This window comes from Sarcophilus harrisii, chromosome 1 (genome assembly GCF_902635505.1).
Source record: "Sarcophilus harrisii chromosome 1, mSarHar1.11, whole genome shotgun sequence".
In the NCBI taxonomy this organism is placed as follows: Eukaryota; Metazoa; Chordata; class Mammalia; order Dasyuromorphia; family Dasyuridae; genus Sarcophilus; species Sarcophilus harrisii.
The window spans coordinates 198,971,903-199,116,081 of record NC_045426.1 but is presented as its reverse complement, the minus strand read 5'-3'; the positions used below and the strand labels follow the sequence as shown (position 1 = coordinate 199,116,081).

Sequence of the window (144,179 nt, the reverse complement as noted above, 5' to 3'; positions counted from 1 at the left end):
TCAGTAATAGCAGAGACTACACTTAAGATTTCATTGTCATTTGGAATTTCCAGATAAGGAAACTCTTTTTTTTTTAATCAACAGAAGTCGGCTCCTTCTGTGCAATATATATAATTTTAATAAGCTGTCAAAAGCACTGAGATGTTATATTACTTGATTAGGGTCACATAGCCAGTATATGTTTGAAGTAGTATTTGAACTTCTTCTATCTGGCTGGCTTTGTATCCATTACACCATCCTGCCATGCTGTCATATAAAGAAAAAATAAAAATTCATGATATCAAGAGGCCCAAACAGAAAATCTATATAATGATAGCATAGCATCTAAATTCGTAGAGAAAAAGTTATTTGGATTTTAAAAACACAAAGAACAGTAGCAAAACAATCATAGAAAACTTTATTGTTCCTCCCTCAGAATTGCACAAAGATTTTAAGAAAGCTGAACAGAAAAAAACACATAGAATTTAACAAACCAGTAGAGAATTTAGAGATGAAGGACTTACAGCATCTTCCATATGGGAACATTAAAGAATATACATGTTTCTCAGCACTACATGGTTTTCAAATCCAGGGAATTTCTTAACATTATCTTCCCATAAGTTCACTACAAGGTGGTCACATAATGTGCCAGACACCTTGCTTTCTTTCTTAGGATATTGTTAAGGGTACTGGGAAATATGCTGGCTGGCTGTCATCCATTTTGCCTCAGACTAGCCCATCTTTTCTTCCTGCTGTGTTTTTCTTAATAATAATTTTTATTCCTGTTCAAAATTTCTCACTGTTTATGTCATAGCCTATTCACCCTTACTATATAGCTTTTTGGTTGCCTTCTATGTGAGATTTCATTTTTAATTTTTTTATAGACTATTTTATATACCAAGTATTGCTACAATGCCAATAAAATGTTAGTGGGAAAATATGGGCTTGTGCTTTATGGAAAACTTGTGATTATTAAAAGGGGCTTTACAATTCCCTAAAGGAATCCAGCATATTCTATTCTTCTTTTTAACTATGTCTCTAACTAGCACAAGCAATGTTGTCTTTGGCAGCTTTAACTCTCCATTTGGATAGTTAGTCAAATGTCTGCTGACTGAAGTGCTTTTGGAGCTTGTCTGTTTTCCTTGTTGTAGCACTTAATTTACATTGGTTAAGCTTCTGCACAAAATTATTATAATCCATGTTATTTTATTTGTAATTAATTTGCTTAGTTCAGGATAGAGTTGTTTTAGATTTTTTATTGTTATTCTTTCTTTTTGTTGTTTACTAATTTTGATCTTAGCATTGACAGATTGACTTGTGCAGGGGATAACTCACATCAGTGACAATTCCACAGTATCCCTGTGCCTTTCTATTATGAGCACTTTTTTAGGAAAAGAATTGGTGGATGCCGAATATGTTAAGTACCAAATAACATTGCAAAAAGTGAAAGAGATTTTACTTTAACCATCAGGAAAAGACTTGTCATAAACCCTTTTTCATACCTTCTTTCTTGTCAATTTCAAATTGACTTGTACAAAACTAACTCACATCAATGTTTTTTCCTGATGGTTCAGTGTAACATGTATATAATCTTTTTATTTTATTTACACAAAAGAAATGCCAACATTGACAAGATATACATGCTTAAGCAATTTTTAGACCCTCCGGGAAGTTTAAGGTTAAAACATAAAATATGGTGCAATTTGAATGATTATTTAATTGGCATTTCATTTCTGGCTTGGTTCTGTACTATTTACATCATAGTTTATATTTTCTGGCAGTCTAGATCAGGGAATTGGGTTCATTATCCAATTAGTGGTCATCCTCTGTGTTGAAGAAAATTCTTGATGTCAGTCAGCTCTAACTTTTTACTAAGGGATTCAGGTGCTCTCAATTTCTCAAACTCAAGAGGATACATCTATCTTGAGATTGCAGTTTGGTTTCCTATAATCAGTGGAGCACAAAGCCAAAAAGGTAGATAGGGATCAAAGCTAAGACTTATTTGATCAAGTCAAGTCTCTGGTCTAGTTGCTATGTATAAACAATTCATCATTTTTGCTGAAGTTGAAGGAAAAATGCCAGTCTTCCACTTCTCCAGTAAAAATTTGCAAGAGTTCTGCCATGCTTAGCAAGTTGCAGTTACTTCCTATGAAGTAAAGGGAATGGGCCATCCTTGCTGGTTTAGTGGCCAATCCTTTTTGATTCAGTTTTGAAACAATCTCCCCCCAACCTCATCCCCTTCAGTCATTAGAGGAATGGGCTACCAAGTGACCACTACCTAGTGTTTGCCGTTTTTCCAAAAAGATAAGCCCTTCAGTGTTTTAACTACATGTTTCTGTAAAAGTATCTTAATACTTCATGGACTAAGCTCTAACCAGTGATTCAGGTTACTGGTTTGTATACAAGAATTGCTAGACTGATGTTGGACACATCTCATCTTTAAAGAACCAATAATCAAATGGAAACTTATAGATGGTCTGAAAACTGTTGGGATTTTTAATCATCCTCTGCCTTCTTTCTATGTACTCTGTCCTTATCCCTGAAGAAGAAAAATAAGGCTTTGTACAATTGAGGGCTTATTTTGCATTTTTATTTGATTCATATGTTATCATTGCTAAAAAAAAAAAAAAATTCTTGAAGTGGCCAACCTATTGGCAATGTGCCTTTCTGTACTTAATCTATATTGGTCCTTAGAAAAACAGACCCAGTCCATTGATGATATTATATTTAAATTCTTTCCAGCAAGATAGAAACTGCTAGAGGGTATGTTCTGCTTATTTATCATCTTTAAGAAAGCAAGGAAATCTTTATATTATGATGGAACCACAGAGCAAAACTTCATACTTTATAGAGAGAGACTATGTGAAAGAATGTTGTTCAATCATTTTTCAATCATGTCTGAATCTATGCAAACACATTTGGGGTTTTCTTGGCAAAGATATTGAAATGGTTTGCCATTTCTTTTTCTAGATCATTTTACAGATGAAGAAATTGATGCAAAAAGGGTTAAATGACTTGCTCAGGGTAAATGTCCAAATCATTTTTATATTGCAGTAACAAAACCAAGAGAACATATGTGAAAAGAAAGTCCCATTCAAAATAACCACAAAATAAATAAAATTCTGGGAGTTAGCCTGCCAAGTTGCAGTGAAGACATGCAGTGATTCAAAGTATTTCTCAAACGCATAAAATATGACAAATATTTGGAGGGATAGTCAATGCTTATTTTGGGGTCCTGAGTTTATAACAAAAATTTCAATATCCTCTAACTTAATTCACAAATTTAGTAACATACCAATAAATTGCCAAGGAGATAGTTTATATCCAGAGAAAATAATAATTCATTAGGAGGAATCAAAGGTCCAACTTCTCAGTCAACAAATATTTATTATAACTTTATTCTATTCAAACCACTTTGTTAAGCTCAGGGCATCAAAAGAAAAGCAAAGTACTAATCCTCAAGGAACTCACATTGTAATAGCAAATATGTGAGGGAAAGGTAAGAAATGAACAATTTGCATTTTCAATATTTGATAATGAGCATTATTATCTTTCTCTTGTTATTTGATAATTATTGAATTAGGCCTAGTGTTTTTCTTCTTTTCTAGTTCCTTATTCAGAAATCAGCTCCTGCAGGTTATTTAGTCAGGCTTTGAAATGCAGAGTTGATCCTGAGAGGAAAAAAAATCAGTTCTGTTCTAAAGTTGGATGAATTGATGGATTGCTAGTCCATTATATTTTACTTAGACAGGTTTAGGAAAATGTGGTTTCTCCCTTTTGTCAGATGGGTGATATGGATACATTTAATTTTCTTTTATCAAAACTGAGTGATCAAAGTCACATATCCTAGACCCTTATTAGAATAGGTCCATCTCTATAATACTCATTCTCTTATTAATTATTAACCAATCAGAACTGATTTCCATCCTCAGAACTACCAACCCTTCTAGGGGCTATAAGCATTGAGTGGGATCCATGAGGAGTCTTTAGTCTGAGAGATGAATAAATGACTATCCTTTTATTAATAACATGCTAGAAATATTAATAAAATGATTAATTACTCAGAAATCATGTCTCTTGAACTTTTTATATATTACAATACACTCAAGAATATAAATTACTTGGAGAACCCTCTAATTTGACAAGAACTAGAAAGCAATATGGCTTAGATTTGAACCAACCTTTTATATAATTTATAAAATCTAGAGGCAATTTGAATATTAAAGGTCATACTTTTATAAAGGGAGAATTCTTAACCAAAGAATGGAATCAGTTGCCTGGACAAAATAGCTAATTTTGATTACATAAAATAGAAAAAAATATCAATGTGTTAGGGTTCCAAAGAGAGCTTGAGATTCCAGGTGTCATGAAGCATCTCAAAAGAATTTGCAGACTCGGACCCATCTCCAAGTCAAGGGGCAAAGTTTATTGTAATTGTTTACAATTAGCCAATTGAAGAAGGCTAAGTTGCAAAAGAATTTAACAAAGAACCAGAAATAAGAAGATAAATTTATAGGAAAAATATAGAAAGACCAGTGCTTCAAGTCACTGATATGCTAATTTTATGGCTTAGAGGTAGAATTGAGGAGTGGTCTTAGAGGTGGAGTTGAGGAGTATTGAATTCTAGGGCTTAAAGATGGAGTGCATCCCATTATTGAATTCTATGGCTTAGATTGTCTCAGAAACTTTGTTATTAATGACCAACAGATTGTTATCTGATATCCAGCATTGTTTGTGGAACTATAGTATTCCCTAGGCCAGGTAGCTTTAGGGTTAAGGCCAGGTAGCTTTGGGGTTATTGCTACATAATCCCTAGGGAGCTACATCATTTCCTCCTCAAGCAATTGGGACCCGAATTCATTTGGGGAAAAGGGAGGAAGGTCTCATCTTCTGGAGCTGCTTCAGGCTGACTGTGAACATGGCCACAGCCGTTGTATCCATGATGGACAGCTAGATAGTGGCTTTGAGCTTCCTCAGTTATTGCTACGTTCTCCCCATGAGCTACACTACATCAAATGCATTTTTGGATTAAAAAAAAATCTTTTGATTGAGCACAGATAGAGAGTGGAGGGAAATAACTTTGCATCAAATATTTTTAGTAAGGGTTTCATCCAAGATTTATAGGGGATTAATACCAATATATAAAATCAAGGACCATTCCCCAACAGATAAATTGTTAAAGCATAAGAAAAAAAATTCCCCAAAGAAGAATTATAAACTATTAACAATTTTTTGGAATATTTTTCCAAATCACTACTGGAGAAATGCTCATCCAAAGAATCCTGAGGTACTACCTCACATCCAGTAAATTGACTAAGATGACAAATGTAAACACTGTTAGTGGAAGTAATGAGGTCGAGGTAATAGTATCTTGTTTGAAATAAACATTTGACAAATTCACCATGGCCATTCTCTTTATTGAAAGGAAGATTTATTCAGGAGAGGAGTTTATAGACAAAAATTAGAAATAAAATAGACATCCCAGGAGTAGCAAATATGAAATAGAGTTGGAAGAGCATATAGTTAGAAAGGAAAAAGACAAGTTCCTCTTGGGAACCTGAGACTTGGTTTGCCAGGTGCAGACCATCCTGTTCTCTGACCCTACAGTTAGAGCTCCTGTTGTAACTAAGAAACCCCTAAGGCTACATTTCCCCTATAAAAGATCTGCTTCTGATGAAGATCTTGGCTAAGTTCTCTTCAGGACTAAGCCCACTATACAGTATTCTTTCTCCCTCATAATGCCTTCCCTTTAATAACACCTTTCTCCTTACTCTAGCTAACTCTAGTCAATCTAACCAGGTAGTCATTGACTTCCTCCCACTTCATGGAGTACTTTCTTTCTCCTCATTTGCTATGAGAGATGACTCAGGGAGTAGGGAAGTGACTACTTATGAAAATAATGATAATGTAAAAATAAAAGATCAATATCTTTTTTTAAAAAAGGTGAAAAGGCTTACAATTAGACTCTGTTTTAAGAATATGCTGAATAATTTTCTGCTATAATGAGTGAAATGGGAAGCTGAGGACTTCTCAAAATAATAACTGAGTAATTCAAGACTCAGCACCAAGGATCTGTTAATCATTAAGGCTCTTGCTCTTCCAGCAGAAAACATATAAGAGATAACCCCTTGACTTTTACTTAACTGCTTAGAGAAGAACCTGACTAATAATTTAATGACTTGGAGATATTTGAGAAGCCTCCAAATTAGCTGTCTCTATTTGTTGATTGAGAAAGCCTCAGGTAAACCAAGTTTCCTTAATTATTTTAGAAACCTTTAACCCCTCTGGCATAATTGATTACTTACCTCTAAGTAAATTTCCTTATTGTGAGGGATTATGTGGTTTTTCATTAAATCATTAACTAAAGTAGATTGAACCTATAACCTAAATTTTAGTCTGATGGGAAAAATGAAATTCTTGTACAAATGTTAAAATAGAATGCTCATATCAGTTCAAGCAAGCATTTACAAACATTGTAACAAGCTGACTACAGTAAATTTAGGCTAACAGCTTGCAATAGATCAACTAAATCGGCTTCACTAGAATTTAGCAAACCTTTGCTTCTTCTACCTGAAGTAAGCAGTGAAAATTAACTGGATAAGGGGAGGGGGGTGGGTCATGGGTTCCTATGACTATTTAATCGCTTCTTACTCTGTAATCAGCAGCTTTCTCTCTCTCAAAATCCAGTAGGCTGACTGTCTGCTTCTCACAAGATTCTAATAAAACTTCTGATCTTCACCTTGAAAAATCTCTGAATAATCGTTTTGAGTAAGGAATTGCATTGCTGTTCCACACAATAATTCCCAGACCTTTTTAAAAAAATGTTAAGTCTTTTATCTTCTTACCTCATCAGAGCTATATCTATTATTGCATGACTGACTGATGTAAATTTCTCCCCCTCTGCTATCCTAAATCTCCTCTTTGGAGATGGTACAAGGATTTAGAAATGGAACGAATCATGGACAAAAATGAAGACTTCTAGGGCCAAAAAAAGTCTAGGTATTTTATTTAATAGTGTTAGCCTCTGAACTATCATTAAGCTCTTCACTGTAAGTAATTGTAAGGTCCAGCCAGAGGTTGGAGGTGTTCTGTTGCGGGAGAAAATACAGAAGAACTATCCTAAGACCACAGAAATTCAAAATATCAGCCCTAGTGATAGCTCCTGAGTAGAAGAAACCCTCATTTTAGAAGGGGTATCATTGTGACAGAGCCCAGCTAAAAGATTTAGGTAAACAAAAGCTTCCCCAGTGTGCAGCTGAACCAGATAGAATGTGGAATACAGGCTGAGGCAAAGGCTTTTTCCTTCTCCATTTATCAAAAACAGCTTTTGATGTGGAGCCCTACCCGCATGTCAAGGGGAAAAAAAGGCTTTGGCCTTCTTTTGCAAGCAATATGTAAATGATGCCCTAGGGCTTTTTATATGCTACTATGGAGGAATGCTCAGTGGGGCTCTCAGCTCAATTATCACTGCAGGGGATTTTAATTAACCATCACCATTTTATAGGCTTAAACTTCAGAGGTTCACTATTTATGACTCTCAAACGCCATCACCCCTGATCAAAGATACCATACTTAATTTATTATTTTCATGTATTACAAAATCCTAAGGATTTCTGAAAGGGACAGTTCTTTTTGATAATTTAGTTTTAAATCTGTCAACCTTTTATATTTGACCTGGAATGCTTTTGTAAGAGCTTTGCATGTTCCTTATCCTAGTAATACTGTTTATAAGGGTTATAAAATCTTACCTTCTAGGAGCTTTGCAGATTTACATTTCTGCTGCTTTCTAATACTGAGTGTATGCTTCCAGGCAATGTGGGGATTAGAAAGGTGAAGGATTGGTGAGCTGGAAAACTTGGCACCGCTTAGCTGACACTAACAATGATACTGACCCATTGGTCATAACTCTTATTAGTCAGTTGCCCTCAGCAACATCCTAAAGGGAAAGGAGTTTCCTAAAGCAATCCATCTCTGAAGAGATGACTCCTCCCTTTCTCCCACAGGAATGGTTTTAGGCTAAGTTGTGGCTTTCAAGGCTTCTTTTTGTCTGTTTTCACTTGTTCTTTTTCTGCCCTTGGAAATGTATAAAATATGGATCTAAAAAAATCTTACATCTCCTGCTCCATGACATTTAGAATGTTACAGTAGTTCTGAAACACACTCTCTCTGTCTCTCTCTGTCTCTGTCTCTCTGTCTCTCTCTCTCTCTCTCTCTCTCTCTCTCTTTCTTTGTGTGTGTGTGTGTGTGTGTGTCTCCCTCTCTCTCTCTGTCTCTTTCTCTCTGTCTCTCTGTCTGTGTCTCGGTTTCTCTCTCTCTGTCTCTCTCTCTCTCTCTTTCTGTCTCTGTCACTGTCTCTTTCTGTCTCTATGTCTCTCTGTCTCTGTCTCTCTCTCTCTCTGTCTCTCTATGTGTGTGTCTCTCTCTCCCTCTCTGTCTCTCTCTCTCTCTGTCTCTCTCTCTCTCTCTCTCTCTCTCTCTCTCTCTCTCTCTCTCTCTACCTCTATGTCTCTCATTACATATAGATAGATGTTCAATATTTATAAAAAGTTCAGGATGAAAATAATTAATTTTATGCACCACTTTTGGTGCAACTACCTCAAAAAAACCTAACTCTCATCTGCTTGTGAGTCACCTATAGAGTTGTATTTCCATATAGGGACAAAGATGTAAAGAAAGGTCATATCAGCTGATAAAGTTAGTTGTGAAAAACAAGATATTGAGCTGCTGAACTGATAAAAAATCATCCCAAAACAAAAAGTGGGTGGAAGGTAACTGCAAACATTGAATTTGTGTGCTTATGAGTTAATTAATATTAATTCTTTCTCCCCAAAGGATTTTTCTATCATTTTTGAACATAGATTGTATAATGAAGGAGGGTTAACATGTCAAGGAGAAACATGCAATAGGAGGACCAAGAATTCTGTTTGCTTTGTCATCTCCAGCCAGTTGGGATGATGAGGGAGGGACCCTGTGGTTAAGGATAGGAAATTAAAGGATCATTTCCACCTCTATAAAGATAGATCTAGAACTTTCCCTGAATGGATCTCTTTTTTTTTTTTTTTTTTTTTTGCAAAAATTGTAAATAAACCAGCTTACTTCATACACTCTTGAGTCCTTTTTATCTTTGCAGCATATTTCTAACATGCTTACTGCCCTTCCTTCTACCAGTATGACCAAAGGGTCTAAGTACTATTCCTGATTCATTTGTTCTCTCTGCTTTCAGAAAGCTATAAAAATATAAAATATTTTCAGTCTAGTTCTGTCCATCCATGTTATGAACATTCCCAATAATTTGAAAATTCTGTTCTGTTTGACTTTGTCTCTTTTTCCATCCTCTCTTCATGGACATTTTATCACCCATTTGTCAGTCCCCCTCCTTTACCCCACCTCATCCTGGCAGATTTTGCCTCAAGAACTGTAGTTCTGTAATGAGTAATCACATGGTCAGAGAAACTTTTTTGTTTTAGAACAAATGGAGAGACAGAAAAACAAACTTTCAAAGAGAAACTAATTGATAAAGCAGTTTTATCTCTACATAAAGTAGGAGAACAGAATTGGTAGAGCATGGAAAGGTAGAATTCACTGAGCTCTGTCTCTGAAGCCAGAGTCTCAATATCAAATTCGGTATCATTCTTTTCTTTGCTCCCTTTAACACTATGGCTGAAGTTGTTTGGGTGACTACCTCAGACTTTACTAGATCTTCTCTGCTTTGTCATTTTCCTGTGCTAAAGCTCTTTGTCTTGAGACTGCTGGAGTTCCTGAATCCTCTTCTGTGTTCTTGTTTCCTTCTTCTGTTTTATTTTCAGTTTTTTAATTTTCTTTTAGAATGAGGAAGAGAATAACTATTTGTAAAGGAGATTTTTTTCCCCCTACATATAGGCATCTATCTCCAGTATCTATTCCAACGCGGCAAAGGACTGAGACACATTCATTTATACTGAAGGCTAGAGTATCTTGGTGAAATAAGCTGATGATAAACTTTATTCTGGGGTTAAATGATTTGCCCTGAGTCTCATAGGTAGCAAATATCAAGTGTCTGAAGTTGGATTTGAACTCAGATCCTCCTGTCTCCAGGGCTAATACACTATCTACTATGCCACCTAGTTGCTCCTCTGTCCATTTCCCTCTACAATAAATATAAACTGAACTCCATCATTACTGAGAGAGTAGCATTAAAAAACTGAAATGGCAGATTCACAAAATCTGTATTAGCTTACCAGTAAAGTGTTATTTGGAACAAGAGAGACTTTTAAGTTCAAAAATCTGCTTTTTAAAATGAAGACAGAATTCCATTTCTTTTTAGGGTCTAGATCTTTAAGCAGGTAAAAATCCAGAAAAGGCAAGAAATTACTATTGCAAATTCAGAGCTGCATGAAAAGCAAAAGTCTGTGATATAGAGAAACTATTAATTTATGTTAATTTGGTGCACTAATCATCTATGGTTGGACCATGTATTCTATTTAAGCCTTAATTTGTAGCAGGGATCCTAGGGTGAATGGTCTCCTCATCAGCACTGGAGGACTAAGAGAGAAAGACTTGCCCTCAAGCCTAATTCTGGACTTAAGAGTAAGGAAGACCTTGATTTAAATCCCACCTCAGACACTGGTGTCATCCTAGATGTCACTTGATTCTTAGTATCAGTTTTCTTGTCTTAAATAAAAAGGTTGGACTTCATGATCTATAAAATCCTCTCAATTATTAGATCTATGATAAGTAAGGAGGAGCTTATTTCTAGAAATCTATCATTGATCCTTCCTCAGATCTATTTAAGGATACTGGCCAACTCACCTAACTTTGAATTTCCATCTGCTTTGACATTATAATTGAACTTAAGTTTTTATTTATTTATAGTTATATGTTCTTAAGTTTTTATTTATAGTCATTATATGTTCTAGATAGACATGAATAGATTCATAGCATGATGCCGATATTATCTTATTTGATCTTCACAACAACCCTGTGTGATATTATTATTGTTATTATTATTCCCATTTTATTGAAGAAACTGAGGTTAGGAAGGATTAAGTGATTTACTCAGTCTTACAAAGCTAGTATCCATCTGAGACAAGATTTGTATTTAGGTCTTGCTGATTCAAAAATATCTAGTATGCCATATTATTGATAACATTATTTTCGTCTTGTGGAAAGGTTTTTTTTTTTTCCTTCACCTAAATCAATGTTTACAGTGACCATAAAGCAGATAAAACGAAACCCTAAAAGGCAGCTGGAACTAAGATGAATTGCCATTTTGATTGCCATTAGCAGTCTTGGTCCCAGAGAACAGATGCTTACTCATATTACTCTCCTTTCAACAGAGGGGGTGAAAATTGTTGCATATGCTGCCAGTTGAGGTCCTTTAGTAATTTTTGCTTAATTGTTTATCTTTATTATGAGAGAAGATTTAACGCATTCAGAGTATACAGAGAAATGACTGTAGTGTAAGAAACAAAATGAATTAATAAAACTTTACAAAATGAAAATAAAAATTGTTGAAATGTATTATTGTCTTTCTTATAGTATAATATAAACTGAGTTTCCTCAAAGCTTGTTTTTTGGGTTCTCCAAATTTTAATGTTTATACTACAAGATTTACTAAATCTGTTTACATTTTTCAGGACACCATATCTGCTTCTAACCAGCATGAAGATTTTGCAAAATAGTGTTATGTGATGCATTGTGACAGTGGCTAAGACTTTGGTGTATAAACTAGTAATTTACCTCTAGTGTATAATGGACCTTTAGTACTTCTTTAATCCTCACCACATGTGAATGACTTGAGCAAACCCTGAAGAAAGACAGAAGCTTTGTTGTATTCAGAGGGAACAGTTGCTAAAACTCAGATTTACAGCTGTGGCCTGGCTTGTTGGGAAGTACCCAGCAACTTGATCTTTTAATCTTCTCCCTCCCCCCATCTCTCCCCAGACATTATAAAATAACAACTGGTTACTAGAAGTACCTGCCAGACAGAATTGAAAACTGTATACTATAATATGAAAGTCTAATTTTAAGTAAATTTTTACTTGTTCTATTTTTAAATAGCAATTAAGAATAATAATAAAAAATTGGGAAATAAAGCTATTTAATAATGACCCTATGATTTAAAATTCTGAATAATTTAAGAGCTATTATCAAGGAAATAAAATTCTGTTGAACACTGAATCCCTCAGAATTTCTCAGAGAAAATAAGAAGTATAGATATAATATTAAAATACATAGCACTTTAATATAGCCCTTTAAAGTTTGCTGTTTTGTTTTTTGCTTTGCATGTTTTTTGATCCTTTGGGAATCAGGTGCTTTTATTTATTTGTTTGTTGTTTGTTTATTTATTTATTTTTGCTGAACCAGTTGGGGTTAAGTGACTTGCCCAAGATCACACAGCTAGGAAGTGTTAAGTGGCTGAGGCAACATTTGAACTCAGATCCTCCTGACTTCAGGGCTGGTGTTCTATTCACTGCACCACCTAGCTGCCCCTGCAGATGCTATTATTATCCTAATTTTATAGAAAAGGAAAATGAGACTGAGAAACATTAAAGGACTTTTCCAAGTCACAGTAATAGCAATTGTCTGAGGCAGGATTTACACCCAAGTATTCCTCAATCTGGGTGCAACACTGTACTGCACCATCTAACTGTTAATTAGCAATGAAAAGATATCTCACAAAATAGAAAAGAAAGCAAAAGTAAAACAATTAAAACAAAACTTGAATTCAGTCAATTATTGATGGAAAATGAGGCCTTTTGTAAGAATGAAAAAGAGAGGATGAATCTAAATATTTGACAAGTACTTCTAAAATTGTTCTCTCCTGGGTTTTCTCATGTGAAACAGTAAAGGAAAAGTATATGTTCTTATTTTGGTGTCCAATGCCTATGATTTTTTGGAGACAAATACCAGAGCCTAGATAAATTACACCCATCATTCAGAAGTGATTGTTAAATCATTTAGTCAGTTAGGAACAGGACTATACTACTACTGTCTTTTTTTTTTATCTTTCCATCTCTTTCTCTTGACAAATAAAAAAAAAATTATCTGCTGAAAGGAAATATTTTTTCTAGGGAAATAGTGATCCAGAAATATAAATTTAGACTGCTAATATGTTTATGTCAAGCACTATGAAAATGGATAGCCCAACTTAAGCTATACAGCTTAATTATGACAAGTTTGGAGTGCTTAACAGATACCCAAGTCTCCAGGAAGTAGAATATAGGGATTTCCAGCCAGAGAAGGCAATTTGTCTTAACTGATTATGGATTCATGTATAAGTTTTTTTGTTTTGTGTTTTCTTTCAAGTAAATTAAACCTATATTTGCTATATTGTAAAAAAAAAAAAAAAAAGCTATACAGCTTAACATTTTCTACATGAACTCACCTATAGCTTCCCACCTTTATAAAGGAGGGAAGGTATCTTAAAATCTTGATTCACAACTTTGTGATATAATAGTTTGAAGGTATGATTCTAAATTGAACTTAGTATGATACCTAATTTTAATAACTATCATCTTGAAAAAGATAACTTATAGCGATATATAGAGTCAAATGTCTTGGCTAAGTTACACTATTCATTTTTAAATCCCATCTACCAATTATAAAAAGTTTTTGTTAAAATTTGTGCGGCAAATTTCCATTTTTCCTTAAGTACGGGTGCCTTTTCCCTTTCCCTTGCTCAGGCATGTGAAATATATTTTGTTATTTATTAATATTGTTTGAACCTAGCTTTATGTGGCTAAAAAATTGTCTAACCTCAAACTCAAAGTAAATAAAGGTCAGACTGATATCAGAGATCCTCTGGGGAAGCCAAATGGCTTTGGGAAATTCTTAGATCCCACCTCGGTCTTTATTTGGCTTCTCTCAAAGCTTATGTTATGGGTTTCCCAAATTTTAATATTTATACTTATCTGTCTATATTGTTTTCTTGGTTCTGTTTACTACTTCATCTAGATGTTTCAAGTTTTTCTGTATTCATCACATTCATCATGTACCCTATCATTCCCTAATCTATGGGCATCTATTTTGTTTCCAATTTTTTCTTACTATCACAAATTATTGATGGAAAATTAGGCCTTTATAGGAATGAAAAAGAGAGTATGAATCTAAACATTTCATGGGTGCTTCCAAAATTGTTCTTTCCTGGTTTTCCTCATGTAAAAAAAATAAAGGAACAGTATTTATTCCTATTTTGGTATCCAGTGTCTATGAATTTCTTGGAGACCAATATTGGGACTCATAAATATTTTGATGCATATGGAGATTTTCTTATCAATAGCTTCCTTGAGGAATAAGTTCAGTTATGGAATCTTTGGACATTTTAGTTACATTATTAGCATAATTATAAATTGCTTTCCAAAATCATTGTATCAATTCACAACTCTACCACAACTCCTCCAACACTGTCAATTCATATAATTTGTTATCTTTGACAATTTACTGAATTGAGGTAAAATCTCTGATTTGTTTTGATTTGCATTTTTCTAATTTTTAGTAATTTAGAGTATTCTTTCATGTGGTTAATTGTTTGCAAATCTTATTTAAGATCTTTTTATTCATATCCTTTGACCACTTATATACTGGGTAAAGACTTTTGGTCATATATGAATATACACATACACATATATGCACATATACACATTTACATATACATATATCTCTGTGTGCATCAATTATTTCTTTATGTTGGATACCAAACCTTACCAGAAAAATTTTTTTCCTATTGACCACTTTCCTCTTGTCCATTAATTTTATCTGTGCAGAAACTTTTCAGTTTTATGTAATCAAAGTTAACTATTTTATCTTTTATATGTCTTCTGTTCACTATTGAGTAAAAACTCTGCCTTCTATCCATATATATAAGAGGTATATATGTTGTTTCTTTTCTGTCTTTTTAATAGTATGATCTTTAATGTGAAGGTTATATGTCCATTTAGAGTTACTGTGGAGTATTGTATATCTTATTAATCTAAGCTTAATTTCTGCCAGATAACTTTGCAATTTTCCTAACAGTTTTTATCAAATAAAAATAAAAGATTTTTAAAAAGTTCTTTCCCAAGTAATTTATGTTTTCTGTTTCATCAAACACTGGGTTATTGAGTTTTACTCTTTCTGATTCTTTCTTGTCTTGTCTGTTCCATTAATCTACTTCTCTATTTTTTAATCAATATACGATTGGCTGATGGTTACTGCTTTATAATATACTTTAATGTCTGAAAGTATTATTCCTCTTTCATCCCTATTGCTTTTTATCTTTTCCATTAGCATTCTAGATTTCTTGTTTTTTTCCAAATGAATTTTATCAAGTTTTTATTCTTTTGATAATCTTGTTGGTGTAGCATTAGTAGTATAAGTTAATCTTGGCAGTAATATAATTTTTATTATATTGTCATGGTTCAAATGATAGCACTCAATATTCCTTCAGCTATTTGAATTGTGTCTTGTAGCTCAATTAATTTATTTCTTAAGGCAATTAAAGCATTTAAGTTTAATGTTGATATTGATTTATTGTCTATGATTCTTTTCAGCATAATGTAGCTTACTTGTTAATTCCCTGTTTTATTTTGAATGTTTTTCTTTGTCTAATAGCACGATTGCAATTTTTGCTCTTTTTTTGATTCACTTGTATAGTAATTCATATAGTAATTTTTTTCTAGTCTCTCATGTTTATTCCTTATATAGTTATTTTTAATGTGTTTTTTATAAGCAACAGATTGTAGGGTTTTGTTTTCTTATCTAATCTTTCAATCTTTTTCTTTTTATAGGATTATTTAATCCATTTACATTTAAAATTTCATGTAGATTTATATTTTCCTGCATTTATTTCTAATATCCCCCCTTAAATTAGGATGTTTCTTTATGTTATATAAACATAGTACCATGTCTTTTTTGAAATTTAAACTTGATACAATTTAAGGCAGTTCTTTTTTTTTTTTTTTTAACCAATGGCTCTTTTCTTCATCCATTTGTAACCTCTTTCCCTAGTTTTTGAGTATTAAATTCCTTTTTCTTTCTTGCTTTTATTTAGTTAGTTAATCATTTCCTACTTGTCTTTCACAGCTAGTCAAATAGAATCCCCTTTCTTTTCATCCCTTGCAATTTGCTTTGTTACTTTAAAAAATTTTTTTGTATGCCTTTTTCTAGAAAATTTTTATTTCCCTCATTCTCTTCATTACTTATTTTCTTCTTTTCTTTCTAGACCTTTAATCTTTGATTCATAGTCCTTATACATATTTAGTTTTTCTTTATTATTATATTCAAATTAATTTTTGAGACATCTATTTTAGGTTCTCCTTCAAATCAGTTTCTGTTATTGTCATAAAGATATTTTCCCTTGTCCCCCTCTTTTTTCTGTTGTATCTTATGATTAAGACAATCAGTTCCTGCAGGTGTTGGGAGGATACTGACCCACAATAGGAATCTTTCCATACCCCGATTGTGCAATTAATTATTGATTTTTGTCTTACCCTTGCTCATTTTTTCCCTTGAAATATTTGTATCAAAATTTGAAACGCTGCCAAAACTGTGCATACTTTTTGATCCAATGTCTCTGCTCTGCATCTCAAAGAAATCATAAAAGGAGTAAAAGGACCACATGTGCAAAAATGTTTATAGCAGTCCTTTATGTAGTGGCAAGTGGAAATTGAGTGGATACTTATTAGTTGGAGAATGGCTGAATAAGTTATGGTATATGAATGTAATGTAATGTTATTGTTCTATAAGAAATGGTGAGCAGGCTGATTACAGAAAAGCCTGGAAAGACTTACATGAACTTATGCTAAATGAAGTGAGTAGAACCAAGAGAACATTGAACACAGCAACAACAAGGTTATGTGATGATAAACTGTGATGAACTTAACTCTTCTCAATAACAAAGTGATGGCAATTCCAATAGACTTGGGAAAGAAGATGCCAATCACATCCAGAGAGATCCTTTCCTTTGCCTCCTCATTTTTTTCTCCTATGAGCTTTCCTTTATTAGTGATTGCAGGAGTTATTCCCCTTTATTGTTAACTTTAAACTAGATTTGAGTATGTTACCTATTACTCCTTATAGTTTTCTCTTCTTTCCTTTTATATGGTTTCCCATTCTGATATTTAGTACCACACACAAAAAAATGATACTGTTTCTGGAGTATTATAAGTTTTAGAACCATGATGTTTCAGGCCTGTTTCTCCAGCATCATTTGCATTTTACTCCTGCTTTCACTCCTGTATCTTTAAGTACATGTAGATAGAAATCTCTTGATGGTCTCTCTTTTGTAATTTTGTTACTGTCCATATTTGTTACATTTATTTAATCTTATTTTTCTGCTGTCTGGGGGTATTTGAAAAGCAAATAATTTCTTCAGATTTTAAATTTTTTTCTAAAAATATTTTAATGCCCCTCTTTTCTTCTTCTATTTATTATTAGACTCAGATTTGCAAGTTAGGTTGCCTCCTTCTGCAATTTGAACTCCTTAGCTCTTGAGAATGCATTATTTCATTTCCTGTTATATTTTCTGGGTACAGAAGAATCTTCAATTGTTAGAATTTCTTTTTCTTTGTAGTTAAAGACCTTTTTCTTAAGTTGCTTGCAAAATTGTTTATCTTTGGAATTGTTAAATTTAATCACCATATGGCTTATATTTTTCAGCCTAAGGTTTTTTCTTGAGCTGATTGATAGATTCTTTCAACAGACACTTTGTTGTTTTGTCCTCAGAACTTCTGGACAGTTTTCTTGTATGATTTCTCGTAATATGGCATTCAGGCTTTTTGACTTGTCATCTTCTTGGGAGACCTATAATCCTTTAGTTGTTACATATCATGTCTCTAAGATCAGTATGTTTTGCTTATATGTACATCATATTTTTTTAAAAAAAAATGTAATTACTACTCTGAGTTATCACTACATGCCTCTCAGATTGGCTAAGATGACAGGAAAAGCGGGCATGTGGGAAAACTGGGACACTAATACGTTGTTGATGGAATTGAGAACTGATCCAGCTATTCTGGCAAGCAATTTGGAACTGTGCTCAAAGGGTTATCAAACTGTGCATACCCTTTGATCCAGCAGTGTCTCTACTGAGTTTATATCCCAAAGAGATCTTAAAGAAGGGAATGAGACTTGTATGTGCAGAAATGTTTGTGGAAGCCCTCTTTGTAGTGGCTAGAAAACTGGAAGCTGAGTGGATGCCCATCAATTGGAGAATGGCTGAATAAGTTATTGTATATGTTATGGCATATTATTGTTCTATAAGACACAATCAGCAGGATGATTTCAGAGAGGCCTGGAGAGACTTATATGAATTGATGCTAAGTTAAATGAGCAGACAGGAGATCGTTGTACACAGTAACAGCAAGATTATACCATGATCAATTCTGGTGGATGTAGCTCTTCTCAACAATGAGATGATTCAGAACAAGTTCCAATGATCTTGTGATGATGAGAGCTATCTACACCCAGAAAGAGGACTGTGGGAACTAAGTGTGGATCCCACATAGCATTTTTTACTTCTTTTGTTGTTTGCTTGAATTTTATTTTCTTTCTCATTTTTTCCCATTTTGATATGATTTTTCTTGTGCAGCAATATAATTACATAAATATGTATGCCTGTATTGGATTTAGATCTATTTTTACCACGTTTAACAAAAAAAGATGTTTAAAAAAGTGTGATTACTTTTCATTTCTCTTCTTCCAGATTGTCCTTTTCCATGTGTTTGCATTCCCAATTAGTTATCCTTTCTTCTATTTCTTTGGTGAAACTTGCCACTACAAACTCAAGTTTTTCTAATGTGCCAATTATTTTTACTGTGCATAACATTAATTCTGCTGTTACAATTATTATTTCTCTTTTAAACCATTCATGAATAGCATGCTGTAGTTCCATGCTTTCTTGGAAATACACAGAAGCATGTGACTTATGAAATGTTGATTCACTTCTTTTTGTTGCAATTTTTATTCATGGATGTCTGAACTCCTTTTCCTGGCTATTTTCCCTTCTTTTGTTAATTTCTTGGTTTATTTGATCCCTATTTCTCATCTGACTGTATCATTTATGGATCCTTCTGATACTATGTCCCAGAAAGTTCTTTATTAGGATGACCTCATTAATTCTGTAAAATCTTATCTGGTTGCTACTCTACCTTCTGTCTCTCTGATCAGAGAGATGAGTCATGAATTTCAAACCTCTTTTTAAGGAGAGAGCTCAACACAGACAACTAGCCACTTATTTTTCAAATGACTGCACTATTTTTGGGACTTTTCTGACTGATTTCTCTACAGTGCCCCTGTGTTCGGCTTCCTTTTGTGTTTTATATTCTATTAAGTTTTAAGTTCTTTTCTTTAAAAAATTTTATTTTTATTTCTACTTACCACACTGTCTGGAACATAAAAGGTGTTTAATAGATGTTTTTTGACTGACTGCATAGCCTGTTCTTTAACTGAGGTTTTATTTTTCCTGAGAAGATTTTTTTGTAATTTCAGTCTTTTTCTTTATTTCCTCCTATTACTCACTTTCTAACTTCTCTTTGATAACAGTTTCCCTGGGGTTTGGAGGTCAAAGCTGTCTCAACCTCCTCCCCTACTGAGCAATTCAAGGTACGGTAGCCTAGATTTCTGCCCTAATTGACTTCTGTGGGGACAGTACTGGCCTCAATTGGATGTTGGGCTCATACTTGTCTTGATAGAGAATCATATAGCTCTCCACACATATAGTCTGCCTCATTTGCCCTCTCTACCCCAGTTTTATGACCAACCTCATTTAAAACACATAGAAAGAGTATCTTCTTGACACTATTGTATTCCTTGCTGCTGGTGTAGCCTGAGCAAATTTCTGCCATTTGGATTTCCTGAGGATCTCTCCTCCTTGTGCAGGAGGGATAAGGGGAATTGAGGTGTAGACTTAAGTTCAGTTGCAACCATGTGGATTAGCTTGTGTGGTTCTATTACTTGGAGGCTGGTAGAGAGGTGAGATGTCAGTGAGTATATGAGAAGCTGTAAATTCATTTATTCTATACTGTTATTTCATCAAGTTTTTACCTTGTTTCTATTCTTGATTTTCTGGACTAGGGAAACAACTTGGCTTGTCATAGATTCCTAATAAATGCTTTTTTCTCCCTCCCTCCTTCCCTTCCCTTCCTTCCTTCCTTTCTTCCTTCTTTCTTTTTTCCCCCTTTCTTTTTCCCTCCTTTCCTAGCCCTTTCCTTCCACTCTAAATCTATGATCCTGTGAGTGGGCAATTATAAATACAGAGTCCTTTGTCTTCCATATTGTCTGACTTTCACTGTCATTATAAACCTCAAAGCTAGAAAATGTTTTTAATTCAGTGTCATTTGCAAGGAGCATTATTTCTAAATGATCACAAGTCCCACAATTCTGTATTTTACTTGGCCTGAAGTCCAAATTTTCATCAAATCAGATATGATATTTCCTTTTGTTAGATATCCTTCCTCTCCTTTACCTTTATCTTTCCCCATGATTGAATATGCCTGAAATGGACACAATGGAAAGTGATATGAAGTTCTAATGGGAGAAGTTCATCTCTGAGGAACTGGAAGGAACAAGCAGACAGTCCAGGCTTGTTTTGTAGTCATCATTAGGGAAATATACTCTCATTTGGAATTAGGAACAGTGGGACAGACTTGTCTTTTTTTCCTGACATGTCACCCACTGTGTGTGTGTGTGTGTGTGTGTGTGTGTGTGTGTGTGTTTTGCCATGATTGTAGCAGAGAAACCATTAAGGTCAATCTAGCTATATTGGTAAGGCAGTTTTTCCTAAGTCCTTTTTTTGGCACTATTTGAAACACACACACTGTAGTCAATCATGGTGAAAAAAAAAAGTTCCCACTAACAGATGTGACAATTAAGCTGAAGAATTCTGTCTCTATCTTTTAATTTTATTATACAGGATAAAGTAGCATATTAAATCATACCAATTTCTGAATTTGACATACAAATGTATATTAACTTACATATCTGGAAGGGTTTTTTAAAATCCATTTCAGTTAAATCCTCACTGACACAAGATAAACAAAGATTTATCAGTTTGGTCTTTCACCATGTACTTTTACCAGGCACTACAAGTATTTGCCATTTCAGTTTGCTAGGGTTCCATTTCTCTGTGGTAAATAGTATTCTCAGTAAGGGAATTAGGCTTCTTGCTGGTTCATTTCATGGCCACCTTGGATTCCTTAGGAATAGATTCACTTTTGGTTCTAGTACAGGATGATCTCCCTTCTTTCCACCAGAGGAAGAAGTATAGTAAGTATTTGACAGGGGCAGCTAGATGGCACTGGGGATAGAGCATTGGCTCTGAAATTAGGAAGACCTAAGTTCAAATTCAACTTTAGATACTTGATACTAGCTGTGAAACTCAGGGTAAGTCACTTGATCCCCACTACAACTTGCCCAAAAAGTAAATATTTAACATATTATAAATCATATACAAAATTGGTAATTTTATTTTCACACAGAAGAAATAATGCTGGTAATAAAGAACCAAAATTAGACCAGAATAAATTGATTTATGATAAGATCATATACTTAAGAGAGTTGGCAGGGCTTTTGGAAGTGATTGAGTACATTTCCTTCATTTTTTAGGAAACTGAAGCTAAGAGGAATCTTATAAAACTTGTCCAGAGTCACAAATCTAATACTATACCAATATGCCCCCCCCCCCCCAGTTTCACTACTAGTAGAATCCATTGCCTCAGACCTTCATTGGGATATTTGTAAATAATTTCTTTGCAAGGATTGCCAATTAACTGTTTTGCATTTTACCTCGACTAAGCATAGTCTTATAAAAGGCAAGTTTTTTTTTTTCCAAGAGTCTCTCTGTGAGACACTTTCCCTTTTCATCTTGTTTTCTTTTGCTACTATGACCATTGCAACTGTTACAGTAGCATATATAACCAGCTGCTAAGGTGTCTGGGGAGAAGACAACAGCTGCCTTTGCATGAGGCCCTTTACCAAAGGAAAGAGCCCAGAAACAGCAGGTGATCTCTTCTCAGGAGTCAATGGGTTCATATCTTACAGTTTGATAAGGTGACGGCACCCCCCAGATAACCCAGTCATTTTTGCTTTGAAGCTATCAGGACAAGGAAACCTACAAGATGGTGATCTCCTGTTTGGTATATCCACAGTTCTATTTCAGAGTGAATTAAAATACCTTTTTGTCACTACACAGTAGTTATCATGGCTCACAGAAAGTAATCACAAGATATCTGCATATTCAGGGCAGGGTAAGCCCTTCTATCACACATGCTTGGAAGCAACTGGAAGCAAGTCTATCTCAATCATTTATGTTGTTGACTGGAAAGATTGGGGGACAGAGGGATGTTTCCATGAAGCTCCACAATCGTATTATGGTTTTTTAAGGCTGTCCTTTGCTTTCTAATATCAAAGGTTAAAGTAAATTTCTGGTATCTAGGTATCATAAGTATCAGACAGATAAATAAGTAATTTAAAGTTTTTAAATTTTTATATTCATGTAGATAAAATATATTCTCTAGATTTTCTTAGGTTTAAATATACTATTTCTGCAGAAAAAATAACTTCAGTGTTTCAAATAACCTGAAGCCTTAGCAAATTACCTATGATACATTAATTAGGAGAGTTAAAGTTTTGTACAATCTTCTGTCTTGGGGCAATAGGACTGGCTTTGACTCCCAAGAAGTAAAACCCTATTTGAGAGCCAGTCAAGCCAGAACAAGGAACTTAGAGCTATGAGAAGCTTTGTCAGTAGACTTTGTGCTATGATATAGTGACGGAAGGAGCAACAGTGTTGGGTTTTTTTTTTTTACTTCATGAATTTATTTATTATTTTAATAGCATTTTATTTTTACAATTACATGTAAAAATAGTTCTCAGCATTCATTTTTATAAGATTTTAAGTTTGAAAATTTTTCTCTCTCTTTCTCTTACCTCCCTCTCCCTAAGACAGCAGGCAATATGATATAGATTATACAAGTACAATCATTTTAAACATATTTCCATATCATCCATATAAGATATGGATATATCTTATAATAAAATAAGATATAAGAACAAAGGAAGAAAACCATGAGAAAGAAAAAACCAAAAAAAGGTGAAAATAATATGCTTCAATGCATTTTCAGTTTCCATAGTTCTCTCTGGATGTGGAAGGAATTTTCTGTCTCAAGTCTATTGCAATTGTTTTCGATCACTGTATTGCTAAGAAGAGCTAAGTCTGTCATAATTGATCATTGCACAGTCTTGTTGCACGGTGGTTTTGCTCCCTCCTGGTTTTTGCTCCTGGTTGCTCACTTCACTCATCAGTGTAAATCTTTCTGGGTTTTTCTGAAATGAGCCTGCTTATCATTTCTTATAAAACAATAATACTCCATTACACTCATAAACCCTAACTTATTCAGCCATTCCAAATTCTTGAGCATCCAATTAAGGGCAACCCAATCACTCAGATTCAACATATCTAATTCATTTCTGACTCAACTCATTCTCTCCTTTCAAATCTCAGTAACTCATAGATCTTAAAATCTCAAGTTGGAGACCTTTCAAATACAATCAGTCACAACCCATCCTTAAATAAGGATCTTTTCTACAATATACTCAGCAAATAGTTATCCATACATTGCCTGAAGACTTTTAGAGACGAAAAACCTATTAATCCTGAGGCCATTTATTTTGTTCTGGACTCTAACAATTTTAATGTTAAGAAGTTTTTGATGATGTCAAGCCTCAATTTGTCTCTTTTCCCAGTTCTACCCACAGGGACTAACTGGAATAAATCCAATTAGTCTTCTACAAACAGCTCTTTCAGTTCTTGAACATAATTCATCTCTTCTCCTGAGTCATCTTTAGGCTATATATTCCCAATTCTTTCAATTTGTATATATGACATTGACAGTTTTCATCATCAACAACACTCCCTCTCTATGTTCCCTAGCTCTTCAATGTTCTGCCTAAAATGTAAAAGCACTGAAAACGGTGATCCAGGAATTTTGCCAATCATTCTGCCTGTCTTTCTCTAGTTATCTTTTCTTTAAGACCTAGTTCTAGATGTGTGTTCATCATGAAGTCATCCTAGACTACTTCCATGCACAGCAATCTTTCATACCTCAAAGCTTCTAGAATACTTATTGTCAGTATTGTTCATCTAGCAATCAGTCTTATAATACTGTCTTGTGTGTCTATTTTTTTTTCAAATTTATGGGTTTCCACAGAAATAATAAGATCCTAGAAAGCAGGAATTGTATATCTTTCATCATATTCCTCATAATGTCTAGTACAGTGTATAAAGTAGATAATCAATTTTTATGGATTAATTTAGATAAGTTAATGAATGAGAAACTAGGAATATTTGGAGTATCGCCTTAAAAGTTCAAAGTTATCTTAGTAACCATTATTTCCTACAAACATCTCTTTGTGCCATTTCAAAAGAATTTTGGAGCATCATGAAACATTGGCTTGGGTATCATAGTACCACTAAGGTAACAATGTTATATCAATTAAGTAAGAATTTCTTTTGATCCCAATTCATATATTTAACATTTTTTCAATCTATTGTTTACATTTTTTAAATGTCCATTTTATATTTATTAAATTAGATTTATCTGTTTAAAAAAATCTAGATTAAGTAAACGAGGTTACTTGAAGATGATGTATTCAACAAATAAGAGCATGTAAAGAAAAAAATAACATATTTTGTTATAAATCTGTTAACAACAAAATTGTATGTGGCCCAGCTCACATAATTACTTATATTTGCAATTGAAAAGGAATAATAATGTGACTGCAAAATACAATACTTAATTAGAAGAAATAGACTTGAACTATCAATGTTTAAAAAGACTCAATCAATGAACAAGCATTTATTAGGCACCTACATATAAGCCAGGTAGCCTCTTAGGTTTTGGGAATAGAAATACAAAATCAAAATAATCCTTATCATAAAAAGCTTGAATTCTGCTGAGGAGAGGGAATTCTTGATTAATCAAGAAAGATTTATTAAATATTTACAATGTGGCAGACACTATGCAAAGTACTGGGGATTCAAAGAAAAAAATAAAAGCAATCCCTCCTCAAGGATTTTTTTCTAAATTTGTACCAACAAAATACATACAAAGTAGATAGAAGATAACCTTGTAAGTAAAGTCTCTAATTGCTGAGTGGATCTAGAATAGGGGTTCTGCAGATGGTGTTTTATATGAATATTTAATGAAGACACAAATTCTTAGAGGCAGAAATGAGGAAAAAGAGCATCCTAGGCATGGGGGAAAGGGAGTACCAAAGTATAGAGACAATAAATATAGCATATTGCTCTGGACTGGGCTAGAGATTCCATATAGGGAAATAACTATAAAAAGATTGAGAGGGAAAGGAAATGTCCTCATTGGGAAGTTAAATTAAAAACAAATTAGTTTAATTTCAGAGGCAACAGGGAGCCACTAGTGTTTTTTTGAGTAGAGGTAGTGGATGTGATCAAAACTTCATTTTAGGAAAAGCATTTTAGCAGTTATGTAGAATATAGGCTGAAATGAAATGAAACTTGAAGCAGAGAAACCAATGAGGAAACTATTGCAATAAATGAGTCAAGAGATGATAAGGGTCTAAACTAGGGAAGTGGCTGTGTGAATGGAAAGATAAAAGCATCAATATATAGCTATTGATTGAATTTGTGGTGCATGAAACTGAGGAATCAAAGGTAATACCTATGAATATAGGTGGTTAGAAAGATGGTAATACTCTTAATATTAATAGAAAAGTTTGGAAGAGGGATGAATTTCAAAGGAAATGAAGAAGTAATTTTCATATAAAAGAGTGTTTTAAAAGGGAATGTTTACAAAGAAATAAAGTACATTTCTAGAAGTTGCCTTGTATTTGATAGGAGTGGTTTCATCTAGCACATAAAAATGAATAGTTCTAGTTTTTTCATAGTGTCCAGACAACCTTGAGGTAAATACCACTCCTCCCTCCCCCAACTACAAAGAAGACATTGTTCTCACTGTCAGTGTTTGTCTACATCTGAGAAGCTGATGCCCATTGAAAGTACCCCAGATGCCTCTGTATTTAGCAGCATGAAAGGAGACCATATGAGTCTGTAAAGCACAGCATGTCAGACAGGGTGCAATGGTGCATACTGGCTTTCATAATTAAAATAGGACTTGTAGAAATGGTATTATAGTGAATACTTTTCTTGGAAGGAAATATTTTGATCATCTGTGTGGCATAGTTTGAAAGGGAGCGATTTAATTTGATTATTTGTAGTGCTTTTAAGGCTAACTTCTCTTTCTTCTGTATAGATTTTGAATGTACTAATTTTTGTACGTGTTGTCTTTCCAATTAGAATGTAAGCAACTTGAGAACAGAAATTTTATGATTTGTTTTTCCTTTATATCCACAGTGTTTAATATAGTATTTAATAATTTAGTTTGATAAATTATTGATGGATTGATGATTGTTTTGGAAATATTGAGTTTGAGATTCTAACAGAACATCCAACTCAAACTGTTGGTATTTGACAATACTGAAGTTAGGAAAACCTGAGTTCAAATTAAGCCTCAGTTACTTACTAGTTACGTGACCCTGGACAAGTCATCTAATTGCTGTTTGTCCTAATCCACTGGAGAAGGAAATGGCAAACTACTTCAGTATCTTTGCCAAGAAAACCTCATATGGGGTTGTGAAGAGTTCTATATAACTGAACAATTTAAACAATAAATGCTGGATTGGAGCTCAAGAGAGAAAGCAAAACTGAATATACAAATCTGGGAATTATCTGAAAAGAGAGGTTTCTTGAAGATGATGCATTCAACAAGTAAGAGCAGGTAAAAAAAAAGAGAAGATGACTCAGGATTGAACTTCAAGATCCACTAATAGTTAGTGAGCATGACAGGGATGGTCACAGATAGGTAAACACAGCATATATATAAAACAAATGCAGAAATATTGGGGAAGGATACTAATAACTAGGGGAATAAAAAAAGCCTTGAGCTGAGCTTTGAAGAGAAATAAGTAGAGATGAAGAAGAATATTTGTATATCTAACTTAAAATAATGCAAAACTGCAGAAATTTCTTAAGCAAAGGAGTGATATCAAACTTGTGCTTTATAAATCTCTACTTGAAAATGAATGTGGAGGATAAATTGAAGAGAATGATGGATACAAGGAAAATGATTCCAAGACGTTAGCAGTATTCTATGAAAGAGGCTATGGACTAGTTGTAGAGATGTTTGTGGGGCTAAGGGAATAGATGCTAGGAATGTTGGAGAGCTGGAATGAATAAGACTTGACCACTGATTGACTGTGTGGGGTGGGACAGAGTAAAGAAATGACGCCAAGATGTTCAACCCAAGAGACAATCAAAATGTGGGTACTCTCAACAGAAATGGAGAAATTAGGATACAGAGTGGTGTAAAAGGAAAAATAATAAGTTCTACTTCAAAAATGTTGAATATGAGTTGTCGGCCAAGTCTGTTTCAGGTTTGGGATTAGAAGGAAATAAATAGACCATTAGACAAGATGGTAACAAAAGAAGAATTACCAGATAGTATTGAATTAGGTAAATGCAGTCCCCCTCATCTCCATTCTAGAGATAAATCTTGTCAGAAGGGTATATTGATTACATGACAATGACTTCTTATTGGTTGGCTTCTTTTTATTCCCTAAGTGAACAGAAAGCCTTTTCAGTGACTAAAGTTTTAGCCTCCTAGACCAATCAAATTTTAGAAACACCTTTCTTGCCTTTTAGAGGAAAATGAACCTACACTAAATGGGAGAACCTGAGTACTATTTGTTCTTATCATATGTACATAGGAGACATGAAGACAAGAATGTATGTTCGGTAGAAGCTAAGAGGCTGGAACTCTGGAATTCCTTTTCCCATGGAAGGAATAAAATAATTTCTAAGTTTCTTCCCAGAGAATTCAGCAAGACTTTCCACATTAACAATATCTAAGTGTTTTCATTACAATTTTTCATGTTACCAATGACAACTGCCTTGTGGAGAAAATGCAAATATATCTGAATTTTTGAGAATTTCAAGGTTTGTTAGAATTAATTAATAAAAAATAGAGGACATGAAGTCATACTAAGTAAAGTTTAAAAAGTAGCTCTTTGTAATCTATCTTTTAAAAAACACAACTAGAATGGGAAGTTTATAAGAGTTTTTATCAAAGAAAGATTTTTTAAAAATTATTGCTATTCAGTAATATTTCATTTGCAATTATAGAGTGAAAGGGAAACCTTCCCCTGCCTCCAACAACTAGGATCTATATTTGAGATCTATACTGAGATCTATGTTTTTGTTTTCAAGAAAGTAAATAATAGTAGAGGGGAAAAAAAGAAATTTTAACAGGAAAAAGAGACTCAGGAATAAAAATGGAAAGGAAGAAGACCAAAAAGTCATTTTTGGTGGTATTGGCACCATAAATAATCTGAATTCAGTCATCATTCATTTGTAGAGGAATTAAATAAATAACTCAAATATCTGTTTGCTAAGTAGTTGCTGCTTAGACCCTTCTAAAGCAATGCATTTATCAAAACACAAAATAATTATTAAAATTATTTGCGTGTCTGTGTTCCCATTAACATGGGTACTTCCTACATGTCTTCTCATCCTTCACAATCCATGGCAACACTATATGATGGTTCCATCCACTGGATGAATAAGTCTTCCTCTTATTTTTCAAATACTAAACAGATCTTAACAAAGTCTTCTGGCTGTGCATCTACTGAGTTTCCTGCTTGCTTCATAATCAGTCAACTTTCTTTCCAGGTCATACAGATTATAAATACTCCTGTTAATTGACTCATTATTAAGATTTTTGTGGTGAATTTTAAAAAGCATAGTTTCATAGTAAAGCTGTACAATTAGGTAGACAACAAGAGTAAAATGCTCCAGCTGCATTTCCTATTGCACATATAAACACTTTAGCAATGCTAATCACTTCTACTGATTTTCTGTCTTAATTTTCCATAATAATTAAGTGAATGATCTGGAATGTAATCAAGTTTTGCAGTAGGAGGCTCATGCAAATGCTTTTTTTCCACAAACATTTAAAATTTTAACAAGTAGATCCCAAAAGAAAATGATTGAAGCTGGAGGAGGGAGAATCCTAATACACTGTGTGCAGTTATATACATAACAAAACTATCTTTTTTCCTTATACATTGAGGTCCAAGACATATGTGTGATCCATAAAGTTTGGACTTGGAATATTTATTGAATTTTCTTCTTCTTTTCACTGACAAGAAAGCGATGGCATATTTCTAGAATGTATCTACCCCCATAAAAAATAAACAATAAAGCAAAAAAAAATTGATCTCATTTTTCACAGATTGAGAAGTAACTTTCTGAATAATTGAAAAAAGTTTTATCATGTCATCCTTTCTCCAGACTTGTCAAGTCCACATTTATGCCTGGAAAAAGCTCACCACATTAAATATGTTTATTTATACATTCTCAGAGGATATCCAATTTACACTTGAACAAAAATCCCCTTCATAATAGACCAACAAATGGTTCTTCATTCTTCATTTGAAAACCTCCAGTGAAGAGAAAAACACTATTTCTCAATGTCATCTATTCAATTTTTGGACATCTCTAATTATTAGGAAAATTTTCATTATATCAAGTGTAAAATCTGGTCCTTTGGAGCTTTCATTCTGGTTATTCTTTCTAGGCTGAGCTAAACAAATCTAAATTCCTTCTCCCTTCTCTCTTACCTTGTTGTTTTTTCAGAATTTTATTTATAATTTTTGTTATTCTGAAGTTGATGAACATCAACATAAATACGCCTATATAAAAAGAAGAGTGGGAAAAAGATATATGGATTGTTCATCTTTATCATGTACAACTTATTTTTAAAGAAACAATAATAAATTCGATGCCTTCATTCTAAAATTGACTTGATTGTTTGAATCCCTTTGAATTTCCATCTATTCTATATTTTTCTGTACATTTGAACAAATATTTCATTCATACTTTCCTTCTTTTTTGGCATCACAGATCTTATCTCTTTCTTATCCTCCAAATCTCTTTTTCTTTCCCCAAAAGCCCTCTCGTAACAAATAAGATATATCTACACATTTAAACATGTATGCCTTAACAAATATGGAAATATGTTTAGAAGGATTGTACATCTTTAATATTTATCAGATTACTAACTTTTTTGAGGGGGGAAGAGATAAAGAAAGGGAAAAAATTTGGAAGGTTTTGTAAAAGTAAATGTTGAAAACCATCTTTATATGTATTTGGAAAAATAAAATACTATTTAAAATTTTTTTTAAATAAAAAAAATCTTGAGATGGTTAAAAAAAGGTTTCTTTTTGAAGCATGAATCTTCATTTTACACTGTTTGCTTTTTTTTAAGCATATAATAAATTCTTCATGTCACTTTCAAAACTTAAAAAAAAGTATGCATTTTTTGTACTTCTAGTCTGCCACAGTTCTCTCAAAAGATGGGAAACATGTTGAAACATGAATAATATATTTCTAATTATTTAGTTCTATTTCTGTAAAGAGAGTTTTTTATTAATATTTATATAATTCCTTATGTGTATCTTGAGAGGTGAACTCTAAATGAATTCATATGTTATATACTTATTTTCAATGGACTTTCTTTTTCTAGCCCTTCCTGTTGTGTTGGCTTTGAAATATTCGTATGGGCTAATGATATGGAGAGGAAAATTATTTATATTCTACTTTGCTCAATTTAATAATAGTTTTAATGAGTTTAGTTGAATCTCTAAGGTTCTCTAAATAGGTGATTATGTCATTTACAAAATGTGATCATTTTGTTCAACTTTGCTTATGTTTATTCCTGCAATTTCTTTTTCTTGTTTTATAGTTAAAATAAATAACTACTTATAGCTAGTATTATAATCTTATAATAAAATAATGAATTGTATTGGGTAGCTAAGTGGTGCAGTAGATAGCATGCTCAGCCTTGAGTCAGAAAGACCTCTCTTTCTGAGTACCAATCCAGTCCCAGACACTTACTAGTTGTATGACCCTGAGCAAGTCCCTCAATCCTGTTTACCTCAGTTCTTCTTCTATAAAATGAACTGGAAAAGATAATAGCAAATCATTCTAATATCTTTGCCAAGAAAAGCCCAAATCATGTCATGAAGAGTTGGATGTGACTGAAAAACTACTAAGCAACAATGGGCATCCTTCCTTTGCTCTTTATCTTATTGGAGAGGGTAGAAGGTTAATTAGATTAGGAATTACAGATTTATTTTTATGTATACTGAACTTTAGCATTAGATAGATAGTATTTAACCACATTAATAAAAGAACCATTTACTTTTTTTCTGTATTTTTAACAGAAATGTATGTTGTATTCTGTCAAAAGCTTTTTCTGCATCTATTAATATAATATTGTGATTGTAGTTTTTATTGTCACTGTGGTGTGCTGTGTTTGCTGTTTTCTAGCTATTGAACCAAACTTGTATTCCTGGTGTGATTATCTAATCTTTTTATTATGTTGCCATAGCCATTTTACTAATATATTATTCAAATTAGTATCGATTTTCACTAGAAAAATTAGTCTTTAGCTTTTTTTCCTTTGTTTTTCCCTGATTTGGGTATCAAGATTATATTTGCTTTATATAATAATGATAATTGTGTAGAATAATAATACTTTGTTTTATACATGCTTTTCCAAATTTTTCATGTAGTTTGGATTATCTAATTAGTTATACTTTGAATGTTTTACATAATTCACTTATAAATCCATCTGGTCTTATTTGTGTGTTTTGAAATTAATTACTTTTTCTAAGGTAAAGCTTTTTAAGCTCTCTATGTCTTATTCTGTTAAGCTGGGTATTATGTATTTTTATGTGTTCATCTATTTTAATAGGTTATTAATTTGTTATGCAGTTATGTAAAATTTCTAATATTCCCTCAACATTTCCTCTTCAATTTCTATAACTTTTCTTTTTTAACATTTAGTCTTGAATACTTTTTCCCCTCTTTTTAAATCAAATTCAAATCCCTCCTGCACAATTATGTTGTGGTTTTTGTCTTGGTTGCAATTTTTTAGTGCCCATTCTTAGATGCTTGAGAGTAACAAAGTTGAGGCTAAGTTGTAGTTTTTATTTCACACATCCTCATGGAGGAACCAGGAGTTTCAAAGGGAGATTTACAACCTATGGCAGAAACTGGTTGATAGATGTTAATAACTTTTTAATAAAAAAAGGGAAATAGCATTTGCTTGTCAGATTTATTGGGTGTCCTAAACAATTTCTGAGATTGAAGACTAAATAGTTCTAATTGGTAAATGGAATGCTTGGTTTGAATTGGTGACTTGGCAGATAAACTTTCTAATTTGGGATCATTGTGAGTGGATAGTAAATTAATGCTTACCAGATTTCTGTTTTTTGATTGGTGGGAAGAATAATCATAGCCTGTATCTTTAAAAATTTGTCAATATGTATTTTCCAGCATAGTAATCCACATTCTCTCCTGCTCTATATAGCTTAGTCAGACAAAAAAGTAGTCATTTTGTCACCCATATTTTTGGTGAGTTTCAGAGGTTTTCTTTCTTTTCTTTTTATGTAAAGAGTAAAAAAACTCAGAAGCTGTAAGTAGCTTATTATTTCTTTGGTCACATAAGAATAAATTTTCATGTTTACTGCTTTATATATGGCTAAACAAAAATGTTAAAAGTTGAAGTAATTTAGAAAAAAATCTGTGAATTACAATTTAATACCTCTTTTGATTGCTATGAAAATCATTGGGATAATGTCTGTAAATGATTTTGTAGTCCTAAAAGCAATTAATATATATAATATATAATAATGATTATTTTAAAAATCAAGCATACTAATGTGTACATAGGAGATAATCATCAAGTGCTTCATAAATTGACCCGTTTTAATAAAAATCCTATTTACAAATATGTCTAGGCAGGCTGATGCCACAATACCCTTTAGTATTTTTTATCAACAGACTATCATAGCATCATAGAGTTTGAGCTAAAATGGATTTTATAGGTCTTCTAATGCCAGCTTCTTAAACTGGTTTGTGATTCCATATGGAACCTACTAACTAAATATGGGGATCATGAAATCATGATTTGTTATTAGTAATATTTGCTTTATGTGCCTATTTTATCTATCTTTATACCAGGGGTCATGTAAAAATTTCTCAGATGAAAAGCAGGTGTGAGTGAAAAAAGTAGAGCTCGGGGTTTCAATCCAAGTTTCTTTAGTTTTTCCCCTTTTAATCTTTTTCTCTAGTGATCAAACACATGATTAAATTACTCCTTTGATTTGACTTTGTAGAAAATACAATCTTTTAGACAATGGAACCCTAATTCAATGAAATATTCTCAGCACATGCTATAAAATAATCCCGTTGTTTGATCAGCTTTTCAAAATTCCATCCTCATACTTAGGGAATATATAACACCTCTTTCCACTCAAATTAGGCAGTTTCCTTGAGGGACAGCCCTGCTATGCTATCCACTGAATTTATATGTAGAAAATGCTACCAATAATTGATGGAGAAACTTATGAGCTTCTGCCCTATGTAAAAGGCAAACATTTTGGCTTCCAGAAAGATAGTCTATGGTTGCAAGGCATAAACTTTTGTGTAGTTATTAAAACTCTCAGAGCCATAAAAATGTAGGGGAAGTCAGCTCGACAATATATCTTTTGACTTCTAGGGATAGGAATCTGTATAATTCCTCCAATTCCTGCCTGTTCTTTGATAAAAAGGTTTACTATTTTGATGGTCTTTTGTGTAACCAGCATTTGCTGGGAGGAAGGTAAACTGTCAAAGTAAGGTAAATCTTATCCTTCTCTTAAGAGGAACCAAGGAAGTGGCTTTGATTCTGAACTTCTCTATTGTAATCCTACACTGTAGCTATTTGATGTGTGGTAAATAGATGCAATTCTACTCTGATAGAAAGGATGTGCTGATAAAGGTTTAACAACTGTTTTTCTGGGGGGAAATGTATTCACAATATACTTTTAAGTGTGATCGACATTATTAACTTTTCTCCATCACTTTCTGAAGTCTAATCAATCAACAAAACAATAAATTCAGCCTTGATTTGTCTCACACTTGCCAGTTGCTAAGGTATAAATGTTCACACTGAAAATTTAATAATTGACTCTTGCAAGTCAGTACCACTTATGCCATCCTTGGATAACAGAGTGTAGGAGAGATGGCCAAGTCACAGTAGTCCTGGATCCTGCTTATTTTTTTTATTAAATTTATTTAATAGCCTTTTATTTACAGGTTATATGTATGGGTGACTTTACAGCATTAACAACTGCCAAACCTCTTGTTCCAATTTTTCACCTCTTACCCCCCCCTCCCCCAGATGGCAGAATGACCAGTAGATGTTAAATATATTAAAATATAAATTAGATACACAATAAGTATACATGACCAAACCGTTATTTTGCTGTACAAAAAGAATCAGACTCTGAAATATTGTACAATTAGCTTGTGGAGGAAATAAAAAATGCAGGTGGGCATAAATAGAGGGATTGGGAATTCAATGTAAAGGTTTTTAGTCATCACCCAGAGTTCTTTCTCTGGGCGTAGCTGGTTCAGTTCATTACTGCTCCATTGGAAATGATTTGGTTGATCTCATTGCTGAGGATGGCCAGGTCCATCAGAACTGGTCATCTCATATAGTATTGTTGTTGAAGTATATAATGATCTCCTGGTCCTGCTCATTTCACTCAGCATCAGTTCGTGTAAGTCTCTCCAGGCCTTTCTGAAATCATCCTGTTGGTCATTTCTTACAGAATAATAATATTCCATAATATTCATATACCACAATTAATTCAGCCTTCCTCCAATTGATGGGCATCCACTCAGTTTCCAGTTTCTAGCCACTACAAAAAGGGCTGCCACAAACATTTGTGCACATACAGGTCCCTTTCCCTTCTTTATGATCTCTTTGGGATATAAGCCCAGTAGTAACACTGCTGGATCAAAGGGTATGCACAGTTTGATAACTTTTTGAGCATAGTTCCAAACTACTCTCCAGAATGGTTGGATGCGTTCACAACTCCACCAACAATGCATCAATGTCCCAGTTTTTCCGCTGAATCCTGCTTATTATCCTTTCCTCAGCTAGACAACTGTTGGTGCACATGTGAACTTCCTCTTCTTCCTCACAAAAGCAGAAATCATAGGTTCCCTTGAAGGTGGGCTAACCCGCATCCTAGATAAGATATTAACTATCTAAGATAAGGACTGGCTGTACATATTTTTTATTACATGGACTGATTGCATGATTCACCATTCATGTATTCCATGGGATCTGCTTCATTATCCAGTCAAGCAAACTACAAATTTTCCTGATAAGTTGGGTGAATGACATCTTTTTTTCCTAGCATAGTTTAATCTGTTTTTAACATCAAATTCAGTGGTTGACATTCCATGGAAAAAAACTTCACTTTTCCTTCTGACAAATAAAGCAACTTTAATAGATTATTGAGCTATTCTCCAAGGAGCTCAGTTGTTCAGCAGGTATTATCTCTAATCAATCCCCATGCCAATCTTGTGAGATAGACAAATAGGGGTAGGTATTACTCCTATTTTATAGATAGGGGGGTGAAATATAGAGATTCAGTTACTCCCCAAAGTCACAAAATTAATTTGTTGAATAGCAGGATATAAACCTTACTTTCAGAGTTGAAAAAAAAGTTTTATTACTCAAGATTATGGATAAATTTTATATCTTTTTTTGAATTTGAACTGCTCCATGAATAACTTATATTTCATCATTTGCTTTCTAGTTAAGCTTTCTGTTAGGAAACAAATCCTGTCCTATAAATCTCTCATGTCTTATCTAAAAACAGCAAGGGGATAGATAAAAGGAACTTCCATGTGCTGCTGAGTTCTTTGTGTGATTTGCCAAGTCTTTGTTAGCATGGATAATAGGGTTTTTTATCAGTTTGATTTGGATCGAGGATTTCTTTCATTGGTGTAGGAAGTTCAGTTCAGTCAATAAGAATTTATAAAGTGCCTACTATGTGCCAGACACTGCATGAAGGACTGAGAATGTAAAGAAAGGCAAAAAACTGTTCCTGTTTTCATGTCTAACACAATCTAAGGCAGAGTCCAGGTGGCCTGCAACATTCTCAAGTTGAGTGAGAAATAATTTAAAGTTTAACTGGGAAATTCTCAGTTGAACTTTATTTGGGAAATACTTAACAAAACTAAAAATGCAATAAAATATAGATGATACTTCATTTTAAAACTAAGTCAATATGTAGCCTGTAGAGATTCTTATATTTGGTTTAATGGCCCATGTTTCTATTTGGGTCTGATACCACTAATCGATAAGAAAACTCTTTCTCAATATGAATCAGCAGCTACTTTGCATATTGTGACTTAAAATAGCCTGAAGGTACCGAAAGAACAATTTAGTGACTTGACTAGGGTCATATAGACAGTTTGTGTCAGAGTAGAGCTTAAACCTTGGTCTTCCTAATTCCCAAGGTAGCTCTCTGTCCAGTACTTCTCATGTTCTCTGATTATTATAAGCATTAGTGATGAATTTAGCAACCTTTTATAATATTATTTATACATGAGAATAATTAGCTATGTGCCCCTAACTTACTAACCTTATATAAAAAATCTCTATACTAAACCTTAAAATCAGCTTATAATTATATTGAATAAACATGGGGCTTGCTATTATTATTTTAGTGGTTATAATGACAGCTAATACTTATTAGTTACTGTTCTACAATTATGTTGGTCATTTTGTATTTAATAATTTGGATATGTATTTTTTCTTTCAGGTTATTCTTCTGGGGTAAAATGGAAGTTTATTTGAACTCCTTGGATTTTCCTTTTATATTGTTCTACCTTTGGATTGGAATGACATTTTCATTGAATCTTGAAGACCCCAATGTTTGCAGCCATTGGGAAAGGTAATATTTGTCATAGTAATATATATTTAATTAATTCCAAAGTAGCAATTCTGATTCTTATGTTCTCTTGTGTCATGAATTCAATTAAATTAGCAAAGAAAAGATTAGATATAGATTTAAGTCTATTATTATTTTTACTTATATAGATAGTAATTATAGTTTACAAATATTTCTGTAACAACATTTGAAAAACAAATCTTATACAACCAAGTTTTAGTTATCTGTGAAAATAGCAGGCTTGTTGTGGATAATTCAATCTAGTTGAGAGTCTATATTGTGCTTAAGAAGTGAGTTAAGGAAACAAAAGTAATATGTAGTATTTTTTGCCTTCTAAGAGTTTACAATAATTCTGGATAGATAATCCTTAAAAGTATCTTATGCAAAAGATCTTATGTTATAAGGCATTAAATTTACATAATTGAATATAGACATGATACACACAGTAAATGCTACAGTTGCTCAGAAAGAGGAAAGATTATGGTTGATTGTAGTTATAAAGAAATGCTAATGGGAAAAGCAAGACTTGAGATAGGCTTTTATGGACTAAGTAAGTAAGAAAAAAAGAAAGGGAATTTAGATGAGAAAGAACAGCAGCAGCAAAAATATAGAATCCAGAACAATTTTTAGAGTATACTGAACCAACTGCTTAATTGTAACTATATCTGAAAATTAACTTAAAAGACGTAGGTGAGGTTAGGGTAAAAGAGTCTTGAATATCATTTTGAAGACTTTGGACTTATTTTGATTAAGAGATAAATTCTTTTGTAAGGTTGTAAAGTAGTTAATATGATGAAAATGGTATTTAATACATCGATTAGTTATAATAAATAACAAATATATACACCATAGATAAACTGTAATCTCTGGCTTTAGTGAACCTGAAGCTTAATATGAAATAAAACAAAAATGACCCAGTGTGATAATAATACCTTTTCTTTGAATCCAAAATCTTGCTGTGGTCTTCATTTCTATTCCTTGCCCTATCTACAGATATTATTTTTTAGTAAATTAAAATATGCAGGTGCAAATTTATCAGTTCAAGTGTCTTCTTTTCAAATGATATCTGGGTAAATGGCTCAGGAGTATTTTCAGTGAACATAGAAAGACTGAAAAATAAAATCATCATTTGTTTTCTTTTTAAACTAATGGTTAAACCATAAGCTTAAATTCTGGTTATGATACATTCAAGTATTGTTAGTAGAAAAATTTAACTAGTTACATAATTAGAGAATACCAAAATTTAAGTAAGAAGGGACTTTAGCAACCTAAAAGAAATACCTAAAAGAAATCCCCATTATGAAAAACCTGTCAAATAATCTTTTTGCTACTGCTTGTAGATCTCTAAAATGATAGAAGCTTAACACCTCTAGAAATAGCCCATTTCATTTAGGACAGCTCTAATTGTTGGGAATTTGGGGTTGTTGGGTTTTTTTTTTTTCCTGTCATCAAGCCCAGATTTACTTCTTTCAATTTCCATCCATTGCTAAAGCACCTTTTAAATACCTGAGCACAGCTATTATATTCCTCCTAAATTTTTTTCTTTAAATTAAACATTCCAAATTCTTCCAGCAGATCTTTATATGACAAGGACTCAAGGCATTTGACCAAATACCTTAGTTGCTCTCCTCAGGATTCTCTCCAGTTTATCACTGTTATTTTAAACTATGATATCTAGAACTAAACAGAACAGTGAAGAAGAATAAAGAAGCATTATCACATCCTTATTCTTAGAAGATTTACTTCTTTTAATGTAGTCCAAAATAATATTGGTTTCTTTAGCTGTCATATAACACTGATATTTTACATTAAGCTTGAAATTTACTAAAATCCAATCCCCCCCCCAAAAAAAAACCCTACTATGTCGTTATGCTTTTTTCATTATTTTACTCATGAAATTAATTTTTTTGTATCCAAGTTGAAGACTTTATATTTATTTTTATTGAATTTCATGTTATGGGTTAGAGTGCTGGGAATGGAGTTAGGAAAGCTCATCTTCCTGAGTTCAAATCTGGCTTCAGACACTAACTGTAATATAACTACAACTACTTAATTTGGAGTTCTTTTGGCTTTTGAATGAAGGGAGGGTCAAAGTCAAGAGAATAAACATTTATATAACTTCTCTGGTCCCAGGCACTATGCTAAGCACTTTACAACTATTACCTCATTTTAATCCTTACAACAACCCTGTGAGGTATGTGCTGTTTCATCTTCATTATATTATTGAGGAAACTGAGGCAAACAAAGATTAAGTGACATACCTGGGGTCATGCAGCCTGAGGCTAAAGGTGAACTCAAATCTTTCTGATTCCAGGCTTAGCATTCTACTCACCTAGATACCTCAAATGAAGTTTATGTTTCTATCTTGTTCATAATAATTTCCAACAGGAAATTATTGTAGTGATTTCTACAATAAGATTATAGCTCATTTACTAGTTTAGGAACCCTGTCAATGTTGGAAAAGTTGAAGAAAGGTAAATACACTAATATATTATTTGTAGAGCTATGAATTGGTACAATCCTTTTGGAAGTAATATAGATATTGATAGTGATAGTGATATATCAGTGAAATATCATTGTGTTATTAAGAGATAATAAAGATGACTAAAACAGAGAAGCATGGGAAGACATATAAATTAATACAAATTAAAGCAGGAGTAGGGAAATAATTATGTCTACCAATAATAATACACATGAAAAGAGCAATAATAAAGCTTTCAAAAATACTGTGAAATTATCTTTACTAAACTTGATCCTGACTTATGGGTGGAGAACATGGCACAAAAATCATACTTTTAAAAAATATATTTGTAATTACTAAACTTTTTTTTCTTCCTCATTTTTAATTCTTTATTATTGGGAATGAACCAGGGCCATCTCCTTGTAAAGCATTAAGGATATTACAGTGGAAAATGTAGGTGATGTAAAAATAAAAGAGGTCATTAAAATTTATTTAAAGTAAAAAATATGTTGTGTCAGATGACTTCTTTTTTATATAGCCTTATATAAAAGGCTATATAAAGGAAGTTCCTGAACATGGCATTGTAGAGAAGATGCTTCAAGTCTATATATGTATAACTTATATTGATATGCAAAATATTTCAAAGTAAAATAATTACATTTATATTTATAAATTTCATACACATATAAATATTACATTTATTGATTTAAACTAGGGCAGTGGCTGGAGTGCCAAACCTGTAGTCAAGAAAAAGTGAATTCAAATCCTGCCTCAGACATTTATTTAGCTTTGTGGCCGTGGGCATGTCACTTTAACATCTGCCCCAGTTTTCTCATCTATAAAATGGGAATAATAATGATATCTGTTTCTCAGTGTTGTGAGGATCAAATGAGGCAATCATTGTAATTTGCTTAGCATAGTGCATGACACATAGTAGGTACCATATACATTCATATGTGTCCTGAAAAACTTTTTTTTAATATGCAGTAACTCCTTTTTTACTGCTACCATTTCTTTTACATAGTTGGGCAGAAAATTCTCAAAACATTTTTTTGGGAAACCTGAGGAAGATGAAAGGATTTTATAGACTCACTTAGATTTCTTCTAACAATAATTTTGGGATAACTTTGAATGAAAAAGTGAGTTTTCCTTACTAAAAATTATCTTTTTTCAGTCTTCAGTACTTAGCCTTTGATTGGTCTTGTCTATAACAAACTTTTTTCCTTTGTTATAGGAATAGTTAGCATCTGGATTTAAAAACAAACAAACAAACAATTATTTTCCACTGTTGTTCTTACTTCAAGAAGCCAGTGCCACAATGTAGAAAAGTTAATTATAACTTCTTGAGCTGACAAATTCTTTTAAAAACAAACTTTTACTTGTTGTCTAAAAATTGATTAGATTGTTTCTCAGACACAGTTTGACAGTTTTTGACATTCTTTTTCATTTTCAACTATATATTTACTTGTCAGTATTGCAACTGATGCTATTTCTTCATGGACGTTAATGATCTTTGTTATTATTGATTTCCCAACATCAATAACTGTTGTGATACTTCTAACAATGATTGTAGTACACCATTGCCTTTAAAAGTCATAAGTTCTGCATATTTCCTTGTAATAGTAATATCTATTCTTCCAAAAGAGAGAAATGAAATTTGTGAATGGCATAAAAACTATCACTCACTTTTGAAGAACTAACTAAATATGGGGAAACCAACTCAGTTAGTTTTCATCTAGTCAAGGTTAAATGATCTGTGTTACTCTGGTATTTCTTCAGTATCCATAAAAACACACAGTCAAAACCATTGCATCACAATATGAAACCCTGTCAAAAGCATGATTTGTCTCAAGTAATTCACACCCTGCTGAAAGACCCAAACAGATTAGAAAGGATAAAAATGGTCTGAATTTGAGTTTGAATATTTGAGTCTGAAGGACTTTAAGATATCCCTTATTTTACAAGTGAGAAAACTGATATCCAGATCTGTTATGTGGTTTGCTCAAGGTTTTATACATAGTTTAGTTTTAACAAAGCCAAGATTAAGATGCAGTCCTAATGAATAATCCAGTGTTCTCTGCATTCTGCCCTAATCCCTCTCTGTTCATGTCTAATTTGTCACTAGAATACAGACAAAATTGGTCATATTCATGTCTGTCTTTTAAGAAAGATGCCTGTTTTTGACTGGGGGCGGGGGGGGGGGAAGTTTTATGTTGCATCAAAGAAGGAAATTCACAAAGATATGTACATTTGCAAATTATTATGTGGAAGCAGCTTTGACAGCAATATTCATGTATCCTAAACCCCTAGAGAAGACAAATGGGTTTGGGTTTGTGTAATGTAGCATATTATAACTTTTCTAACATAAATTTCTTCCTTCTAAGCAGTTAATTTACTTGAATTTCAGTCTCTATCCAGTTGGAGGAATCTATGTGTACTTCCCAGACTTCCACCTACCTAAACCTTACACCCAAACCTTTGAATTCTAGTCACATTGAGCTAGAATGATTCTAAAGGGTCTAAGACCATTTCATTTACTTTCCACATTTTACATATGGAAAAAAACTGAAACACATAGAGGTTATTAGATTTTCAAGGTGACAGAACAAGTAAGTGGCAAAACTAGTATTTAAACCTAGGTCTTCTAACACTGTCACAAATTTAACATGAAGGGTTAGATGTGCTGATTACCATATTCAGCTTTGATAAAATTCTTCAGGGAGACTGAAACAGAATCCATTACTCTTCAGAGAGAGAGAAATTATTTAGATGCCTTTAAATAATTTTGAAGAATATTCTCCATGAAGTCATTCATTCAACAATTATTAAGAAAGAAAAGAGAAAAGCAGGAAAAGAGACAGAGAGAAAAAGAGAGGGACAAAACAAGTATTTATTAAGAGTCTCTATGTGCTGATAAGATAATTAGAAGGTATTGTTCTTTTTTTTTTTTCTTTCTGATATCAGAAGATAGTAATAAAAATTAGGTATGTGCAACAAAGATTTAAATTTTCCCTTTTTGTGAGTTAATCTTATAAGTTTTCTTTGGACTTTTTGTTTGAAATCTTTTTCAAAAAGCTCTATCTATCCAAGTGATAAATCTTTAATGGTAGAAATGCTGTAGTCTATTGGTAAACATAAAAATAATTGCATTTTATACTTGTGGTAAACCCTTTAACTTTCTCTTTCAAATAAATGGTTAAAAAGGCTAGAAGATTCCCTGTTAATGAGCAATCTACATTTGCAGTAAGGATAATTTATCTAGCACTTATCTCTAAATGCTGATACACAGACATCTGTGTAAAACAGGAAATTGCTGATTTATTTTCTTATTTTTTTCTTTTTCAGTTATTCAGTGACAGTACAAGAATCATATCCACATCCCTTTGATCAGATTTACTATACCAGCTGTACTGACATCCTAAATTGGTTTAAGTGTACACGACACAGGTAAAGGAAGTAAACATATGTTTCTGAGTTTGGTTATGCAAGTATCAAGGAGTGCAACATTCTATAATCTATAATGTGAAAGACTGACAGAGAAAAACTTTTTTTATTTATTCAACAATTATTTGTTGAATGCCTACCATATTTCCAGTGCTTTTCTAGACTTAATGGAGGAATACAATCCTCCCTAATAGAGGAGATATTACAAGACAAAATAGATAATTTTAATTACATATAATAAGATTTTACATTATTAAAATCAGTGAAAGTAGAGAAATTTTAGAGTTCGAAAGATAGTTGTGTCAAATATCACCAATAAAAATATGTGCAAAATATATAAGGAAATGAGACAAACATAACACTAAGATCCACTCAACCAATAAACAAGTGATCATAGGATATGATCAGTTTTCAAAAGTATTGTAAAAAGGTAAACATTTTTTTAAATGATCCAGATTACTAATAGTAAGAGAAATAGAAATCAAAACAACACTGATGTTTCATTTCCAGGTTGGAACTTAACAATACTGTCTTGGTGAACTAGTAAATTTGGATATAAATTTGGAATTATGCAAAAAAAAAAAAAAGTGACTAGAAGGACTATACCTTCTGCTCCAGAAATACTACTATTGATCATATATCCCCAAAAAAGGGAAAGACAAACATAAGTGACTAAAGTACACAAAAATATTCATTATAGCACTCTTTGTGGTAGTAAACAACTGGAATCAAAGCAGGAAATCATCAACTGATAATGACAAAGCAAAGTTTGGTACGTGAATATAATTTAATATTGCTATACCATAAGAAATGGAGAATATAAAAAAATTCAAAGAAGAATGGCAACACATATATAAACTGATGGTGAAATAAAAATTCATGAAAAGGATGCTGAAGTCCAAGTGATCAGAAAACTAATGTTGTTTCAAGAGAAATGCCTCCCAACAAGGCAGAGAGACATGTATCTCCAAAAGAGAATGCTGTTTATGCATTTTCAGATGCAGTCACTCTATCTGGTATTTTGTTTAATTCTTATTATTTGTAACAAAGGTGCGTCTAAAGTGGATAATTTACCCAAAATGACTGTAATATGACAAAAGATATCATTTTTTATGCATGTATATATGTTTTTTTTTTTTTAAATTGGACTTGTGACTTCATGGTATAGGGAACACTTGTAACTTCATGGTTTAGGGAACTCCCATTAAGATTTTTCTTGACAAATGCAGATTGACATTTTCTCTGCACTTTCTTGTCACAGAGAATTTCTTAGGACACTGAGAGGTTCAGTGACTTAGTCACATAGCAACCTTTCAGCTGAAGTACTGCTTGAAGCCCTTCTTTTTAACTCCAAAGACCAGCTATCTATCCCCAAAACTGTGAGTCTCTGTTTCTGTCTGTCTCTCTCTACATGTAAATACACACACACACACACACACAAAGGATAGGGGAAGAAATTCTGAACCACAATGTATAGGGTCCACAAGGATTTTCAGATGTTTGAAGCTCAGTCTTCCCTGATTTTATCCCATTGCAGAATCAGAGTATATTATACTAAATGGAGAGACCCATAATGTTTTATTGAAGACATTTATTTTTATCTACATTTTCTCCTTAAGTAAAAGAGCCCCCATCAGGAGAGAGAAGTGGAACTGGGGAACTTCCTTCCTTTTCTCTGCTTGGCTTCAGGGGCATTTACTTCCCTTTTCCTCAAGTTTTTTTGGCCTGTGTTTTGTGTTTTGTGTTCTATTTCTCCTCTTAAAAGATCTGATTTCTGTGGATGCTGCCATTCCTCAATAAGTAGAAATTTTGAGAAGATCATGGCTTCTTGACCACCCACAATCATCAAGAATCAGTACATTTAGGAATATTGCTATAGACTTTACCCTAGAGGAATGGAGATCTCCTGAACCTTTCTTAATTGTGTACAGGCATGTGATGCTGAAAAACTATAGGAAACTAGTCTGCTTGGGATTTAAGAGTTTCCAAGCGAGATTTGATCAACTCATTGGAATAACAGGAGTCAGTTTGATACTGAGAGGTCTCCAAAAGCACCTATTGTGAAAATTCTTCAACCCAGAAACTCATTTTACCCCTCAAATTCACATATCAGAAGAACTTTTTGAAGCTTCTCTGATTGGCTAGTTTTCCCCAACTATTTCCCAGTTCATTTTAAGGACACTTAAACCAAGGTAGTCTTCATTCCATTCAAGTTTGTATTCCTTACTCTCTATACTTCTCTTTTTACCTCTCCCGCCTCCCCGACTGACTCTTCTCCCCTTTCCTTTTTATTTTCCTTTTATGTGTTATCTTTCCTCATTAAAATGCAAGTGATTTGGTCATGAGGACTCTTTTTGCTTATATTTTTATTCCCAGTACCTAGCACATTACCTAGCAAATACTAAACACTCAAAGATTGCTTTATGTTGACTTGATTTGACAAAGATGAGTAGAGTAAAATACCCCAGCATAGAGGATAACTGGTATAACAATACAGAAATGGAAGATCTAGTGATAGGAGATAGAATGCTATGGGTGAAAAATAAAGAAAAAGTCAATTTTCTGGACCATAGAATTCAAAAGGGGAAACTAGGAAGATATGTTGGGGCCAGGTTGTGAAAATCTCTAAAAACTATAGGAGTTTATATTTTATTCAAATGCTAATAAGGAAGTCTCCTATTAGAATGTGCCTTGAGAATAAAAATTGCCTTATTCTCTGTATTTGTATCTGTAATAGTACTCCAATTTCTGGCGCACCACATGCATTTGAAATATGCTTGTAAATTACTTGATTGGAGAGAAAAGAAAATGTATACCATTTATACATGTAAAGAATAATCTTAGTGAAGTTAAGAAAATAATTCTACGTTTAATATTGCTGATCTTTGAATCAATGTATAGTTTAATTTAAATTGGCCAAATCGACTTATCCTTAGTCAAAGAAGCATTGGTCAAAGATTTCATTTTAAATTTTTTCCTAATTATTTTGGATTATTTTGCTTTCAATATCTAATGTTACATTTTATAGAATGCTTTCCTTAAACTTTTAATAACATTATCCCAAATCAATCCAAATACAGAATAAAAAAATAAGAACTTGATTTTTTTTCTCTTTACACATAGAGTTAGCTATCGTACAGCCTATCGACATGGAGAAAAAACTATGTACAGACGTAAATCCCAGTGTTGTCCTGGATTTTATGAAAGCATGGAAATATGTATTCGTAAGTATAATTTTTTTCACTTCAAAATTCTTTGTTTTACCAAATGTTGGCTCACTTCTGGTAATGAGCCCTCAGATTCAGATCAATGGACAGTTGACCTTCCTTTTGACACTTGTCTGGGGAATTATTAGGTTGTAAGAGTTGGAGAAGTCCAAGTCTGTTTTCTTAGAAAACCACTAAATTTCAAATGGTTTAACTCAAGGCAAGCCGTAAAAAAAGCAAGGGATTGTTTCAGGGGAATGACAATTTAGCTATAATTATTTAACAAATATCTCTTTGAAAACTGATGAGCTGTCATTAGAATAGGTCATAGAGCAGGTCAGTGACCTGATTCTCCCTGACCAAGTGATATAAAGGAGCCCAGGATGAGCCAGTTCCTTCCCTTAGAGAGGACTATTAAGACTGGTGGAATGTTATATAATTATTCTCTCAGTATCTCAAGTGGATCTCTTTCCCCTTCTTTGTTATGGTCCTTGGCTTCCTCCTTTTTTTTTTTTTTTTTTTAAACCAATTCATGGTGAGATATTTAAAGAGTATGGAGTTGTATAATTAAAAATAACTGGCATTTATATAACACTTCAAGGTTTGGAAAGTGCTTATATAAAGCATGTGTAATATATATAACATGATCCCATTTGAGCCTCACAACATTCCTGTGAAGAAACATGATTGTCCCAATTTTATAAATGAGACAACTGGAGCTCAGAGAGATTAAGTGATTTCATCATAGTCACAATGATATGGTCACATAATGACATTTGGGAGAGCAATCTATAATCTAAATAGTGAGTATATGAATTGCTTATACTACTAATGAAGATTCTAATGGTATCAAGAAGTTTCTTATTAAAGGTCTTGACTAATATGATATCAAGCCAGAAAGTCAATCTGTGAATAGTTGTTGAACACATTGGGGAAGATTTTATGGCTTTGTGCTGAGGACCTGATATATTTAGAGAAGAGGTTTTTGTTTGTTTGTTTAATCAATTAAGAAAAACAATTCTTTTTTTTAATATAAAAATTTTATTTGGGACTTTATTTCCCCCCAGTTATAAGTAAATACAATTTTTAACAATTGTGTTAAGAACTTTAAGTTCCAAATTCTCTCCCTTCACACCTCTCACCCCCATTGAGAAAGCAAGCAATTCTATATAGATTGTAAATATATAGTCATGCAAAACATTTCCATAATAGTTATATTGTGAAAGAAAATATAGACTCCCCCCAAAAAAGCTTCAAGAAAAATAAAGTTTAAAAAAAGTGTGTTTCATTTTGTATTCAGATACCATTGGTTCATTGTCCAGGATGGCTAGCATTTTTCATAATAAGTCCTCCAGAATTGTCTTGGATCATTGTATTGCTGAAAATAGCCAAGTAATTCATAGCTGATTATCTTACAATATGGCTGTTACTTTGTACACAGTACACTTTAACTCTGCATCATGGAAGTCCTTTCAGGTTTTTCTGAGAGCATTTTGCTTATTGTTTTGTTTTATGACACAATAGTATTTCATCATAATCATTTACCACAGTTTATTTAGGCTTTCTCCAGTTGATAGACTTCCTCTTAATGCCCAATTATTTCCTCTCAGCAAAAAGTTGCTATAAATATTTTTGTACATATAGGTATTTGTTATTTTTGTTTTTTATCTCTTTTGGGATATACACCTGATAGTGGTATTGCAAGGTCAAAGGATATGCAAAGGAGTTCACAACTTCACCAACAGTATGTTAATGCTTCATTTTTCCCACATTCCCTCTACCATCTGCATTTTCCTTTTCTGTCCTATTAGTTAATCTAATAGATATGAAGTAGTAACCTAGATTTGTTTCAGTTTACATTTTTACAATCAATAGTAAGTAAAAACATTGAAAAACAATTTTTTTTTTTGCTAGAGAAGTTAGTTTTCCTTATTAAATTCAAGATGTTGAAGAAAGAAAAGGAATGGGGTTATTTTTTCTTACCCTGTCTTATAATCTCCCTTCCAACTTTAGGCTAGAATGAAATGAAGAAGAACCTGGCAGCTTCTGAGGCTTCTGGCAGGAAAAATGCTATCAAACTCAATTTAAAGTGAATACTCTAGAGAAGTATTGTTCCAAGGGCTTCTGTTGATTACTAAATTTGGCACCTATCAATACATCTATGTAGTTACCAAATGGAACTGCGTCATACATTTATAATAACTATTGAATGCTCTGTTTTTGTTTTTTGCATTAGCCCAAAACTGTTTTTTTTAAAATAATTATCCCAGGAAAACATTTTAGGAGTTATTTCCATCTAAACAATTTATTCTTTATTTTCAATTTTTCTTATATAGCTTCCCATGCAGATTGCTACTTCTGTATCCTCTTTTCCCACAACTTATATACATTCACAGTATGGGCGGCAGTCTTTTCACTTGGAAATTTGAATTTCCAGGATTTTTTTATCTTTATCTCTTCATAAAGCTTAAGGAAAATCAGGCATAGATTTCGTCAATAAAAGGTTGAGAGCTTCAGTAACAAAGAAATAAGGTTCCTCCATTATTTTGATGTCATCTGTATAGGATTCACCATCAGTCAATAATCTGTACTGACTGGACCTGTAGAGATACTTTTAGTGATGACCCAACTCAGCTTACTTTAGAGAGTAAGCCTACCAAAATCATTTATAGAAAAGATATTATTTCACTTGTTACTATGATTGACTCTTTTTGATTCTTTTCCATTGTGATCTCAGGAATATTGCTTTCCATAGAAGTTTATTGTGTTGATGCTGGAAACAGTTTAGATCATGAATCAAAAATTATTTAACTGGTATGTTCCAAAATCTAGGGAAAGATAGTTGTAAAACTATTTCTCAGTGATGAAAGCAATGGCTTTAGCTAACTAAAGCTAAAATTATTATTATCAACAACAACAAATGTTTGTTCAGCCCTTAATATGTACCAGGTATTAACTAAATACTGAGGATAGTAAGAAAAACAAAAACATAGTCCCTGTTCTTAAGGAGTTCATGATCTAATGGGGAGAGACATGCAAACAACTAACTACATGCAAGATATATCCATATATCTATATTTACCTGTATATAGCATAGATATCAATATTGATACAAACATGCAGCACATACATGTGTGTTTTATATATAAATATATATACATATGTGGAGAGAGAGAGAAAAAGGAGGGGAGAGAGTTTATTACAGAGAAAAGATACTGGGTGGTTGAGAAGGAAAACTCGAAGAGGTTTCTTGAAGAAGGTTTGATTTGAATTGAATTTTAAAGGAAACCAAGCAATGCAGGAGGGAGAATGTCGTCACAGACATGGGTAATAGCCAGTAAAAAGATAAGAAGTAGGGAGATGAGTGTCATATTCAAGGAACAGAAAGAAAGCCAGTTACCCTAGAATAGTCTGAATGTAATAAAATATAAGAAGACTGGTTAAAAGGGATAAGGTTGTAAAGGCTTTAAAAACCAAATAAGACTTTATATTTGCTTCGGGTACACGTTTCTCCTATGACAAGCCTTCACAGATTCCTTTATTCAAAAGAGATCTCTTTTGTTTAAATACGTTTGATTATACTTTGAATTCACATCATCTTCCCTACTATAATCTCCATGAGGGACCCATTTTTATTCTTTTTGTAGTCACAAAATGCCAAATACAGAATTTTGTATGTGTTTTATGATCAATAAATGTTTGCTGAATCAATCAGCAAATCACTTTTTTTCTGGTGGAAGTGGCATCTTCAGATAGATAACATTATATCTTAAAGATAGCAGAAAATATTAGCTCTTTTTGGAAAATCACTATAGAATTTGATCAATATCATATTGACCTTCCAGATTCCTTAAATTGGGGAGGGAAGTAAGCAGGGATATTAAAAATCCCTTCCTGAAAAACTGGGATATTAATGCAATGTTGGTGGAGTTGTGAACTCACCCAACCAATCTGCATAGTAGTTTGAAACTGTGTCCAAAAGGATATAAAACTGTGCATAACCTTTGATCCAGCAATATTACTAGGTCTGTATTCCAAAGATTTCCCAAAAAAATTGGGAAAAGGGTCTATTTGAACAAAAATATTTATAACAGCTCTTTTTTGTGATGACTAAGAACTGGAAATTAAAGGGCTGCCTAGCAGATGAGGAATGACTAAACAGCTGTGGTATAGGATTATAATGGAATATCATTGTTCTAAGAAATGACAAGCAGGATGATTTCAGAAAAATCTGGAAAGATTCACATGAAGTCACGCATACTAACATGAATAGAAACAGGAAAATGTTGTACACAGTAACAATAATATTGTTTGATGAAGAATTATGAATGACTTATCTGTTTTCAACAGTATCATAATCCAGAATAATCCCAGAGGACTAATGATGAAACATACTATCCATTCCAGAGAAAAAACTGGTATTGATTCACTATAGACTGAAGCATACTATTTTTCACTTTCTTTCATTTTTTTCTTTTATTTAAGTCTTCTTGTGCAAAATCATTAATGTGGAAATGTTTTACATAACTGTACATGTATAACTTATATCTGAATGCTTAGCATCTCAGGGAAGAGAAAAAGAAAAATTTGGGGATAGAATTTGGAACTCAGAACTTTAAATAAAAATGTTTTTAAAAATTGGGAAAAAAGAAAAATGAAATCTTTGTATCAAACACAACTAGTCACGCAAACAAGTCCTCAAATTGGCCATGCCCCCCCAAAATTAATCTTTTCTTTAAACTAAAGGCCTGGCCAGGAGATCATTATATACTTCAACAACAATACTATATGATGATCAATTCTGATGGACCTGGCTATCTTCAGCAATGTGATGAACCAAATCAGTTTCAATGGAGCAGTAATGAAATGAACCAGCTACACCCAGCAAAAGAACTCTCAGAGATGACTAAGAACCATTACACTGAATTCCCAATCCCTATATTTTTGCCTGCCTGCATTTTGGATTTCCTTCACAGGCTAATTGTACAATATTTCAAAGTCTGATTCTTTTTGTACAGCAAAATAACGGTTTGGTCATGTATACTTATTGTGTATCTAATTTATATTTTAATATATTTAACATATACTGGTCATCCTACCATCTGGGGGAGGGGTGGGGGGAAGGAGGGGAAAAATTGGAACAAAAGGTTTGGCAATTGTCAATGCTGTAAAATTACCCATACATATAACTTGTAAATAAAAAGCTATTTTAAAAAAACATTAAAAAAAAAAAGAAACTAAAGGCCTGGGATATCTATTATAAGATGCTTAGTAGATCATACTTCCTTTGGTGATATTGATATATAAGCCAAAGATACATCTTTCAAGGAGAGGATTCATCTTTGAATTGTAAGGGTTAGGAAAATTACCATTAATCTTGTATCCCCCAAATTTTGGTATGTTGTCTCATTGTTATCACTATTTGTAATGAAATTATTGATTATTTTTGTGATTTGATTTTAAATTACACATTCTTTAGGATTAAGTTATTGTTTCTAATTAATTTTTAATTTTTCTTTCAAACACCTTTTATCTTTTTTATATTATGGGCTGGTAGAAGTTGTATTTAATATTTCTTTGTTTGTTTGAGGAGGTATTATGTTCTCAGACATGGTTAGTTTTTGTGAAAGTTCCATGTGCAATTGAGAAATAGGAATACTACTTAATATTCCCATTCAGTATTCTCCAGAAATTCTCCATTTTATGGATGAGCTAATACCATTACACAGTTATGATTATTAATTACCATTTCACAATTATGATTAGATAATCTTAAGAATATGTAACTCATCTAAACTTTTATTTAGGTTCTTCATTTCTTTTTTCTTTCCCTCATTAGATTTATTTAAGACCAAAAGGGGTAAATTGAGGTCCTTCACAATTATCATTTTCCTATCTATTTAGCCTTGGACTTAATTTTCCCTTTAAGAATTTAAATACTGTGACATTTAGTATGTACATATATGTACACACACACACTATATATATATATATATATATATATATATATATATATTTAATATTAGCATTAATTCATTGCCTATGATTTTTTAGCAGATGTTTCACTATTTATCTCTTTTAATTAGTTCTGGTTTTGTTGTTGTTTTGTCTCAGATCATGATTGATATCCCTGCATTTTTTTTACTTCAGCTGAGACATAATAAATCTTCTGCCTCCCGGCTCCTTATTTTAATTCTGTGTCTTTCTGTTTAAAATGTATTTCTTTTAATGAACATATTGTTGGATTCTGGTTTGTAATTCATTCTTCTGTCCCCTTCCATTTTATGGATGAGTTCATACCATTCCACAGTTATGATTGTTAATTACCATTTTACAGTTATTATTGCTAATTGTGTATTTCCCCCTATCCTATTTTCCTTCTCTTTGCCTCTCTTTGTTTTTTGTATCCTCTTTAAGAACTTGTTTTCTTCTGATTAAATTCCTCCCTACATGTACTTTCCTTTTTTTTTTTTTTTTTCTACACCTTTCTTCCTCTTTCTCTTTTGGGTAAAATGTGTTTCTGTATCCAACTCTGTGTATGGAATATATAATCTTCTTTCATTTGACTGATTTTGGATGAGAATGAGGTTGAAGTGCCCCATCTTTCTTGTATAGGCTTCTACTTGTGTATTACATTTATGTGAGATAATTTCCCCCATTCTTATTCTCCTCTCATTACCACAGTGTATTTCTCTTTGATTCCTTTTCCAATCTTCTCTACTTTAATTTTCAGGTAGTAATTTTCTGGGATAAGGTTTTGTACTTCTTGTTCTAAGCTCTTCATTCTTTTTCTATATGTTTCTTCTCCATCTCTCATTTATTTTCCCAATTTTTCCTACTGCTCTCAGTTTTAAAAATCAGTTTAACTTTAAAAAAAACTAAAAACAAACAAACAAAAGCCCCATCATTCATTATATTTTCCTGGGATTTTTATTGGACTTGTTCCCCTGTTGCATTTTTTCATAAAGCTGTAAATGTTTTCAAATAACTCTCTTCTATGTTTGTTTGGAGTTTCCCTATCTTTATCATGGGATTCTCCACCCCACTTCCAACCTACTTTCTAACTTTGGAGTTTATATTAGGACTAGGCTCTTTGCACTTCTAAAGAAATGACTGGGCTGAGTCCTGTCTTCTTAGATCCTTCTGCTGCTTTCTTAAGGTATTAAATGTTATGTCGTTTCAGGATCTCAGTAACAATTCAAGGTGAAGACTTGTAAGCTTTCAATGTTTCCAAAATGGTATGATCCAGGGCAAAATTTGTATACTGCTTACCTGGTCTGCAAGTTTTTGACACAGGTTCAGGTCTGACCTATACATCCTTCTTTATTTTCTTTGTTGAAAGTTTAAATAAACTCTGCTTCCAAGAGACTTGGGAAGTTTTCTTATGTGGTTTATTATGATATGAAGGAAAGCAGAAAATTGGTGGGGGATTGTATAGACAGTATCTCAGATAAATATCCCATATCTTATATATGTAAAGAACTTGGTTAAATCTATAAAACTATGTATCATTTCTCCAACGATAAAGGATATACTTCCTTCCTTTCAATGTTTCAATGAAGAGTTTTCCAATGAAAATACAAAACAATTTATAGTCACATGAAAAAATACAATAAATGTTCATTAAAACAAACTTTAAATATCACCTTAAACCTATCAGATTGGCTCAAATGATAGAAGGGGAAAGCAACAAATATTGGAGGTGATGTGGAAAAATTGGGACACTAATTTGCTATTGATTGAACTGTGAACTAACCCAGAGAGCAAGTAGAATTAGACCCAAAGAGTTATTAAACTGTCTATAACCTTTGAACCAGCAAGGCCACTATTAGGTCTATTTCCCAAGATGATTAGAAAAAAGTAAAAGAACCTATATGTTCTAAAATATTTATAACAACTCTTTGTGATAACAGAGAACTAGAAATTGAAGAGATGCCTGTCAATTGGAGGAAGATTAAAAAATTATGGTATATGATCATGATAGAATATTACTATCCTATTAGAAATAATGAGATCATTAATTTTAGAAAAAAATTAAGATTTGCATGAAATAATGAAGAGCAAAATGAGCAGAATCAAGAGAACTTTGTAGAAACAGCAATATTATTTTAAAAACAACTTTGAGAAAATAAGTAATTTTAAGTATTATAAATTATAATTAACTCCAGAGAAAGAATCTATAAATAGAAGTATATATAATATAGTTATATAGGTGTGTGTGACACACATAGTTGTGTCTAATGGTAGCTGCTGCAAAGGAGGGGACCTTCTTTTTTGTCTTTATGTATTTAAGTTTAAATTTAATTTTAATCATGTTTATTGCTTGTGGGACTAGGGAAAAAAAACCATTTCTGACCCCATCTCCTTTTCCCAGAGCTAATGCTGTAATACTAATGCTTCTTTCTCTTATGTGCATGTGGTCTGCATGGTGCACCTTCATCATAATTGTGACAAAATCTAGCACTGCCTCTTTGGCTTTCTCCTTTATCAGAATGCCTGGACTCCTTAGTCCATTTGGGACTGCATTGTTTTTGGGCACTTCTCAATTTCTTGGATTTCCTTCAGTCGACTGCACATAGAGGCTTGTAGAGGCTCGTTCACTTGTTTTATTACCATGCATAAGAAATATGTACTTGAAATGGTTGAGTTAAGTCTTTGTCATGTTAGTTATCTCATGGACCATGTACCCTAACAAATTTATACAGTCTCTCGATTCTTCCTAAGTTAATGTTTGTTTCATTGTCTCTAGAGATACCTTTAAGTCTAATCAACCCTACAGTATTGTGGCTACTTAGGTCTCTAGAGAGATTTACATTTGTCTGAATAAGTTTGTTGTCCATGATAGACATTGCAATGGGAGTTTCCTTGTTGTGTAGAATGTTTTTGTCAAACTCAATTGATGCCATTATATAGTCATTTTGGCTAAGGCAACTGAACAAATTGAGTTAATATATACATATGCATTCTAGGTTACAGTCTGCAAATCCAGAGTTTCATTTCCTTACACCCTGTAGATATTCAAAAATAGGACCTTTAAGACTTACATCAAAGAATGTGTCTTTTCACTGAGAGGGACCTTCCAGCCCTGAAACATTTCTTTTCCATGTCCTGCCCAGAAACAGAGTTTTCCTCAACAGGGTTGGTAGTGTTCTCTGAAAACATTTCTATTTGGGGCTCGCCTTTCTTGTTTGTTCAAAGTATATGTATTTACTATTATTTATTCTAACTCTAATAAATCACAAAGTCATCAATACATCTTGCTTGCTGTGTTGTACTGTATTGTGATATAGAAGTATATAGCCATACACAGCGAGACATACAGGTCATGATTGGTTAGCCATACCCAGCTGATTAAGTAAATATTAAATACCCTATTTCTAGTTTAAGTTCTTTACTCCTTACCATGAAATAGAATTTATTTTATTGTTGGGGTAATCTGGATTAAATGATTTGTCCAGGAACACGCAGTTAGTAAATATCTGAGGTCCATTTGAACTCAGATCCTCTTGACTCTAGAGCTGGCAACTCTATCCATTATGGCACCTCACTCATGAAATAGAATTTAAAGACAAAAATAAAGGATTACACTTTGAAATCTTCAAACAAGGGTAAATTATGTGGTTATACAATGAATAAGAAACCTGGAGAATGAATGAAGAATATTATTTAATCTAATCCATTGATGTACCACTTTATTTCTTAGCTAGTACCAAATTGTTTTGATGATTACTGTTTTGTAATATGGTTTGAAATTTGGTACTGCTAGGCTGTCTTCTTTCAATGAAGAATATTATAAAGCATGAATTTATTTTAAATGAATGTTGAGACCAGCATACAAAATAGCTACAGGTAAAAGTGTTTTTATATGTGTGGTTAAAGTTTCTTTATTTTATTGATTTTTTTCTGATAGCTCACTGTGCTGATAAATGTGTTCATGGCCGCTGTATTGCTCCAAACACCTGTCAGTGTGAGCCTGGCTGGGGCGGAACCAACTGCTCTAGTGGTAAGTTTCCACCTGCTGTTTTCCATCTTGGACTGTTTTTCACTGTAATGACTTTCTTGTTTGGGAATTAGTAGAGCTTTTTTTTTTTCTTTTTTAAACTGTTTACTCTTGCACTCATTTTATTTCAAAGATAGCATAGGATCTATCTCTCAAATAACTTCTTAAACCTTGTAGTTCACTCATAAGAGTACCAATATTTTAATATAAAAGTCCATATATGGAATCTTTTCATTTTAGAGTTTATGCCAAAATGTGTTATTCTTTTTTTTGAGGTAATTTCTCCATTCCATTTAAAATCTCTTTTCATTGGTGTATCCTTTTTTAAAATTATATTTTTTCCAAATTTACATGTAAAATATTTTTAACATTGTTTTTAAGTTTTGAGTTCCAAATTCTCTCTTCCCATCCCTTCCTTGAGATAGTAAGTGATATGATGTGAGTTATATATATGCAATCATGTAAATTATGGCATATTAATAATTTTGTGGAAGAAAACTAAGGAATGAAAGGATGAACAAAAAGGAAAGAAAGAAGGAAGGAGAGAAGAAATATTGGAAAAAAAAAGAAAAGAAAAGTAGGTTGAGACCAAATTGTGGACAGTCTGGATTGTCTTTACTGAGGAATTTGAACTTCACTTGGCAAATAACTAAAGCAAAAATTAATTGGTCTCAAAGAACCCCATCATAAAAGCAGAAAAGACAGAAGTAGCTATATAAAGGATTTACCTTCATTCACTTAAAATGCTATCCAGAACAACTCTGAAATTCTTAAATAATTTCATTTTTTATCCCTCAGCCTGTGACCGTGACCACTGGGGTCCTCACTGCAGCAGTCGCTGCCAATGTAAAAATGGAGCCTTGTGCAATCCCATCACAGGGGCCTGTCACTGTGCATCAGGCTTCAAGGGTTGGCGCTGTGAAGATCATTGTGATCAGGGCACCTATGGGAATGACTGCCACCAGAAGTGTCAGTGTCAGAATGGAGCAACCTGTGATCATATAACTGGAGAATGTAGATGTCCTCCTGGATATACTGGAGCTTTGTAAGTGATGTGTTGGATGGATGCAGAGTACCATTATAAATATGGGGGATGCAGAATATCATTAAGAATAAATCTTTTAACTCACCTTAAGCATCTCTTCATCCTAAGCATCTGTATTTCCACTTTCAAATGACTGGTTATAGAATTTCTGGATGGCAATGTGAGATAAAGTGAAGAACACTAGATTTAATATCAAAAGTCTTGCAGTCACATATCAGTTCTGTTACATGTCTTTGACCAGTCATTTCATCTCTATGAGCATCTTCTGTAGAATCAAAGAAGCTAATGGTCACATAACCAATAAATTTCAGAAGAGATTCAAACTCATTTTACTCCTTTCAAATCCAGAATTCTTTCCATTAACATTGCTCAGCTATTTTATCTTCATTATACATATTCTATTGTGAAATAGGACTTTGTTCTGAATTTATCTTTGTCAAAGTAGAGAAAAAAAGTTTTCAATATTCTTTGGAAGCTTATTTGAGCAGGTTTTAGGATGTAGAGTCTTTTTTCTATTCATTTTTGCTCTTTCTGTTGTGTTAAATTTACTTTGATTCAATTTATTCTTCAAAATTTGGGGATAGAAGGCTGGCCTGGGTTGAGGACAATCTGAGTTCAGATCTTGTCCCAACAGATAGTTGACCTTCTATATACTGATTTATGACTCTGGGTGAGGCATTTTACTTCTGTGTCCTTGGCAACTCTAAGATTATAGGTATAGAATGGTTACTTAACTGTTAGTAGAGAAAATTTCCTCAACAGAAACTCCTTTCTATTTGCAATCACAATGATCTGGCATGCCCTGCAAAACTGGAAAGACTTTGAATGTTTGAACTGAGCCTATCATGTTTAAGAACCCTCCTAGCCAAGTTCTAAAAGGTTCAGCTCCTGAAGTTGTCTGCTAGCTGATGATACCAATTCATGAGTTTTGACCTGTTATATCCATGAAAAGGTGTCCATTTGCTTTAATTACTTGAAAACCTGTGATTTCATTAGTGTAGATACTTATGAAATTACCAATATTTTGAAGAAAATATTTTTCCCATGTGGCATTTTGAAGGGATCGGGCACAATGAAAATAAATTAGGAAATTGTTGGCAAATAAAGATAACAGGATTTAACCCATTGGTAAACTATTACTTTCTCCACACTTGATTTTCATAGAAAGAATAGAGAAACAATTAAGTTGGAAACCTCAATCATTATTTCCAGTTTGTAGCAGATAATATTCTCATATGACTCATATAATAAAATGAAAATAGAATTTATAAAGAAAGAGTAGAAAAAATAATATTCTTCTCTTTGTGAGAAGCCACAAAGATGAGATAATAGTTATAAAATAAAATGAATAAAGAAAAATATTTCCCTCCCTTTCAAACTTTTAGGCTATTTTTCCCTCTATCTTCTTTAACATTTAACTCTTGTATATTATATTATACTTACTAATGTATACATTGCATCTTCCATTAACAGTGTAAACTCCTGATTGTCAGGGACTATTTAATTTATGGTTTTGCATTTCCACAGTCTAGCATGCTGTCTTGCTCAAATTTTCTTTTCTGAAATTGTGATTTCAGCATAAGAAAGGAGCTTCTGTTGGGGGAAATTCCCTCTACTAAAGCAGATAATCAACCATTCTGTAACTTATACTTAGAGATGAAAAAAACTGAGTAGTGATTAAAAATAATTGTCAGTGATATGAAGGACCCTTTCACAGAAGATACTGAGAAATTGCATTCCCAGTTGCAGTCAGAACAGGAAGAGGAAGCTAGTTTAAAATAAAGTGCAAGGGGTTAAATCCAGTTATGAGAATTGTTAAAGGACTGTTAAGCATTGAGCAATGGTCACCAATGGTAATTATCTGGGGCTTTTTACAAATAGAATAAATTCTTATTTCTCAATAAAGATCTATTATCTTGCCTAATGTGAAAAAATGGACTAGGTTGCAAGAATAGGTCCTGCCAACTCATACTATTAATACTTTTGTGTTAACTATTTGTTGATTCATGTTATTTTGTAATAATTGTAATTCAGTAATAATATTTATCTACTCCAGTATTCTAAGAATATTTTTCAGCAGTTCATATCATAGAGCTTCAATCTAAGACAGAATATTTCATTGAAGCTAGGGGTTGAAGATAATGTGGCTTTGCAAATAACAGTCTCATTTGTTGGACATTAATCTTTCAGCTGTGAGGATCTTTGCCCTCCTGGCAAGCATGGGTCACAATGTGAAGAGAGATGCCCCTGTCAAAATGGAGGAGTGTGTCATCATGTCACTGGTGAATGTTCTTGCCCTAATGGTTGGATGGTAAGTTTTCCTTTTGGACTAAGTCAAAGATATAGTCATCTTTTCATAACTTCTGTCAAGTTGGTTTCTAGGCTGTCTTACTACATAAAGATATGAAAAACTAGAAACCTTATGAAGATAGCTAGAGAGAGAGTGTGACATAAAAGATAGGGACCCAGCCTTGGAATTTCAAGTCCTTTTACTGAGACATATTGTTCAGGCAAATAAACTTTCACTGCCCTCACAAAGCAACTTAAAGTTATAATTTTCTTTCCCAAAGAGCCTGAGGGAATTATCTTTTATCTTTGAGGAAGACTAAAATGAAAATTCTTGAGAAAACTGAGTTGAACTCTCATTTTGCAAAGTGACATTATGAAGGGAATTCCTAAGAAGAGACTTTAACTTTATTCCTCAGAGAGCCAAATGGTGAGACTGTGATTCCATAAATGAGATGGCAATACTTATAATTGATGGTCAGTAGTAACTCTATAATTTTTCTCACTAAGATATATTATTTAAAGATATTTGTAATATTGATTTTAATTATATAATTTATACATTGAAATTTGTTTAATTAGGCTAGGTTGATTTAGAAAGAGGAGAGAAAGATTATGGAAAAAGGTTTCTCCAGTTTATTTTATAACTTGGGATGAGGGCTCAGAGCTAATAGATTAATTAGTTTAAAAGGGCTATACATTTCTATTAGTTCTAATATTAAATATAATTAAGTTAAAATTTTAAGTATTAGTTTTTATATTAAATCAGAACATATACCAATGAATGCCTTTGAACCAAAAATGAAAATTAAGAAAGAAAATGAGCCAGGAACAGTTAAAGAGACAGGTGACCATTGCATCTAGACTATATGTGGATAGTTATAATAATTCCTTAAAAGGTGGGAGATTATCCAGAATTCTTTTTTCTTTTCCATAAGTATGTTTTTTCATGGAAAGGCTATGGTCCATAGAATCATGAATGCAAAGTGTCTGGGAATACTCCTAATGATGCATAGCATGAATTTGTTTATTTGTTGTTTTTTTTGATCAATGTTAATTAGATATAACTGTTTATTACTATATGTTATGCATAATTATTAGTTTAGCATTATTGATTTACTAATTTCTTGTTATAACTAGTCGATAAATGGAGGCAAACATGATTAATTAGTATTGTGAGTAATGGATATGAAAATGTAAAGAGGTCTTTTATTCTTAGGAGTAAATACCAAGAGTAAGAATTATGAAATTAAGTATTATTTAAAAGAACTTGAAAGAGTTGGAGAAATGTGGACTAGTAACAGGATAAGAGTAGGAGAAACTGCTTAATCAATATTTGTTAGTTGCTATATTCATAAATTGCTGATACAATGATAAAAATATTTGACATCTGAAAGTTGACCTCTAGACTGCAATCTGAGTCAAGGAGTTGTTTTTTTGCATGAATAGATTTTAGAAAATGAGGTTGCCAGTAGAAAAACCTAAAAGATAAGCTTGCAAAAAAGAGAAATACCTAAGCACCTTGTAGGTGTCAAATATAGAATTCCTTTAGCATAAATAAATTTATTGGCTCAAATTAAGAATCGTTTCAAGGCCAAATGAATCCCTTCCTCCTGAAGAAGAATCAGTAGTGATTTGGACTTAGTATAGTGTAATGTTATTAAATAACTAGCAGGCAAAATGTGTAATTTAGTGAAAGATAGCAATGTATAGTGCTCCATAAAAATGTTGGGATTATACATATGTTAAGGATTCTTATTGCTTTGCAATATATATATTAATATATGTGATATATATGTATAATTTTACACATTCACAAATGTAATAAACTATTTAAATGATCTCCCAAGTCTTCTCACCTAAAAGTTTTTGAAACCAGGATAGGCTTTTATATTTCTGAGATGTTCTGTGTATGATCCCAGTTGGAAGCAAGAGAATGAGTTTAAAATATCAAAACCTTTAAAACTTAAGATTTTATGATATGCTTTCTCTTGTTTTTAAATAGAAAAATAATTTCTTTTTACAGAGATCTAAATAGCATACTAACTGTCTTTTGCCAGTAGTTCAGAGTCAAAGAAGATATATTTCCCTCTGTCATCATCTAAAGAAACATTAATAAAATGTTTATGAAACCATTTTGTATTCAGTAACATCCAATTCCAAACTGTCCACAGTTTGCATTTTTAGAGAGAGGGAAAAGAAATTTTCTAGTAGTCAAAAATTTAACAAAAAGTTGTCATTTGGAATGTCCACCTTCTCCCAATTGTTGGCATTTTCTTTTTCCTAAATCAGTAAAGAAACATTTATGACTATATGTCAGATGCTATTTCTAAGTGTTGTGAATATAAAAAGAAGCAAAGGGCAGTCCTTGTCCTTGAGGAATCTAATGGAGGAAACAAAAAAATGAAATATATACAGGATAAAGAGAAAATGACAATACAAAATAAACAGAAAATAATCACTGACATAAAAGCTCATAAATTCAAAAGCAAGTGCTCTGCTATTTTTCACTAAATTGCACATTTTGCCTGCTAATCATTTAGTAGTATTGTATTACACTGAGTCCACACTACTACTGATTCTTCTTCAGGAGGGAATTCCTCAGAGGGAAGGCACTGGAATTAAGACAAGTTGGAAAGGTTACCAGTAGAAGGTGAGATTTTAATTGGGACTTAAAGGAAGACAGGGAAGTCAGTAGTTGAAGCAGAGAAGGGAGAGAATTTCAAGTGTAAAAAATAGCCAGAGAGAATGCCCTGTTTATATGTTGTATTCTTTACCCAACTCCCGAACCTGCCACTGCTATCTAGATTGTCATTGCCTTGAAGCTCTTAGAATACATTTTGCACTTTATAGGCATTTAATGTTGTTTTTTTGTGCCAACTATGTGCAAAACATCCCTATGGACATGCTAACTTACTTCTTAGATTCCTTTATTCAATTAACTTCAGCAAACATTTATTAGCTGCTGACTATAATTGTGCAACAACAAAAAATACATCCAAAGAGAAACAGTATAGTATACTGAGTAAATTGTTGGATTTAAAGACAGAAAGACCTTGATTTTAATGCTGCCTCAGACATACTAAACTGGATGACCCTGATGAACAAATCTCTTTAACTTCTCTCAGTCACAGTTTCCTCTTTTGTACAATGAAAGGATTGGACTATTATATGATTCAATGTTCCAAATGTGTTTTTCTTTTTTAAAACATAAAGTGTTTGCATGCTTTTCTGATATTTTCTTTCTGCTATGTTTTGTTAAATTCAAAAATTCTTAATCTTAAATTTTAGCTCATTAAAAGAAATCTGGCAAATGCAAGCATATTCATCTAATCCTTGATTATTCTTCTTGCCATCCACTCTTATCAGGCTGCGTCTCTAGAAGGCATTTGTTATTTCTTCCTTTAGGGTTTTAGAGGTAGTCCTAAGGAGGATGAGGGTATTCTAATGCTGGCATTCATTTTTTTTCCATTGGTTATCAGCAAGTAACCTAAAATAGCTTTTAGGAAGAGTATTTATTAAAGTTATATAATAAGAAACAAGTGATATAATATGAAACATTTCCCTTTCTTATCCTTGGGAAATACTTTCCCACAAATATTCATAAGTCCAGAGGAAGAGTGGACTAAAACTGAGAGTACAATTTTAGTGAGATACACATTTAGAAAATATTTGATTAGAGGATAAACTCATAACTCCAGGTTACTAAAAGTCCTTTCTTGACTATGTAGTCCTCCTTTTCTGGTTCAAGAAGGGGTCAGATGTCTTGAGGCTACTTCCTCCCTCATCTGTGACTAAGACTGACCATGTTTGTCCTTGGTATGTCTCTTTCTGCCTGATGCTGGAATGCTTGCCTCCTGTTGTTCTTTTATGCCATTGAAAAGAGGAGAAAAAGAGAGGAAAAACTCTCTTCCCTCCTCCCCCACCAAGAACAATTGTCTCTCAGACATTTGATTCAAACTGGAATCTTTAAATACAAAACTGAAATCTTTTACTACTAAGTTAATCTCCTTATCAATAAACTGATTACTATTTTCTGTATAAGCTCAATGGGAGTACCATCTTTTCAGGCATTTACTTTGTTTTCTTTATTGATCTATTGAAAGAAATTTACATAATATTAAACAATCACAGGATAAAAACATTTTGCTTAATACACTTAAAATGTCATTTTGTTGATTTATTGGAATAGGGGAAGAATAATGACATGTTTTCTTGAAACTTGATAAAGTAATTCAACATTCAGTTAAACTTGGATTTTACTTCTCTACATATTCAGGAAATATTGATAATGTACTACAAATGGATGATGTAGAAAAAGAAGAAATGGTCCTTTTAAAATATAAAATTAATTGTAGGTTTGTGATTATTGTTTTGATTAGTTTCAGTTTTCAACATTTCTCATTGGCTTTCAATAAGTATAAATTGAGTTTCAGGCTTCCAATTGAAAAAAAAGACTTAATCTGATATTTTTAAGAGGAATAATCAACCTAGTACAAGTTCCCATTAATATAATTTCCTTTTACCTGCTTCCCCTCACTTCATTATTATCTTTCCCTATTCCTCTCCTTCCCTGGCTGCAGTTCCATCTTATTTTCAGATTCTGTTTCAATGCAGGGCACAGTGTGTGGTCAGCCTTGCCCTGAAGGTCGCTTTGGAAAGAATTGTTCCCAGGAGTGCCAATGCCATAATGGAGGGACCTGTGACTCAGCCACAGGTCAATGTCACTGCAGTCCAGGCTATACTGGAGAACGGTAAGAGAAAGGCACTTTTATATGCTTTAGCATTTGATAATAGAACTAAAAGGAAAGTTTTGATGGTTTGAATAACATTACTATGACCATCATCCCAATTTTCATTTATGTTTATTAAACATCCATAGAATATCTTGTGAATCTTTAATCATCTTCCAGAAAAATTTAACAAAGTATCCTTCTGTTTATAACTTTGTGCTGAGTATTCTTTAAAGTAGGTTAATAAGTTAGGTATCTTAGTATTTAGGAACTCACAATCTAAAATAGATAGTAACACTGTTTAGAGATAAGTTAAAAGCATAGTTAAACACAGATATATTTATAAGTATTAAAACATTAAAAATCAAAAGTACTATGCAGAGTCAGATCAAAAAGAGCCAAAAGACCTTCCTTGCTAGAAAAGAGAAACAGATGCCTCTGAGCACTGTGTTCCTATTCTGCAATGCACTGCTTTACATATTTATAAATTTAAAAGGAGAATTGATTAATTATTATAGCAAGGAAACTAATGCATCCTGTGTTATCCATGTTTTACATTCAAAGACACTTCATAAGCTTCCCTATAATTTCATGGGAATGTGTTTGTCATTTCTATTGTATTTATCAAGGTTGCTTTAAAATGGAACTGATTTTATTCTTCCTTTTCAGTGCTATAAAATCTTGGCTATCTGAAACTGTAGAGCAATAAGTTATTCAATAATAATTTTTGAATAACTAAGAATTTTGCTAGTACAGTGCTGAGTAGAGTACTTAGAGGTAAAAATCTTCTTAAACTGTATTATTTGATACTCTGCCTTCTTAAATTATACTAAACATCCTTTACTTAAAATGAATGAAAATCAGTAGGATTGCTGTTCTATAGTACATTGATGCCCTATACTTTGTTGAGGGATAATTTTACCATTTGCTTCTATCCTAAATAATTTTATGTTGCTAAACTTTTAGAGTTCTTAAGTCTAATTCTTACAGTTTTTCTGTCTCCTTTGCTATCATTAACCTGTCATCATTTATTGTTTACCCTTGCTGTCAATATGCCTTTCTTCCTCCCAACTTCTATTCCCTTGAAATTAATTTTTCTAATCACCTATAGATTTGGAAATAAAAGTTCCAAAATTCTTGGAATCATATAAATAGATTCTGAAGAAAAGCTTGGGGAACCTTCTGTAAGCAAAGTTGTCAAACTTTAATACATAGATTTTATGATATCTCTTGGTTATTCAGATATCTTTTTTTTCCTTCTTAGTTAAAGATGGGGCAACTAGATGGCACAGTAGATAGAGCGCAGGCTCTGGGATCAGGAGAACTTCTTAGCTCAAGACTATTGATTTTGATATAATGCATCAATGTACACTGTATAAATGAAGTTACTAGTAGTTGTTTGGGATATATACAGTTTTATCATATTTACCTACTGTAAAGATATAAATTTGAATCAATACAGAGGTGTCATTAGCTTAAAAGGAGACTCAAAGAATAGAGACAGCGTAGTCTGGTAGAGAGTGCTTGATTTACAGTCAGGAGACCTGAATTCAAATCCTAACTCTGTGGGACATGAAGAGGTCATTTAATCTCTTAAAGATCTCTCAGCTTCCTCATCTTTAAAAGGGGAAGACAGAGAAAGGATACTTGCATTGGTTACCTCATAGAGGCAATCTGATGAATGAACTTTTAAAACTTTTTAAAATGCTATATAAATACTCAATAATACATACTATACCATTTATACTGAAATGGACATATACTGTGTAGGGTTTTCATAATTTAAGCTAACCAGGACCTTCATTTTTCTTGAAGTTTGTAATCTCAAATTAATAAATAACATGACATAATTGATATATGAAATAGCATAATCTAATTAAACTTTAGGGAGAGAAACTAGTATATGCCTCCCTATTTGAGAGTTTGGGGAAAGGGAATAAAACTTCTTTTCAGTTTTTATTTAGATATTGAGTATAAAAGGGGAGAGACTGTTACTGAATGAAGAGGATAGTGCTTTTCTCCTGCTTAAATATCCTGAACTCTTTCTTTTGCACTCTTTACTTCCTAACCCATATATTATCATATTTTCTGTGAACATGGTATAGCCACCTCACCCTGTAATAGGCAAACTTTTTGAGAGCAAGGATTAGTTTAGATAACTCTTTCACTTCCTACATGCTGTGATTCCATCTCATTTTTACCCCTTTATTCTAAGTATCTACTATAGATTTCAAACATTGTGGGTGATTAATAAATGTATGTTAGATTAAATTGCTTTGATGTGAAGTGAATTAGAGAGAGAGTGAAATGGTGCATCTTTAGTTGTTGCTGAAGTGGTTGGATTTGCTTTTTTAGTGAACAAGTTATATTATTATAGGCTTTACTGTTGTCAATTGTATTCCAAAATAAAACAATCACAAGATTTTAAAAATTTGCCACTTTAAAAAAAAGAATAGAAGGTTTTAATATATAAAGTGAGGGAAGCAGAAGCGATTGGTGAAAAGGGAGGATATAGTCTTATAGGTCTTTTACATCCCACTTAACCTGTTATGAGATGTCAGCAGGAATTTAATCAGTTAAACCACTGCCCTCTAGGGAGTAAGGATCAGCATACCACATGCATTTTCCAGCCATGCATTCCCAGGATATGAGGGAAACTCTTCCAACCAAAGGAAAGAGAGAAAAAAAAAAACATATCATAAAAATCAAATCAAAATGGAACAGGACAAGAAATGCCAAAATGAAATGCTTTCCTTCTTGAGGAAAAATTGGAAGGAAATGATGGAGAGGGTATTTAATGATATCCAGATGAATTAGAATGAAAACAGGTTTTTTAGCTTTCCATAGAATTCTTCTGAGGAAGTTACTCAGGTAATCTCCTAAGGCCAGTTAACATTCATGTGAGCTTGAAATGTCCTGACAAACATCGACTGCGTAATATAATGCCTTCTTATTAATATTTATTTTTATTTACTGTTTCAAACATGCTTTTTAAGTTATCGCTTTTGATTCTTAATGTAATTGTATGAGATGTGTACTACAAGTATTATCTGCTTTTTTTCAAATAAGGAAATATTCAGAGAGTTTATAATTTGCTCAAGGTTATTATTAACAATTAGGTAGCAGAGCTGAGAAACCAAGGTCATCTGACTTCAGGGTTCAGTGTTCTTTCTACTAGTATGTAAAACCTACATTTGGTAGAATGAAATTTGTTATCTTCCACATGGTATCCACAATAAAATTTAGTGAATGAATAATGGAGTCCCTGATTGGGGAGTCAAGAAATTTAGCAGAGCCTGTTTCCTGAGCTAATGTTTGAAATTAAAATATAGTAACAAATTAGGAAACTATGTTATTTCTAAATAGATTCTTTCTTAAAGGAGTTGGAAGGATAAAAATTGGCAGAAAATTTTAAAGCAGGACTTCTGTATAACTTACAAACAAACTGGTGAAAAGTTGTGGGGGAAAAAAGAACAGGTGATAATAGAGATATGTTATAAAAATACAGTCATGATCACTAGAGAAAATCCTCATTTTATAAATGAGGTATAAGACTTATTTTTACCAAAATTTTTTATATTTACAGAAAATCTTTAATTCCAGATATTTGGAATTATTATTATTAATAATACAACTGTATCTTAAAATATAAATTCATTAATACACATACTTAGGCCACCAGGATTTGAATATTGTTTCCCTCATGAGAAACAAATTTTTTCCCCTCCTTCCTCCCCACCTCCTCCCCAGTCATCCTTGTAATCCAATATATGTTAAACATGTACAATTCTTCTATATATCTATTTCCACAATTATCATGCTACACAAAAAAAAATCAGATCAAAAAGGAAAAAAAATGAGAAAGAAAAGAAAAAGCAAGCAAATAAAAATGATGAAGATACTATGTTGTGATTCACACTCAGTCCCCACAGTCCTCTCTCTGGGTGCAGATGGCTCCCCTCATTAGAAGACCATGGAACTGGCCTGAATTACCTCATTGTTGAAAAGAGCCACATCCCTCAGAATTGATTATCATGTAATGTTGTTTCTGTGTGCAATGTTCTTTTGATTCTACTCGCTTCACTCAGCATCAATTCATATAAGTCTCTCCAAGCCTCTCTAAAATCATCCTGTTGGTCATTTCTTATAGAACAATAATATTCCATAACATTCATGTACCATAACTTATTCAGCCATTCTCCAACTTCTGGGCATTTACTCAGTTTCCAGTTTCTTGCCACTATAAAAAGGGCTGCTATATATTTTGCACATGTGTGTTCCTTTCCCTCCTTTAAGATCCCTTTGAAATACAAGCCCAATAGAAACACTGCTGGATTGAAGGATATGCACAGTTTGTAGCCCTTTGAGCATAGTTCAAATTGTTCTCCAGAATGATTGGATTAGTTCACAACTCCACCAACAATGTATTAGCATCCCAGTTTTTCCCACATCCTTCCAACATTTATCATTGTCTTTTCCTTTTGTGTTAGCCAATCTGAGAGGTGGGTAGTGGAAGTACCAGTATATTTCATTTAGCTAGCTTTTAAGAAATCTTATGTGAGTTGAAGCATACAAAGGACATAGGTAAATTTAAAGAATGGATTTTAGAACATGATAAATTTAAAATACACTTCAGCTTTCCTATGAGAATTTACTTCTTTTCTTTTATAAAGTATAAATTATAATTCTGTGATTTTCATAAAATTATTAAAATGATACGTACTGCTTTGTGTATCTAAATTAGTTATGGATTATCAATTTCCATTTTTCTTATAGGGAAATACTAATTCATGCTGTCACTGTATATAAATCTTCTAAATTGACTTAATGAATGTTTTGCCCTATATTTAAAACAAAATCAAATGTGTATTTTATTACAAATTAATATAATTTTAAAAGCTAACATTTTAAATAAGGGACCCTTATTATTAATTTTTCAAAGCTTTAATGAAATGATCCAGTTTATTTTTTCCAGTGAATAAGCTCTTTTGAAAGAGGAGTCTGGTGTTTCCTGCAATTGCAATATCTTTAAATCTAATGCTGAAGAATGATAGGAGAGCTTTACAACCTGTCTGCCTATAATTTCATGCCTTCAAATACTTGGAAGTAAAGAATATTAAAACTGTAGGATTTTCTTTCATAAATGGAATTGAAAAGAAGCAAAAAAATGCCAAAATTTTAGCCTGTTTCTATCCTTTAGGATTACTAGCCAAAATGCCAAATAAATACTAGAAAATTGTAGCGAATTACTTTGTATGGTTTTCATACTCTGGCAGAGACTTCATTTTCTTTAGAAAACTTTTGTAACCACTGGTTTTGATCCAGTTTTAGTTTCCTAATCTTTTGGTTAATGGACCATTAGTTTGTATTATCAATAGCAAAAAAAAAAAAACCAAAAGATCTTTCATAAATCACTTATTTTGACTTTAGGGAATTAATAAGTCTTTATAAATTATTATCCTTCCCTCACCCCTACTCCTAGCATGTCATGTGCAGAAGAAAATTAACAGTCCTTATGTCTCTAAGAAAATAAATAAACAAATTGACCACAGTGAAAGTTTTAAAGATCTAAATCTTTTATATTTCAAACAAATAGGAGAAATGGAAGCAGAAGCAAAATATGTCAGATTACAAATTATTTATGTAAGCAGTGAATGAACTATTTTCCCTCTCTAGGTTTTGTGAAATGTTTATTATATCAAGTTGGATTGTACTTCTTACCCTCATTTTCATCAGTTATGAAATATATGTATATCATTGATCACCAGAATTGGAATAAAGTACAATAGTTGGGTTTGGTTTTTTTTTTTTTTACAGATTTTTAAAATTAGCTCACCCACAGTTGTCCTGTTATTCATAATACCTAATCATTAAATATACTCAGAATTATAGAAAATGTCTTCTTCCCCCCACTTGTCTAGTATTTCTTTTAGCAGAGTCGATTCCTTTATTAGTTTCTATTATTATTTTATTATTACTTGCCTCAAAAGAAAGTGAAAAAAGTAAATTCTGGCCTATATCTGCAATTTGGGGTTTCGTTTTAATTCAATCTCAAAAAAAATGCTTGCTCTAGTCACAATTTGTCCCTTATTTGTCCTGCATACTGCATTGTGGAACCTCTTGTTTCCTTTCACTCATTCTTGGAAAGAAAGAACCTTTTCTGTTGCAGACAAATACAATCTTCTTACCAAGCCAAGAAATAAACAGGGCAGTGATGAAACCTATTGATATTTTACATGGAGAGATGATTATAGTTTCTTCTCCAGAATGATCCATGCTACTACTGTCAGTTCCTCCTTCCCCCTCCACTGCTCCTGAACAACAGTTTTCTACCTTATTTACTTTCACCAGAATATGTCCTTCTATTGTGACAGATCTGCAATACTATTTTTTAATTATAAAGAACAATTTGTTTCATGTCATAGGATATCCGATACATATATACATACATATGTATGTATATGTACATATTATATATATCATAGTAGATCAGATATATTTTAATTTGCCTGCAGTTTTTTCTTGTGTCTCTTGGCTGCCCTTTTTTCATAGGCAAACAATATAATTTTCCAGATGTTATGTTTTTGAAAGTTCCAAAAGTTTCTGTCACGGACAAAAGTTGTAATGCAAGTTGACCCTAAAGTGTCAACAAAGAGTGTTAGCAGAGAAAGCCTATATTTTGTAAGAGGACTAGTTGTTCCTGAAAATTATTATTCAGAGTCAAAATACAAATACCTCTGAAGGAAGAGGAATAATTAGGATTTCATTTCTGAAATGAAGGATATATCCCCTATGACCTAATTTGAAGATCAAACATGGGAACGGACTCTATTGACAGTGGGAAATTAAATTAGAATTTTTTTGGTGTTTTAGATTCCATATTGGGCAAGTGGGGCTAATTCTTGATCAGGTTTCTTTTCCCTTTTCTGGGGACCTGGAAGAGTCTGTGTGACTCCTGATGTCATTATGAGTATCCTATTATTCTTTAGAGGCTACAAGCACGCTTTATCTTATTTTGTCTTTTTGGTTCTCTTTCCTCTCTCTTAACAATTTATTTCTATTGTAATCAAAATATAAAAGTAGGATACATAATACTTTTTACATAGATAATCAGAAAAATTATAATTTAAAAAAATCTCTCTCTTTCTTTTTCTCTTCTTTCTCTCTCTCTTTTTGTTTCTTCTGTCCAATAGGTGCCAGGATGAGTGCCCAGTTGGGACCTTTGGAATGCGGTGTGCTGAGATCTGCCAGTGCATGAATGGTGGGAAGTGTTACCACATCAGTGGGGCCTGCCTCTGTGAACCTGGCTTTACTGGAGAGCACTGTGAGGAAAGGCTGTGTAATGAAGGAGTCTATGGCATCAAATGTGACAGAAAATGTCCGTGTCATTTGAAGACTACCCACAGGTAAGTTAGGCCTTTGGCATGATTGTTCTTTTAGAAAGTTTTGGTCTCTGCTCTTCTTTATTCTATAGGGGGTGTCTTAGGGATTCCTTCTCTTCCTAGAGATTTCTTATAGTAGACTATGGAAAATAGGATAAGTAGTAGGCACTATGTGAATTTTTTTTACTTCATTACTAATAAAGCTGAAAAAATTAAAAGCATTGAAATGCTCAAAGCTGTTAAATAGTTCCTTGATGGATAATAAAGTATTATATTTTAGCGATTATGGGAGGAACTAAATATATTAACCAGTTTAAAAAACTATTAGAGAATAATTATAAGAAAATACCTTGAGACTTATAGGTGAAATGACGAATAAAGGCAAAGTTAAGTTAATGTATAAAAATGTCATCAAATGACTTGTTGAAGAATATTTTACTTCAAAGTAAATCTGTTGAAAACATAACCCCAGTATTCTCTCATTGGCTAAAAGAAGTAGAATATTTGGAAATTTGTGAAAGTACCTCAAATATTTTCCTGTCAAGTATTCTTAAAAATATGTGCAACATGGCTGTAACAGAAAAAGAGAAAGAGAGCCGGGGGGAGGGTGGGGAGGGTGTGTGTGACTATATGTGGGGTGAGAGAGGAAAGAGGTCCAAGAGATATGGATGTGTGAAATCTAGCCTTTCATGTGTAACAGGATATTGTGATAGGAACTCATGTGAAGTAATGACAAGGATAAGGGAGACAGAAATGAAGAAGGCAATTTCCTCTCCTTTTCTCTTTTCGTCCTAGGCTTTTGACTAATTAATGATAGTCTAGGGACTTTGTATTGTAAGTGAAGAGCCCAAACACTCCAGGAAGGCATACCTAACTTCATTAAATATCTCAATACTTATTTAGGGGAGAAAGTCTATAATTCTTATCAAGTTTCTAATCTCTCTCTCTCTGCTTATCACCTTGGGCTGGATAAGGAATATTATGGCAAAAAAGTTCCACTATCTTAGAAATTTCCTGGAGAAGAAATCATTGCTTAGCTGCTTACTCACTCCATACCTGACTATGCTGATTGAGTCTATTGCATTATCCAGATTGCATTTGCTAACTTCTATCAGCCAAATAACAACGTATCTCAAATTTGTTATACTGATTTATTTTATTTATCTGTGAAGTAGACATTAGCGAGAAGGTAAAGACTGAAAGCAGAACAGAAGAGGAAACATGAAATGATGACTAGCACAATTCATTTAGAAATCATTGCAGCCACTGCAATATGCTTCTGACTATAAGAACATGGGAAGATTCCAAGATTCAGAACCTGTCTATTGTTCTCATAAAGAGGAAAAAAGGAGATTTCAGATAAGTTGCTCAGCTACCAGATGTAAGGGAGGAAAGGATAATGGGTGAAGAGCCCAACAATCATAACTCACTATCTTGCAGTCTGCCAGCATGATCACAGGCCTGTCTGCCAAAGCTAGTTGCAGTGAGGCTCTAAATAGTAGATGTCATAGTCTTTGTAAAGTAGGGAACAGGGAAGAAAGGCTTAACTATATATAATATTCATATTAAAAAAAATGCTGACCCACTTCATACTCTCAAACCAAGATTCTTGCTAATAGTCCCAGAAGCCACTCTCTCACATACGTTCATGATCTCAGTGACCAATAGAATCCTAGGAAATGATATCTATTGTTACCCTAACCCAAGGCCCGATTCCGAAGCAGGATTATGTTCTTCTCTTGAGTCTAGAAATGATGTCCTCTGAAAAAAGTCTGCCAGAATGTTCTTGAACAGTAGTATTCAGATACTGACTGTCATCACAATTCTTTCATTCAAAAAAGCAGTATTAGGTACCTGCTCAGTCTTCAGCCATTGGATTAAGCCAAGGAAAAGATGTGAAGTTTAGGTGACATATGATCTCTTTCCTGATGGAGTTTTATTATTGGTTTCTTAGAGATCTTTTGAACTCACCTTTTGTTCCTGTTCTGGATAGATGGGGATATTATATGACTTCTAGATAAATGAATTGTTACTATCTTTCATTTCTCTTAGGTTCTTAGATTTGATTCTAGAAGAGATCTGGAGTTCATCTAGTCTAACTTCTTTATTTTACATAAGAGGAAATGGCTCACCCAAGATCATGCACCAAATGTCCAAAAAAAAATTGGACTAAAAGACTGTCCTTCCAAATTCTGATTTATTTTTCTCAATCAGTTATTTTGTATTAATGGAGCATATATTTCTGTTGAAGAATGAGTAAAAAATAAGTGAAACAGTAGTACTTTTTCAAAAGGAATATTTATTTCTATAATATAGAAACTTTATAAAGAAATACTGCTTCCAAAGATATAATTACAGATATACAAACTTATTCCCCTCATGTGTGAGAGGCATAATCCTCCACCTCTTTCCCCCTCAGTCCCTGGGAAAGGAAAAGGGGACAGGATTCATAGCCTAGCTTGTTTCCCTAGAGCACAGTCCAAGTTCTAAATACAAACCTCCCTCAGGCATGCTAGGCACCCATACAGCCTGACTGGCTGCTGTACTACTCTTCCTGGAATCTCAGCTTCAAGATCGTTGGGACTGAACCTTTTCTGCTGCTGGCAACTGAGGGCAGACAACACACAAAACAAAAAGACCACCAGATCAATTTTCTCAGTCAGGAGTAAAAGAGAGGTAAACAAAGGAAGGCAAGTTCTTCCCCTCTCACCTGTTCAGTTCATAGCTTCCACGCTGGACACACCAGGTAGGAAACATCAAAAAGGACAATTAAAAAATGGCTGAGAAGAGGCAACTACTTAATCTTGACATTCTTTAAGACAGTGGTTCTCAAACTTTTGTTCTCAGTATTTTTATGCTGTTAAAAAAAACTATTGAGGATCCGTTCAAAGAGTTTTTGTTCACATGGATTATATTTATAGCTATTTACCATATTAGAAATAACAAGTAATTTTGAATTTGTAGACCCTCTGAAAGGGTTTCAGAAACCCCAACAATTCTTCAGATTACACTTTGAGGACCACTGCTAAGATATAGACAGCTAACCAAAGCCTATCCCACACATGTGGTAGGAGACCATAAGCACTCTACATGGTAGACAAATGGCATGTTCAGAGGCCTGGTATACATAAATATAAGATGACAAAATCTCTAACCTCATCAAAGCAGTATCCTGTTTTTAGAAATTCATTGGTTTCAGCATTTTTGCTCTTCCTGGTTTTGGGTTTGGGTTTGGGTTTTTTTTTCCCCTTCTAGGGTCATTATTTCAGTAATTTTGGCTTTCCTTGATATACTTCAGTACATATTTTGTTAACATCAAAAATATATTAATTTTAAATTTCATTCAATAGATTCTTCTAAAAAATTGTGCAACAGATATGTTCTTTTCTATATTACAAAGCCCTACATATATATATATATATATATATATATATATATATTTTTTGAGGTACCTTTTATAGGCCTATTTATAAATCATATAGCCAGTTTCCTTAGCATGGCTGTTATATATGTTATGAACAGTTGTTAATATGTGATGAATACACACAAGATAAATATTTTCTCCAGCTTGCTCTTATATGTGCCAGACAGATTTGGTTTAGGAAGAGCAAAAGTGTCAGAGTTGTAAGAACTAATATGCTAAACCCCCTTCCACAAAACTCCTCTAAACAGATGTTAAAAAAAAAAAGACCAAATTTTATAGAAAATCCAAAAGAAGTCATAGTGAGTCATTATTTCTCCAACCCAATTCCACATAGGGAGAGAAATAGGGAGGACTATAAACATTGGACATGGAAACTGAGGAGGAAACCACCTTTCCTGAATCCCATTTTGTTCCTATTTTTCTGCAGTGTAGGATAGTTTTCTATACCCATAGTTAGTGTGTATGTTATTTCTTTGAGCCAATTCTGATGAGAGTAAGATTCATTCATTTCCCTTCCCTTCCCCCTCTTCCTCTCCATTGCAAAAGCTGTTTTTTGCCTTTTCTTTATGGCAGATAATTTACACCATTCCATCTTATCCTTTACTTCTGTCCCATAACATTCTTCTCTCACCCCATAATTTCATCATTTAAAAAATATTATCCCTTCATATTCAATGCAAACCTTGTGCCTTCTGTTTATATGTACTCTTTCAAACTGCCATAATAATCAGACAGTTTTAATGAGTTACAAGTATTATCATCCTATATAGGAATATAAACCTTATTAAGTGGCTTATGATATCACTGATTGCCTCCTTATGTTTCCCTGGAGCCTTCTATTTAGAAATCAAATTTTCCATTCAGCTCTGGTCTTTTTATCATGAACGTTTGAAAATCCTCCCTCTCATTGAATGTCCATCTCTTACCCTGAAGGATCATACTCAGTTTTGCTGGGTAAGTGATTCATGATTGTAATCCTAGTTCCACTGCTCTCTAAAATATAATATTCTAATTACTCTGGTACTTTAATGTAGAAGCTGCTAAATTTTGTGTTGTCTTGACTGTGGCTCCACTACTTGAATTATTTCTTTCTGGATACTTGCAATATTTTTTCTCCTTAACCTGGGAGTTCTCGAATTTGATTACAATATTTCTAGGAGTTTTCATTTTGGGATCTCTTCCAGGAGGTGATCAGTGGAGTTTTTCAATTTCTGTTTTATTCTCTGGTTAAAGAATATCAAGATAGTTTTCCTTGAGAATTTCTTGAATGATAATGTATAGGCTTTTTTTTTTATTACGACTTACAGGTACCCCAATAATTTTTAAATTATCTCTCCTGGATCTATTCTCCAAATCAGTTGTTTTTCCAATGAAATATTTCACATTTTTTTCTTATTTTTTATTGTATCCTGATTTGCTATAAAGCCATTAGTGTCCATTTGTTCACTTCAAGGAATATTTAAGGAATTATTTTACTCAGGGAGTTTTTGTACCTTCTTTCTCATTTGGCTAGTTTTGCTTTTTTAAGATATTCTTCTCCTTATTAGCTTTATATTTCCTTTTGCATCATTTTCAATTCTTCACCTAATTTTTCTCTATCTCTCTTAGTTGATTTTCAAAATCCCTTTTGAACTCTTCTGTAGCCTGATACTAATTCTTATTTTTCTTGGAGGCTTTGGATGTAGGAGCTTTGACTTTGTTATCTTTTTCTAAGAGTATGTTTTGATTTTCCTTATCATCATAATAACTTTCTATGGTCAGAATCTTTTTTGTTATCTGCTCATTTTCTTAATCTATTACTTAGCTTTTAATTCTTTGCTAAAGTAGGACTGTTTCCATGGTGAAGGGTGTACTGCCCCCAGCTTCGATGGTTTTGTGCAACTGTTTTCAGAGATTCTTCTAAGGATCTGACCATAAACACTCTTTTCTGCCCTGAAACTGTAGGGAATATCCCTGCCCCAGTGTAGTTGTAAGACTTAGTGTGCTAAAGCAACAGAATCTGCTTTGCTGATGCTAAGGCTGGGGTTGAGGACAGGGCTGTACTGGTATGCACTGGGATTGCAACAATTTACTCTTGCCCAGACCCATGTCAAGAAGTTTCTGACTGGAACTCAAATGGGGCAGACTTTACCCTGGATCAGATCACTTTGAGAGCACTGAAAGTTTGCAGGTACCCAATCTGAGAAGACTTATCTCACAAGAAAACAACAATAGGACATCCCAGACCTCTTCCAAAGTGCCACATGGCCCAGCCATAACATCAAATCCAAAGTCAGTAAGTAGGATGGCAGAATTAACAAATAAACAAAATCCACTATAAAGATCTATCATGCAGGAAAGCTCAACAAACCCAGAAAAAAAGAACAACTCCAAAATATCCATTAGCAAAGTCTCAGGAAAAAAATGCAACTTAGGCAAAAATTCAGCTGATTTCTGGAAAAGATAAATCAAGAGATTAAAAAAGAATTAATTTTTTTAAATAAGTGGAATGAGCATCCTTGAGGAAAAATTGGAAAAGAAACGAGAGATATTGAAGAAAAATGGAAAGAGAATCAATAGTTTGGCACAAGAGTACAAAACCTTTCTCAGGCAACAAAATCCTTGAATATTAAAATCATTTGAAGCAATGAATCTATAAGGCAATAAGAAATATTAAAATAAAGTCAAAAGACCAAAAAAGAGAGATGAAAATATAAGATCTCATAGTAAAAACAAAGGAGAAAAAAATTAAGAATCATTGGACTATCTGGATATCAAGGCCAAAAAAATAAAGGAGCCTAAATGATATATTTCAAGAAATCCTAAACACAAACACACACACACACACACACACACACACACACCCCACAACCCTGCCCAAATCTCTTAGAATAAGAAGACAGAGTGGAAATAGAATCTACCAGGCATCTCCTGAAAGATACTCATGAATAAAAACTCCCAGGAATATGGTCAAAATCCAGAGCTTCCAGTTCAAAGAAAAAATACTAAAAGCATCTAGAAAAAAAATTAAATTAGCAAGTTACTAGTTAGTATCACATACAATTTAGTCCCACCATTCTGCCTCTTTATAGGGGCAGAGAACTTGGGATATAATATTCTAAACAACAGATTTTATGGGTTTACTGCCAAGAATAACTTGTCCTTTGAAAATGAATATAATTTTATGAAGATGAGGGGTAGGCCATGGAGACAAGGATGAATTTTTAATGCAATAGATGACTTTCAAGCATTCTTGATTTAAAAAGTGTAAACCTGTGGAGAAACTCCAAAGTATAAGCACACGAGTGAAGAGAAATTTTTAAAAGGTAAATGTGAAATGACACTGACAAAAGATTTAAAGACAAACTGCTTATCTTCAAGAATGAAGCATTCTTTCATATGGTGGTTATTGCTTTACAAATTTTCTCTTGAGAATGGATTGTATATATTTTTCCCCATTCAACCACTTCCTTTCTTATCTTATGTAAATTTTACCTGTGCAAAGGCTTTTTAGTTTCTTTTCATTTATCGACTTTATCTTTTGTAATTGTAGTTGTATATCTTCTTTGGTTAAAAATATATTTCCTACCCATAGATGTGAGAAGTATATTATTTGTTTCTGTGCTTATTTTTATTGTATGATCTTTACTCATAAGGACATGAATTAATTTAGAATATATTGTAAAATGTGATATCTTAATATTTTTTCCCTGAAACAGAGAAGGTTTTAATTTAATGAAGTTCTTTAATTTATTTCAGTTCCTACATTTGGGGAAAAGTATTTATTCAAATAAATGATTTTATGGCAAATCAGTATCTAAATTTGGGGAAAAAAAGTAGCAATATAAAATTACTTACTGAAATGAGATTTGTTGATGGATTTTTTTTTTAATAACCCAGGTGGTCTCAGGTGATCTGCCTCAACTTTTCAGGTCTTCTGAAGGTGGGCTTCTCTTAGTTGTCTGGGTAACAGTTCAGTTCTTGGGAAAGCTGATTGCTTTTCCTTAGACATCTCTGACCTCCTATTCTTAGAATCCTCTTCCTCTTCATCTCCACTTCTTGGAATCTCAATTTCCTTTTGTCTTAGCTATGATGTCACCTCTAACATGATACCTTTCCTGTAACCAATCCATACTCTCTCAATTACTTTGTAGCTACTTGATAGATACGTTATACTTACATGCCTACATGTTCTTTTCTTCCTTGTAAAATGTAAACAGCTTGAAAGAAAGGACTGTTTTATCTTTGTCTTGGTATACGCAATACTCTGAATAGTGCTCTGTACATAGCAGCCACCTAATAAATGCTTGTTGAACAAATGAAAGATTACAGTAGAAGCATAAAAAATTGTACATTAATGTTAAATAGATGTTTCACTAAGCATTAAGTTGTCACACAAATCAATATTACCAACAGTGAATGACTGAGGGCACATTTAAATACGGGAAGGTGAATCTTCCTGTCTTCAAGTTTTATACTCTATCCATCATGGTACCCAGAACTGAAATGGTATCTTATGATCTCTCAAGTGTACTCTGAACTTTATTTAAGTATGTCACCCCTATACTCCATAAACTTCAAATCCTTTGTTAAGGATCAAAACCCTCCAGTTTTTTTAGTCTTCTTATAACTTATGCCCTACAACATGCTCTTTGATCCAGTGTAACTGGTTTCCTTACAATTTCATGAACAAGATCCTCCATCTCTTAGCTGTGGGCATTTTCTCTAGCAGTCCCCTGGGCCTTTAATATACCGTCTTTCCTCATCTCCACCTCCAGTGTTCTCGGGCTTTTAAAAAGTCCCAACTAAAATCCTATTTTCTACAGGAAGCCTTTCCCAAGCCTTCTTAATTCTTGCATCTTCTATTCATTGTTTCCTATTTATCATGCATGGAGTTTATACAGATTTGTTTACTTGTTGTCTTCCCAATTAAATTGTGAATTCCTGGAAGGTAGAATTATCTTTTATTTTTTCTCTTTATCCCTAATATTTAGGCTTGTGCCTAACACATTTGTGCACTTAATCAATGCTTATTGACTGACTAATGTAGCATATTTACTCTAGAATTATTTGTTTCTTCTTTTCTTTTCTCTCAGCTGTCATCCTGTTTCTGGAGAATGTTCTTGTAAACCTGGATGGTCTGGACTCTATTGCAATGAGACATGTACACCTGGATTCTATGGGAAATCCTGTCAACAATTATGCAGCTGCCAGAATGGTGCTGACTGTGACGGTGTGACCGGGAAATGCTTTTGTGCACCTGGATTTAAGGTGAGTATATTGATTTTGAGCTGAATTAGGAGATCTAGAAAGGTAAAATTTAGAGGGGGAAAGAACTGAAGTCTAGAGAATATGGAAAGTATCATCTTCATGAAAACTGCTACAATAAACCAGTTTTCCAAAAATTATTCATATCATGAAAGAGAAGCAGCCTAGCATAGTGAATAGAGAGTTGACTAAGAAGATATGGGTTAAAGGACTATCTTTAACAAATACTGCCAGTCCAGGGTCACATTGGGCAAGTCAACTTAAATCTCAGAATTCTAGCAAATCTCTAAGTTGCAGAAAAGTTTCTAGTTTCTAACTTGCATTGGTAGGAGTGTCCTTACCCAAGAGTTCCCTATATCATGATGGGTCTAGTCCCTAACTCTATGAAAAAGAGAAAGGGGAAGAGGAAAACACTAATGTAATTATAAATATTTATTATTGAACAGAAAACAAAGTCTGGTTTAACAAAAAGAAAATATGCTAAAGCAAATTCTAAGATATATTACTTGTTACTCATCCTTCCTATTTTTATTTAATTTAAATAGTTGACATAGTATATTTTAGGAGAAACTGAGCTATTTCCAAATTAAATGCATTATTTTAAGGAAAAGCAAATGATGCCAAGAAGAATTTATATTTTTCATATATACATACATATATATGTGTGTATATATAAATACACATAATATATTATATATACATATATATATATATATATATATATATATATATAGAGAGAGAGAGAGAGAGAGAGAGAGAGAGAGAGAGAGAGAGAGAGAGAGAGAGTCAATCAAAGAATCTGTAGAGGTTAATAGTGGTTTATTTTGCCCATCCACAGCTTAAAGGTGGGACTTACTATACTTGAGCTCCTTCAGGTTTCCTCTTTTTAAAGGCTATAAGAGAAGATAATTTCCCTGTTTAATTTTAAATTTTATCCTTGTGTTTAACAACATTCAGAAAAGCAGTGTGGCACAACATCAAGACCTCTAGACTTGAAATAAGAAGAGATCTGGGTTTATTTTCTGACTCTCACATTTAATTGCTGGACTTAGGAAAATAGTTTCACCTCCCTTGAGCCTGTTTCCTTTTTTATAAAATGGGAATAATAATGCTTGTGCTATTTACCTCATAGAGTTGCTATAAGGAAAGAACTTAGTAAATTTTAAGTTATTATATAAATTAAAGCTATTTATATACATGTGAAGCACCATTCACATATGAAACCTATCTCATCACTATTATTTAACAAATCATCTCTCGATATATTTTCTCCAAACTTAAAGAACAAAGTATAAACTCTCAGCTACTTTCATAGGCAAAGAATTTGGAACATTATCATTGAAGATAATATTGATATTTATTTGCTCTGTTAAATTTATAGTAATGTTCCTAATCTACAGTCACACTGTCTTTTTTTAGTTGTGGTAGAAACTGTTACTATTGATTATTCAATATGAATCCTTGCTGTAAATGATATAAAACTAATTTGATAAAAGTTACCTAGCAACATAGGCTACACAACACTGTATTCTGATTTGCAGTAGATCCAATGCCAGCTTAGATCATATTAAAGTCTATATTTAATAGACTATATATTCATGAGATCACAATAACAGTTGAAGAAATCTTTTGGCCAATGGCATTCCCTTATTACATAGAGGTAAGGATTAACACCCTGAAGACATGTTTTCATTATTCATATTTTCTTATTTGTGCTTTTCTAGGATGCTACTTGTTCCACTCCTTGTTCTCTAGGGACCTATGGCATAAATTGTTCTTCTCAGTGCAATTGTAAAAATGAAGCCACTTGCTCTCCAGTAGATGGTTCTTGTACCTGTAAAGCAGGTAAGAAGATCTAAATTACCTCATATGTGAGCCTGAAATGAAGAAAATATAATATAAAGTTATATGAGCAACAAAGTGTAGTGGAAGAAGCATAACATTGAAGTGTTAGTTCCAAATCTGACATTAATAACCATGACCATAAGTCTCTTCAACTCTCTAAGGCTGCAGGTGTCTTTTTCTGTAAAATGAAGGCATTTGAAGTAAGTGAACTCAATAATCTTTTCCAATTTGAAAAATCCTGTGATTCTATCAACTTTGGAAAAAAAAACACAGGCAGACAGTTACATATCTCTATTCATGCATTAAATTAGTCAACCTCAAACTTGAAACCTGTGGTAGAAACACTATAAGGAATGTTTGCACAAAGCCTATTTTGTGGGAAGGTCAGAAAGTATTCACTCATCTATAGGTGTGACAGAAGCCAAAAAGCACAAGATACTTTCTATGATTAATTGTGCCTTAAGAATAAAAAAAATTCCTTTAATATACTTTCACTTATGTGCTGTTTTGCTTTTTAAAATATGTATGTATTTTAATTCCTTATAAAATTCATTTAGTACAATGGGTCTGACTGAATGTTAAAAAAAATTCCTATACCCCCTTTCAAATAGCACATTCATGCTTGTCTCATGCTAGCTAGCCCATCTCTGTAGAGAGGGGAAAAATGCAATTATAAGATCTGGATCAAGGTGTTGCCTTGTTCTTTTAGTTAGAACAGCCAGTATTAGCTGCTGAACTGCCTGCATGATCATGCCCTGCTACTGGATATCTTCAATCAGTCATCCAACAAATATGTATGAAGTACCTAGTATGTTACAAGCATTGTGCTATGCACTAAATAGCACAGAAAGACAAAACTATTATCTCTGACCTCAAGGAGTTTACATTTATAATAAAAGACAATAATTGTCTTTTGCTTTTCTTTGTACCTTCAGCACTTAATACCTGTAGTAGACCAGGTATGTGGTGCAATGGATAGAAGACTGAATTTTGATCCAGCCTTTGAAATTTATTAATTTTGTGATCTGGGGCAAATCTTTAACCTCTGACTGCCTCAATTTCCCCATCTATAAAATGGAGGCAATAATAATGGTACTTGCTTCCTAGGCTTGTTAAAAGTATAAAAAAGGTCTTTGTACTTTGCAAACCTCACAACATCATATAATGCTAGGTAATTATTATTTTGTAGATGCTCAATAAATGCTTCTAGATTTGACTAGATATGTACAGGTTATATTCAGAATAGATGGAAGTTAATTGTAAAAGGAAAGGGTAGAGACCCACAAAGGCCTCTTGTAGAAGCTAGGATTTGAACTGTGTCTTGAGGAAGGCAAAGAAGCAATGAGGCATTAGTGAAAGACAGAGCTTTTTTAAGTATAGGGGACATACAGAGCAAAGGCATAATGTTAGGAATTGTGGGGTGAGCTGTACAGTGTAGCATGGAGAGGAGTAGAAATTAAAATAGATGGAAGACTAAAAAAGTAGGAAGAAACTAGGTTGTGAAGGATTTTAAATGACAGAGATCTTTATAAGACTATTTATAAATTTATAAAATATTTATAAAAATATAAATATATTTTTTATATTTGAACCTAAAGATAATAGGGAGCCAGTAGAATTTATTCTAGTAGGGGAGAGAATGAAATGGTCAGACCTGCACGTTAGGAAAAAATTACTTTGGCAGTCATGTGGAAGATGGATTGGTGTGGGGAGAAATTAGAAGCAGGAAGACAAACCAGAAAGCTATTACAATAAAGGTCCAGCTGTGAGGTGATAAGAATCTAGATTAAGGTGGGGACTGTATGAGTGAAAATTAGGAGATGGATACAAGAAATTAGTAGAAATGACAATATTGAATATGTGGGGAGAATGTGAGAGGGGGCAGAGATAACACAGAAATTGCAAGCCTGGATGATTGGAATGATAGTGGTTCCTTCAACAGTAATTAGGAAAGTCTACAAGAGAGGAAGGTTCAAGGATAAAGGTAATGAGTTCTGCTTGGTGTAAACTGAGTTTGAATTAGCTATAGATATCTATTTTGATATATCTAAGTTGCAATTGGTTTTATAGAAATGAAACTCAGCAAAATTAGTACTGGATATATAGTTCTGGGAATCTTCAGCATAGATATCATTAACTCTTTGAGAATAGTAAGATCACCAAATGGGATAATCTAGAGAAGAAAAAAAAGAGAACAGAGCCTTGGAGGATATCTGCAGCTAATGTTACTTGGATGAAGATCCAACAAAAAAGACTGAGGAAGGATGAGTTAGGAAGGAGGAGGAGCAGGAGAGAAAAGTATAATGAAATCTACAGTATCATTGGTTACAGGGAGGTCAAGAAGAATGAGCTCTGAAGAAAAAAATACCATTATATTTGGCAATTAAAAAATAATTGTTAACTTTGGAGAAGTTTGTCTACAATGAATGATAACTTCAAAAAGCTGAGGATTCATTAGTGACAGAGGAGAGTGGGCAGTACTTTATGTAGACAAAAATGAGACTAGAGATTTTAGACAATAGATATTGGGCTATAATTGGATCAAATGAGGATTTTTTAAAAAATGGGACATGTTTGTAAACATGAGAGAGATGTTGTAAATAAGGAGAGAATGAGCATTAAAGAGATAGGCCAGTCTACTAGAGATGTCAAGATCAAGGGCACATGTAGAGGATTTGTCTGGTCTAAGGAAAAGATCCATCTCTTCATCTGAGTTGAAAGTGAGAGAGAGATAAAGGGGAAAGATGTATAAGTGTTGTGAAATCAATATAGCTATAAATAATATGAAAAGCTGCCTTTATTTTCTTAACATACTGATGGCACTCTATTGGGGCAGGTTGGCATGGTGTGGATTGCTCCATCAACTGTCCCAGTGGCAAATGGGGCTTTGGCTGCAACTCAACTTGCGAATGCCTAAATGGAGGAGCTTGCAGTCCTCTGGATGGGACCTGTACCTGTGCTCCTGGGTGGCGAGGGGAAAAATGTGAATTTGCTTGCCAGGTAAAACTCAAGATATCCAACTGTGTAAAAGTGTGTAATTCTCTTTTCAAAAGCATGTATGAGAATTTTCTGCTATTTTGCTAGTTAAACAAAACTCAGAGAGATAGTAGAATTATTGAATTCTTTAGACTGAGATCTTGCAGAAGTCATAACAAAAAAAAAAAAGGAGACATGATTAGGGTGGGAAAAAAGAGAATTGGGAAATTTCCAAATAGTCTACAATATTCTAAGCATCTGGATGGTGATAGACAATGGGAAAATATTGTTCTTATCATTCTTTTCTTTTCTCTCCTCCCCCTTGATTTCCATTTAAATATATCACTTTTGGTTTTTTCCTTCTCCATTTACGTAAAAGTTATTAACATTTAATAAGTCTGTTCTTATTGTAATAATCCTTAGGTTATAAAAGAAAAACTAGACTACTTTCAGATATTTATATGGCACTTTAAAATATATACAAAATTTAAAATTGTATCTATTTATGGGATAATAAATTTACTTAGTATTTACTTGTTCAAATACAGTATTTTCCTAGTTTAAAAACCATACTATTCACTTGTATACTCAGAACATAAATTTTGCAGAAACATAAAAGATCACAGCATCTAAAACTAGAAAAACTTTAAGAGATCATAAGAGGATAGGAAGAGGATAGATTCTCAAGTTGGAAGATCTGACTTTAAACCTTACTCCTAATGCTAACTACTTTGGGGCCAGTCAATCTCACTAGATTTCAATTTCCTCTTTTATAAATGGAGTGGGTCAGAATAAATAATTAAGGAAGCCTTTCCAGCTCTAAATATATGCTTCTAAGAATTAGTTCACCTTTGTGATTATATATCAGGAAACTAGTTACATGCATTCTCTAATAATATAACACCCTTTTTCTTTCCCTGGCTCCAGGAAACATTTTGCCAGTTTCATGCCTGTCAATCATTACTTGTTGAATAACAGCCTCTAGAACTCTCCAATCACAGACTTTTCTACCAGAGACAATGAATTTACAGTATTTTTGTCTTCAAAGATAATACTGTCTATGATCATGATATTAGAATAGTTGAAATGCAGCATTATTAAAGCCTGCCAACTAGCAGATGAAACCTTTTTTCCTCACCATTTCATTCAAGCAAAACTCCATTTTCAAAAGCATAGAAAAAACTGTTAATAGAAGAATGTGAAGGCTCTATCACTGGGTGCCCTAGCTGTTCACCAGGAGCGAAGTAGGTTTCATCAAATTCTATCTAAGTTTTAAGCAACTTTTCAGTATTTTGAATTTGGAATTTTTCTTTCTCTCACAATCCAATTACAGTACAGGCAAAAAGAAACTTGAATATCATAATCTTTTTTTCTTTTCTATACATTAAATGTGTTAGCAAATTAAACTATTTTTCTACTAGAGTTCCAATATATTATTTGGCTCAGTAATTTTAAAATTTTTTAATGATATTCTCTATTCATTTTTGACCTTTATAAAAAGGCAAGCATCAACAAACTGTGTTTTAAATTCAGTATCCAGCCCTAACACATAAACGCTCTATCCCTCTCAGATGTTCTTTAGCATGGGTTTTTCTTGGGATACCATCAGTACCAAGATCACCCTTGTTTTCTGCTTATTCTTTATCTTTTCCCCTTGTTAGCTATAGTTATAGTATTATTTTCTTCAGTTGGGAGAGGTTCTGTAACTTTTTTGAAGCTACTTTATGGACTAGAATGAGACAGAAAAGCTGTAATATTCTTTTCCCACAGATTGAAGTGCCATGTTCTTGAAACATTTGATTCTATTGTTCTATTGTCCTATAGCAAAATTATGTTTTTATAAAAATAAAATGTGAGGAGATCTCAGAAAGATTTTATATTATAATTTAAAATATAATAAAATTTATTGTTATTTTCTAAAAGAGGAAAACTTATGACTTTTTGATAAATTATTTTACAATGAATATGCAAGTAAAATTCTATTGAATTAATTCTTGTCAAAATAAATTTAAAAAATAAAATTAGATCTTTTTTTTTCTTTTTAGCTCATAGTATACCTAGAACTATAAAGAAAAGGAAGAATCTTGCTTTTTCCTCTACTTAATATAAGATTGCCTACTGGATGATGGCCACGATCTAGAATTAAAAAGGCTTAGGTTCAAAGTCTCTCTCAGACATTTACTAACTATGCTGCTCTGGCCAAGTAGTTTAATTTCACTCAATCTGGAAGTGCCTTTCACAGGCCTGATCCTAAGGCTGAATGGAATGGTGGCTTCAACCTGTGCCCTTTTTCTAACTTGGTCTGCATTGTCCCTCTTTAGGCAGCCCAGTAGCTCTTCACTCTCAGAAGTTCACTATATTGATACCAGATTTAGAGTAGACACCTTTAGCTCTCCTGCAGCTCAGAACTCCTGAACTCAAGCAATTCACCAGCCTCCAAGCAGTGGAGATTACAGGCAGGCACCATTGTGCCTGGCCCTTCTAGTTCTAAATCTGTGGTTTTAATATCTGTGGGAGAGATTCTAATGTCTGTTTCGGTGGGAGACATTCAATAGTATGAGGTTTTCTGATTCAGTCTTTCCACATTTATCTGTCTCATTCTTAAAACAAAAAATTTCTTGTGGCTTAGACTCTTCAAAATAATGAAGATAACTGAGAAGAAAAATGTTTCTTTTCTTTATGCATCAGTGTAACTGATATATATGCTGAGACAGTGAATGAACTTTTATTAATATAGATTTACTTAATATAGACTTTTACTTAATAGTTTATTTACAGTTTATTTTTCAAAGTACTATTTAAAGGTCATCATCTTAACTTTTTAATTTAACCAATTCCAAATTATATTGTAAAACCTTTTGGGGAATATTATTTATATTAAGGTAGGAAATTTTGTTCAAATAAGTGGCTAAAGAAGTAAGAAAAGCAGAAGAGGGTAGTTATTTCCATAATATCCAAAATGACATGTGTCTTGCTATTGCTCTCTCCTCTTCTGAACCCTATGTTCTGTAAGATTCCACATCTTTCATTGCTGTATTTGAACAACTATATTGACAGGATGGAACATATGGGCTGAACTGCATGGAGCGCTGTGACTGTAGTCATGCTGACGGCTGTCATCCCACCACTGGTTATTGCCATTGTCTCCCTGGATGGTCAGGTAAGAATCAGAGGCCCCAGAGAGAAAAACTAAATAATAAAAAAGCTAGCACTGTCCTTTTCAGCCCCTTAGCTCTCCTTCAATGAAATGACATACATCAATCTTTTAATAATAGAAGAAAATTAAGACTCCTAGTACTGATAGAATATTGTTGAACATCATGACCTTATCTTTGACAATTACCTGACAAACTCAATAAATCATCTCACCTCTCTGGGCATTTTTTTTCCTTATCTGTAATGTAAAGGCATCATATTAAATGACCTATAAGGTCCTTGTCAGATCTGATCATATGATTTCTATTGGTAAACTTAGAAAATAATGTAAACATAAATAAAGAGTAAGGCAAATCTCTCTGAGTAATTTCTGTTCAATCTGATAGCCTTTTATTAAGTGACTACTACATGAAAAGTATTAGATTAGATGTTGGAGATATACAAATACACAGGACTTATACTCTAATAAAAGGAAAATATATGTATAAGAACAATTATGTAAGAAGAGACAATGATAAATGCAAAGGAGAGATCCATATTATGGTCTGCTATGAGAAACTTGAGGAAGAATGCAAATTAAATGAAATTGTAAAGATGAATAGAGACTATAAAGCTGAAAGGTTTCCAAAGGCTTAGATATCCATTCTTGGGTATAATTGACTTTTTTAAACAAACATGATCTTAAAGCAGGTAGGTCCAGATTGCTCTTTTGAACTAATTAATCAACTATATTCAGAAGTTTCTTTTTTATTATGTTGCTTCATGGTGGGATATTTTAATTACAAAGTCTGTCAAGGTAATAAAGTGCTTTGTCTTTGAGAGCAGTGTTATTTGTTGCTAAGATATAGATATTTAACATTACATCTTGGTGTTTCAATATTCCTGTTTTCCTGAAATTTTTATTTAAACTTAAATGCAAGTTAAATGAACATATCCAAATTCTCTATGATCAAGGGAAAAAAATCAAAATGCCATACTGTTCTAGAAGGATGACTTGTAATGGCTAAAATAGAATCATTAATATTTTTTAAAGTGTGATTCCAAAAACATAATAAAAGCAATTGTTGGTCTAATCTTCAGTAGCATGTTACAATTTTAAAGTAAGGGCTAAATGAAAGGTAGACTATATATTCCCAAACCTTTAAAAAATTATGTCTTCAATAGTGAGAAAGCAATACTGCTATTTTTTTTTTGCTTTAGATTTAGTCACTTTTATATTTAGGAAAATATGAAATTACCTAGAAGGATCTATTTTAATTTGCTGCTGCATACACTCCTAATATATAAATGAGAACTTAGACTTGATAAAAGTCTAAGGGAAAAAATATTCTCTTATCATCTTATCAAAAGTGAGAGTGATACTGAATGATGACCCAGTGAGTTCTGCTACTCTTTTTAGAAGAGAACTAAGTTTGCTAAGTGAATTAATAAATGAAAAAGCATTTATTAAACTAGTCAATCAAGTACTGAGGATACATAAAAAGATAAAAGACAGTTTTGCCCTTAAGGAGTTCACAGTCTAATGGATGAGAAAACAAACAAACAAACAAAAATGTATAAAAATATGTACATATATAGAAAAAAATAGGAACTAATATAAAGAGGAAAGGTACTAGAATTAAAAAAGATTGGTAAAATCTTTTTATAGAAGATGGAATTTTAGTTTAACTATGATATGGCAAGCACTATTCTAAATATGCTGTAAGTCCACATACAAACAAGCAAAATAATTGCATGTCTGTAAGATGGAGGAGGCGAGTTAGAATGTGAGAAATCAAAATGAAATGTGTAATAAGGAAGAGTGCTTAGAAGTAAGCTTCTTAGCTGGGTTTTTAGAGCTTTTTAGACTCATTTAGAGTACATATTCAATTAGTGGTATTCTATGGCAGAAAAAGAAATGGAGTATGCAAGCCTTGGGTTCACAAGAATTGTTAAAAGTCATATCTGTTCCTGTGGGAAGTGAATTTCTTTGAGGTTAGCCTTACAAGAAATTCCTCTATTCGAAATAAATCACAAAGATAATAGAAGTTTTTTTAAAAAATAAATCATTTTTGTTCATTCTGTTATAGCAAAGTACAAACCCTATAGCTCTGTTTCCTTGATTTCAGCAGTTACTTTATCTAGGATAAAGTGTTTTCCCCAAACTGATTTAGCTACCTCCTTCATAAATACAAAGATTTCACTTTTTTTCCTAGTAAAATAAAGACTTTTCTAATAGGCAGATTAGATCATTTTTTAAATTCTCTCATACCAAATGTGCCATTGTTGTATTAATATCTTAATTTGTATTAAAACAACATCTGGATATTTTTGTATTCACTGGTAGTTATGTGGTTATCTGCTTTGGTTGAGAACCAGACTGTAAGTCTACATAAAAGTCTATATAAGTCTACATAAGTAGTCTACATAAGTCTAAGTCTACATAAAAGAGGATGCAAATGTTGGCCTATGGACTGGAAGAAAATGTTGCATTGCACTGTCTGGATCAGGAAAGACAGGAATTGGCAACATAAATCATACTGTCTGGCCTTAGACTTTTAAGGACTCCATAGAAAATAACATTGATCCTTTCATACAACATAATACTGTAATTAGACTGTCCATCATTATGTAAATGTGCCTGTGCTTAGGAAGGGATATCATATAGTGATTGAGTTAATTTTCCATATGAAAACCTATTGGTTATTTAGCTTAAAAATAATTGTTGCTTAAGGGCAGCCTAGAATGACTCATCTTGGTATTTTTCTAAGCCTTTTGAGTTAGGACATTAATCTATAGTTATTTCAGTCCATTGTATGACATTTCTTTACAGTTGTATTTCTTCCTAAAATATATTCTCTACTGCATATAAAGAGTATGTACTTTAAGCTCACATAGAGATGGGAGAAAACAATTGTTGAGGTTTCAAAAGTATACTATACTTAGATTAAAAACTTTAATTATGGACAGGGATAAACACTGCTGGTAAAAACTATAATATATTTTAGCCTAAGTCTGGATGTTCAATCACCTACAAACCTGTCATGAATATGTGCATTGTAAGAGGCTTCTATGATATAAAGTATTGTTTTTAATTTGAACATCAACTTTTGAGTCAATTGATTAACATCAACTAATTTTATTTCTTCTCCTTATTCTTGCACAGAAGATTATGTGACATGCCAAGTATCAATTGGCAAGAAGGATAGTTCATGGAAGAAATGTGATTTTTGAGAACAACATTCATTACAAATTAGGGAAATCTTGCAAGTGCTTGAATTCTCTGTGACTCTATAGAAATGAAATGTATGCTCCAAATAGGGGTTGATTGTGAAAGAGCTATTTTGACAGGGGAGGTAATTGTGCCAAGGTCTTAGAATTCAGTATCAATGTTTTTGAAATCTGTTCTTTTTCCTTCTTGTATTCCAGAGCTTTAATTTGACATGACAATTCTCTGACTTGATATACTTAATTTTTTTTTAAATTTTCTTACTACTTGGGGCATCTGCCTCTTTTTTCCTCTCAAGTTTCATGAAATTTCCCCAATCATATTTTATCTCTTCTGGTAAAGAACAGCAATATAGCTTTCCTTGCTACTATATCTAGTAGACCCATTACTATTGTTGGGAGCATAAGTCTTATGATGAATCTCTGACATTTGTGCTTCTCCTTTTCTTGTTCCCCAAGGAAAATAAATAAATAAAGCATAAAAATTCCTGATTTGTGAATTTGTATTTCTCAAATAAATTTAAAATAACTAATCTCAGTGAGCAGAATTTTTTTTTCATGGATTTTGACCAGACAAATTGCAGTACTTTATTTTTTTTCTTTTTTTTTTATTTAATAGCCTTTTATTTACAGGTTATATGCATGGGTAACTTTACAGCATTAACAATTGCCAAACCTCTTGTTCCAATTTTTCACCTCTTACCCCCCACCCTCTCCCCCAGATGGCAGGATGACCAATAGATGTTAAATATATTAAAATATAAATTAGATACACAATAAGTATACATGACCAAACCGTTATTTTGCTGTACAAAAAGAATCAGACTCTGAAATATTGTACAATTAGCTTGTGAAGGAAATCAAAAATGCAGGTGGGCATAAATATAGGGATTGGGAGTTCAATGTGAATTTGTTTTTAGTCATCACTCAGACTTCTTTCTCTGGGCGTAGCTGGTTCAGTTCATTACTAATTGCAGTACTTTAAGGAAAACTATTGTTAATAAGCTTTGCAGCTGGCTTGCAATCTCATGATTCAGTTAAATAATCTCCAAAATAACCAATGATCTTTTAATGATTTTTTCTCTTTCCTTATCTTTTTTGACCTCTCTGCAGCCTTTTCTCTTTTTCTAACACTTTTCTTCTTTTCCTATTTGTCCAACTGCTCTTTCTCATTCTGCTTTGCTGTATCTTCATCCACGTCATGCCCACTAACTTGGTATTCTTCAAGTCATCCTGGGCTCTCTTCTTCCTCTATATATTTTCTTAGTGATCCCATCAGCTCTCATGGGCTCCGTTATAATCACTGCAGGTGATTCCCAGGGAGGTATATCCTGCTCCAGTTTTTCTCTTGAGCTTCTGTTCTGTATCACTAACTGCCTCTTGGACATTCATATCTACCTAGACATCTCAAATTCAACATGTTCAAAACAGAACTTATTATCTTTCCCTTAAAACCTTTCCTTCTTCCAGACTTTCCTATTCTTTTGTTTTGTTTTGTTTGTGTATTTATTTTAAACTTAAATACAAAATAAGAAAAAAACAATTTCTTATTTCTTATTTAATTGCCTCTGAAATAACTCCCACTGATAAGATAACTCTATGCTTCAATTATTTGAAGGTATCCATTGTGACAGTGTGTGCGCTGAAGGGCACTGGGGCCCTAACTGCTCACTGCCCTGTTACTGCAAAAATGGAGCATCCTGCTCACCCGATGATGGGATCTGTGAATGTGCACCTGGTTTCAGAGGCACCACTTGTCAAAGGAGTAAGTAACTCATCAGGATTTTATTTTCTCCTTTTCTCTCAGGTCTGTGTAAAGAATAATTTTTGCTGTTAAACTTTTTGCATGAAAGATGGGGATGACATATCACTTTAGAGATTTGAGGTTAGAATGAACAATATAGTTGATTCTCTGTGTGCCTTGCTGAAATGACTCAATAGCAGCTCTTTTATGATTTTTTCCCCCTCCATTCTATCCTTAATTGTCCATTTAAGTAATCAGACTTCAAACATTTACATAGTATAATTGTCAATACCATTCGGATATTTTACTTGATCTTTACATCAGTATTACAAGAAAGATCAAAAATCATTTGGCAAGAAGACATTCTATTCAATTCATATAATTTGAATTGACTGCCAGTATCTTGCTGCCTTAACAGCCATTTTTACCTTTTATTGCCATTCTTCATTAATTTAGTGTTATAAGCAGCAGTCATATGGAGGTAGATTGATATTGATAAATGCATCTAGAATCAATGTAAACATAATTTGTCTACTGAAAAGTTTTGTCTTGTGAAAGTAATTTGCAAGCTTAAAATAAACGTTAGCTAAATGCAAATCAAATCACTAAAACCTTCACTTTCTGTTAATCTGAAACCTTTTGAGCAAGAAAAATCTATCATATATATTCTGTCCTTTTTCTGCTGTTAACTGAGAACAAATAAACTGCATGGTGACTCAATTGTATTTGAAATGACTATTAATGTTAATTGCTTTTTTAAAAAATATGTTAAAAATCATTACAAATCTTTGATTCTGTTTTCTTTGAATAATTTAATTAACCATTTCTGTCAACACCATCTTTTTCTCTTTTTTGCCATTAACCCAAAATGTGACATAGAAAATAAGAAGAAAGTAAAATGGAAAATTACCATGAATTTTCTCTTTGGTTTCAGTTTGTTTACCTGGATTTTATGGGCATCGTTGTAGCCAGAAATGTCCTAAATGTGTGCATAGCAGTGGACCATGCCACCATATCACTGGACTGTGTGATTGCTTACCTGGCTTCACAGGAGCTCTTTGTAATGAAGGTAAAGGCAATTCACCAGAAGTAAACACAGTAACCAAAAATTTCCAAAGGAAATACTTATACTAACATGCCTTTTGACAATTATATCTACCATTTAAAATTTTTTTTTCTAGTTTAGAAGAATCTGGTTCATTGCTTGAAGTTTTTAAATAAATACATACATGCATATATATATATATGTATGTATATATTCTTTGAACTGTACTATTTTCATTTGAGTGATAATATTCCCAAATGGAAAAAAATATATAAAGAAAAGCAAAATTCTGGTTTTAGTGGTTTCTTACTGAGTCTCTTTCTCCATTTTCATTCATTTCAAAAATGAAAGTCAGAAAAACAGAATATATATTTCAATCATTTAATAATAACTTTTGACTTCTCTGCAGTTTGTCCCAGTGGTAGATTTGGAAAAAATTGTGGGGGAATTTGCACATGTACCAACAATGGAACCTGTAATCCCATTGACAGATCTTGCCAGTGCTACCCTGGTTGGATTGGTAGTGACTGCTCTCAGCGTAAGTTTAATGTATTTTCTTTTTAGTAAGAAATATCTTCTTAGAACAGTTTATTAGCCCTTATTTTTAAATGATTTTTTTCAGGATTATTGAAAGATAGTGTGGTTAATTATGAGACAAATTCTCTTGGGGCAAAAATTACCTTGGGAATTTTCAAGTCATCAGATGGCATATATTTCATAGGGTGTTGTGGGAATAAAACAAAATAATATTTGTAAAATCCTTTGCAACCTTAAAGCACTACTTCACTCCTTGTTGTTATTATTTATTAAGCTGTTTCTTCATTGCACTGTGCTATTTATCTACATGTGGATGACTATGGAGTTTTAATTTCCTGAATTGTACTCTGAAATCTGAATATCAGGGCTGTCTCCACAATCCAGACTTTTAATTTGTCCTTTGGGTGGCTAGCAGCCTTTCATTTTCTCTGTGAGGTTTCATGTCACCTTCTCAAATTTACTTTCCTCACATAAAAAATGAGGGTATGAATGTTAGTACGATAGTTTTTGTGAACTTTTACAGTACCTGTGAAAGCATTGAAAATGATTTCTTTAGGGGTTCAAAATAACTATTATCATTTCAAAAGCATTTATAAATAAGAATTAATTAGCTACTAGGAAAATCTGGTACTGTTTATTGTAAAATATACAAAATTTAGTCATTGAAATCTGGCCTACCTTTTTCTGTATATGAGCAATCAAGAAATAACTGTCGCTATTTTGCACAGCAGCTTCTAAGACATGCAGTTTAAACTTCATAGCAGCAGTCAGAGAAGCAACCTTTCACTAATAGACATTTTGAATAAGGCAAAGATTTTTGTGAGTTGGGCAAGTAGCAGAAGCTGTTCCACATTTCTGAGAGAATAATGTAAGATCTCTTGAATTACAAATTCTGGGAGAAAGGAAGCATTAGACATGACTATTGCTCATGTGCTACATTTATATACTATTATATTTTGATATGCCACCAGATATCACCATAGTTAGCCTGGAGCTGTACTTTTTTTTTATGGACTCTGCTAATTCTGGGAAACATCTGGACACAGAAAAACAGATGTTTTAGAAAATGGAAAACCGAATACTGTCAGAAACTGAACATATATATACTGTTAGAAATGTAATAAATTTATATACTATTATATATATATATATATATATATATATATTTCCTCTTCAATTATCTTTATTTTAGAATTTGTCTTTTCATTCCCTTTTAGGAGAAGAAAGTGCTAGAAGGAGATCTGTATATTGACAGTAAAAGTGTTTGGCAACATGAATAGATGGGTATTTCTACTAAAGTTGCCTCTATAACCATCATAAAGAAGGTTTATTTAGCTTGATCAGAGTATCTTTGATCTTCTTGAAAACGATTGATTTTCATGATAACTCCTCAATATTTCTTTGTGACAATATTTCTTGTTGAATGATTAGCAGACAGTCTAATGTTTTTTTTTTATTTTAAGTTAACATTTGCCTTACGTGGTGACTGTTTCAGAAAACTAATATATTTCTCCTGGTTTCAGCCTGCCCACCAGCCCACTGGGGTCCAAACTGTATCCATACATGCAACTGCCACAATGGGGCCTATTGCAGTGCCTATGATGGAGAATGCAAATGTACAGCAGGTTGGACAGGTCTCTACTGCACCCAGAGTAAGCAGGTCATATTGTTGGCCATGGTGCTTAAAAGAAACCAAGAAAACAATGTTCATTCTTTGTGTGTACCATATATGGGGACTAATTCTACAGTATAGAAATTTCCCAAGTTATAAATAAATTACATTCCGTGAATTTGTTTGTCAATCAGTTATTTGGAAATCATAACTCACTTTTCCAAAAAAAACAATGATAATGATTAGGCTTTAGATCCCAAGTTATTCCCTATTTAGTTCAGTATGACTAATATATTGCAAATATGCATGAAAAAATAATTGCAGCAGACAAGATTTTAAACATACACTATTATAGCTTTTTTTTTTAATTTGGGTTTATGGTTTCATTTATTTTTTTTATTTTTTTGTTTTTTTTTATTTTTTATTTTTTTATGGTTTCATTTCTTTAGGGAGCTTGTAGTGAGGAAATTCTTTTATAAAAACAGATCAACTTATAGTTTTAGAGAATTTCCTGGGGCTAAATCATCTGCCCAGTATCACAAAACTAATGTGTCAGAGTCAAAAGTTAAAATCAGGTCTTTGTGACTTCATGTGCCAAATTTTCTCTTTCTATAATAGTATTGAGGATTAAGGTTAATTATTAATTAAAATTAATTAATAGGTTGAATTGGAAGCTCCAGAATACAATAGTCAGACTTTGGCTATATGAGAGTGTGTTGTAAACTGGATGTTCATATTCCTAAACTTTTTTTTTTACTTTTTTAGTATCATTTTCATTCATCCTATCTCAATAGACATCCTTCTATAAAGTGGCAGGTACTAAATAAGGCTAGAGGGGATCTCCCTGAATTGTATAAAGTGTTTGTTATCCAAACTCATTTTATATTCTTTTTTTTAATTAACAAAGCTGTAGACTGAAAATCATGATATAATCTTGGGCATGTCATATAATGAATCTCCAATGAGTACTAGATATGCATGACTTGAACAAGTTACTGAACCTCAGTTTCTTCATGTGAAAAAAATGAGGATTATCCAACTTGTCCAAACTATCTCACAGAATTATGAGGAAAACGCTTTTCAAATTTTAAAGCATCATATAATTGCAATGACCATAGGAATCTGGGTGCTATAGTTGTATGTATGTGCGTATGTGTATGTGTGTAATTTTTACTATGTCTCACCACAAGATAAACCTCTAAACAATAGTAAATTTGAAATATTGATTTTGAATATTTGTCATATACTGAACATTCTACCAATGTGACATTCTTTTCTTGGAACAGATGATACTTGATAATTTCAATATTTGGGGAAAACAATTGGACAATAGTCATTGCTTAAAATAAAGCGCTTTGGAGGATTTCAATGACAATGTGATAAAGTAGCTACCTCTCCCCTCCCTCCACAAACACACACAAATATATTTCTGGAGGTTTAAATTGGTATTGCTTTAAAAGATTATAGATACAACATTAATGGTTAAACTGTTTTAACAATGGTGACATACCTTTTAGTGAATAGTGATGTACTTGTAAGAACTGTGCTTTTATACTCAAATAACAACTGTAAGAGATTATTCTTCTTTTCTTGCCTTTTCATCATCTTGTATTCACTGAATTAGAATAATTCATTCTGGGCTGTATTTCTATTTAACTCCTGTTTCTTCCTCTAATCCTCATCATCCTTATTTGTCCCAAAGGATGCCCTCTGGGGTTTTATGGAAAAGATTGTGCATTAATATGCCAGTGTCAAAACGGAGCTGATTGTGACCATATCTCAGGACAATGCACTTGCCGCACTGGATTCATGGGGAAACACTGTGAACAGAGTGAGTATAAAAATACTTTACACCACTAAATTATAATTTGAATGAAACTTATTTTAATTACCTACTTTCACCTGAGAGACACAAAAGCAGAGATCTTTTTTTTTTTTTTTGAAGGTAATCAAAAGGTTGAAAATTGTCATGATCACTCCATAATCCTGTGGCTGAAGGAAATAATAAACAAAACTGAATTCAGATTTTTCATTCTATTCCTGAAGCTTTCTATTGTCTCATTTTATGTACTAGACAATATTAAAACCTGTACAGAGAAGATAAAAATCTGATATTATAACAACTTTGGTCTTTAGCTTAATTTTCTGGATTCCTTCTTTGGTAGATTTAATTTAGTTGATTAGAATAAACTAGAATAGAGTGGTGAGAAAACACAAACAAACAAAAGCTTCATCATTGTCTTTTAATGAATGATCTATTCCTATACATGCCTTCTTTCCTTACCTAACCTCTCCTCTGTCCCCCTCTGAAAGAAAATATGTTATCCTGCCATGTTGGCCTGTCATCATCCCCCAGTCCTAATTTCCTAGGCTTAAAATATGTCTCCAGGCTTTTCAGTCACTGGGAATGAGGTTGATTCCATGAAAAAGGAATTCTGAGACAAATGAAGTCTGAAGGACTTTTGATACATGGGCTAACAACACTGAACCGGCTGAGAACAGATGATGTGTCCTTCTTCTCATCTGCCCAGGATATAAAACACAGATTATAAATGACATTATTCTGTGTTTCCAGAAATGTTTTAAATAGACATAAATCCAATTTTAGTCTAAAATTTTTAGGAATTGAATCACTTTTAGGAATTTTGTGATCTGTCATGCCATCACAAATGTATAAAAAAAATAGACGTCTCAATCTTTTTTAGTTCAGCTGCTAAATTATATGCATGATTGCAAGCACAGTCTCTTCAGATGTTTAAATTATAATTCCATGTGTATATATTATATTTACATATATGTCCATGTATGTATAAATATGTATATAATTTTAAAACACAAACAATGGAAAGTTTGATAACTACTTTTAAAAGTAGTTATTTAATGATAAGTACTTTTAAAAGTAGTTATTTAATGTGTAATTATTTTTAAAATCTTTTCCCAGTGTTCTTTTTGTAAACAGACACCTAAAACTTTTACTGAAAATGTTGACAACAATAGTACATTGCCCCCTGCTGCTCAGTTATAAAAAAATTCTGGATTTTTAGAATGAATTTTTAGACTTCCCAGTGCGGTTGGTTAGAACTACTGTCCCAAGCAAGATCACAATAAAAAAAAAATTCCACATTCAAACAAATTTTTAAAAATCTAGCTTTTTGATTTCAGATTTCTAATTTAAAAGTAAACTTCAAATTCTCTGTGATCTTCTCTGTGAAATTCAGACCACTTAGGAAATAGTTGTTCTTCATTCTTTTTAGCGTTTATAACCATTACCTTAGAATTGACAAGTAAAACAAAATTCCCCTTTTATAAACCCCAATTCATAAAATAAATTTTGAATTTTTTTCCCTAAGCAAAATTACTTCTTTACTTATCAGATCTAGTCAAGCTGCTATTAATTTGCTCAACTTCACATATGATTCCTCTTCTTCTTCAGAGTGTCCTTCAGGAACATATGGCTATGGCTGTCGTCAAATATGTGACTGTCTAAACAATTCTACTTGTGACCATATTACAGGAACTTGTTACTGCAGTCCAGGCTGGAAGGGTACAAGATGTGATCAAGGTAAATGGGCAATAAGAGGATTTAGAAAATTTCTGTGATATTGCACAGAATTATTATATATATATATATATATATATAGTATTTTCTTAATATAATAATACAATTTATATATTATATAATATATAACACAAGTTCTTAATATAATTCCTTAATACTATTATGCATTGTATTTTCTTAATGAATGTGGTTTTATACTCTTCTTTTGCTTTTAATTTACTGTAATCACATTTAACTTAAGATGTTCCTTGATTGTATCATTATTATTCACTATAACATTTTTGGGTATGTGTAAAAAAGGGATAGGGGACCATGTCTATGATAAATATAAAAAGTTCATTTTTATACAACAGCAAGTTCATGGAAACAAAACATGTTAATGCTTTAAGGAGCCTTACATAAAATCTAATCTAACCACTCATTTTACAAATGAGGAAACTTAGATCCAGAGAATGTCTTACTTGAGTTCATATGATAATTCAATGTCAGAGAAGATCAAAACCTTGATCTTTATTCCATTTCTTAAGTTCTTTCCACTGCTTCCCCTTTGAACAGATGGATGTATTTTATTCTGAATTTTGACTCCTAGTAATGAGCATTCTTGTGTAATATTAGGCTACATCCTTCCAATGAGTTACCATACAAAAATAATTTGGTAATTAGATATCTACCTATTATATTGTCTTGCTATAACAAATTATTTTTGCTTCAGCATAGCCCCCTTCTTGGGCAGCAATCTGACAGAAACATTATCTTTCAAAAGATATATATATATATATATATATTTAATAATATATAGTCAATGAGGCAGCTAGGTGGTCTAGTGTACAGTGCATTACTGGGCCTAGAATCAGGAATACCTGAGTACAACTCCAACCTCCCACTTAATAGCTATGTAACTATGAGTATGTCACTTAACTTTTTAAAAACTCTTTCCCCTTCCTTTTTTCCTTCATGTGAGGATGGAATAAAGTATGTCATTTTTTGATCAGATTATAAATGACATTATTCTGTGTTTCTAGACATCTTTTAAATAGACATAAATCAAATTTTAGTAATTCTAAGAATTGAGTCATTTAAGAATTTTGTGATCTGTCATACCTTCACAAATGTATAAAAAATAGAATAATGTCTCAAATCAAATTAAAGTTTTCTGGACTTTAATCTTAGAGGAACTTCTTTGGGGAAAGGAGAGAGTAAGGCCTGTTTGTTTTGGACACAGATGTATTCCTGAGGAAAAATGATATTTTTTTTTCTTTTTGCTCTTCTGTTTCCAGAAACTTCCAAGTGAATATTTTATGAATTGAAATCATCCAAATATCTCTCATGTCTTCTGCACAAAATAATCACTCATGCGTTTTCTTTTTTTTCTAGCTGGCATTTTAATAGTTGGAAACTTGAACAGTTTAAGCAGAACAAGTACTGCTAACCCTGCTCATTCTTATCAGATCGCGGCTATTGCAGGCATCATTATTCTTGTCCTGGTTGTACTCTTCCTGCTGGCACTGTTCATTATTTATAGACACAAACAGAAGGAGAAAGAATCAAATATGCCAACAGTTACCTACACTCCTGCTATGAGGGTCATCACTGCAGATTATACTATTTCAGGTAAGACTAATAGGAGAGAAACTAACAGAATTTTTAACTGAAAATGAAAAATTTTTTAAAGACTTAGGAAGTTTTTCCTTTCTATTAAGCGTTTTACAAATTTCTCTCAGATCTGCTTTTCAAGGACAAATTAAGGTATATCTGATTCCTCTTCTAAGTAATTGTCTTTTTTTTTTAAATAACAATAGCTTTTTATTTTTCAAAATACATACAAAGATAATTTTCAACATTTACCGCTGCAAAACCTTGTGTTCCAATTTTTTCTCCCTCCTTCCCTACTTTTCCTTTCCCCTCTACAGCAAGGAATCCATTATAGGTTAAACATGTTCAATTCTTCTATACATATTTTCCCGTTTATCATGCTGCACAAGAAAAATCAGATCAAAAAGAGGGAAAATGAGAAAGAAAAAAACCAAGCAAATAACAACATAAAGGTGAAAATAGTATACTGTGATCCACATTCAGTCCCTATAGTTTTCTCTCTGGAGGCTCTCTCCATCACAAGTCTATTGAAATTGGCCTGAATCACTTCATTGTTGAAAGAGCCAGGTCCATTACAGTTGATCATCATATAGTCTTGTTATTGCTGTGTACACTGTTCTGTTGGTTCTATTCACTTCACTTAGCAAAAGTTCATATAAATATTTCCAGGCCTTTCTGAAATCATTCTGCTAATCATTTCTTGCAGAACAAAAATATTCCATTATATTCATATACTATAACTTATTCAGCCATTCCCCAACTGATGGGCATCCATTTAGTTTCCAGTTTCTTGCCACTACAAAAAGGACTGCTACAAACATTTTTGCACATGTAAGTCCTTTTCCCCTTTTTATGATGTCTTTGGGATACTGACCTTGTAGAGATTCTAGCTAGATCAAAGAGTATGCACAGTTTGATATTCCTTTGAATAAATTGCTCTCCAGAATGGTAGAATCAGTTCACAACTCTACCAACAATGTGTCAGTGTCCCAGTTTTCCCACATTCCCTCTAACATTATATCATTATCTTTTCCTGTCATCTTAGTCAATTTGAGAAGTAAAATGGCACCTCAGAGTTGTCTTAATTTGTATTTCTCTAATCAATAGTGATTTAGAGTATTTTTCATTACCATTAAAAATCGCTTTACTTTCTTCCTCTAAAAATTGTCCATTCATATCCTTTGACAATTTATCAATTGGAGAATGGCTTGTATTCTTATAAGTTTGAGTCAATTCTCTATATATTTTAGAAATGAGACTTTTAACAGAACCCTTAAATGTGAAAAAAAATTTTTTTCTCAGTTTTCTGCTTTCCTTTTAATCTTGGCTGCATTGATTTTATTTAAAGTAACTGTCTTTCAAAAATCATCTTTTTGGGGGCAGGCAGTGGGCAGAGCACTGAACTCAGGAGGACCTGAGTTCAAATGTGGCCTCAGACACTTAACATTTCCTAGATGAGTGATCCTGGGCAAGTCACTTAACCCCAATTGTCTAAGCAAAAAAAAAAAAATCATCTTTTTTTCTGCTGCATCTTTTTTTCTTTAGACTAAATATACCTAGTTCTTTTCATTGATCCTTATTATTTCCAGGCCCTTCATCATCCTGGTTATGCTTCCCTATCTTCCTCCAATTTGTCACTGTCTCTTCTAAAATGTGGCACCCTTAACTGAATACTATTCCAGATGAAGTGGGGATGAATACATACAGTGAGGTTGCCTAGACTTGAACTATGTCTCTCTTAATGCAACCTTGCATTAATCTCTTTTTGTTGCCATATCCCTTATACTTCTGAAGCTATTTTTAGAAATCAAACATCTACTCTTTATAAAATGTCATTGTATTAGACTTGACCATTATAATTCTATCATGCTATGCATTAATAATTTTTTTTAGCATTATGTCATCTGTAGGGGCAGCTAGGTGACACAGTGGATAGAGTACCAGCCCTCAAGGCTGGAGAATCAAAGTTCAAATCTTATACTTACTAGCTGTGTGACTTGGTCAACTCACTTAATCTCAATTGCCTTGCAAAAAAAATGAAAAAAAACATTATATTACTACTTACAAATGTGTATCAACTGTGTCTTTATCCAAGGATTCCTGGAATATTACAATATAGAATTTTTCTAACCTGAAATCTCCCATCCAAGTACTAACCAGGCCCGACCCTGCTTAGCTTCCGAGATCAGACGAGATTGGGTGCGTTTAGGGTGATATGGCGGTGGACTAACCTGAAATCTAACCATTATAGACTATTCTATGTAAAGTCATTCACCCAGCCCTGAATCAATCTTAATGTATTCCACTTTCTCCTCATTAAGAAGGCAAGCAATTTGATAAAGGTTATACATCTGCAGTCATACAAAACATTTCCATATTTGTCAAGTTGTGAAAGAAAACACAAGCCAAAAAAATTAAACTAAAAAAACAAAACCCAAGAAAAATAAAGGATGTTTTAAAAAAACAGTATATTTTGATCTGCAATGAGATTCTATAAGTTCTTTCTTTGGATGTGTAAAGCATTTTTCATAATAGGAACTTCAAAACTATCTTGGATGTTTGTATTGCTTGGAGTAGCTAGATCATTCATAGTTGATCACTGTACAGTATTGAAGTTCTTATATATAGTGTTCTCCTGATTCTGTTCACTTCATTTTACATCAGTTCATTTAAGTCTTTCTAGGGTTTTTCAAAAGCATCTTGATTATAATTCCTTATAGCACAATAGTATTCTATCACAATCATATGCCATACTTTGTGCAGTCATTCACCAATTGATGAGCATCCCCTCAGTTTCCAATTCTTTGCCACCACTAAATAGCTGCAATAAATATTTTGCAACACATCACTTTTCCTTTTTTAAAGTCTCTTTGGGATATAGCTCTAATAATAATATTGCTGATCAAAGGGTATACATGGTTTTGTAGCTTCTTTGGAATAGTTTCAAATTATTCTTCAGAAAAATTGGATCAGTTCACAGCTATTCCAAAAGTGCATTAGTGTCCCAATTTTGCCATATCCCAGTGAACATTTGTCATTTTCTATTTCTGTCATATTAGTCAATCTGATAGGTGTGAGGTGGTACGTCAGAATTATTTTAATTTGCATCTCTCTTATCAATAATTATTTAGAGTATTTTTCATATAATTAGAGATAGCTTTGATTTTGTTTTTGAAAAATGCCTGTTCATATTCTTTGATCATTAATCAATTGAGGAATGACTCATATTATTATAAATTTGATGTGGTTCTCTCTATTTGTAAGAAATGAGGCCTTTATCAAAGAAATTTGCTATAATTTTTAACCCATTTTTCCTTTTATTCTAATCTTGGCTGAAATGGTTTGTTTATACAAAATCTGTTTAGTTATATACAATAAAAATTATTCATTTTTATATCCTATGATGTTCTTTATCTTATATGATCCTAAATTCTTCCCTTATTCATAGATGTGTGACAGGTAAACCATTCCATGTTCACCTAAATTACTTGTTGTGTCATCCTTTATGTCTAAATCACATACCTGTTTTAACCCTATCTTGGTATATGGGATGTGGTATCAGTCTATATCTAGTTTCTGTGAAATTGCTGTCCAATTTTCCCACCAGGTTTTGTCAAATAATGTCTTGTCCCAAAAGTCCTGATCTTTGAGTTTATCAAACACAAGATTGTTACAATCATTTAATAATGTGTACATACTCTATTCCACTGATCCACCCTTATGTCTCTTAGCCAATACCAGATTGTTTTGATAATTATCATTTTATAATAAAGCTTGATATTTGGTATAACTGGGTATAACATTTTTTTTCATTAATTCTCTTCTTGTCCTTGACCTTTTGTTCTTCCACATGAATTTTATGATTATTTTTAGCTTTATAAAGTAATATTTTGGGTTTTTTATTGATAAGGCACTGAATAAGTATATAATTTAGGCAAAATTATTCTTTTCATTGTATTGGCTCAGCCTACCCATGAGTAAAATATTAATTATTCATAATAATTATATATTATATTATATAATATATAATAATATTAATTATTCATAATTAATAGTTCCAGTTATTTAGATCCTACTTTATTTGTGTGAAAAGTGTTCTGTAACTGTATTCATATAGTTGATGGATTTGTCTTAGCAGATAGACTCACAGGTATATATATTTGTAGAAAATATAAAATATTTTCTACAGTTATTTCCAATGGAATTTCTCTATTTCTTGCTTTGCTGATAATATATAAAAATACTGATTTTTAAAATTTATTTTATTTCCTGCAATTTTGCAAAAATTATTATTTCAAATAAAGTTTTAGTTGTGTCTGGAATTCTCCCAGTGTACCATTATATCAAATGCAAATAATGATAGTTTTCTTTCTTCATGATTTCCTTTTCTTCTTATACTATAACTAGCATTTCTAGTAAAATATTCAGTAATGGAAATGATAATGGACATCATTGTTTCAGCCCTGTTTTATTGAGAATTCTTCTATTTTATCCTTATAATAGATAATATTTGTTGGTTTTAAATAACTACTACATATTATTTTAAGGAAAGCCCCATTTATTCTTATTTTCTAATGTCTTTATTAATAGGAATGCGTATTACTACATTTTGTCAAAAGCCTTTTCTGAATCTATTGAGATCATATGATTTGTATTGTTTTTGTTACTGATATGATCAATTAGATTGATTTTCTCAATATTATTAATTATATTATATATTTATATATAATTATAATTAATTGGTATTAATAATTATTAATACTAAACCAACCTTGTATTTCTGGTATAAATCCCATCTTCTTGGTGGTATGTTATTTAAATTTTTTGCATTAATATTTATTAAGGAAATTGGTCTTCACTTTTCTTTCTCCATATTTGCTATTCCTAGTTTAGGTATCAACACCATATTTGTGTCATAAAAAAATTGGCTATTCTTTAACTTTTATATCTGTTTTCTCAAATACTTTCTATAGAATTGGAATTAATAGTTCTTTAAATGTTTAGTAGAATTCACATGTGAATCCATCTGTTCCTGTGGATTTTTTCTGAGAAAACTCATTGATGGCTTATTTAGTTTCTTTTTCTAAAATAGGGTTATTTCATGACTAATGTGAAAATATGTTTAACATGATTGTATATGTGTAACCTACATCAATTGCTTGCTGTCTTGGAGTAAGAGGAAGGAAAAAAGAGGGAGAAAAATTTGGAGTTCAAAATCTTACAAAAATTAATGTTGAAAACTATCTTTACAAGTAATTGGAAAAAATACTATTAAGTAAAAAATACATAAATAAAATAGGGTTAAGTCTTCCTACTCTGTTGATTTAGGCAATTTGTATTATTGTAAATATTCTCCCATTTTGTTTAAATTATTAGATTTATTGGCATTTAATTGGATAAAATAATTGCTTAAATTTCCTTTTAATTGATGGTAAATTCAACCTTTAATATTTGATATTGGTAATTTCTTTTTTTAAAAATCAGACTAATGATTTATTTATTTATTTTTTGGTCATGGAAACAGCTCCTAGTTTTATTTGTTAGTTGGGTTTTTACTTTGAATTTTAGTGATCTTTGCTCTGATTTTCAAGATTTTCAATTTGGTGCTTAATTGGAAATTTGTAATTTGTTCTCTTTCCACAATTGACCCTTCCTTCTATCAGTACTTTGCTTTTCTTATTTCCCCCCTCATATTCCTATATAGAATAAGACAAATTTCTATACCCAATGAAGTATATATGTTATTCCCCTTTTCATCCAGTTCCTATGAGTATAAGATTCAAGCATTACCCATCATCACGCCCATAATCCCCTATGTTCTAAAAGCTTTTAAATACTTCTTTTATTTGAGATAATTTACTCTATTCTTCCTCTCCCTTTTACCTTCTTTCAGTGCATTCCTCTTTCTCACTCCTTAATTTTGTTTTTTAAGATATTTTATATCATCCATCATAGTCAATTTGCATCCATGTTCTCTATCTACGTATACCTCCTTTAACTGCCCTAATAATGATAAGATTCTTAGGAGTTATGAGTATCATTATCCTATGTAGGAATGTAAATATTTTAACCATATTGAATCCCTTATGATTTATCTTTCCTGTTTATCTTTTCATGCTTTTCTTAAGTCTTGTGTTTGAAGATCAATTTTTTTTTTTTTTAATTTAGCCTCTGGTCTTTTCAATAAGAATGCTTGAAAATACTCTACTTCATTAAAATACATTGTTTCCTCAGAAGAATTATACTTAGTTTTGCTAGGCAAAATGTGAATATAATATTATCTCCTTTACCCACTGGAATATGATATTTAAGTCATCAGATCCTTTAATGTAGAAGCTATTAAATCATATGTTATCCTGACTGTGATTCCACAGTATCTGATTTGTTCCTTTTTGGTTGCATGAAGTATTTTCTCCTTGACCTGAGAACTCTGAAACTTGATTATGGTATTCCTAAGAATTTTTCATTTTATGATCTCTTTCAGTTAGTGATAAGTAGTTTCTTTTGATTTTTGTTTTACCCTTTGGTTCTAAGATAACAAGGCAGTTTTCCTTAATAATTTCTTGAAAAGTGATGTCTGAGAAGCTCTTATTTTGATCATGGATTTCAGATAATATAATAACTCTTAAATTATTTGTCTTCAATCTATTTTTCAGGTCAGTTGTTCTTCCAGTGAAATAGTTCATAAGTTCTTGTATTTTTTCATTCTTTTGATTTTGTTTTATTGTTTCTTGATGTCTCATGAGGCTATTATCTTCCCCAATTTTGATTTTTAAGGAATTATATTCTTCAGCAAAACTTTATGTCTCCTTTTCCATTTGACCTATATTTCTTTTAAAGAGTTCTTTTCTTCAGTGAATTTTTGTATTTCTTTGTCCATTTGGCCTATTGTGTTTTTAAGATGTTATTTTTTTCAGTGAATGTATATGTATGTGTGTGTTTTACCAAGCTGTTGATTCTTTTTTCATTGTTTTCTTGCATCATTCTCACCATACTAATTTTTGCATCATCTCACTATACTAGATAACAGTCAGTTTTAATCATTTACTCCTCTTCTTTTTTCCAGATACACTTCCTCAGAGTAATGCTGGAAACATTAATAATCATTATTTTACAAACCCCAGTTACCATACACTCACTCAGTGTTCTACATCACCTCACGTCAACAACCAAAACAGGATGACAATTGGAAAGGTAAAATAATAGATGCAAATCAGATAAATTGCATAAACATAAAAGCCAGAGATGTGATTCCTACCATCTTATAGATTTTTAAAATCCTTTTCTATGGTACTATTAGTGAGAATGTGAAATCCTTTAGCATAGCCAGTATAACTAATTTGTCTTTGACTCTCTCTCACTTTCTTTTTTTTCCTAGTTCCCATCTTCTCCCCTATTTCCAGGTACCTGATATCTTTGTATTTATGCTCTAATTGCCAAAGTTTTATACTTTGGTGCAAAACTAGGTCTACCTTTTTTCACTGCGTGCATTACTCTAGAATTAAAGTAAAAATAGAGTAGTTCATCATTCATTACAAGGTCATGGATGGAATCACCCAATTTAAAATAAAATGTGCAAATCACTTTGCAAGACATTAATGATCAAAAGATTAAAAAATTAAATAATCCTCCTCAGGAAGATTATATACTATTGATCAAATTAACTTAAATAGCCCTTAAATTTTCCAAGAATGTTTTTGTTTTATTATAATAATGATAGTCATTCCTTACATTTCTATCGCATTTTCAGTTTTACAAGGTCCTTCTTATATAAATTATCTCAACTAAACCTTATCAGCGTCCTATAAAATAAATGTGACAGATATTATTGTTCTCATTTCATAGAAGGTGAGAATGCAGCTGACTCAGAGAAGCTTGATGACTTATTCAGGGTTCCACAGATAAGAAGTAACAGAACTAGAGCTAGGCTTTGATTTTCCAACTTAATCCAGATTTCACCATAAATCAGATGGCCCAAATGAATTAATCAAATGTCAAGCACTGTGGCACAGTGAATTTCAGATATTATAGGGATGAGAGTCTGAGGTAGGAACATCCACAATATAACTAAATGTTTACTTTCTGTAAGGTTCTGTATTTTTGCATAATTCATAGAATCATTGAATCTTATAGCTGTAAGAACTAAATAACTAAAGACAATCTTGTCCAACTTATTACCTATTGAATTTTTTCTTCAATATGCCTGAAAAATATTCCTCTAATCTCTGCTCAGACACCTCCCTTAAGTTGTAATACCAGAGTTGTGCTCTTTTACTCAAAATTCTTTTCATTTTTAATAGTCAAAAAACAACCAGATATTTATGAACATAAAAAATGTGGAGCCTGGAAAGCGAGGGCCTGTTGTGGACTACACGGGGACACTCCCAGTAGACTGGAAACATGGAGGCTTCCACAATGAGCTTGGTGAGTCAAATTGACTGTATCTAGCAGTCCTTTCATCATTTAAAGCAACCATAGAAAAACATATTAGGGAAGGAAACCAGTATTTATTAAGATTGTGGTGTGCACTAGGCACTGTGCTAGGTACTTAACAAATATTATCTCATTTTATCCTCCTAACAAACCTGAAAGATAGGTATTATTATAATTCCCATTTTACAGTTGAGGAAACTGAGAGAGAGGTAAAGTTATTTTCGCATGATAACACAGCTAGGAAGTATCTGAGACTGTTAACTGTTAACTCAAGTCTACCAGACTCCAGTCTACAAGACTGAAATGTAAATGAGTAGGAATTGATACCAAAAGGAATACCAATCATCTAGCTGAAAAACAAACAAACAAACAAAACTATTCTAATGTTTTGGATTTATCTATGGAAAAATATTTTATTTCAGCTTTCCTGGAAAATTATTGTTGAATTTAATTTATTCCTCAATTAGAAAGATCCCACTATTACTAGCAACTAAATAGCTTTTTTTAAATTTGTGTTTCCCATTTTAATGTATCCTAACAAGTTCATACTGAAATAGTTCAGAATGCTTAGTTGGTTGCAGGAAGGAAAAGATATTTTGATATCTCTGTAAGTTCTTATTTATAAATATAATGTAGCACCATTCCTAAGGGGTTTTTCAATTCTCAATTGCACTGGCAGACTCCTAGAGAGTGGCTGTTTCTCCCCTCAAGATTCTAGGTGTAACCTTAAGGTGCTAGTACCCTCACTCAGAAGTGCCTAGAGTTAGTCAGACAATTTTAGTTAGAGATATTTACTAAACAAGAATAATAAGAACATATGGCCCCCCAAAAAAATAATTTCTCCAAAAGTTTGAGACACTCTACCACACACATATACAAAATCCAAGGGAAAATGGGTTCAAACTTAAATAGAATCTGTGGCAAAGAAGTAACTTACAGTTCCTGGTTGAATGAAATCCAATTTCTTTCTTTCTAGAATTCTTATGAAATTCCCCTCAGGAATGTGTGAATTCTATGCTGAGCCCTGAGAGTTAAGGGTAGAATTCTCAAGTTGCACTTCTTTCTGGCTATCTTTTTGTGTTTCTCAACAGGCTGAATGCATTATTTGTTACTAACCCAGTCAGTTTACCTGATGAAATGATAACATTTATTCTGAACTCACTTTTCCTACTCCTTCTGCCTTTTTTTTTAACAGGTTCAAAGATTTGGTTTCTTAAAGCATTCCTAAATCATAACCAAATCTTCTCATATGAAATCCATAGATCTAGAAAAATGCCAAATTCCTTCAATTCATCCCAATACAGTTTGCTATCAGATTTCATTGAGTAGTGCAAAGCACTTATCTCCTTCCTATCCTGATTAAGTAGCTTGTTCAAACTAGTTTATACCTGTGATTGATTGATTAAAGATATGTTGGCATTTTCACATCTATTTTACATGTTTGATTGCTTAATTAATTTTGTAGATCAGTCAGAGTGGCTAATCACTTGATAAAGGTATGGGGTATAGAACATCTTGTTAATTACATTAATTGAGCATAAGAATGTGAAGTTCCCCTCTTTCACTAGTAAAAAATGATAATTTGGAGGATTAATCCCTAAACAGGGTTGGCTGTAGCTGAACAGTAATTTATGATCTTGTAGTGAGTAAATAGATGTTTAAATGAAGACAAGACAAGACAATCTAGTCTCTGTTAGCCTAATAGTCTGTCATTTACCTTAGTATAGTGGAGAAGCTGGTTTAGTCTCACTTGAGAGTGCATGTTCAAGACAAGTGAACCAATTTGTCTGAAGAGAACAAAGAAAAACACTCAGATTCAAGACTTCCATTTGTATTCTGTGTTGTTCAATTGTTCAGTCATTCTTGACTGTTCATAACCCCATGGTCCATATTGCTCTAGGTCCTTCTGTTCTCCAATATCTCTCTAAAATTGTCCAAGTTCATGTTCATTGTTTCCATGGCACTGTCTAGCCATCTCATCCTCTGCTTGTCCCTTTCTGCTTTTGCCTTCAATCTTTGCCAATATCAGGGTATTTTTCAGCAAGTCCTATTTTCTCGTTATGTGGCCAAAGTATTTCAGCTTCAGCTTTGGATTTTATTCTAGTGAATAGCTTGAATTAATTTCTTTTAATTATTAACTGATTTGATCTCTTCATTGGTCAAAGATTTCTCAGAAGTCTGCTCCAGCACCACAATTTGAAACTCTCAGTTCTGTAGAACTCAATTTTCCATATAGTCCAACTTTCACAGCCATATATTGCTATTGGAAAAACTATAGCTTTAATATGGAGCTTTGTTGGCAAGGTGACATCTCTGCTTTTTAGTATACTGTTCAGATGTGCCAAAGGTTTCCTTCCAAGAAGCAAGCATTTTTTTAATTTCATGGCTATATTCATCATCTGCAGTGATCTTTAAGCCCAAATATATAAAATCTGACACTATTTCTATTTCTTCTTCCTCTGGTTGACAAGTAGTGGAACCAGTTGCCAAGGTCTTAGGTTTTTTATGTTAAGCTTTAAGTCAACTTTTATACTCTCCTATTTCATTTTCATCAAGAGGCTTCTTAATTACTCTTTGATTTCTGCCCTCAGAATGGTATCATCTGCATATCTGAAATTATTGCTATTTTTCTTGGCAACCTTAATTCTGTTTTTTTAAATTTGTCCAGCTTGATCTTTAGCATGATGTACTCTGCATATAAATTAAATAAATAAGGTAACAATAGATAGCTTTGTGTATTCTTTTCTTTTCTTTTCTTTTTTTTTTTTTTTTTTGCTGACACAATTGGGGTTAAGTGACTTGCCCAGGGACACACAGCTAGGAAGTGTTAAGTGTCTGAGGTCACATTTGAACTTAGGTCCTCCTGACTTCAGGGCTGGTATGCTATCCACTGCGCCCAGTCTTTTCTAATCTTAAACCAATTAGTTGTTCTATGTTCAGTTCTAACTGTTATTTGGTGGCCCATATACAGGTTCCTCAGGAGACAATAAGATGATCTGGTACTTCCCTCTCTTTGAGACTTTCCATATTTTTTGGATTCCACACTTTCAAAGGTTTTAGTGTAGTCAAGAAGCAAAAGTAGATGTTTTTTTCTGGAACTCACTTGCTTTCTCCATAATCTAGTGAATATTGGCCATTTGATCACTAGTTCCTCTGCCTCTTCAAAAACTAGCCTGCTCTTTTGGTATTTCTTGGTTCACATACTGCTGAAACCTAGATTGCTGAAATCTAAAATATAACCTTTCTGGAATATGAATGGATTTGAACATTTTTTAGCATTGACATTCTCCGTGGTCTGAAGCACAGTCATAAATTCAGAGGGCTAAAATAGTTCTAAAAATAGATAGATAGATAGATAGATAAAGTGAGTAGGTCAATAGCTTCTAAATGGAGTCAGAAGCAGCCATGTGGTATAGTAGATAAGAGTGTTGAACTTCAAACCAGTGATTCTAAAAGCAAAGGAGAAAAAAAAAAAGCAAGTGATTTTTACAGTTTTGGAGTTTCAGGGCCTTATCTGATATTTAAGAATGGCCTAGCATAAGTATTAACTCTTTTCTCCAGGATGGAAAAAGAAGAGATTTGTTTAAATCAAAATCACAAGTAATTTGAGAAAAAGCAAATTTTTGACTTCAAGGGTGGATTGTAGCTGGTAGAATGAAATTGTCTAAGTAAATAAGGAAATTCACTGAAATAAACCATGAATTTGCAAGTTCATAAGTAAAATACCCATTTGGAAATGAGTTGGCAAAAAATAAGGAATTGTAAACCTTTGAAATTTCAGCTCTAAGAAAGTGAAGTTTTACAATGAATTGCATAAGAAAATTTTGCTAATTTGCAAAACAATAAAATAAGTGAAATCAGTCTGAAAATAATTTGGGATTGATTTGGGAGTGGGAAGTTCTAAAATTAAGAAACTGATCATTAAAATAAAAACAAAAATGAAATATAAAAGACATGCTTTTAAATAAATAAAATTCTGTTTTAGAAGGCTTTGTCTGGATTAATCAGAGACAAAAAAAGCAGGAGAGGAGAGACAGAGACAGTCAGAGGGACAGAGAGAGAGAGAGAGAGAGAGAGAAAGAAAGGTGGAGAAAGAAAGGGATAAAGAGACAGAGACAGAGAGACAGACAAACAGACAGAGAGCAAGGAGGGGTAGTTAAAAGAGAATCAGAGATAATTTACCCTGACATAGTGTAGACCTGAAGTTCAAATAAAAAGCAAGTACAGAAGGATAATCCTAAAAGTAGAAACATTTTAAATGCATCTAAAATTTTGATGTCCAGGTAGCAGGAATATAGAACTACTGATTTTTCACCTGAATAGGGACAATGCAAAGGTCTCATTTTTGCCAGCTATCAGAATTTCTAGCATGTACCACAAGAAAAAACCCAAGATTTAATGTAGTATAGTTAGCATTGTGTGACAAGATTTAAACCTGACTGAGGAAAAAGGTGAAGAAAAGACTTGTCAAGTCTTTAAACTATGACTCTACTCGGAAAATATATTTCTTCCTTAGGAAGTTAGAATTAATTTTGAGAATTTCCATGTTTTTCAAACTTGGATCAAAGATTATGGTATTCATATGCATGTGGGAAAATAATTAAAATGATACAACAAGCTTTAAAACAGAACAATTTGAAAATCTGGGTTGTATTGGATGTGACTGAAGAAAATTATTGTTCACAGAATAGTGTAAATAAAGTGTTATTTATTATCTATTAATATTGTTTGAATTTAGCTTTATTTGACTGTTGCTGTTTGATTGTTTTAGTCATTTCTGACTCTTCATTACTACATTTGATTTTTCTTGGCAGATACTGGAATGATTTGCCATTTCCTTCTCCAACTCATTTTACAGATGGAAAGGAAGGCAAACAGGGTTAAGTAGCTTACCCAGGGACACACAGCTGTTTCTTAAGACTAGATTTGAACTCATGGAGATAAGTCTTTCTGATTCCAAGCCCAGGCTCTGTTTACTGCACCACTTAGCTATCCCTCACTATGCTGTTATTATTCAGTCTTTTTTTTTCCCCCAGTTATGTCAGATTCATCTTGACACTGGGGCCAAAAAAACCCCAAATGGAATCAGATATGACTGAAGTAAAAGAAAAACAATTTAATGTGGCTAGAAATTGTCTAATCCAGAAGTTACTGTACAGAGACAATCCCAAGAAAGCTGGATGGCTTCAGGGAATGCTTAGATCTCTTGCAAGTCTTAGGTTATGGTTAAGTTTTGAGTTCCCCAAATTTGAATATTTATGCTTTTACTTCTTAATCAATCTTAATTTAAATGTTTATGCTTAATAATATACATCTAAATGGACCTTGTTGGGAGAACTGCCCTCTTTACCAAACTCTTCAGCTGCTACATGGTATCTGATTAGTGTACTAGTACCCTAGGAAGGGAGTCATACCTTATATCATCTTCTCTTTTAATAATTGATTAAATAAATTTCCTTCTAAAACTATTTCAGATTTTAGGATTTGTTAGTCTAATAACTGCTGTGCCATATCTTTGTAACTATAAGAGCTAAATTGATAATATTCTATGCAGGTTTCTGAATGCAGCTCATAAAGAATGCCAAAATTGGTAGATGAATGGAATGTTTTTTCCCATGTAGCTTATTAGAAAATGGAGTAATAGCATTTGACTGACAATAAATTTTGTGTTTGTGTTATGTGTTTTAAGTCTATGGTATTGTTTTATGTTAGTATTATATTTATTAGTTTCTTGCATTGTGATTTTGGGAAATCATTGTATAGAAGTGCTGTTGATTTATGAGATCATATCTTTATGTCTTTGGGAAGTTAGCTTCTATTTTGATCTGATTGCTCACATAACTTTCAGCTATTACTTCTTGGAGATTTCTCTGAAAGGCAGAGTGCTCTTCTGATTGAAAATTGTTATAAGTATTCAAAAGGATATATTCTGATTTGTCAAAATTAACTTAATATTTTTCTATGACTTCTATGAGAAACTGCCAAGTCCTTCTGAATTTTCTGTCTTGGTATAGTTGTAAAACTTAAGTTTTGAAAAAATAAGCTACAGGAAGGTGCCCAAATGACCCTTCCCCATTCCATAATGTGATACTAAAATAAGAGGTTAGTATATGCCTTAAAAAGGAGAGTGTTAAAATATTTATATAGATATAAATATATACATAAGATATGTTAAAGTTTTAGTTTTTAATGACATATTTTGCCATTTTAAAAATGGCAACTTTGAAAAAGACAACATGATCAAGTTGTTATCCAAATCTTACTCTTTGGGTAAACAATATGCTAAAACATCTCTTGATAATCTCAATTGTATTCGGAACATTAGAACTTCTGCTCTATTGACAGTAAATCAGTAAGAAAGATCAAAACAACCACGATTCATACACTACATCATTAAGGTTGATACCCTTTGGAGCAATCTTAGTACAATAATAAATTCTTTTTTTTTTCAGTTTGATTACTCACTTTTCTACCCCCAATCTTGAAGATCTTATTATAGTAGGTGAATTTCTCTGTAGGTTCTCATGGAACTGAGGATGAGAAACTCACAACATCCATTAAATTTCTAGTATTGTCTCAGAGTTCTCATTATTTCCCACTGACTCCAAACTTAGATTTGCTAGATCAAATTCTAGCATTTATTCTGTATGTGCTCACTGTTTCTCTCCCTCTTAAATTACAGGTGCTTTTGGACTTGACAGAGAGTATATGAGGAAATCCTTAAAAGGTAAGTTTAAATTAGAAGAAATAATTATTTCATGGGAGTAGGGTGGGGATTTTATTAAAGATTAAGGTAACGTTGAATAGCCAATGGAAATTTGCTCTAGGTTGACAGTGTAGAATATAAAATCTTAAAATATTAGCAACAGAAAGAATTAATTATCTAGTCCTCCCTCTTATTTTACAGATGAGAAAACAAATATGCTAAGAGGTTATCTGAAGAAGGAGGAGTGTGTAAAATACTAAATGAACAGAAGGAATATTGACCAATATAGAGGGAGTGAATTCAAATAAACATATTATTTGGAAGCCTGGACATTAGATAATTGTCTGTTATAGTCACGTAGGAAGATCTCAGAAATTTAGCAGATTAGAATTAGCATTATCAATCATAAATCACTGAAAAATGTGGCATTGATGAGGCTGGGCACTAAATGATGATGTTGGGGTAGCATTTCCTAGTTCAACATACAAGGTGCAAGGTGCAGGGCACATTTGAAGAATTCACAATGGTGTTCTCCTTGCCAAAAGGTACCTTTATTTATGAGAAGAGGTTAGGGATAAATGAAGAGGTAAAAATAGACACCAGAAATGATAAATATGAAATAGATTCAGGAGAGCATATAATTAGCAAGAAAATGGGTTTTAACAATTAACAAGGGAAAAAACAAATTCCCTAGAGGAATTCACAATTAACCAGGAGAAAGGGAATACACTATTAGGTAGGAGTATTCCATTAAGAGAAATTTAGCAGACTAATCCCAAAGGGGACAATGAGCGAAGGGGATTACACTATCATTTAGCAGGCTAACCCTAAGAGATTTAGCACCTAAATAGAGTTAGCTATAACAAGGAGAAAGACACTCTGAGGCATAGAGGAAGGTGAGAAGAAAGACCCCATGAGGCAGGATGCCATGGCAGGCTAACACCAAAAGGGATTTAGTAAAAATGGCATATGCCATGGGTGGATTTATAGGAGAAATTTAACCTTAAGAGTTTGAAATCATCACTTGGCATTCTGATTGCATATGGTAAAGTGGGATTCCCAAGACCTCCACAGGAGTGGATCTGTAAGATTGAGCTGATCCCCATCAGTGCCCTTCCCTGCTTGACTCGGGGAGTATTATCATTTTATCAATACTTCAGGCTTCCTCTGCCAACTCCACCTAGTTATCCAGGACTTCATCAGTATAATGAGGACGAATAATAAAGTTGAGAAAAAATAGTGAGAAAGAGCAAAAGTAAACAAGTAATGTGACCACATACTAATAGCTAACATTTATTTAGCACTCACTATTTATTTAGTGTCAGGCAGTACTAAGAACTTTAGAATTATTATTGCATTTGATCCTAACAATCATGGGAGATTATTATCTCCATTTCACAGACGAGAAAACTGAGGCAAATACAGTTTAGATGACTTACCCAAGGTCACATAACTAATAAATATCTGAGCCTAGATTTAAACTAAAGTCTTTCCAACTTTATGGTCGACTCTAATCCACTGTATCAGCTAGAAGCCCAAATTGAAGCTTGTACTGTTAGGTACAAGCCTGAGGTAGAAGTGAAAAGGGAAGAAGGGACAGAGAATTTAAATTCACAGTTATGAGATTTGCTGGAGGCCAGGGAGACTTTGACCTTGCCCTTAGGGCAGAGATTGTATTCATAATTTTGTCTCTGACCCCTTCTCCCTTAAAATTCTAAAAGGTATTGGAGAATGTGGAGCTAAAATCTATTAGCCTTTGCTTTATGGGAGTGGGGGTGTGTAGGAAGGGGCCTTGGAGAGTGGAAGGATAGTTGGAACAAGAAGGGATTAGATTAGATTTTCCCCATCTCCTTCCTGAAGGTGACAGACTACCTTCCAGCTGAGAAACTCAAAGAGAAAAGTTTCTAAGGATCTTAATTTTCATTGCCCTAATTGAAAGGGCACTATGGTACCTTAGCTGAAAAAGTATTTTCATACTCCAATCAAAGTTAATGAAGTATTTATTACCCAGTTTAGTCAGTGGCTGAAGGTAGAAAAAGACTACAGCTGTTCAATAATAAATAAATCCAGTAAGGACCACAGAGACTCTGCATCCTGAGAAAAGTCCAGCAGTTGAGTGATAACCAGAGTAGTAGCCAAGCACCCTATTTGATCCAGCCTTCTAATATAAATAGGGGTTGGTGCAGTGAGTCCAGAGAGGATACTACATATAGAAAATGGATTATAAAAACATATAAGTATACTTTATACATATAAAGGTAACTTTATAGTATATGGGTATATATGTGTACAAGGTATACAGTGAATGCAAACTAATTTAGGGAGGTGAAGAGAAAAGCTTTCTTATGGAGAGAATTTGTCCAATTTATCCTGTTTATATAATTTATAAATAGTTTTTTGTGAGTTGTTTGCCCTCATTATATTGTGTGCTCACTGAGAGCACTTTCTTGGTATCCCCCAGTACCTGGTATATAGTAAGTATTTAATAAATGCTCGTTAACAGATTGAATGAAAATAGCCTATGAAAAGGAATGGAGGTAAAAGATGGAATGTTATGAATGGGGAAGATCAAGTCAACCTATTTGGCTAGACTGTACAGTATGTGCATTGGGATAATATAAAATAAATCTAGAAAGATGGTTGGAACCAGATAACTAAGAGCTTAAATACTATATGGAAGATTGTATTTTTTCATAAAGATAATATTGAACTTAGTTCAATAAAGATAGTAAACAAGATAGTAAAAAAATTCAATTCAACAAACACTTATTAAGTAACTATTTTGTGCTAGGTTCTAAAAATACAAAGATCAAAATCAAACCATACTTGCCTGTGGGGTAGTTATATTATAATGATTGGAAGAGAACCAGGGGAGGCATAGATATTAGTCAGTCACAAATTGATTGTGAATTTATATGTTTTATTTTTAAAATAGCTTTTAAAGTTCATATAATGAAGTTGTGATATAAATCAGTATCAGAAATATAAGGAATTTTCAGTTGTTCATTCTAAGAGATAATTCTTCAGTTTTTAAATACAGCCTCTTTACCTTTTCTGTCTCTAGATTCTCTGTTTTAGCTATATTAACTAAATTCTAGATTCTAGCTACACTTTCTTTGAGATACAGAGAGATAATGTACAATCTTTTACTCATCTGACTCATTGGTCTTCAGACTTGAAGTTTGTGGTATAGTTTTTCACTAGGGAACAAAACAAATACTTAGACACATTTCACTTTAAAACTTTCTTGTGTGTAGACAGCTAAGTAATCTAATATCAAATATACAGATTTCTGAAGAGTTGCTATTTTTTCTTCCACAGATTTAGTAAAGAATTCTGAATATAATTCAAGTAGCTGTTCACTAAACAGTTCTGAAAATCCATATGCTACTATTAAAGATCCACCAGTAATCATACCGCAAAACTCAGAGAGTGGCTATGTGGAAATGAAGTCACCAGTACACAGAGACTCTCCATATGCTGAGATCAGTAGCTCAGCTTCCACTAATAAGAATGTCTATGAAGTTGGTAAGAGAATCTAGTGAATATTAAATTCTTTCATGCTATTTTGAAAACAAACTAAAGTAGTTAATGAATAATTGTTAAAAAATATTATTTACTCTTTCTTAATCCATACACAATAGTCAGTAAATTGGTATATAGTGCCTTTAAAGAAAAAAATGACATTTTCTTAATTTCCAAACCATTTCTAGTCATCTCATTCTGTTCCACTAATAGACTGTTCTTTTTTTAAAAACCAGTACCAATTATTTTAATAATTACTGCTTTGTTGTACAGTTTGAAATCTTTTACTGATGGACTCCCTTTCTCACTTTTTTTTCACTATTGCCTTAAGATTCCTGACCTTTTATTCCTCTGTATAAACATTATTATTTTTTCTAGCTATATAAAATATCCTTTGGGGAGTTTGATAGAGGACTGGTGAAGCAAATTAATTTAAGGAGGTACTGTCATTTTTATTATATTGGCTCAAGCTATCATAAAAAACCAACATCTCTAGTTTTGAGATAGGAGAAAAAGAAAACAACAGAGCTCTGAGTACTTGATATAGTAGGAGATGTCTAAAGAAGACAGAGAAATTCTATATTCTGCTAACATAGCAGTTTTGTCAGTATATTCAGCTATGCAGAGTACATGCAAATTGTTTTGTGTACATTTATATGATTTGTAATTTGTGTTTGTAGTTTTATCTGTGAAGAATTTGTATACATGCAGCTCATTTGGAACACTATCATTGAGACAACATAATGCTAAAGAGTTTTGTTTTTGTTTTTTGTTTTAAATCATAGTTTAACTTCTTAAGGGGGGGTTATTTCAGAAGAGTAGTTTCTGGAATATCTATGTACTAAAAAGATTGGGGGGGAGAAGAGGGGAAATATTTAGCCTGATGCAGTATAGAGAAAGTGAAAAGCCATGAGTTTAAATTAGTTCTGTCACTTTTAAGTCAATTTCATCTCTTTCAGCTTAAGTTCCCTCCTCTGTTAAGTGGAGGAGGTAGATTTAGATGATTTCTAAGCTCTCTACAATCTCTAAATCTATAATCTTGCAAGTCACACAGCAGTTTTATTATTAATTACTTGACATCTCTGATACAGCAATGTCATCATCCTCTTGCAATGCAATGTTAATTATGATAATTAATGAATACTTCACTTCAACAATGGCAAAATAGTGTAATCAAATTAATTATTTAGCATTCAAAGTTATATATTTCTGTGCTTTTATTAAAAAAAACCTTTTTTATTTCACATTTGCAAGAAATGTTTTATTCTTTATTATTTGCTTGTCATTTTTTATAAATGTCTGTTTTTGGTTGTCACAGAACCCACAATGATTATTGTACAAGAAGTATTAAGCAATAATGGACCTCTCAGCCAGGATCCATATGACCTTCCAAAGAACAGCCACATTCCATGTCATTATGATTTACTACCAACTCGAGACACTTCATCATCTCCTAAGAAAGAAGTCACTAGCAACAGCAGCAATGAATGATAATATTTTATTGGACATGGTAGAACACTTTAAAGAACTCTATCTTAGTTCTCCTCCTTGTACTTTGTCACCTTATTTGGATGCTAATCAATGTGATAGATAAATGCTAAATAGTAAGATTCTCAAAATTTTATATTTGCTGAAGGTGCTTAACAGGTGACAGACAGACTGAGGAGATGTTAGTGTTCTCACTCATGACTGTGGATCTTTACAAAAAGCACACTGGCAACCTAACACACAATCTAAATCATTCATTTGCAGATGAACTTCACACAGGTGTTGCAGTGAGCACAGAAAACAGTGTCTTCAACTCCCTCTTTCCCATTGTAGAGCTATACGCAGTATTATGCAATTTTTCAAGTAATTTAATTCTAAAAAGTATTTTGAATGACTAAACACCCAGAGGAAAAAACAGGCCTGCTAAATATAGCCATGCTGCCAAATTTCTATGGAGTGGTCTCACATATTGAAACATTCTATTATTCCAGGAAAAGCATGTGATAACATGAACCTGACAGTCTGCAAACAATTACAGATGCAAATAAAAAGTGTACAAAAGAAGGAAAAATCAGCCTTAGCCTAGGTTGCAGAATACATGACCTAAAATGTTTTTTAATAGCAAAGAATACAAAGAACTGCCTAATTGATGCACCAAGAAGTGATGTTTTGTACTTAGATGTTTGTATCTAGGAATACTTTACTACTATGACATTTTCTAGTCACAAATCCTATGTGCAACGCCACTAATAGACATCCATTAACATAGCAGCAATTATTTCATAAATATGTAAATGAATCATTTTGTTTTTTGACAAAATGGATTGAATGTGTACATGATGTGAAGCAGGATGTGATAAATGAACTTATAAGAAGTTGTTTAAGTTTTGTAATAGTGATATAGAATAATTATAAAGAGTTTGGATTAATTCTTTTTCTTAGGAATGATTATAAGATCTCTGTTCATAAGTGTCAAAGTTATTGATAGTTGATATAGGATAACTATGCTTAAGCTGGTCTTTTGCATGGCTAATAACTTGATATGTAACCAGTTTTTTTTTTCCACAAATTTTTTAATTGTGTATTTTAAACTACGTTTTATGGTGACTGAATTATTACTGAAAATATATTGTATGTTAATTTTTCTTATGTTTTTGATACACATCTTTTGTTTAGACTGGGAACACTTTTATCAGAGGAGAGGGGTATCAACTGGTATTGAATAGATGCTTTTATGGTGGCCTCTTTGGTAGTTTAGAAAGATCTATAAACCTGTCACCTGATTTTCTATTATAGATTACCCCTGGAAGAATCCTACAACTAACAGGAGAAACATTTTACTTATTTCAGAAGACTATGCTATTATATTAGTGATATAATAGCAATGTGCAAGTTATTCATAACTGCATTGTCCAACCTTATCTTGATTACCCTTTTTAGGATGTAGAATATCATACAAGAAAACTAGGTTTTCTTCCTGTGTAAAATCATTTGATTTTTTTATCCATCAATGGTGTGTTAATGAGAACCCCCCCCCCAGACAAAACAATGTATCACAATTTATGGGTTTCTAAAGTTCATAAGACATAGAATCTACATGATGGTTCAATCATTAATCAGTAAACATATATTTTGAATTCCCAGTATTAGTGATCATTGTGTTGGACAAGTAAGTATATAAGAAAACATTCCTTTCTTCCTGGTGTCTCCTGCAGCTTAAAATTCTAGGGAGATTTGGGGTTGGGGAAAATAAAATAGAATTATATACTTATTTAATTTTTAAAATTAGGATGAATTGCCGAAGCAAAGTTTCTTCCCCATCTACCTCCCCTACTGATTCCAAAGAATCAGTAGATTTCTTGCATGATAATGACATTGTAGGAGTCCGACTAATATATTGTTTGGAAGACAATGACTTTTTTTCACAGTGACTAACTAGAAGAGTCTCAAAAGAACAATCAGATCTATTTGTGGGAAATGTCAGGAGCTGTACATGAAGGCCAGAAAAATTTATTATATTAAAAAAGATAACTTTTAAAAAGAAATTCTTCAAAACCCCATTAGGGGCTCAAAATGATTCCCTCTTTCTTAGTCTCTGGAAATTGATCAAGAGAATATATGTCTTTTTTCATCACATAGTTGGAAGTGAAAAGTGTATGCTTAAAGATATCACTATCAAATCTGGAAAACAGATGTAAATGCAAGAACTACTGCTGACCTGTAAAATTTTATAATGAATATAATGCTTAGGATGACTATTACACTGAATAATTATTGATACGCTTGAAAAAATATAAGGTACTTTCAAGACATTGTAACATCAGAATAAATCAAACCATTTCACAGATGTTTCAGAACCACTCTATCTTCTAGGGGGAAATGAGATTTTTTCTGGTCACTTTTATATACTTATATGTATTAAGATACAGAATGTCTGGTTGTTTGAATGACAGTGAAATTGAATTATAACAAGTCTCAGATTTGAAAATACAAATATTTAAAGGTTTTCTTCAATCTTTTTGAATTTAATTTAGCTATGATGTCACCAAAGTAGTCATATAATATAAAGATATTTTTCATAATGTGTGAATCTCTGTTTATTTCTGACCTTAAAAAAGTCTTCCTGTTCTGTGGTAACTTAAGCTAGATGTGTCGAACTTGGGCTACATGAGGCCTTAAGATCTTCCAGGTGGGTCCAGAACCAGCTCAAAATGTAATTGGCAAATGTTTAACAAAATAAATAAAAATACAACAAAGTATAGATAATGTTAACTTGTTGCTTTCTAAGCCAATATGTGGCCCATGGAGGAGCCATTTTTATTTGTTTGATATCATAAGACTTAAGCTTTTAAAAATGCTTGGTAAGAGCTACCATAAGATATTACCTCATGAATCATTAAAGTCAACTAAATTATTAATCTTTGCCTACACATAAATGGATTGTCATACAAATAAAAACAAATTATCCCTATACATTTGTATATTAAAATGAGCCCAAATTTATGTTGCATTATTTCAATGAGACAAAAAGTATATGCTCAGTTAATTTTATGAGGAAAATCAACTTTATGTGATCATTCACGAGATTTGGTAAAACTATATATCCCATAATTTACTCATACTAATAAAGCTAATAGATGATTACCATTGTTTAGAATCATCATTTTGACAAACTTCCAAATTAGTTTTCCTCAGAGTAATTTAAGTAAGGAAAATAAACTTTTCAATTTTCAGTATACAATTCAATATTCAATTTCAATTTCTTTTAGTTCTGATACTAATCAAACACATTAGGGAAGTAGAAAATTGAAAAATGTATACAGAAAGATAAATAATTTTGTGATAGGTAAATAGATATATAATTTCAGTGAGCACTTATTAAGCACTTACTTTATGCCAGGAACTATGGTAAGAGCAGGGAATACAATCAAATACAAGCTCCTTATATTCCAATTCAAAGTTATATTCTAAATGGGGATGTATGTACATAAGGTATGTACAAAAAGAGAATTACAGGAGAGAGGAGTCATGATGTAGATGGCCCAAATGTGAGATGCAAGTCTGGTGCCAGGAAAAGTGAGGCAACAATTCATCTTTGAGAGCCTTGCATCCCAAGGGCAGAATCCAAGGTCCTGGTAGAAAGGTGGATGAGAATGATGGCCAGAGCACAGAAAGCATAATTAAAGTCTGATGTCACTAGAAATTGCTTTCTTAAGTCACAGTTTAAATAAATTCAGGTTATGTAGCTTTATTATCCTGAAGAAAAATTTAGAAAGAATTTGGTGGAGAATGTTTTATATTATGAAAATGTAAATATAATCACATGTTGTAAATAACTTTAATACTTATTAATTATTGTACAGCAACTTTTGCCCTTTGGGGATGCAATTAACACTGTTGTCTTAACACAAGGTCTAATTATTATATTTTGTTTTTAGACCAATTCTGATTTTGATGTTTCCAAATTGTAATATATATTTTTAAAATAAAAATTACAAATTATGTCAATATTTTGTTGGTTGTAGCAAAGAAATTTATCAATTTAAAAAATGTCTTCCAAATTTGACAAATATTCATTAATATTATCTATAATTGCCATTTATATCACTAAATGTGCAAACTGTTTAATGAAAGATTTATAAAATATTCTTGATGTCTATGTATGTTTCTGTTATGAATTAAGTAGAAATGATAAATTGTGAATAACTAATTGTTTTGTTAATATTACTAAAAATGTGTAACATTATTTATCTAGAATTTAAAAACATGATCCTTAAATGATAAATCTTCTTGGAATGTGCCATATGAAAAATATCCTGCTTAATACAGTTGACAATCAAAAGAAGGGTTAAGATATGATCCCTACCATGAAGGTTCCTACAATATAATTGTAGGCAAGACATGCACATACAAACTTAAGCCATGTGCCAAAAGAATGATAGAAGTAGGACGAGCTCTAAAATGAATGAAGTTCAACTATTTTACAGGTATCCTTTGTACATCACAACTTTCCGCATCATGATTTTGATATATCATGGGTTGCCATAAGAAATTAAATGGAAATTTGGGGGAAATTTTGTGGAAGCTGCAGATGACATACAAAGACTAGGAAACAACATAGAAAAAGATTAGAAATTCAGAAATGTATGAAATACATCTATAGTATTATATAATATCAATTCAAATTTTATAAGAAGATACTGTAAACATCCCATAAAAGAAAAAAAAATTAGATTTCTCTGGTACCACACTTTTAACCCCAGTGATGTGAAAGGGATTGCATGATTGGTCCATTTTCTACTATTTATTTCCAGGACACATAAGTTCTTTAGTAGATATTCCTACCCACTGACATAGACACCAACATATATAACTTAGTAGTTAGTCCTTTGGGGAATTTTTTTGGAGACTTTTCATATCTAAGCTGGAAGTATAAAGGCCATTCATAGATTGACCCAAATGTAGAACAATTTGAAAACTTTCAATTACTGCTTTTTTCTTACCTAGTTCAGTTCAGCCCTCCTTAGAACAGCCTGGTGGATCCTCTACTCTAGGAATTTTCCGTGTTAATGCCAAACTTATATAAACACCAAATCAGTTTTAGCTGTGTTGCAACTCAAGACCTCCACACACCAGCTTCACTTTCTCCCAGTAGAGAATAGAGTCAAGTATTTTGAAAGATGATGTGACTAAAAAAAAAAAAAAATCACCCTATAGGCAACCAATTCAATGCAGTGACCTAGTATCACCAATGTTATATCACAACAAGACATGGGAGTGGGATTTTAATAGAAGACTTTTATGCTAATTAAAACTTCAAATTTTTAAAAATGACTTTTATGCAGTTTAAAATCCTAAAATAATGAAGAAAATGAACATTTTTTTCATTTATAAATTGAATAAATTACCATTCTGTTATTTTTATACTGTTATCTGAGAGGCTCCTAAAATGGTATTCTTTGCCATTTCTATCTTTTTAACTCCTTTTACTATTTATTATTAGTTCTTGCTTTCCCCTTCCTGTTCATAGTTCTCATAAGAATGTAAATTTATTGATTATAGCAATCTATTTTGGAATAGGAGACATAAAACAGTGAAAAATTATGCACTAAATTATCTAGAGCCATGGATCATGATTTTATTTTTCCATAATAGTGGAATTGACAAGTGTCTATAATAGTATGTTGGGATATTAAGCCCAATTAAAATAATGTGATATAGAGGATATAAAAAATAAATATATATTGCCCAGGCCAAGAAATTACAAGTAGGAGGATAAACAGGAAAGAATAGTGTCACAAAAACTCAGATAAGAATGTTCATCCAGAGGGCAGAGCCAAGATGGTGGAGAGCAAACACAACTTTCTGTGACCTCCTTTGACCATCTCTCAAACCAACAGCAGATTAAACCTATAAACTGGTTTTGGAGTGAGGGAACACACAAATTTTTGGAGTATAACATGTTCCCAGAAGAAGATACCTTGAAAGGACTTCAGAACTTTCTGAAACTGTCTGTTTCAAAGTGGAAGGGGGACAGTCTGCCGAGCCCAGACCACAGTACCGGGAAACTGGGCAAGGAACTGGGCCAGCGAGTCAGAGCGTTGTAGCCTCCACACACCAGGGAATTTTCTGTGAGTTTCTTAGGCCACTCTGTCCTGGTTGCAAGCAGGTAGTTTGGCAGATTTGCTACAAAAGACAAATTGTAAACTACTAAGCCCCCAAAGAACTTGGGACCTAGCCACCATTACCGAGTACTGGAAATCAATCAGTGGAACTGCCCCAGGGCAAACTAAAGCAGCTGTTGCTCCTTTGCATTGAGCAGACCTCAAGCCTTAAAAAAAATGAGTAAAACAAACAAAAAAACTCTCACCATACATAGCTTTTATGGAAAGACAGAACAGACCTCACATCCTGAGATTCATAAAAGAAAATCAACTCCAGATGAAACCCCAAAGAGATATATGAGCTGGTCTCCATTTCACAAGGCTTTCTTGGAAGATTGCATAAAGGATCTTAAAAGAGAATTAGGAAAAAAAATGGGTAAAGGAAATGAGGTCATTGAAAGAAGGAACAGAAAAAGCATATAACGCCCTACAAAATAGATATGAAAAAGATACCAATTCACTGAAAAACAAAATTTTGTGAAATGGAAAAAAAATACAATGAACAAAAAAATCCAATTGGCCAAATGCAAAAGGAGCTTTAAAAAAAGGTAACTAAAGAAAATAATACACTAAAAATTAGAATTGAACAAATGGAAGTGAATGACTCGATAAGACTTCAAGAATCAATAAAACAAAAAATGAAAAAATAGAAGAAAATATGAAATACCTCCTAGGAAAAAACAACTGACCTGGAAAATAGATCTAGGAGGGGCAATCTAAGAATTATTGGGCTTCCTGAAAGCCATGATGAAAAAAAGAACCTATCAAAAGTTAAAATAGCCATTGAAAGAATTCACAGATCACCTCTTGAAAGAGACCCCAAAACTAAATCCCCAAGGAATATTGTGGCTAAATTTGAGAACTATAACACCAAGGAAAAGATATTGCAAGCAGCCAGAAAGAAATAATTTAAATACCAAGGAGCCACAATTAGGATTACCCAGGACCTAGCAGTTTCCACCTTAAAGGATCAAAGGGTCTAAAATCTGATATTCCAAAAGGCAAAAGAACTTGAATTACAGCCAAGAATAAGCTATCCAGCTAAAATGAGCATTATCTTTCAGGAAAGAAGATGGACATTCAATGGTACAGGTGAATGGTACAGGATTTCACCTATTTCTTATGAAAATACCAGAACTGAACAAAAAATTTGATCTCCAAACAGAACTCAAGAGAAACATAAAAAGGTAAAAAGGAAAGAACTTAGTGTGGGTATAATTTGATTTTATTATGATAATATGAAAAAGAAACTAGAAGTAGAAAGGGGATTGTACTAGAAAAAAGAGGAAAAAAGGAGGTAAAATAAGGGAAATTAAATCTCATGAAGAGGCAAAGAAGACCTATTATAATTGAGGGAAAGAAGGGAAGGGAGGGGGATAAGCATTGTGTGACTAACTCTCATCAGATTTGGCTCAAAGGGAGAATATTAGACATTTTCTCACCTTATAGGGAAGTGGGAGGGAAAAGAGGAAAAGAAAAGGAAAGAAGAAAAAACAGAAGTATTAGGGGAAAGGTGTAAAAAAGGGGGAGGAGGGGGCAGCTAGGTGGCACAGTAGATAGAGCACCAGCCCTGAAGTCAAGACTATCTGAGTTCAAATCTGATCTCAGATACTTAACACCCCCTAGATGTGTGATCCTGGGCAAGTCACTTAACCCCAATTGCCTCAGCAAAAAAAAAAAAAAAAAAGAGGGGGGAAGGGGGGTTGGAGGGCCTCTAAAGGGGGAGGACTGTTTGAGAGAGGTAGTCATCAAAAGCAAAATATTGGGGAAGAGGGAAGAGGGATAGGAAAGAGAAAAGCATAACCTAGGGTAAATAAGATGCCAAGAAATATAGAATTAGTTATTTTAATTGTGAATGTGAATGGGAGGAACTCTCCCATAAAACAGAAGTGGATAGCAGACTGGATTAAAAGTCAGAATCCTACAATATGTTGTTTACAAGAAACACAGTTAAAGTATAGTGATACATACAGAGTGAAGGTAAAGGGCTGGAGCAGAATCTATTATGCTTCAGGTAAAGTAAAAAAAAAAAAAAAAAAAAAGCAGAGATAGCCATTCTGATCTCAGATCAAGTAAAAGCAAAGATATATCTAATTAAAATAGATAAGGAAGGAAACTATATTTTACTAAAGGGTATCATAGATAATGAACATATATGTACCAAGTGATATAGCATCCAAATTCTTAGAAGAGAAGTTAAGACAGATGCAAAAAGAAATAGATAGCAAAACGATACTAATGAGGGATCTCAACCTTGCTCTCTCAGAACTAGGTAAATGGAACCACAAAATAAATAATAAAGAAGTTAAGGACGTAAACAAAATGTTAGAAAAGTTAGGTATGATAGCTCTTTAGAGAAAATTGAATGGAGACAGAAGGGAGTTTACTTTATTCTCAGCATTTTGTGGAACTTATATGAAAACTGACCATGTATTAGGGCATAAAACCGTCAATATCAATGCAAAAAGGCAGAAATAGTAAATGTATTTTTTTTCAGATCATGATGCAATAAAAAAATCAAATGCAGTAAAAGGCCAGGAGAAAATAGACTAATAGTTGGAATAGAATGAATGGGTGGGGCAGCTAGGTGGTGCATGGGATAGAGCACCAGCCCTGAAGTCAGGAGTACTTGAGTTCAAATGTGATCTCAGACACTTAACACTTTCCTGGATATGTGATCCTGGGCAAGTCCCTCAATCCAATTGCCTCAGGGAAAAAGAATGAATAGGTGAAACAGCAAATCATAGGCACAATCAATAATTTCATCCAAGAGAATGACAATTAGACAATATACCAAAGTTTATGGGATATAGCCAAAGCAGTAATAAGGGGAAATTTTGTATTTCTAGATACTTACTTGCATAAAATAGAGAACGAGAAGATCAATGAATTGGGCTTACAACTAAAAAAGCTAAAGAACAAATTAAAAACCCTCAATTAAATACCAAATTTGAAATTCTAAAAATAAAAGGGAAAATTACTAAAATTGAAAATAATAAAACTAATTAATAAATAAAACTAAGAGTTGGTTTTATTAAAAAAAACAAAACAACAAAATAAACCTTTAGTTAATTTGATTTAAAAAAAGGAAAGAAGTCTCAAAAATGAAAAGGGAAAACTTTCCATCGATGAAGAGGAAATTTAGAGCAATAATTAGAAGTTATCCTGCCCAACTACATGCCAATCAATTTGATAGTCTAAATGAAATGGAGGAATATCTACAAAAATATAGATTGCCCAGGTTAACAGAAGAGGAAATAAATTATTTAAATAATCCCATTTTAGAAAAAGAAATACAACAAGCTATTAATCAACTCCCTGAGAAAAATTCTCCAGGTCAAAAGGATTTACATGTGAATTCTACCAAACACTCAAAACAACAATTAATTCCAATACTATTCAAACTATTTGAAAAAATAGGGAAAAGAGTCCTACCAAATTCCTTTTATGACACAGACATGGTACTGATACCTAAACCAGGTAGGATGAAAACAGAGAAAGAAAATTATAGAACAATGATATATGAATGTTATGGAATATTATTGTTCGATAAGAAATGATCAGCAGGATGATTTCAGAGAGGCCTGAAGAGACTTACATGAACTGATGCCAAGTAAAATGAGCAGAACCAAGAGATCATTGTCCACGGCAACAACAATATTATACGACAATCAATTCTGATGGACGTGACTCTTTCCAACAGTGAGATGATTGATGCCAGTTCCAATGGTCTTGTGATAAATAGAGCCACCTACATCCAGAGAGAGGACTGGGGAAACTGAATGTGGATCACAACATAACATTCTCACTCTTTTTGTTTTTGTTCACTTGCGTTTTGTTTTTCCCCCAAAAGAGGTTATTTGTTTGAGATTCATTCCTACAGGATGAATACTATCAAAGGCAACAGGTGGTGCGAGTAATTGGTGTTAGGATGAAGATACAAGGGTCTCTAATGTACAAGGCAGTGTAGCCTTGAACTTGTTCAATAAAGGATTTGAGATAGAGAAAGGAAGAGAGAAGACCAGGAAAGGGTGATAATTGGTAAAAGAACTTAAGGATGGAGGAACTGGAGGTCAGGGTGAGAAAGAAGAAGATTTCAGTTTCTAAAACAGAAAAAGAAATATTATAATCAGATAAGGGAATTTCAGAATTCATGAACATACTACCCATTGGTCACTCTTCCTGCCTCATATCTCTCCCCACTTTAGTCTATCCTCCTCCCAGCTGTCAGCTGTTTAATTTCTGAGTTGACTATGCTGCTACCACTCCCAAATTAATAAGTGCCAATAGTTCCCTATTACCTCCAGGAACAAATAGAAAATTCTTTGTTTGGCTTTTAAAGTCTTCATAACCTGACCTCTTGTAGTCTCTCTAGTGTTCCCCCATTTTGCTTCTCTCCATATCCTCTGTGATCTCATGATACTGGCCTCCTTGATGTTCTTTAAATAAGACACTCCATCTCTTGACTGAGCATTTTTGCTCGCTGTTTCCAATACCTGAAACACTCTAGATTCATCTCTGTCTCTTAGCTTCCTGGGCTTCCTTCAAATCTCAGCTAAAGTCCCACCTATTCCAAGAAGCCTTATTCTGTCCTCCTTAATCTTAATAATCTTTCTTTTGAGGTTATCTCTAATTTATTCTGCATTTTTTGTATGTAGTTGTTTGCATGTTGTCTCCTCTCTGTAGTGAGAATAGCCATGTGAATTTAGGATGAGCAACTCCATGTATGACTAAATAGATGTTATGTGAGCTGTTTTTCTGTTGTAAGATAACACATTTGAGTGGTATAATTTTAATATATCTACCAAATTTGGTAAACAACTCCCAGTGATATTTGCATGCCACAAAATCATTAACAGTTACTAATGGCATATACTTGCATCCCAAATTTGATAAGTAACATAAATATTTGCTAATGGTGTTCAGAAAATAAAGCTTTGAGTCAATGTTGAAAAATTATCCTTGCATATGTTTTGAAAATAAAAAGCTTCAATTAAAAAAAAAAGAAAAAAAGAAAATAAAGCTTTGATTGATAGATTTCTTTTATCATAAACTTAGGGAAATATCAATTATATCTTAGATGTAATTTCTAAATGTCTTCAGACAAAACCATAAAAACTCACCAGAGTCCCCCAGTCTTAAATCTGCCACCAGAATTCCCTCCTTCATGCCTGAATTTGGAGATGCAAGCATCAGAGTTCACTTAACAATCATGCTGCTGAATGGGCTCTTGCTAGAACATTATCTTCAGCAGGAAGGGAGAATTATTATGAATTTGCATGTTGATTAAAAAAGCTTGATGGCATACCCTGAGAATTGTAAGTATGGTTAGGATTTCAATGAGTATATCAATGAGAGTCTTTTGTGACTTCTGCTTTAAGACTTGAAATAGTCTTAGTCCTAGATAGCATATGTAATGGTAAATCAGTTTTCAGTATGCACTTTTTGTTACTCCTCTGTTATAATTTGAGCTTCTTGAAAGCTGGAACTGTTTTTGACTTCATTGCTTTTTTGCGTTGCTTTGTGTCTTTCTCTCGCCACAGGAGGGCAGAGGCAGGCTCCTCAGCAGCCGCACCCATAGCACTCCTGCCAAACAAAGGAAGTAAGGGACCTCACATAGTGCATAAACCTACAATCCTACTCTATCCTGGCAAAGGATGAATAACTCAGGTCCTTGTAGAAGTGGTCCCATTCCCTGTATGTGCACGAATGTTTGTGGCAGCCCTTTTTGTAGTGGCTAGAAACTGGAAACTGAATGGATGTCCATCAGTTGGAGAATGGCTGAATAAATTGTGGTGTATGAAAATTATGGAATATTACTGTTCTGTAAGAAATGACCAACAGGATGATTTCAGAAAGGCCTGGAGAGACTTACACGAACTGATGCTGAGTGAAATGAGCAGGACCAGGAGATCATTATATACTTCAACAACAATACTAGATGATGACCAGTTCTGATGGATCAGGCCATCCTCAGCAACGAGATCAACCAAATCATTTCTAATGGAGCAGTAATGAACTGAACTAGCTATACCCAGAAAAAGAACTCTGGGAGATGACTAAAAACCATTACATTGAATTCCCAATCCCTATATTTATGCACACCTGCATTTTTGATTTCCTTCACAAGCTAATTGTACAATAATTCAGAGTCTGATTCTTTTTTGTACAGCAAATAATGTTTTGGTCATGTATACTTATTGTGTATCTAAGTTATATTTTAATATATTTAACATCTACTGGTCATCCTGCCATTTAGGGAGGGTTGGGGGTAAGAGGTGAAAAATTGGAACAAGAGGTTTGGCAATTGTTAATGCTGTAAAGTTACCCATGTATATATCCTGTAAATAAAAAGCTATTAAATAAAAAAAAAAAAAGAAGTGGTCCCATTCTGGCTAGATGGGAGCTTCAAGGATGAAGACTAGGGATAGAAGAGGTCTGCAGAAAAACAGGGACTCCAGGGGAAATGATCAGTAGTCAGACAATTCATTCATTATTATCAGCAAATTTTAGAATCATTCCCCATCTTTGGCTGTGAATGTGTGTGTTTAGAGGAAAGCTTAGTACTTCTGTAAGAAAATTATTTCTAGTCTTAAGGAAGAATTCACAAAAAATTCTCATTGATGTATTATTATAGGAATTTTAAATTTCCTTTTATTATTTAAGACTCAAAGCCTGGCAAATTTTGGTAAAGTAAAAGTCTGTCTTAATATTAACTTCACCTGACTAAAACCTTTCCCATGAGATGAGAAAATTTACTTAGAACCTCAAACATTCTTTAGGTAAGAAGCCAAACGAAGACTCTAAATATAGTGAACTTTAAGTATGTAAGAACAAGAGCTTTTATTCCCTAATGTTTATCTACCAAAGGATGACCAAGCAATTCTCAAAAGTAGCTATCATCAACATATTTTTAAAAAGCTCTAAACCCATTAATAATAAGAGAAATGTATTTTACATTGATCAGATTATCAAAGATGATAATAAAGAGGAAATGACCATTATTAGTAGCTGTGGAGGATGGCAGAGACTTGATAATAGCTAATAAACTTGATAAGAGCTTTCAAGCACTCCAAATATTCTGGAATGCAATTTGTAACTATATACATATAATGAGGGGCCTGACATGCATACAAGGTACATTAAATGGTATGCTTCCCCATAAAAGAACTTAAGAGCCTAATTCCGGGAAAGTTGTGATGATGTTTAAAGGAAACACCTAGGAGATATTGTGATACATGTGAAAACATTCTATAACTGGTTCTAGTCTGCTAATCACATGGTGAAAGGGAGGTTGAATGGCTGCTAAAATACTCAAAAGGCTCTTTCACCATATTTCTTTTTCCTTAGTCCTTTCAATTGCTTTGTTCATAGTTGGACTCCTGTTTATTTTGTCAGATAAGAGACAATATTATAAGGGGAAAAGATCTTATAACCTTCTCCAGAGGCAGATTTAAGACTCTGGTTCTTAGTGAGAGGGCCAGAATGTACCAGCTACATATAAAAATATCATTAAAGCCTGCTGCCTTTTGACCTAATGACACCACTAGAAAGCATATATTCCAAAAAGATTTTTTTTAATGGAAAGGACCTATACATATCAAAATATTAATAGTAGCATCTTTTGTTGCAGTAGGAAACCAGAAACAAAATATTTTTGATTGATTGAGCAAATTGAAGTGTATAAATATAATGTAATATTATTGTTGCATAAGAAATTGTGTAAGACATAAATTCAAACAACTTAGGAATACTTGTTTGAATTAATGCATAGTAATGTGAACAGAATCAAGAGTACTACTTATATCATTATAATATTGTAAAGGAAAACAACTTTGAAAAAACTTAAAAACTTTTATCATTACAATGAGCATGCTTTTTCATATCTTGACAGAGAAATGATAGACTATAGGTCAGAATTTTCTCAGACGTGGCCAAGAAGTACACTTGTTTTTCTTACATATACTATCTTGTTATAAGGAAACATTTTGGGTTTTTTTGAAGGGGGATATTGGGGGGAAATGGCTATTAGAAAAAAATGATAATGATGACAATGCTAAGAAACAAAAAGGAAATAGTATCAATGAAGCATTTTTAAAAATTCCCTGAAAAAAGCCATAGATCAAAAAGAAAACATACAGGAATCCAGGAAGATGATAGGTCAAAAAATTCCAAACTTTCCAGATCCCCTCCTCAAACAAGACAAAATAGCACCTCAGGATGAATTTAGAGAGGTAAAAAATAAGAGTAAAAGCAGATGGTCCTCCTAGGACAAGAGATGAAGATCTGAAAAAAGATTCTAGACAAGAGATTTGGCTCCTGTGAAGTGTAAACACCTTCAGGTTCGCTCTGCTGAAACAGCAAGTTGGAAGTTCTGGGGCTATCTGAGTGGGAAGGTCCTCAGCCCCAGCCACAGGAATTTTCACCTCCTGGGCAGGATAGGTTCTGAGCAGGGAAAATTGAGGGAACTGCTGCTGCTAAGGATGGCAGGCCCAGCTGCATTGCCAAGACATGCATAGGGGCCAAATCCCAGTAAACTGAACCCCATCAGAACAGGGGAGTCACCGCTAAGAATTAGAAATTCCTCTCCCAGACAGGCAGTTAAGATAGTATTTCTTTAAGTTTTATATTTGTCAAATTGTCAAGGTCTTAAGGCAGCATATCTGGGGGCTGTTGTGTGCCTGCAATTGGAAACAGAAAATACCACCTGTGTTAGGGAGTGAAGAGCTGGCAATATAGCTCTGAGTGCAGACAGAGCTGAGACTGAAATAATGTTCTCACAGTCTCAGGAGTTTAGTATAAGCAGGTTAGGGACAGCTTCCATTTCAATTCAAAGTGTTTTTATGATGCCCTGAAGGCTACTGATGTGCCAAAAACCTATGGTGTATCTCAGCTACTCTGTGCTAGTGATGGCACACTGATTAGTGATAAGGACATGGTCCTGGAGAAATGGGCTGGATACTTACATAATATTTTAATAGACCATCATCAATCAATGCTATAGTTATTGACAATTTATCTCAAGTTGAAACCAATCATTCCCTAGCTGAAGTTTTAACTGAAGAAGAGGTTTCATGTGGTAAAGCACTGGGTGCTAATTCTATGCCAGCTGAAATTTCCAAAGGGTGTTGTTATGGACCAGAACTGTGAAGCAAGGATTCTTACAAGGTGTAAACTCAGTGGAATTGATAAATGCTAAAGTTCAGTATGATTGATTTAATCTTACAACAAATAACGGTTTCCTAGTGATGTAATGATTGGTTTATACTCAGTGTAGAACATATAAGCTGGGAGCTTCAGCTAGATTCAGAGCTAGGGAAGACAGGACTGGAGGTGGGAGCTCAAGTCTTTGGACTCAGATTCATTCATCCTATCTCACACCCTATGGTGACAGACCTGTTCTCCTACATTTTCTCCACTGAAACCAAGACTCTGGACAGCCTTTAAGAAAGCTAACCAGACCCCAGGAAAGGAGACAAGATTTTGAAAGAGATAATAAAGAATTTGGGCTTTAACCCCTGGCTATTCTCATGGTGATTATTCTACTGAAATGAAGGCTGCCCCAGAGACCCCCAGAAAACCAAACTAAAAACCTTACAGGGTGTTTGTGTGTGTGTGTGTGTGGGGGGGGGGTTATTGCTCATACAAGAGGTGACTGAAATTTTCCAGATTATATGGCAAGAAGTTATGCCCCAGGAGCTCAAGAATGCCTCCATTGTCCATCTTTATAAAGATAATGGGAATAGATTGTCCTGTGAAAATTACAGGGGGGGGGGTGTCTCTCTCTTAATCATTACTGGCAAAATTTTTGCCAGAGTCCTCCTTAATAAACTGACTCTACACCTGGAAAAAGATCATCTACCTGAGAGCCAGTGTGACTTCAGAAGGGGCCGAGGAACAATCGCTATGGTGTTTACTGCCTGATGACTATAGGAAAAATTCCAGAAGCAGAACAGAGATCTATATACAACATTTGTAGATCTGACTAAAGCTTTGGATACTGTCAGTCATGAGGGCTTAAATTATGTCAAAATTCAGGTGCCCAGAGAAGCTCATCAGTATCGCATGTCAATTTCGTGATGGCTGGCTTGCAGGGATTCTGGGCAATGGACAATGCTCTCGAGCCTTCCCAGTCACGAATGGAGTGAAACAAGGCTGTGTCTTGCTCCCATGCTTTTTTTTTTTTTTCATGTTTTCAGCCATATGGTCCCCACCTTCAATGAGGACAAACATGGAATCAAAGTCAGCTACTACACTGATGGCAAATTCTTCAACTTGAAAAGGCAACAAGCCAAAACCAAAATGGAGGGAGTGTTGGTGTACAATTTTTTTGTTTGCAAATGACTGTGCACTCAATGCAGCTTCCAAAGCCGAGATGCAAAAAGTATGGATCAATTCTCTGTTGCTTGTGCCAACTGTGGCCTAACAATCAACATCAAGAAAACACAGGTCCTGTATGTGCATGAATGTTTGTGGCAGGTCTCTTTTGTAATGGCCAGAAACTGGAAACTGAATGGATGCCCATCAACTGGAGAATGGCTGAATAAATTGTGGTATATGAATCTTATGGAATATTACTGTTCTGTAAGAAATGACCAGCAGGATGATTTCAGAAAGTCCTGGAGTGACTTACATGAACTGATGCTGAGTGAAACGAGCAGGGCCAGGAGATCATTCTATTCTTCAACAACAATACTATGTGATGACCAATTCTGATGGACCTGGCCATCTTCAGCAATGAGATAAACCAAACCAGTTCCAATAGAGCAGTAATGAACTGAACCAGCTACACCCAGCGAAAGAACTCTGGAAGATGACTATGAACCATTACATATTATTCCCAATCCCAAAAACAATATTTTTGTCCACCTGCATTTTTGATTTTCTTCACAAGCTATGGCAAGTACATATAGTGCAAATACAAATACAAGTAGAGCAAGTACATTATTTCAAAGTCTGATTTTTTGTATAGCAAAATAACTGTTAGGACATGTATACTTATATTGTATTTAATTTATACTTAAACATATTTAACATGTATTGGTCAACATGCCGTTGGGGGCAGGGGATGGGAGAAAGGAGGGGAAAAATTGGAACAAGAGGTTTGGCAATTGTCAATACTGTAAAATTACTCATCCATATAACTTGTAAATAAAAAGCTATGATAAAAAAAAATCATTAAAAAAAAAAAAGAAAGAAAGAAAACACACGTCCTCCATCAGCCAGTACCAGACCATCCATATGTGGAAGCATCAATTACAGTAAATGGTTAAGTTTTAAATGCTATGAATAAGTTCACTTACCTTGGAAGTATACTTTCCAGGGATGTCCACATTGATGAGATTTTTACAAACATTGGCAGAGCTAACTCAGTGTTTGGGAAGCTCCAAAGCAAAGTATGGGAGAGCAGAGGTATATTAGATTATTAAACTGAAGGTTTACAACCTTCATATTGTGCTGACCTCATTGTTGTATGCCTGTAAAGCAGACAGTATTCCAGCGCCATGCCAGGAAACAGAATTATTTCCATTTGAATTGTCTTGGGAAGATTCTGAAGATCACCTGGCAGTTTAAGATATCAGATAGAGATCCTTTCTTGAACTAAATTGCCAAGCATTCCAACTCTACTACAGAGAGCACAACTCTATTGGGCTGACCACATTGTTCAAATGCCAAACGTACGCTTGCCAAAAAAAATTATTTTATGGAGAATTCACACAAGGTAAGTACTCTGAAGATATCTCTCAAGAACTTTAAAATATGTATGTCATAGGAGACATTGGCACAGGACTGCTCAGCATGGTGGGCCCTCATCAGAAAAGGTACTGTGCTGTATGAGCAAAGCATACCCAAAGAAAACATGAAATATGCAAAATTAGAGAAGCTACCCCAAATATTCATATGGACTATTTGAGTCCATTCTATAGCAGAGCATTCCAAGCTTGTATTGGTCTGTTCAGCCACAGTTGGACACACTATAACTCGATTTTAATATAGTGATGTCATTTTGATCGTCTTTGAAAATGAAGGACAACAACATGTGTACAAATGTGTGTAATTATAGATAACTATGTATATGTATATTTAAGAATGTGTTTATATATATTTATATGTATGCATAAATATATCTGTGCTTAATTGTAGCTTTCTTGAGGGAGGAAAAAGAAAAAAAGAATAAAGTAAAAAGTTACACCAGTGAGCAAAAGAAAACCTATAAGGGAGCAAAGAAAAGCTAGACATCTTTGAACACGATATTTTTTATATATACTTTCTTGAAATGGAAATTTATTGTTTTATATTTTGAATATTCTCATGTTTTGCTGTGCAGGTGACAATGTTTTTTTTTCTTTTTCAATATTATATTTAAGTTTTAATAAACCGAAAAAAAAACAAGAAAAATAGATAACACAAATAAGGGAGACATTAGGAAGTAATGACCTGCCCAGTATACATTCTTTTTAAAAAAAAGCTATATGCAATGACTTTACATAAAATTGTCTTTTTGTTTTTCTTTGCATAAGAGACATGTCTAAGTCCTGATCCTACTTCTAGTATAAATTATCAATCAGTGCTTACAGGGTTTGAACAATCCTTTTATTATTTTACTATTCATATTCTAGTACCTTCAATAGAAGCAATTCTCAAGCAGTCCAAAGGTTAAAAATAAATAAATTGGCTACTGGCAAAAAGCAGTTAGCATGGAAATTCCCTGAGGTCTTAGGAATTGGCCTCTGCAAAATCTCAAAAAGAACTTTTATATTTCTCTAGAGCAGAAGGCCTCCTGCTGAGACCCAGATCAGTACTCCTGGTGATAAAGTTAGCCATAAATGTACTACCATAACTCACTTGTTTGCAATAGTTCTGACTATGCTATATTTATGGAAAACTGGGGAGGCTGAGCAGTGTATTAACTCACACTTCTCCAGTACCTCCAGATCCACAAAAAGGATGTTTTATATTTCCCAATTTTAACTAATATAACTATTTGCTATGGATGTTATAGGCAGTGATATCTTTATTGGGTTATTAGCTTCTTAGACTGAATTACAGAATCAAAGGTATAAAATAGGTGTGAACAATTCCCAGATATACTATTGATTCAATCACTCCATTATTCAACCGCATAAGAAAGTTGAGGTCAAACAATCCACTCAAATTTCAAGGAATGAAATGCTTCTAGTAACTGGATGAAATCTGATGACAAAATATGTTAGAATTGTTTGAAAGAATTAGACACACCTCTGGAACTAATCAGAAAAAGAGATTCCAGCAACTGCTTTGGCAGTTTGTTATGGGAATATTTTGAGGTATAGGACCCTTGCTTGTTACCCTACAACTTTCTGGGGTTGGGGAAATTACTCCAGATTCTTCTCACATCCGTTTCTCCAGGGACCATGCCATTGGGGATACTAACTCAATAATAAACAGTACATTCAGCTGGAAAATGAAAGGAAATATGTACAATATTCCGAGGAAAGGTAGCTTCAGAGAACTTTCTTTCTGACAGAGAGAAGCAAAACTTTAGGAATCTCTGATGAATCTGATCTTCAGAGCCCAGCAGAGAGAATTTCATAGACTTCAGAAATGGAAAAATGGACTTTTCATTAGACCAAGAACTGGTTGAGTCACCTCTTTGTCACATGTGCTCTCTAAGCACGAGCCTACTTTTCCCTGAATTTTTAAATTTATTTGTAATATTGTATCCCAGACATTTATGTTTACTATATCAATAAATGCTCCTTTTTAAGAGCTAATTGACTTAGCTGCCTAATTGATAGCAATTAATAATTGGAATAAAGCAATCAATTGTCTTTTAGATTCTGAATCTGCCAAAGTAAATGAGAGTTGAAAAGAAATGGAGAATAGAGGAAAGAAATTAGTGCCTATATTTATATATGGAAATGTTTCTATTTGTTGGTATTTGTCAAATTCATAATTACAAAAATTCTTTCCTCATCTCTGACAGCTTTCTTCAAGTCCCCCTTTCAAGAAGCTTTGGCCAGTCCTTAATCTTAGTGCCTTCTCTCTGGGATGACTCCCAGTTTTTTTAAAATTAATTTATTTTTAATATACATTGCTTTATGAATCATGTTTGGAGAGATAAATCAGAGCAATGGAGAAAGACAGAAAAAAAAGAAGTGAACATAGCATGCGCTGATTTACATTCAATCTCCATGGTTCTTTTTTTTTCTTTTTTTTTTTTGGATGCAGATGGCATTTTCTATCCAGTCTATTGGGATTGTTTTGGAGAAGACTCCCAGTTTTTCCTGTAGATAGATAGACAGATATAGATATAGATAGATAGATATAGATAGATAGATGGATAGATATAGATAGATAGATGGATAGATGGATAGATGTAGATAGATAGATGGATAGATAAAAGGATAGATATAGATAGATAGATAGATTGATGTAGATAGATAGATAGATAGATAGATATAGATGGATAGATGTAGACAGATAGATAGATGGATAGATAGATAGATGGATGGATAGATAGATAGATGGATATAGATAGATAGATAGATAGATAGAAGGATAGATATAGATAGATAGATAGATATAGATGGATAGATGGATAGATGTAGATAGATAGATGGATAGATAAAAGGATAGATATAGATAGATAGATAGATTGATGTAGATAGATAGATAGATAGATAGATATAGATGGATAGATGTAGACAGATAGATAGATGGATAGATAGATAGATGGATGGATAGATAGATAGATGGATATAGATAGATAGATAGATAGATAGAAGGATAGATATAGATAGATAGATAGATAGATAGATAGATATAGATGGATAGATGTAGACAGATGGATGGATAGATAGATAGATGGATAGATATAGATAGATAGATAGAAGGATAGATATAGATAGATAGATAGATAGATGTAGATGTAGATAGATAGATAGATAGATAGATATAGATGGATAGATGTAGACAGATAGATAGATGGGTAGATGTAGATAGATAGATATAGATGGATAGATGTAGACAGATAGATGGATAGATAGATAGATAGATAGATAGATGGATAGATGTAGATAGATAGATAGACAGATATAGATGGATAGATGTAGACAGATAGATAGATGGATAGATAGATAGATGGATAGATGTAGATAGATAGATAGATAGATAGATGGATAGATGTAGATAGATAGATGGATGGATAGATAGATGGATAGATAGATAGATAGATATAGATGGATAGATGTAGACAGATGGATGGATAGATAGATAGATGGATATAGATAGATAGATAGATAGATGGGTAGATGTAGATAGATAGATAGATAGATAGATAGATAGATAGATATAGATGGATAGATGTAGACAGATAGATAGATAGATGGGTAGATGGATAGATAGATAGATAGATATAGATGGATAGATGTAGACAGATAGATGGATGGATAGATAGATGGATAGATAGATAGATAGAGATAGATGATAGATAGACAGATAGATGGATAGAAAGATGGAGATAGATAGATAGATAGATAGATGGAGATAGATGAGATAGATAGATAGATGATGGATGATGAGAGATGATGACAGATAGATGGATAGATGAGATAGATGGATAGATAGAGATAGATAGAATATAGATGGATAGATGTAGACAGATAGATGAGAGGATAGATAGATGGATAGATAGAATAGATGGATAGAGGAAAGAGTGGTGAATGATAGATGATAGATAGATAGACAGATAGATAGATGGATAGATAGATAGATGGATAGATGAGATAGATAGATAGATAGATAGATATAGATGGATAGATGTAGACAGATAGATGGATGGATAGATAGATGGATAGATAGATAGATAGATACATATAGATGGATAGATGTAGACAGATAGATGGATGGATGGATAGATGGATAGATAGATAGATAGATAGATAGATATAGATGGATAGATGTAGACAGATAGATGGATGGATGGATAGATGGATAGATAGATAGATAGATATAGATGGATAGATGTAGACAGATGGATGGATGGATGTAGATGGATAGATAGATAGAGATAGATGATAGATGATAGATGAGTAGATGATGATAGAGGGATAGACAGATAGATGGATGGATGGATAGATGGATAGATAGATAGATAGATAGATAGATATAGATGGATAGATGTAGACAGATAGATGGATGGATGGATAGATGGATAGATAGATAGATAGATAGATAGATAGATATAGATGGATAGATGTAGACAGATAGATGGATGGATAGATAGATGGATAGATAGATAGATAGATACATATAGATGGATAGATGTAGACAGATAGATGGATGGATGGATAGACCACAGCCTGTTGTCTAACCCATCAGACTATATCCCTAGAACCTGGCACATATTAGGTGTTTGAATACTATTTGATGGATAATTGTACATAGGTAAATGAATACTGACTCTGGAGGCAAGAGACGGTTTGGTGGTGCAGAGAATACAGATTTGACAAATTGAGTTAAAATCCTTGGGAAATCACTCGACTCCGTTCA

The 144,179-nt window shown here is 33.0% G+C and overlaps 1 protein-coding gene across 1 annotated transcript; it reads left to right on the top strand.

Annotated features, from left to right (window-relative positions):
- Nucleotides 1-36,708: 36,708 nt before the first annotated feature.
- On the top strand, nt 36,709-121,618 carry MEGF10 (multiple EGF like domains 10). The gene is made up of 24 exons (XM_012541132.2): nt 36,709-36,831; nt 42,635-42,736; nt 45,857-45,957; nt 55,850-55,942; nt 56,738-56,984; nt 59,175-59,295; nt 63,888-64,024; nt 71,197-71,409; nt 79,885-80,059; nt 81,781-81,901; nt 84,738-84,901; nt 87,935-88,037; nt 92,859-93,005; nt 93,919-94,053; nt 94,439-94,567; nt 96,090-96,218; nt 97,881-98,009; nt 99,612-99,740; nt 101,112-101,348; nt 108,397-108,524; nt 109,631-109,754; nt 116,446-116,490; nt 119,791-119,997; nt 121,313-121,618. The coding sequence occupies exons 1-24, from the start codon at nt 36,719-36,721 to the stop codon at nt 121,483-121,485; spliced, it is 3,402 nt and encodes a 1,133-aa protein (XP_012396586.1). The 5' UTR covers nt 36,709-36,718; the 3' UTR covers nt 121,486-121,618.
- Nucleotides 121,619-144,179: the final 22,561 nt, after the last annotated feature.

Bases quoted from the DNA above. Each gene is read 5' to 3' on its own strand.
- MEGF10 (XM_012541132.2), top strand. From the start codon at position 36,719: ATGGAAGTTTATTTGAACTCCTTGGATTTTCCTTTTATATTGTTCTAC. The intron at 36,832-42,634 runs GTAATATTTGTC...TTTCTTTTTCAG, and splicing joins GTTTGCAGCCATTGGGAAAG to TTATTCAGTGACAGTACAAG. The intron at 119,998-121,312 runs GTAAGAGAATCT...TGGTTGTCACAG, and splicing joins TAAGAATGTCTATGAAGTTG to AACCCACAATGATTATTGTA.